The 144,179-nt window shown below is 40.7% G+C and overlaps 4 protein-coding genes across 8 annotated transcripts; 2 read left to right on the top strand and 2 right to left on the bottom strand.

The window, feature by feature from the left end:
* Positions 1-5,608: 5,608 nt before the first annotated feature.
* Positions 5,609-23,482, top strand: APCDD1L (APC down-regulated 1 like). The gene is made up of 4 exons (XM_034067159.1): positions 5,609-5,976; positions 18,207-18,336; positions 18,792-19,350; positions 21,360-23,482. Exons 1-4 carry the CDS (start codon positions 5,940-5,942, stop codon positions 22,122-22,124), a joined length of 1,491 nt encoding a protein of 496 aa, XP_033923050.1. The 5' UTR covers positions 5,609-5,939; the 3' UTR covers positions 22,125-23,482.
* A 5,142-nt stretch (positions 23,483-28,624) lies between these two features.
* On the bottom strand, positions 28,625-88,552 carry LOC101880415 (ras-related protein Rab-22A). 5 transcript variants are annotated; one of them, XM_031047624.2, is made up of 12 exons: positions 88,286-88,542; positions 86,438-86,517; positions 82,433-82,514; positions 78,509-78,580; positions 78,275-78,381; positions 76,371-76,480; positions 75,103-75,144; positions 46,416-46,568; positions 38,313-38,416; positions 36,029-36,109; positions 34,706-34,882; positions 28,625-33,022 (listed from the first exon to the last, which is right to left on the bottom strand). In XM_031047624.2, the coding sequence occupies exons 1-12, from the start codon at positions 88,319-88,321 to the stop codon at positions 32,864-32,866; spliced, it is 1,203 nt and encodes a 400-aa protein (XP_030903484.1). In that variant the 5' UTR covers positions 88,322-88,542; the 3' UTR covers positions 28,625-32,863. The 5 variants fall into 5 exon arrangements, with proteins under 5 accessions (XP_030903484.1, XP_030903485.1, XP_033923051.1 ...); XM_031047625.2 differs by lacking the exon at positions 88,286-88,542 and adding an exon at positions 85,668-85,735; XM_031047626.2 differs by lacking the exons at positions 28,625-33,022; positions 34,706-34,882; positions 36,029-36,109; positions 38,313-38,416 and having other exon boundaries at positions 46,436-46,568; positions 75,014-75,144; positions 88,286-88,552.
* Positions 88,506-112,942, top strand: LOC101880584 (serine/threonine-protein phosphatase 4 regulatory subunit 1-like). The gene is made up of 20 exons (XM_013128661.3): positions 88,506-88,733; positions 88,850-88,894; positions 94,181-94,313; positions 94,649-94,755; positions 95,304-95,446; positions 95,935-96,081; positions 98,515-98,622; positions 99,760-99,825; positions 100,384-100,542; positions 101,020-101,213; positions 101,563-101,999; positions 102,875-103,107; positions 104,139-104,231; positions 104,728-104,913; positions 105,154-105,315; positions 105,923-106,023; positions 107,097-107,217; positions 107,879-108,013; positions 108,737-108,878; positions 109,784-112,942. Exons 1-20 carry the CDS (start codon positions 88,727-88,729, stop codon positions 109,936-109,938), a joined length of 2,874 nt encoding a protein of 957 aa, XP_012984115.3. The 5' UTR covers positions 88,506-88,726; the 3' UTR covers positions 109,939-112,942.
* Positions 112,943-135,437: 22,495 nt separating this feature from the next.
* CIMIP1 (ciliary microtubule inner protein 1) lies at positions 135,438-139,740 on the bottom strand. Its single transcript, XM_005147597.1, has 4 exons — positions 139,679-139,740; positions 139,052-139,133; positions 137,926-138,024; positions 135,438-135,593 (listed from the first exon to the last, which is right to left on the bottom strand). Exons 1-4 carry the CDS (start codon positions 139,738-139,740, stop codon positions 135,438-135,440), a joined length of 399 nt encoding a protein of 132 aa, XP_005147654.1.
* Positions 139,741-144,179: the final 4,439 nt, after the last annotated feature.

Below are 144,179 nucleotides of genomic sequence, written 5' to 3' on the forward strand. Positions count from 1 at the left end.
GCCACATGCTGCAGAAACAAGCCTCAGAACAGACTATATCTGTATGTATAGTAGCTTCTCCTCTAGCAAATGTCAGAGCCAGTGGTGATTCTGCAATTTGTAAGAATAAAAGCAATTTCTTTCCAGATTGTTATTCTTCTCCCTTCCTGAGTATGGGCAGAAACAGAAGAAAGCTGGACCTCCCACTAATCTGTAAAAGCTGAACCCTAGAGGGGAGTAAAATGAAATTTTAATGAAGAATCAGGGCTTAGGAGGTGTCAAGTGTTGGAGTATGACTGTCCCAGCTCTCATGTCACTAGAAGGGAGAATAGAAATTAATGCTGGGCTGCTGGGATTGTGAAGGAAGCAGCATAACCACAGAATCAGCACCAATATTTTTGAATACAGGCCCAGGTTTTGCTTTGGAACAAGAACTTGGACTCACATGAATTGTGTGAAGGCTTGGCCTTGAAAAATCAATGGGTGCTCAGTATTTGGCAGGATCAAGTCCATGGTGAACAAGAAACTTGGCCCAGATGTGAAACAACACTTCTTCTGCTTCCCAACCCCATGGTGTAACCACCAGACCACAAACGTCTTTCCCACTTTTTGCTGTTAAGAAGGAAGAGTCAGTTTTCAGGCTTGGAGAAATGTGGTCCACTGAGGGCAGGAAGGATCTGTCATTCATAAGAAAATGTGGGCTAGAATTTCAAGATCTATTTAAATTTTAAATTTCCTTCATGCTGATAGAGTCCGAAGGCAGATGAAGATTCCATCACCTGTAGTTCTCAGTACAGCATGCAGCAAGATCTCTCCTCTGGCTGCCTTTAATAGTATCTGTAAAAACTAATGACATGCTTAATCCCTTCACACTTTGGAAACCAGTGGCACCTTGCACAAGATAGGAAGCTGGCTCATTTTTTATTCTTCTTTCTTCCCCTACCCTCAAAAGGAACCTTGAATGAATGCATATTCCTGATTAGCATGATGATACAAATCACAGCAAGCTGCTTTCATGTTAGGATGTGAAGCCAGTGCTCCACAGTGCCCTGCAGTGCACATACTCACAATAACTTGCAGTGCAATGAAACCAAACAAAGTTGCTTCTGGTGTAATGTGCTATGCAAACTGCTGCAACCTCCAAGGATGCAAGAGGTTTATCTGCTTCAAACCTTTGCTCTCAGACATTATAAAGTTAATTATAAAATGTGCCAAGGGGGAGGCAAGGAGAAACCTTGTTAGCCTTTTCTTTCTGTGGTTTTCCCCCTTCACTGCATTTACATTGGCCTTGAAGAACTGGGACATTTTGCAGATGTTTTAGGGTCTATAAATTCTTATTTAAATCATTGTGAGCCAAGTATAACAGGTAGCAGTCCAGACTTCTCTAGAAAGGACAAACCCCAGCTAAGCATGTAAATAATACTCCTGTGCTTTTTACCATATAAATACATACACTGAGCCAGGTGCCAATTGAAGGTTTATTCACATTTTCCTATTGTTACTCTGTGAAGTGCACCAGGTATGCATCGTATGACTCTGCAGTATTTCTTTTAATGCTACTTCTCAGTGAATAGCACAACATAACAGACTAAAGGAAGGTGGTATTTCCTTCACTGCTCCACTGTCAGAACGTGCTCATCTCAGGTGGCTGATAAAGACAACTAAAGTGCCAGCAATCTCTGTCTGTATCCACCAGCAGCCTCAAATGACAGAGTCCAATCACAAAAAGGCAAGAGGAAAGCATGTGTTTAAGATTAGGTTGGCATAAGAAATGAGGGGTGATAAAGGAGAACAGTGACAATGGCAAACAGTGTGGCAATAATACAGTATATTGCACAGCAGGGAACTACTGTTCTGTGATGAAATGAGAGAAACAGGGTACTCAGTACTGCACATTATAGCTGGGAGATGTCCTAAGAGGGGCACTGATGACACCATTTATTTGTTCAAGGAAAATGTATCATCCCTGTTCCCGGTTTTCCTGTGAGGAAAATAATTCTATCTTCCTTTGGCCATGTTATGAGAGTTAATGAGAAAAAGGCTCTATACATTGCATTACTGATGAAGAATCCTCTGCACGTATTAACTGATTTTATTTAAGAGTGAAAGAAATAGAATTTGTAACTTTCTTTTTCTTTCCTGATAAATTCCAGAATCCTTTCCAATTTTGTTTCCAATCCTTTTCCAATTTTTGTTTTCCAATTTTGTTCTATTGTTCCAATAGAATTTGCAACTTTTTTTTTCCTGATAAATTCTAGAATCCTTTCCAGTTTTGTTTGGGGTTTTTTGTTGCTTTTTTATATCTTTTTTCTGCCCCCACCTGCCAACTCTGAATCAGGGTCCACCTGTTGGTGAGTCAGAGTGTTAAATGTATATAGCTCCCTCCAGAGTTTCCCCGTGAGATTCAACCTTCTTGCTATGAGGGATGCTAGCTCTTCTCCCCCAGCACCTTAAAAACAGAGATTTATTATTCGGTTCCATCTATTTTTTGCTGATACTTGACAAAAGAAGCCATAGATTGCAAGTCATTCACAGACACTGAGAAAGATGTTGGATGTGCCTTTAAACTCTGCCCTGATGCAGAACCACGTTTTAGAGGTGACCATCCCTAACAGCTGAAATCACCTGGATGAAACCAGAGTCTGAATGTTAAGAAAGATCTTTTTTAGTATTCTACTTTCAGTAACATTTTTGCAGTAGTCTTGTGCCTAAACATACAGGCTATCCTAGAAAGCTGTCAGGGCATACTAATTCCCAAAGTCCCATCAAATACACCCCTGAAACTGGAGTGCAAGTCGTTCTACAGTGTAAACATTGGTTGTAAATGCACATACTCAGCACTTTCAGCACACCCAGTATTTTCAGCTCTGCAAACATTATATCCCTTGGTATTACCTCTTAGAGACTGAACTTGAGAAGCAAAGTTGCTGTGGCCTATGGATATGGTTTTTGGGGGACCTGAGTGTCTATTTAGAGGACCACTTTCTTCAAACAGCATTTTCTTATTGGCTTACTAATCTTTGGGTTCCTGGCCTGCTGCCTTCATGTGTGGTTGCCTATTCTTGTTAGTCTGGCAAGGGGAAGAGAAAATATTTGGCCTTCGGGGGCCAGGCAACTCATTTCCCTGTATTGCTGACAAGAGTGCATGATTCTGAGTTCAAGTATTCTGTACCTGTTTTGCAGGGGAATGAATATTACACAAGGTGCCAGGCAAGTGAAGCATAGCCAATATAAAAACACCTTGGTTTGGTTCCCAGTTACCCTGCAGCTGTGTTAGTATTTACAGCACCATGAGTAAAGTGCTCCTCAATCACAACAGGAACAACTTATATTCACTTTGAACACGTAAATCAGGCCACACAGTTCTGCTGGAATTATAGGCTATTTGCCATCATTTGTCTCCCTCCACGTGCTCTGCTCAGCAGGTAGTCTGTAATTATTTGATAATAAAAATTACAGGCATTTTTACATTGCTGGTCCTCTGCAGGAGCTAAAGATTACCCAGCAGCTTTTACATGAGTTGAGAATTTAAGCCTGATGTCCTGGCAGACTTCCAGGTTGGAAGACTTGATTGCCTGTCTAAATCCTCATGGTATTTCTAACAGGCTGTGGCACTCCTGTCATCCTCCTGAGGCAGCACACTGTGAAACAGCTGCATTGCTGTGCTCAGGCAGCTCTGCAAGGCAATGGTGGCAGAAGGAATTCTACCAAAGAAAAAGTGCTTCTGGTTTGGTCACTTTGATAAGGTCACTTGAGAGCTGCAGGGATGAACGAGGCCATATGAAAAAAACTATGCCCTGTTAAGTCTGATATATGATAAAAGCCCACGACAATTTACATGTGATTATTACAATTTTCAACCACCTGTGTAAAAGCTACTCTGCGTTGGTTTTATTCCCTCCCTCAAACAAATGTTCTCAAAATACTCCAAAAGAAACAACGGAGATTAGCATTAGAGGATAGGTGTTGTATGACTGAAGTTCGTTACTGGTAGATCACCTGTACCATCATTTTTGTGGGTTTCAGTTGACTACATCTGAAAAGAACATGCCCTGCTTTATAAAGGTAACTTCTTGCAAAATTACTCCTTTCTCTCTAGCATCATTATGAAGTACAACTTTTTTGCCTATGCACTCAATAATTTATGTATTCGTAAATATAATGAAATTACAGTGGTCTGGACATCTACTGAGAATGACTGGTTTGGGGAATCTGAGAAATAAAATGAGATAAAACCATCAGCTAGCAAAAAGAGTGCCTGCATTACAAATGGATTTTTGCTATTTTTATCTTGGCAAGTGTCATTCAACTTTAATTCTTGGGGCACCCATGACAGGTAAGTTTGTCCCACTTCACATTAAAGATGTCATGCTTTACTTTTGAGCAAGTAATAAACCCACTCACCCCAGCATGCTGAAGCCTCTGATGTATGGGACTACAGAATCAGGCCTCACTTCTCCTCATAGCAATTAACGGGATTACTGCTGTGAACTTGGAGACCAGCTTTCTTTTATTCCCTGCAGTTCTCCTTTAGCCTATGAAACATGCAGTTGCAGTAGGACAAGTGGGTGTGCAGGGTCCTGGGCTCTGCTGGGGACACAGGTGTATTTTGATTTCTTTGCTTCATTTGCAAAAGCTGAACCTAGTTTTTCAGTCTGGAAGAATGCACTTAACGTCCAACCTTTAGTGCCGGTACCATCATGAGTGTTAAGATTGCCAGGGCCACCATGACCTCTTCTCCTCATGGCTTCCACATACAAATGAGCTCTCATGTTATTGGAACCATGTCATTTTACTGTGTCTGAAGGACAGCAAACAGACTGCTTAACTGCTAATCCTCAATACACACAAGTAGAAATGTTGTTTTGTCCTAGACATGTCCAAGTTCAGATTTGTGCTCAGCTTCATGCCAAGATCTGATTATAAGCCCTTTATCTGTGGGCCTCAGTTGTGTAATGGAGAGGGAATTGGCTGGCGTGAGCACCAGGGCCCTGGGTGAGCTCTACCTGAGGTGGGTACTTGACAGTTGCTTTCAAAAGGTCCCGTATGTTGTCAGCAAAGGATATTGAGAAGGTTTCTAGGCTCTCTAGGCCCCATTCTATTCATGACCCTGGCAGCCTAGGCTGAAGACAACGGAGGGCTGCTGGGCCTCAGGGAGCCACACTGGGCCTGCAGTGAGCAGGAACATGAGGCTGTGGGGATCCCCTCACAGTGTCCCACAGAGGAGAGCCCAGGACCCGCAGCGGCCCCAAGGCCTCGGTGGAGCCGGAGCAGCCCCACCGCCACGGGTGAGGACGAGGCAGGGGTGACACCCACCCTGGGCCGCCGCGGGGCCCCTGAGGCGCAGAGCCGGACACTGCAACCATTGCGCCCCATGGCCCAGGCGGCCGTCGGGGCCGGTTCCTGAGGGAGAAATCCCGGTCCCAGAGGCGGGGGACCCGCACCCGAGGCAGGGGTACCGGTCGCGAAGCGCGGGTGCCAGTTCGGACACGGAGGAGCCGGTGCCGCCCGGGCCGCGGGCCGCAGTGACCGGAGGCGCGGAGGGTCAACCCTCCTCCTCCCCCCCCCGCGCGTGCGGTGCGCGGCCGCATGTGGGGCGCAGGCGGCGGAGTCTCCACCTCTTCTGGCAACTGGAACCTGTGTCTGCCAAGCTCCATTAGAGCTATCAGCGGCCGGGGGGACGCGCTGCGAGGGGAGGGCGGGTGGTTCTGGTGCTTGAGTTTAAAATACTCCTTTCTCGTTGTTTTCTTTCCTCCCTTTGCAAAGGCTCTGGGCTGAGCAAGACCGCTCCGGAGCCTGCCCCGCCGGCCGAAGCCGGGGTCCCGCCGCCGCGGGCACCGGAGCGCCGGAGGCGGCCGATGGCTGCCCCGCCGGGCGCCGCGCCCCGCTGAGCTCCGCGGGCACTGGCGGCGATCGCGCCTCTCCTGCCGCCGGCTCGGGTCGGAAGCAGAGCGGCCACCATGGTCCGGTGCTGGTGGCTCGCCGGGCTGCTCTTAGGTAGGTGCCACCGCCGCTCCGGGGTAGGTGGAGGGGAGGGGGAGCGGGTGTCGGAGTCAGGGTCGTCCCCTCGAGGTGCTCCCCGCCATCTCCCTTCAGCCGGGAGCTGCGGAGGTGCGAGGAGTTAGGGTGCGAGGGAATTGTACAGAGAGCGCAAAGAGACAGCGAGGAGTGTGCAAGAAGGGTGCAGGGAGAGCGCACAGACACGGCAAAGGGGGTGCAGGAAAGCGGCAAGGAGGGAGCACGGAGATGGCAAGAAGGGTGCAAAGAAAAGCCGAGGGGTGCGAGGAGGTTGCAAGGAGAGCGCAGGGAAGTTGCGAGGCGGCTCTGGGACGGGGTCCGCGGGGTGTCCCCCGCCCGTGCTGGCGGGACAGGAGGCACCTGGTGCCGGAGCTCCGCTCGCTGCGCCCCGGGACGGGGGTTTCTCCGCCGTGCGCACCCGGTGCCCGGCCGGAGCGTCCCCGGCTGTGCTCCGCGCTGCCCTGCCCCAGCTACCGCCGTGTGCCTGCGGAGGGGACGGGCGAGGAGAGCCCCGGAGGGAGCCCGGAGCCCCGGGGATGCTGCCGAGCTGTGGGGCCCGAGGGGTGCGAGGGGGGGCACAGTCTCCCTAACGAGGGGCTTCCCTTAAGCTGTGCCCTCGGAGCGGCGTGTGGAGATGCCAAGATGATGCTGAGCAGCACCTGGGTCCCACCTTCGGCTCCCATAGTTGTGGGGTCACAGCCTTCTGCCCCCGAAACCCTGTGGGGCTTCCCCCCTGCCACTGCAGCTTGCTCCGGTCCGGAGCACGGAGCACCGCGAGTGCTTGAGCCGAGTTTAGATGGAGGAAGGTCTCAGAGGTGATTGCCAGTGGTGTTTCACTGGGAGTTGGGAATTCCTCCTGGGAGGATCCAACACCTGCCCCAGCAAAGGACAACTTCACAAGCAGTCTCCTGCTCCAGGGACATGCCAGCGAGCCCCAGCTGCGCACAGAGCCTCAAGCAGCACAGGCTGCAACATTGCGGCTCCCTTTCAGAAAGGCATCTTTCAACCCCACAGTTCTTGGAGCAGTTTCAGAGGAGAAAAGGTTCTGGCTTGAGAGACCATATGGGAGAACAAAGACAACTGTGCTGTGAAAAAAAAAAAAAAAGGCAAAATGATTTCTGTTTACAGCGCGGAGCAAAGCTCCTCCATCCTTAAGAGTATTTCCCTAGGAAATACAAGGGAGACCCTTGGTTTAGACTCTGCACGTCTGAACAGAAAGGGCAGGTGAAAGAAAGGGTGAGATGGTGCCCCTGAGGCCCCAGTGCAGTCTGGACACTGGAAACACAGACACTTGGGTTTCCTGCTGCTAGCTTCCTTTCCACCACTTAGTTTACTCATCTGAGGTTTTGGGCAGCAGTATACCACACTGACTTGCCTCTGCAGCTCTCTTTGCAGAAGAGTTGTGTAGTGAAAGTGATTGGATGTTGTTTGCATTAGGTGTAAAGAACCAGACTACAGAAAGAAACCTCTAAGCATGATACTTCTGTAGGGTTACTTTTCTGTTCTTATGCGAGGTCTTTGTCATATGTTGTTCCCCAAAAATAAGGCTTAATGGGTTGAGAAATACATTTTCTCCTTCTCTGTATGTTTTATTAGTTCAAGTTGCTCTGCTCAGAGATCTGTTGTACTGCATTTTGTAAGATTATTCACTTAAGTCTAATTAGAATACTTTCTTAAATCCTCACACAATTTATTTTAGTCCAATCTAATTTAAACCCTATACTTCTTCCATGTGATGTCAGTGGGGGAATTTCCATTTATTTCAGTAAGAACAGAAGCTGGACCTTAAAACATATACTTAAATAGCAAAGTCAGATCCGTGGCTCATTAAAGTCAAAACAGGGTTTGCCAGTGACTTCATTGTGAACAGGGCTGGCATTCTGTATTGTTTTGCATAAAACTGAACATCAGCAAGAGCATGGTACTGGTGCATAATTAGTTGAAAAAGCACTTTATGTAGGTAACTGGATCTGATTTTGGAGCCTCTTTCAGAAAAGAATCACTCATTCCTGGAAATGTCCCCAGAGACTTGCTGAGTTTTACCTAAGCTTTCATTAAAGTCTTTACATTCCAGTAACACCATGCTGATGTTTTTCATGTGTAGCTTCTCCTACATGGCTTTAACATAAAAGGTCTATTCTTGCTTTCATTGTTTAAGTTTGAAAATTACAGTGTTGAGGTCAGATAAGATCAGCACTTGCATTCAATTATGAGATTAGGAAGACAATCCCATAAATGATAGTACTACATGCAATATAGTAATGCGTGTGTGTGTTTACACGTGCATATATATGTACTTACTGTTAAATTGACATAATTGTCTTTGGTTCAAATGTTTGTTAGGCAAAGTTTACTTAGCTCATTTATATTTACCAAGTTGGCAGGTTTCATCTTCATTTCTCAAGTTGGCCAAAAACTCAACAGCTAATACATTATGCTGGGTTGTGTGATATGACTCTATTTGTTCTTTCAATAATTGCAGGTTAGCCATGTTTCAAAGTATATGGATATAGATAAAAACAGGACTGAGATGTAAAAAAAGCACAAGTGAAAAAAATATTGTGTGGTTTCTATATTTTCCCCACAAGCACAAATTGTTGAGTAAGGAGATTTTCAAAAGCCAGAAATTGCTGTGAAGAAAACCAAAGCTGGAATCCAATGCTAGGGGAGGCTGCATCTGGCAGAACAAAGTTTGGAAAGGGATTTTGCTTTCAGTGGGATCCTGTGTTTCCCCACAACATAGCATATGTCATCTATAAAGACAGTGCTTTAATGGATGTGATACAATCACTGCCCAAATCAACCTCAAAATTAGGAAGCACCTACACAATGCTGTTACACAGTTCCTTTGGTTTTCTTACTTATTTGCCAAGGAAGAGAAAGGTATGAACAAAGACAATTCCTAGCTTCATGATGATGTATCTCAGACATACCAAGAAACTCACAGTGAGAATGTGAGGATTTTAATGTATTACCCTTCTTCTGTAGGCTGAGTGCTGCCAGAAACTGAAAATGTGATTCATAGAACAGCTCCTTCACTACGCGGTTCAGATTGTGTGAGATCTGAGGGGTTAGGAATCTACAATCTGTGGGGGTTTTTTCTTTAGAAAAAGGCCTCACACACTAAAATGTAAAATTAGGAAAGTTCTGTTTCTATGTATCAGGAAAGAAACTCTGGTGTCTCTTTGAAATACTAGTGCTCAGAGCCTCGAGTGGTAAGAGGGTTGAAATCCATCATTATTTTTGGGTTTTAGCAGGGTGCTAGTGTGATAATCATGTCTTTCATATGGATGCTTTCTCATTTTCAGTGAATAGCTTATTAAATCATCACGGTTTGAATCCATCTGAAACTGAGAATGCTTTAGTGAAGCTCAGCTGCTGTGGCACTATTAAGACTTTTGGATCAGTGCAACAACAGCTCTTGACTTACAACTGGTGTGGTAGTACATAAATCAACAAAAGTCTCATGACCAAGTGTTTGAAGAGATTTGCTTGACTTTAGTGTTTTAAATAATGCTTTAAACTTGACACTGTCTGTTTGGTTGAACACTGAAATAGTTCCCCATGTGGACTTTTTTACTGAATTAATAAGAAACACTGACAAGCGTGTGACATTTTGGCCTTGTCTGAATCAGAGACAGAGATCTTTGGAAGTGGGCTTTTATCCTGTACTCTGAGATCAATGTGTACATCAAGCTCCCCACTGAGACAATTGGATTTACCTTGTTCACACTCTTACTAAATCCACAAGTGGTGGACACTGGCAGGTTCTGGCTTTGAAGTGTCTCTTTGTCCCTGTTGGTACAAAAACACAAAGATGTGTTATTTTTAAAGTTTTTCAGAGAAAAAAAAATAAAAATAATTTTTTCCTGTTGGAGTCCTGGAAAAGATGGATGAAAATGTAAATGACAGCAGAGTTTTGCTGCAGAAAAGCTCTTGTTAGATTTGAGTAGCACAGGTCCCGTTATTAGATTATGCAGCGCGTAGGTTGAATGTCAACTTTGATTTTAGCATCTGTCGGCAGTGTTTAAGAGAACTGGAACACATCAAAACTTGGCTAATGATGACAGGCGAAACAGTAGACTGAAATTTCAGGCTATCTAGAAACCACACCCAGACCCCAAAACACATGCTAGAAGTAACTTTTAATTCTGTGTTTCAGCTGAACAAGTAACCTTTTTCTGTGGTCACTTTAATTCTAAGTTAAACATGTGTGCGTATTTCTGGTGTGGGATGTGTATCAATTTACCACCTTTCTGCAGAGATTTTTTTCTGAGGATACCTTCAGCTATGACTGCTTTTGAATGCCCTTCTCATCCTTGGCTTTGCAGGAGTCCAGTAGCCTCAGACTATTAGATCCTATTAGATCCTATTTTTATTACTATAAACAGTGTCCTTGCAGCAGTGCCAAGAATCCTGTTGTGTTAGGTGCTAAATAAGGAGAGAACAAAAGGATTGTTTTTGCTTTAGTGGGTTTATAATCTAATTTCCTGGACTTAGATTTTCAGTGGTGAGTACTTGACATTGCAGGGACCTACTGGGATTCTCAGCTGTGTCCAGTGGTTTAATACCTATTACAGTTTATTACGTATGTGTAGTCCTATGGAGGCCAGGCAGTGATATTGGTGAGCAGGATGGTGAACAATGTACTTACACAGGAGAGCAGCTGTCTCCTGTGGGAGCAGGGTACTGGGACAGCTCCATGGCTGTGGGAGACTGAAATGCCACTCAGAGTATCTCACCGACTCGCTGCCAAGAGCGGGTTATTCCCTGCTGTACTAATGCTTTGTTCAGTCCTTCCAAATCCTGCCAAGCAAGTGGACTTGTGCTGCCTACTGGATTGTGCCTCAAGAAGTTCACCCTGATACACAAGCCACATTTTTGTCTCTCTTCATTCACTCCCAACAGAACCTCTTTATTCACTGGAAGGAATTCCTTCCCTTCCATGGTGTTTATGCTTTGTGAATATTTATAGGCTGTTATCATGTCCATCTTGCCTTAGCTGTCACTCAGCCAGGCTACACGGACTCTGCTCTTTTAATCTTCCTTCGTAACTCAGTCCCTCCCACCCTCTAATCACTTTTTGTTGTTCTGCTCTCAACTCCCACCAGTTCCAGTTGCTCATTTTGCTTTGGGTAAATGTTATACTTATGTTAATATTATATGGTGGGTGGTCCTCCCTGCACTCATGGTCCATGTGAGTGATTTAGACGTTTAAAATGAGGTTGGCATTTTATAGCCAAGCCATGGCCTGATTACTGGTTCCGCTCTTCAAAGCACTCCAGGAAAAAATATGCTTAGCCATCAGTATTAAAAATGGCCACAATAGCCACTAATAGAGTGTCTGTGCAGGGGTTTGAGGGACATGCCAAAAACTGCATGGGTGCTCTATACATTCAGATTGACACGGTGATGTTAATTTCGAAAACATGTGTTGTATTTTCTAATGAGTTTCCAGCTTGTCTAAATTAAGGAAGATATGTGTAATATTTCCCATTGGGAAAGAATACAAATTCCAGCTAGAATTTAACTGTATCAAAGTGGTACCACTGGGGTATTCAGCCTTGGACTTGGTTGTTTTGCTGTTGGTTTTGAAAATGAATGCTTTCCCCCATGTGTTCTCACCAGACTCTCACCATATAGGTACACAGGGTACCATATAGGTACCCAGGGGATTAGAGATTATCTCACTAAGGTCTCACCTATCTCACCAAATTAAAACTGAAACCTTCACCAGCACTCAAGGAAGAAACCTCTGGCATCACCCTCCTTTTGTTTGGCTTCTGTTGGGTTTTGGTTATATATTTTATGTGCCAGACTTATGTGTCAATACCATTCAGAGTTTAACACAAGCCACGATGTGTTAGCATGGCCTGGACCCATCTGGTTTCTTCACTGCTTACCGATGACAAAAAGAAGGCGGCACAGAGTAATGACCCCATTAGCTCTTACAGCTCCTGATTGACCATCCCTCTCTCCAGACTGTCCTGTAGGTTTGTGTGGAGGTGGTGAATTGTTGCTGGGGAGCCCTGAGCTGAGGGCTGGTCACTGCTGAGCTGGCCACAATGGTTGGGGCAGCTGGGGCCATTGGACCATATGGAATTGCTCAGCTGTTCTCCAGTAAATCTTCTGGCATTGACCAATGTAGCTGTGGAAGGAGTGTGTGACTCCTCTTTCTGCGTGTGAGCAGAACCTTCTCGGGGGTGGGAGGAACGTGAAATGGCTCCTGTAACTGTCAGGACAGCAAGTACATGCTGAGTAAAGCTCTGTTGTGTAACTGAGAAGTGTGGTGTTTTGATTAACATGAACTGTAGGAGATCTCTCGGGAAGATGTACTGACATCCGCCTCTAGTGCTTTTATTTGTCATCACAAGTCTTCTACACCAACTCCTATGTGTGCTGCTTAGTTTACCCCATTTGAGAATATCCTGTATCCCATTTCTCCCTTGTATCCCTTTGTTCTCCAAGTGCAGAGTTTACTGCCAGTTTATGGGGATGGGCATCTTCTAAATAAGTCATGAGCTCTTTCCTGTTTACAGACTCCAGTGAAACTGGAATTAAGCCCTGCAATCCCATTTACAGTGTTAGGCCTAGTTTTCTTCTTTGGGATAAGCAACCAGAGAAGGCAGTTTTAAGAAGCTGTTTTATTAAAATGTGATTTCCACTGAAGACACTGAGGTGCAGGAGATAATACCTTCTCTCTTCTCCCCTTCGCTACCACAATCCCATCTGTCTTGTTATCTACTGCTGGCCATGACACTTGCAGGAGAAATAAATAATTCCATGATTCCAAGAGGAAAACAGTTACTTCTGTAGTGCCTCAGAATCCTCCAGTCAACCCACCACAAGTGCTTCACTATTTAATTGTGGACATCAGACAAATGTGGCAATGACCACAGCCAGGTTGAAGCCATAGAATACGGTGTCTGAACCTGTTTGCAGGGTGTTGCAAGTATGTAGTGAAAGCATGTTTTGAAAATCAAAATCCTGAGCTGCTTGGGAATTTTGAGTCAGCTGAATTCCCTCTTAGGATCTGCAGAATTTCACCTATGAGTATGCTCTGTTATGCACAGGAAACTCAAGGTGATACTCTGCAGTGATAGCAATTTAATACATTTATTGTGGCAGCTTTAGAAGAAGAACTGGGAGACATAGATTGAATTCAAAGCATTTTTACAAATACCATGAACTGAACATCAGACTCTGAAACAACTATGTAATTATACCCATTTTGCAGACAACTAAGGGATGAATAATAGAAATACATTTCCATAAGCCAGACAGTACTCTAGTGAAAGCACTGGCATCATTCCTCAACCACTTGACCATATGCTGGCTTCAGTTCAGGGAGGTATTACTAATCAGGGAAAATGTTCATGCAGTGGCTTAATTTCAAGCACATGCTTAAGTTTCACTGAAACCAATTAGACTTAAGCATGTGCTTAAGTCCTGTCCTGAACTGTGTTCTGTTTGCAGATAGGCAAAATGTGAAGTTCTGCTGTGATACAGTTTTCCACCCCCAATGGGTTATATTTAAGTTTTATAACTTTATACTATTATAATATAAAATGTATTTCTTCGTAGAGAATTGTTCTCTTGGGAAGGCCTTATTCTCAGTGAATTAAAAACACCATTAACTTAATCTCTACACAAATGCAAGAAAAATTGATTTGCTAAATACAAACAGCTTTCTTTCCTTTGAAAAGAAGGCTCATTCCTTTAGTGGCTAACCCAAAATACATTCTGCATGCTCCCAGAAGAGAAAACTGCTGAAGAAATGCTGCTTTTCCCTTAATGAAGCGTGTGTGAATAGGTGCCATTCGCTTACGCAGACTATATATTGATGTTTCTTATTGTCCATTTCATTCCAGTCTGAGCATTCCTCAGAAAATATCAAAGGTTTTATGTCATCTGTAAATGAAGAAATGTGTAATGCTCCATGACTTCAAGCACTGATCTTATCCCTCTGAATGGGTGACTAACTGAAACATTAGAATTATAAATGGGAATAATAAATTCTGGCCATAGGAGGCAACACCATGTAACAGATTAAGCAATGCAGCTCTGGAGAAGAGTTGATCTACAGTAACTAATTTGGTGCAAACTGTAATGTATGCATTTTCTCCCCTGTTTATAAAGAAACAGATGTGTGACTCAACTTTGCTTTTTTCCAAAGTCAATCTGCTTGGAGGAACACAAACAATTTTGTTTCCAGCAAGGCGAATTACACTGTTTCTCTCCTGATTGGTACTTCTTTCCCTTTAAAACTAGGAAGTGGATCTGAATCTGGAGCATACAGCAGTTACCTAGCACAGTCCCACTGGCAGGCTCTCACTTGGCCAATTCCTAGGAATCTTTCATCTTAATTTTACCCAGTTTACATTGCGCAGAATTTCCAGTGCTGCCTTTCTGTCATTTGAGGCCATGGGCCTGATTTTTCTGAAAGCTGCTTGTACAAATAAATGTACGGAATAGTCGGTCAGTATTTGCTACTGCTGTTGTCTCAAGGCTTGATCCAGTTTCTGCTGATTGCAGTGATCAGCAGCTGTTCCCGGTTGCTGGCATTCCTAATTGCCAGAGTGCTTGTGCAGCCCCATTGCTCGGAGACTTTGGGCCAATACTTTGGATGCAGCACACACCGGAAAGCTGGAAAAAGGCACTGTTTTGTCTAGCTGCTGTAGTGAGGAGCTCTCTGGAAACGCTTGTGGTTAATCGATACAGACAGGATAACAAAGGAGGGGAAGGGAACACAGTTGGGGAGGATTTTCCTATGAAGGAGTATTTTTTGTCCCCAAGATGAATTGGGAATAATGCCTTCCTCCTGCCCAAGAACTCTCTAATGCAGTTAATTTGTGTCTCTCTTCAGATGGAGAGTAAAGCTGCTCTGATACACTTCACCAGAGGCTGAGTAACAGATTGACATGTGAGTGACAGCCACTTCATGCTACTCTTACCATAGAGATGTACCCTAGCTTCAGATTTTAGGTCTGGAACTGAACTTTCCAGCTTTAAATGATGTTTGGATCTGGGCTGGAGTATTTGAGAGAGGAAGGCAGCCACAACATTTGGAAACAAGCCAATAGCTTGTGGTTTGAGGATGCACCCAGCTTGGAGTCTTGTTTACAGTTAAGTAAGACAAAATCCGGAGGAATCCCCATCATGTCAAATATTTACATTCCAGAGGGTTGGTTTTTTGGGTTTTCTGGTTTTTATTTTCCCTATGGAATTTGATCCTGATTATAAAAATTTCCTTTCCTATTGAGTGTGAAAATGTCATGATTGTGCTCCCAAAGACTCTGTGCTCTCAAACAATGGAGACTTTAAGTGTTTCTGCCAAAAGTAGCACTAAAGGGTTCAGTCAAATATCGAAGCTTCTGCTGCAGTAAACACACATGGAGCATAGTTAGAGAGTTGAGAACGGAGCTGTATTCTGTGCTGTTATTTTGGTGTAGCTATAGACTAGATCTCTATAGTTTATATACCTCTAGAGTCTCCAGACCTCTGCAGTTTTTCTGTGGCTTATGAGCAACAGCAAATCTGACCCTTACACTCTGTTACCTCTAATACAAATAGAGTTGTGTTTTAGCTTACCATATTCTCTAGGATAATGATGTCATGTTTGTTTTAAGTGTAATTCAGTTTGGTCTGTCCCTGTACTGATGGTTCTCCAAAAGCTTTGCCAGTAATTAGGCCTCTTGGTAGGGGCAGTCACATGAAACTTGGCATATTCTGAAGGTGAGTAAAGAAACACCAGGAGCAAGGAGCAGGCAGGAGTAGATTTGCCTGAGGCCACAAAGCCAAGGCAGAACTGGGATGAGGACACACCCCCAGCTCCTAATGGGCTCTACATGGGGCAGTCTGCATGCATGCTGCAGCTGCCAAATTGTAGGTTTAGCTAACAGGAATGGGGTTTGTCATCCATATTTTCCCATTTTTGTATGAAGACTCAGAGGAGCTGCTCTTTGGGAAGCCCTAGTGCAGTCAGTTGTGAAGGAGCTGGCTGTGCATGCTCCTCACGTCCAACCCTTGAAGATGATAAAACCAATACAATTGTGAGTCTGCTCCAAAAAGAACCCTCAGCACTAATAATGTATCTTTCCAGCTAGTTTATGCACTCCAGTGCATAGTGAGGTAACAGAAACTCCAGTGATGGTTTCACTGGCCTTTGGGTAGGTAGGCTGCTTCTGTTACTGCTCTCCTGCTTCACTGGGGGCTTCGCTTTCCATGTGTTTAATCCCTTAGCAGTAGTTTCAGGGTTTGTGTGCTGAAGTCTACACAAGCACATTGCAAGGACCCTGTTACTGGGACATGTAAAACGTTTGCAAATGGCAGCACCATAGAGAAGTGACTGAATTTGTCCATCAGATCCAAGTCTTGAGTTACATATTACTAGATTAGTAATTAAATACTATTTGAGTGGGAATATCTCTGCTTTGCCACGTGTTCAGGAGCCTCTGACTTGCACAGCAGAAGAACTGCTGAGCTCCCCGCTGACTTGGTGCAGGGCTTGTATTTGTGGCAAACTTAGGTGCGGGAGATTTGTAACAGGGTTAACTCAGTGTGTGTGTAGGATGTGTCGATGGCAGGGATGAGAGGCTCCTGGCTCAGAATACCTTGGCTGTGGGAATCAGGGGAGCCTCCTGGTAGATCCCAGCTGTGAATCTCACCCTGTTTATATGCGTTACACCCGGAGCTTGTGAGCCAAGGGATTTTGCTGCAATTGCACAGCCACTCGTAGCCTTGCCCATGGTTTGCAGCACATCCAGATGTGCCAGCTTCATCTGCAGATGCTGCTTGGAAGGAGGGGATCGTGCTCCCCAGACAGGGCTTGTGCCCTTCACACTCTCACCTATCACTTCTCTCATGTGCAGCTGTATAGTTCAGGTTTCTCTTCCCAGCGAAGGGTCTGGTTTAGGCAAAGCTGCCTGTAAAGACTACGGGATGGTTCGGGTTGTATGGAATGTGGCTGCTTTCCTCTCTCAAATACTCCAGCCCAGATCCAAACATCCTTTCAAGCTGGAAAGTTGAGTTCCAGACCTAAAATCTGCAGTTAGGGCACATCTCCATGGCAAGAGCAGCATGAAGTGGCTGTCACTCACATGTCAATCTGTTACTCAGCCTCTGGTGAAGCACACCAGAGCAGCTCCTCTCTCTGTCTTAGGAGAGGCACAAATTGACTGCATCAGAGAGTTCTCGGGCAGGAGGAAGAAATTATTCCCAATTCATCCTGCCGCCACCATGGGTTATAGAGTATGTGGCGCACAGGGGCTAAGATGAGCAGCTGTGACTGTGTTTGGTTTTGACTGAGGCACAGGGTGTGGAAGTGCTTTGCATCCACATTCTATGGGAAGGCAGTAAGTACATACACATAAGATTTTACTCTCCAACTGAATGGCAGGCTGGGAAGCAGCCTGTGCCCTGACCATCGGCATGCAGGGGATCAGTCCGGATGGAAAGTTTCCAGTACACTACTAGGTAAATTGCGAAGTGCAGCTAAGAGCAAGTGAACCCCCTCAGCCCTGGGCAGGGCTGAGCACCCCCAGGCTGGGGACTGGGCTCTGCAGCGGTTCCACAGCAGAAAATTGGTGGGGTTTGAGGAGGAGCTTTGCTGAGAGCTCATTTTGTGGTGTTAAAAAGGGGCAAATCCCAAGTTTCTTGTTGAAGCAAACTCGTGATGAGTGCAGCAGAAGTTTGCTTAAGTAAAGAGTGAATAATATATAGGAATATATGTACTATATATGTGTGCATGCAAAGGTCTTCAGGATTTAGCCGAGTGTTCACACATTCCCTAAGCCAATAACATCCGTTGTTATGGGAAATGAGGTAAGTGACAGAATTACTGTCCTTATGGCGGGCGACAGGCGAGTCTGATGTTCCCATGCTGTAATTCCCTGTTTCGGTTACTGCTTCAACAATAGCGAGAGAGAGAACATGTGCAAAGAGCGCTCAGTTTTAATGGAAGATTAAATCTAAAAAATAGTCGGATTCAGATGAAATTTCAGTTGGAAAACAGTAGAATTAAAAAAAGACCCTGGATCCTTAACCAGGAGCTCGCTGCTTAGCTCAGCGTTTGGGGTTCATTCTCCACCTGGGTCCCTGTACGTGTGCTTGTTGTGCCCGTGCCCGCTGTGCCTGGGTCCCTGTACCTGCTGTACTTGTGCCCGTGGGACCCGCGGTGCTGATGCTGACGCTCTCTCCTCCCTCCACAGCCTGCGCGGGCGCGGAGCCGCCGCTGCGCTGGGAGCCGCGGTGCCGGCAGCAGCTCCGCCACCTGCAGGACGGCGCCAGGATCGCGGCGCGGCTGCCGCCCCGCCTGGAGGGCCGCTGGGTCTCCACCGGGTAAGGCACCCCCGGGCCGGCCCCTCCGCCCCAGCCCGGCCCACGCGGTGCAGGCAAGGGGCTGAGCAATAACAGGCAAGGCTGTGCCCTCCTGCCCCTCGCCAATGCCCGCCCCACGCCGGAGGGAGGCCCGAGGCCCCCCGGTGCCCATAGAGCCTCCTGCCTCCCACCTTCGTTAGGTGCTTCGTTAAGCACACCCGGCGCGATCGGGCAGAGCAGCTCCGACATCCCCTCCGACCCTCCTCTGCCGCCTGGGGCGTGGCACAAAGCAGGATTCTCCATCTGGCACTGTTGCGTTTTGGTAGCTGATGCCTTAAAATCAGCCAAGAGTGGACACCGGGTGTGGGAGATCCCTGTTCCCCCCTCTCCTGCCACATGCGGGTGCCCTTGGGAGGGATTTCACCATGCATACACCCCCATGTGCTGCAGTGGCTCAGCTCTGCCTTCCTGCCCAGGTGCGAGGTGCGGCCAGGACCCGAGTTCCTCACCCGATCCTACCTCTTCTATGCCAACCGCCTCTTCAAGGCTTACCAGTTCTACTACTGGGACCCCTCCTGCCGCGACCCCTCCTACTCGCTGGTCATCAAGGGCAAGCTCCGGCTGCGCCAGGCCTCCTGGATCACCCGTGGGGCCACCGAGGCCGATTACCACCTCCACAAGGTCGGCATCGTTTTCCACAGCCAGAAAGCCATGCGGGAGGTGGCCTCCTGGATCAACCAGACCTCCAGCGAGGGCTGCAGCGGGTTCCTGCCCCCAGGGCGCACTTGGGCTCCCGGAGCCCTCTATGAACTGCTGAGCGCCAAGACCGAGCGCGACTGCACGGCTGCTTTGGGCTTTGCCATGCACGAGCTCAGCCTGGTGCGTGTGGAGCAGCATTACCAGCCCTTGCTGCAGCCGCAGCAGAGCGGGAGCCGGCTGGTGGAGGAGCTGTACCTGGGGGACATTCACACGGAGTGGCTGGAGAGACTCCACTACCGACCCACCGGTTACCAGCGACCTCTGCAGAGCGCCATGGTAAGGGTGATGCCTTTATGTGGTGCCCTCATCGGTTCATGGGGAAGCATTTGTTAAGTCCTTGCAGTTAAAATACCACTTGCCTGCAGTCAGCTCACTTCTGTCCAAGGCACTGGGTGAGGAGGTGTGGGGCTGGAGATGCTGGTCCCCAAGATGCTGCCTGGGTGCTCCTACTCATTTTGACATAAGTAAGACTGAGCAGGAGACTTGGTTGCCTTATATTTTATATCTTGTTTCAATTTTATATCTTATTTTACATTGTATTTTATTTGGCACCAGGTTAGTTGATTTCCAGACAAGCACATTTCAATCTGAATCATAGCTACTCAATTCAGAAATGACTGAGCAGTGAGATGGGATGAAGAAACCTCTCTGAACTTCACCAGATAGGATTGAATTAGCTGAAAAACACTATTTTGGAGGCAACGTTTCCCCACACATCAAACTCCACCAAGTGAACTCTGAAAACCACAGAGCAGCAGCCCTCTCCCCTTGAAAGTAACATTCTCAAACTGGTTAAACTTGTGTTATCTTGGGCCAAAACCATATATCTGAGCAAAACCAGATGGTAAACATAAACACTTTTAAAAGTTAATTTAAAAGCAACCCTGAAGATACTGCAATGCACTCTCTGAACAGGGCGCTGTAATTAATCAGCTAACAGCTCTCCAATGGACCAGCACATGATGTCACCACTTGGCGATAATTAGAAGCTGCCATATATTAGAAATAACTTCACACAACTGGCCTGAGCAAGTCAGATTTTTGGCTCCATGTCTACAGGGATAATTCTGTTGGGCACAGGATTTTTCCTCTTTTCCCTTTTCTCTGAACCAGCATCCATTTGCCTGTGTGGGGGAGTTGCACAGCTATGGTAGGAGTTATTTTTTAACCCTCTTTATGAAAATATCGCTCTTTTCCCCTTAAATTTATATCTGCTTTAAAGAAACCCATTCTCCCCAAATTACCTTTCATTATCAAAGAATTTCCTGCCCAAGCAGAGCATATATATTTGCCAACTTCTGGGATTATTTAGCCATAATGTACTGTGTACTGTCAGCACTCATTAACGTGACAGTAGCAGTAAAGCAAGCTGAAAATGACTAAATTACAGTAGACTCCAATCAACTTGCATGTAAATTACCCACCCTACAGTTAACTACTGAGTTATTTAACCTTGCTGCGTACAACAGTTCAGTAAAGACCAGCTCGTGTTCTGGAAAACGATACAATGGTCAAACCCTGGCTATTTAAAAATAAATCAGTTGTGATATATGAAGTATAAGAATAAATTCCAAGCTACACAAACCCCCCTCCTGGCACTGGATCAGCTGCAGGGCTGGTTTGACTCAGACCTCTGCACGAAGCAGCAAAGGTCAAGTCCTTGTTTTATAGTAGGTCCTTTCCTTCTCTCTCAGGTGCAGTGCCTGCTGCTGTGGCTGCTTGGCAAAGCCCTTGCCTCTCTCCTGCTAACGGGAGCACTCTGTGCTGTTGGCTGTGCCAGAGAGGCTGCCATGAGTGCAGTGCAGCGTGGCCACAGCAGCCTCCCCGTGGTAGGGTTTCACCTTTTGGATCATCAGAAAGGCTGCATTGTTTTCTGAACCAGTGCAGGAACACGGTGGGTGTAGCCAACCTGTCCCAGCACCCACATCCTCGCCATGGAAAGGGCAGCAGCCTGCAGTGAACTTGCAGACCAGCCTGGTTGGCCAGAGGGAGCTTTCCCTACCCTCATAGCAGCTCTGTCCTTGCCCTGCTCTCCTCCCTGCAGCCTGTCCTCAGCAGCCCTTCGCAGGGCAGAGCACAGCCTCAGGGCACAGACCTTGCTGTCCTTCCCAGTGGACCAGAATAGCAAAGAGCCAGGGCAGCGCTTTATCACATTTAATCTGCTTGGATGTCTTGGGCCAGGTTCACTGCTGTTGAACACCCTGGAGTGGCAGACAGGGGTTTGAGCTTTGTAAACACCCTGAAAGGGTTTTTGCTCACCAATTTGTCTTTTTTCGTCTGTACAGCACCATGTGCATCCTTGCCCTGCTTGTGGGATTATCTACAGAGCAGATGAGCATCACCCACCCATATTGCCCATCACAGCACGGCTGCCTATGCAGCTCAGCGGCAGCTGGGTGAGCACCCACTGTGAGGTGAGACCTGCAGTGCTGTTCCTGACCAGGTACTTCATCTTCCATGGTAACAATCACACTTGGGAAGGTTACTACTATCACTACTCTGACCCGCTCTGCAAGCAGCCGACTTTTACCATCTATGCATCTGGGCATTACACACAAGGCATCCCCTCCTCCAAAGTGCAAGGCGGCACAGAGCTGGCTTTTAAAGTCACCCAGGCTCGGGTGACGCCAATGGACCAGGTGACGGTGACGATGCTGAACTCCTCCGAACCTGGAAGCTGTGGGCTCTCTGGCTCCTGGAGCACTGGCGTGGAGCAGGATATAACACCCACAAATGGATGCCTGGCTTTGGGCATCAGGCTGCCCCACACAGAGTATGAACTATTCAAAACAGAGCAAGACGCAAAGGAGCGCAGCCTGCTGTACATCGGCGAGAGGCCCACGGACGGCTCCAGTCCTGACCGCCCGGACAAGCGGCCCACCTCCTATCAGGCACCTCTGATTCAGTGTGCTGGAGCACCAGAGGAATTCTCTAACTATGTTAGTCTAAAATACTTGGGAAAAAAGGATGCTAATGGGAATGAAGCACTAAAACCTTTGCCTGTGGCCTTTCTATTGTTTATAGCACTTCTGTTTTTAAGATGGGACTAGTTACCTATTGAGGTACAGCACAGAATTCAGATAGTCTTGGTGCTAGTGTGATTTTTATATCCTTCAAACGAGCACATCTGGAAGCAGTTCTTTCCAGATTTGGAAACTCTTTAAAAACAACCAGCAGCAGTGAGCGAAGCCAAGCAGATACGCCTGACTACATGCTGTTTGTCCTGTGGCTTTATTGCCTCATCTCCCCTCTTTGCCTACAATTTTAATGTAGTGACATGGATGTGCTGCACATTGCAATACATAATTTAGCAATATGAGGGGGGGGGAAAGCAACATCAATTACAATTACTGCTTTGAGCTTTCGACATTGCTAAGATTTAATCAAGAGCTTGATTCAGATGTAATTCAAACATCCAAAGCATAGGCTGCTGAGTTCCTCTGACTTTTAAGTTCCCTCCCATCATACTCCTTATTGCTGCTCTTGCAAATTTAATCTGCAGAGTCAGGCAGCAATAGATAAAGCAGTCAGCAAGGGTTCTTGATAAGGGTGGAATTAATCATGCCTTTCTCAGTTTGCAGACATCTTCTGCAGTTCTCATGTGCATGGACACACACACAAAGATGCGATACACAATCTTCCACTCACAGAAAGCAGCCCTGGCAGAGCATTACATCAGCAGAGTGTTACGCCTGACCCTGGTCATTTAAGATGACACAGTAAATGGAGAACACTCCAACCTTCAGCATTACCCAGCTGCAGACGCTGCATCCTTGCTGCATTATCCTGGCTTTCTAGTGCAGGACTGGCCTGTGCTTTGGTACAGGGGCACTGCCCCAGGTCACTGCCCGTCCACTGTGACTCCGCTCGCCATGTTCCAAGCAGAGCAGAAGCTCACAAGTCTTGTCAGGCCATGTATTTTACTGTTTCCCTTTTAGCAAGTTTACTGGCATAGCAGTTGTTAATCCAGCTCTCCTTTCAATCAAAATGTCACTTCCAGCCTCATTCCTGTAGAGATGCTTTATAAATCTGCCTCTAGTGAGTGATGGGCTGAGCAGATACTGGAGTCACGACAGCACAGTCGGGTCCAACTGATTTCCACTGACAAGGACAAACTAAGAAATTAAAATCCCTGTCTGCCGCAGCTAAGAAGCATACAACTCACGTGGAGAAGCCCTCCTCCCAGTAGCTAAATCCTTTCCAAATAAGCCTATATATCTTACTCACAAAGGGTATTTTGTTAAACCAGCTATGCAATAGCTACCTTCTTAATGCTGTATGTATGAATTTGAAGCTTGTATACTTAGATAAATTATGGGGTTTATAGCACAAAAATACTTTTGAGGGATTTGTACATTAACTAATAATTCAAATGAGATGCTTATTAAATGCGTACAATTGTGACATAGATGTTGTCAGCATGTTCCTGGCATGATCAAATATTAATTATGCACATTACTTTTAAGGTGAAACACAAAGGCTAAGCTTGGCTACCTCGCCTTAGTTCCTTCTGCTATTAGTGGAGGAGGAGACTTCTCCAGGGGTTAGTTCAGCAGCCAAAACACCGCCCTGCTTCTAAGAGTTGTTGGGTTTTGTTGCCTGCTACCATGTGGAGATCCATGGGTAAATGAAGTGGAAGTGCATCTTGGAGAATGTGGCGTCTCCTTTGGGATGTCCCTGTTGAGATGCTGTAAGCTGGGGCATGTCAGGGGCAGCACAGGTGTGTTTCTTCAAAAACCAGATGTGTGCCAGGACTTTCTCTTCAGCAAAGCAGCTTCCCATCACCATGCCAGAGCAGGCACGTGCTGCAGCCTGGAGCAAAGGTTCCTGTGACTCCAGTCAGCAAAGGATACATGTTCCTGCAGAACTGAAAGATGTCCATGGCAAGAACATGGCTTCTGCTGTCTTTGGAGGGTGGGTGGAAGAGCAGGAAGGCAATTCCTGCCCTCTCTTTATCCTCAAGGAGATTTGTGTGCAGATACTTTCTTGTTTTTCATTTACAAATCAAGTGTTCAGATACCACATGGTGTAAGAAACTCCTCCAAGACCACAGATCCTTTCAGGGTGGTGATGGCATTAACATGATGTAAGAAATGACAAGACAACATCACATACTTATGCAACATATGCAGCAAGCACTTGAGAATGGTCCCACCTCCTCCCACAGCTGGCTCCAGATGCTCACACACAGTTCTGTACCACGGGTGGGCTCTGCTGACTGAATCTCCTATGAAAGCCTCATCAGGAGCCTCTTTATCCTGTTCCCTCCCATGCTTAAGTATACTTCTGAAAGTAAAAAAAGCCATGAAAAAGCTATTTGCATAAATATCATAACTTTTATTGTTCTGTTCACAGTTTTTTGAAGAAACATTCCTAAATTACACAGTTATTCTCTCTTTAAGAATCTGTGCCTTTTTCCAATTGGAATTCACCTGGCTCCCACTGCCAGTCAGTGCTTGGTGTTGTGTTGCTCTTTTTAAGATCAGAGAGCTGCAGTGTTCAGTAGTTTCACCCCGTGAAGGTACTTGTGCACTGTAATCAAGACATCCTCAATTCTGGTAGCTAAACTCAGCCATCTGAGTTCTCCCTCAGCCTCTCTAAGGCATTTTCACACTCCACCAGTCATTTCTGAATCTCTTTTTTTGTTGTTTTGCATCCATTCCAATTACTCAGCTTCTCTTTTAAAATGTAAATACCCAAATTGCATCCAAAATTCCCAACCCTCACAGCTGAGACATACACAAGTATAATCACTTACTGCTAACAGTAATTAAAGACAAGAACACATTCTTACTCATTAGTCTTTTACCCTGGGACTGCACTGGAACACGTGTGAAGCTCTTACTCTGGGCCTGGGTATTTTTCTCACGTTAACATTTTATCAGTAGGGATTTTGTATGTTTTCAGCAGTGATCTGGAACCACTGAATCGTGTCGGGTCCCAGCAGAACCTTTCCGTGAGCATCCCCATTGCATTATGGCTCTCCTTGAATGCCCACTTTTGAAATGTGATTGTCAGAGAACATCAGGCTTTGGGGGGGGGGGGGGGGGAATATACACTCAGTTCACTCTAATCTGAAAGAAATCCGAAAAACAAAGAATCAAATGACTTACACTGTGCTCCTTCATTCACCCCATCTCCTTTTTCATCTCTTCCCTGAGTGCCATCCTGTCCCCTATGCATTCCTACCCATCAGCAGGTCACAGACTGCCCTTAGGAGATGCTGATACAAGGTTTCTGCACCCACTGAACTTAAATGTGTTCATCTTTAATACTGAACATTGCTAAGGAATGACATCACTTTTCCAGTTCTCTTAAATCATCAGTAGCACCAGCATCACCTGCCTCTAGCAATGGTCCTTATCCTACCAGAAAGACTTCCTCTGAACTTTGGCTCTTTATCTGCCTCTCAAACACTCCATAGTATTCTTTTCCTTTGGCTGTTGCTTTCCTCATTAATTTTTAACGTAACTCATTTTGAGTTGATTGCTGTCTGCTTCCCTTTTTCTTACTTGTTTTATATGACTTTACATGTAATTTTCTCCATCATTTCACCACTGAAACAGGGTGGGCAGTTAGCAAAAGCTCTCCCCCTTCTTGATGGCAAAATTATGGATTTTTGGCCCTTTAATATCTTTCTGTTTAAAAACTGCCAAATCTAGTTCAGTTTTCCATCTAATTTCTTCACTACCAGATTTGATGAGAAATTTGCTCATCTATGGACTTTTGAAGTACCAGTTACACCACTAGCAGCCTGCATGACTGTATACTTCACTCAACCATCAGGATTCCAATTCCTAGCTCTCAATTAATTTATCTGTATCTGACATAAACAAGACAAATCCAAATAGCTTCACGTTTCATGTCTAGCACTGCATTAGAAAAACAGGTCTGGGGAATATGAGTCCTGACTACTGGATAGCCATCTTCATCCCCACCATTTAAATCACCTTAGAATGTAGTTTGGATTCTAGATTTCCTAAATAATTCTTGAACTGAAATAAAACACACACACACAAATTAAATAACTTCTGGATATATTAACAGCATTGAGCCAGTGCTTCATTTGATAAGCAATCCACACTGAATACGAGCCTGTTATTTACTATAAATATCCTGCACTGGAACAGCAGAAAGGAGACAGAAAGGAGATGGTGGACAAGACTTCATTGCTTCAAACCCTATACAGAGTGAAGAGGAAGAAGGAACAGATTTGTCAAAGAGGAAGCAGGAAGGTGAGTGGTTACCTGCGCTGGGAACCAACCTGGACATGTGTGCCAAAGGGCAGCCTGGGTGCAGCCACCCAGCACTCCCACTGGCCAGGAGTCCAGGACAGGCAGGGCTGGAAGGGCAATGAGAACAAAGAGACTGAGATGGAAAGTAAACAGGCAGCAGAGAAGAGAAGCCATTCAGTGACACTCATCTGAACATCGGTTTCTTTGCCAAGGAGCAGGGAAAGAAAAAGGATGACTTGGATTAAACCAAATGGCTGAGGGAAGGAATGGAATGAGATTTGACAGCTCAGGCAGGATAGATCAGGAAAGGAATTGGGCAGAACAGTCTGAAGCCTTCACAGAAACACTGTTTTGGGCGCAGAACTGAAGCAAAAATTCTTGGCTCCAGTCACACTTGTGTGTGGCCTCCCAGTGAAATGTGAAAGCTAATACTGCTGCTTCAGCTCAGAGTTACTACAGCAGATGCTCAGGTCAAGAATGGATGTCCACAAGCAGAACATAAAAGATTCCATCCTGACACACACGTGGGTTACATCTAATACCATGATGCCATTTTTTAAGTTCAACAGTTCAGCTTTTAAAAACCCAATTATATGTATCTTAAGAGAACTTAAAGTTAGGCACACAAAGCAGGGCAGTTTTAGACAATTTCTGGGCAGCCTCAGCTCACTTCTTGACTCGGCACTGAAGGCTTGGTCAGATACTGCCTCATACTCACAAAAAGTGGCCAAATTAACAGTGCACAAACTTGGTTTTGCCATTTCCTAACTTCTGAGCTCTTGACTTTGTGCAGGCTTCATAAAGGTCTTTTAAAAGTAGCTGTGTGTGGATAATTGCGTGTGGGAACTTTGCCAACTCAAACATGAGGGAATTCAAGAGGCTTTTCTAATCTTGTGAGTTTATCCACTGAAGAAAAAGATTTGATTAAAAAAAAAAATGAAGTACAGCTAAACTGGGAACAATATTACAGGCTGTGCCTCAGTTCTTCATAGGCACTTCAAAATGTTGGAAAGAGAAATCACAAAATTAGGAACTTATTAAAAAGGAATGAAATGTACCGATGCAGAAACATAAACAGAAATGCCAGATGTATAATGTCAACTTGTAATATGCGGCTTCAATTAATTCTTCTTAATTCATTTGTTTTCTTAACTTCTTTTGTTTTGCCATCTGGAAAAGGCCATTTTCTAATGACAGATCATAGGAGGAAAGATCCAAAGTTCAAGCTTGCTTCAAGGAAAAGCTGACTTGTTGCTGTGCTCACAGACTCAGTGGTCCTTGTTGCAGTCCTCATTCATGCAGAAGCTTCAGGACAAACTTAGGCCTGGACTGGGAGGTAAAAAGATCTACATGGAAGTTTAGTGAAGTTTTCAAAAGATTTACTCTTCAAGATACACATGTGAAAGCAGTTCTGTGAAAGCAAATATGCCACAGAACCGGTGGAGTAAACAACAGGTACACATGCATGTGGAAGGGCGCAAGTGCACGCTCAGTACAGAGTTAAAGAGATTTCTGGCTGGTACTTGTGTTATTTAAAAAAATAATCTACATTTATCCAGTAAAAAAAATCAACCCATTAATAAAACAAACACATTTTATAGTTAAGCAAATATGAGCAGTGGAAACACACAATTACTTTGTCTTCTGAAGCTTGTCAAAACAGAAGTTAATAACAGCACAATGAGTAATGTCACTTTGCACTGACCCATTAGACAAAGTGATTCAGTATACACGAGGCTGTCAGCATAACGTAAAGAAATCTTAATTGGGCATGGTCAAAGGATCAGCACTGCCCTGCTTGAACAATAAATCCCACTATTTATCTAACAGTAACAGATGATTTACACCAGCACTGCATCCCACTGTCATCCTTTTATGACATGTATCCAAAGAACTGCTAGGTTTCACTCTACAAGCAACCAGCTTTGCTCACTACTTGGTTTTCTTTGTAAAATGCCTGAACATTGGTTTACATGAATATTTTCTAATTAGTAAATTAATTTGTAGATATGTATCTGATTATAAAGAATAGCAACTTCCACATACAGCACTGTGCTAATCTCACTCCTCTAGAGATTATTTTCTTCTTTTTTATATTACTGTTTCTGGCTCCAAAAATAAAATCTCAAGTATGTAACTGAAATTCACTCACCACCTGTCCCTTCTCAGCTTGCTCACTTGAGGATTTGGGTAATGGGTCTAACCCATTTTCAAACAATGAAGAAGCAGCTCTCCCACCCCAGGCTGCTCCAGCACTGCTGTGAAGCACTATTGCAGCTGTAACACAGCCACAACAAACATGAAGTTCAGCACGCTTGTTTCACATGTTCTTTAATTTCAAACAGAGGGATTTTTGGTTGTGGTTGTCTCAGTTACTTTATATAGAAAACAGAACTCAGGATATGGCATTTCAGAACATCATGTAGAGCAAGAGAAGTATAGTCTCAAAAATGTAGAATACTACATTTAAGTCACTGCTGTGCCCGAGAATTAAGGAAGTGTTTGATGAAGAGATGAAAATATCATACACATTTGCTAAAGAAAAGGGGTGACAGTTTTCCTTCATTAGGCAACTGCAACATCAAGTATCTCAAGACATTAACAATCCATTTCTGCATGTATGTAAACACATACCATGTAAATACGTCGACTGCTAAATCAAGATTACAATTAGAAGTGCAATTTTACATGTGCAGTGAATAAAAACTGTATAGTTTACTGGTGAGAAGAAACTACAGCCATTTGCAAAATGAGGTTCCAACTTTATCCCACTCACATCATTTCAGGACAAAAAAAGGACATTTCAGAACATGGAATACCACCACCAAGCTATTACAATCCTGTAGTTTTAGAAAATTACATTCTGGTACATCAATCCCTCTCAATGTGACACACCTGGCATTATCTTACTCTTCAATCTCTAAGGCTATTCAATGCTAACTTGAAGCTGGGTACTTGGCTTACATACGCAATTGTTGTAGTTGTGCAGTCACAGCTGGCAAATGCCAATGCAGAGCAATAGTTATGATCATTCATGCATGGAATATTTGCTTTAAGATGTGGATAACTACATAAAAATAGTAGAAACCATTCTGCATTCATTTCCCAATATGAGGCTTCAAAACATTTTAGATATCTATTTATTCCAGATTTGGCCAGAGAGCGCAGATAGGAGTACACAGCTCCACAAAACAAAGACTACCTAAGCAGCCTCTACCAGATCATACAAAAATTAATGATAAATGTATATGCAACTGGGCATCTTAAAATAAGAGTAAGGACACTAATTAGATTAAGGAATACATTGATTTGTACTATTATGTATCAGTTACAGTTTTCTAATATCTGGTGTTGTGCAAGGACACCAGACAATCTTATTTAGAAACTCTATGTTTCAAGCGTAACTTCTGAAGATACACAATGCCCCCAGAATAATTCACTTTCTGTGAATACTTCATGAAAACATTTGCTCTGGGGTCACTGTGTAAGGAACAACTTACAGAAGATCCAGGTGGGTTTAGAACATCCATCCAGTCTGGTCTGTAACCTATCTACAGACTGCCTTCTTAGGAACCTCACAAGAAAAAACATCTTTAGATTTCTTTCTACTGTGTATGAAAGGAGTATCTGGTTGACCAGGTATGTACTAAGGATTCCACTCATCAGTCATTTTAAGCTCGGCAAAAGCATTACCCTGACAATTCAGTGCTACTGTCTGGTCAGCTGTTGTCAGAAACGGTGAGGAAAGACCTCAGAATTTTGTTAAGTTCCAAAAGATGCGCAGTTAATTTAGGAGTTTTGTTTAGGACTGATAGCAGGGGTCAGCCCAACTGCAGGCTACAGCTGTTGCCAATAGATGCTTAACTGCAGTCCTCTATTTGTTGGTCTCCTTGATCACACATTTGTAACGCATCTAGCAAAGCATAAGAGTGTTTTCTGAGACCTCTTTATAACCCTGGAGTGCAAACAACAGGGATGACTTTGCTCACAAATGATTTCAAGTTCCAAGTTGCCACAGATCACTAAGTGGGTACTGAACACTGGAAGGAAAATGGACATTCTGCTGGCTTTCCCCTTCAGCTGGGAGCTGCCTGTGTGCCAGCCAAGTCCACTGTGGTAGCTAACAGTGTGTGTAAAATTGCCCTGCAACATTATTACAGATATAAGAGAGCAGTTCCAAGCTTCAATCCTCCCCCTTTACCCTGCATACAGCTTTTTTTTCAAAACCCCAAACTTTTCTGAGGCTGTTTTGCAGCAGAACAAAGGGCTCTCAAAGGAGTCAATATTTTTTTGTTTAAAGCAAGTTAGGAATTCAGCTTTTCTGATAACACATTTCAGTGATATCAAGATATTTACAACAGCCTCTTCAAAAATACTGCATAGCTCCGACTCCCTTCGGTTTGGGTTCTCTCAAATACATTCATCAAAGCCATGAAAACTAATTTTGCAACATCACTTACAACCTTGTCTTTCTGAAAAGGTTCTTTTAAAGTGTTTCATGTAAAAGTTCTCTTTAGCATCTACTGCCCAGAAAGCATCTTTTTCTTGATCAGTTGCGCCCAATTTGTCAGACTGAACTCTCTGCTTTGTTCTTTCCAGCTCATCTCCCATCTCCTCTGCCCTTTACAGGCATACTTGAATAGCTTTGTCACTTCCATCCTGAGCAGACAAGGCACTCGCATTTTAAAATGCTGAAGATACCCCTCTCATTTCAGCTGAACCTTCTGGAGGTACTGCCAGAGCTGTTTGTGTTCATAAGCTGAACACACCAGTAAGATTATTTTCTTCCTATTTTCTTATTAAACATCACATAAAATTTCACTTCTTTGCACTTGCAAAGCAGGAAACCCTTGAGACACAAGTGGAACAAATATAAAGGTCAATGAGTGTGGCAGACAGCCTGCAGCCCAAACAGCTTTCCTTAAGAAAACACAGGAATAATGAAGGAATGAAAGAAGTTGCTTCTAAAAGACCTACCTTAAACCATGACAGATGCTACTAAAACTTGTCACCGATGGTTTTTGGACCTAATCTTAGACAGGATTTTACCTGTTCAAGAGCTGTCATCCACTGAAGTTCAACTTCTTACAACACATTGAGCGTATGTATTTTGCAGTAAAAGTATGTTTAGCATAAGATTACCTTAACCTTACTTTCAACATGTTACTAAGCATCTTAACTATTGAACCCAGCTAAACTGAAAAATTGGACATTACCTTTTACCTTGTACCTCAGCAGTCAGGATGGTTACTCTGACCAACATTTATGTGTATCAGGCTCAGGATGGGATGGTTTGGATGGATTTTAAGATTAGGCTGGAAAGAAAAATAAATCATCCTCAAACAAGGCTTTCCTTATGCCACGAACTAAGCTGACACAGAATGCCGTTTCCTCCCCCCCTCTAAAAGCTGTGAGAACATGACAAAAGTAACAAAGGAAACATTAATTTGGGGGCTTTATTTAATTTTTCTTTTCTTTTTTTTTTTCCTTTTTAAGATGCTACATAGTCAAACAGGATTGGTCTTTTACGGCATAGGACTAGTTTACTACTAATAGTTTTTGTCCCCCTAGACTTATTTACATACAAAACCAGTTTCCTGACCACTGTTTCTCCAATGCTCAGATTATCAAAACTCCCAACAATGGTGTAGTGCCCAAAACACCAGGAGGCAGAAGAATCTCGCATCACTACAGCAGCAAATTTTTAGTTTTAGTCACTGGCTTTAAACAGGTGCCTTTTCATACCATATAGTATTAGTCAATTTTGTGACAATAAGGAAACATGAGATGAAATACATTAAATAAGTTAAATATGCATTAAACATCTCTGAATAACATTTTCATTCAGCTAAATGAACCAACAGCAATGTAGCTTGGTCCCTTTATGAGAACAAGGCATTGACCTTTATTCCAAATGAGCGTCATACCAGTCAATATATGCCTCTTAATGATGCCTAGCACACTCAGCATTGCCACATACAATTCTTCTCAGTTTCTCAAGATTCATTTAAGTGCCAAGAAATTGGTAACTTGCACAGAGTTGAAGACACTGACAGAAACTGTTAAATTTATGAGCAGAATGGTGGATTAACGTATTTTACAGAAGCTTATCAACACCTCCTGCCTAACCCACCTCCAAACATCCAATAGGGCCTGCTCCGGCAGTGGAGGAAGAGTTTTTTCTATTTTTCCTTTTTTTTTTTTAAATTTTTTAAATTTTTTTTCTTTTTTTATTTTTTTTTAAAAAGAGGTCATCCAGCAACATGTACCAGGGTCTAAGAATGTTTAAAATGACATATACAATATTCCATTGTAGTGTTAAATCGTGATTTTCTCCCCCCTTCATCACTGAAGCATAATCTCTTTCATTCATCCACTCACTGTACATTTGAAACTTTCTAGATTACGTTACATAGTATTTGTGCAGGGGTAATTTAAAGGCAAGACCTGTGAGATGTCATACATTAAGTTTTTTTAAACATTGTTATGAATAAATTTAATCCAATGATATGGCAGAACCATCAAACCAATTTACAATTTCCAGCATGCTGCCTCTACAAGGCTATTTTTCCTATAATTACACCAAAGACAAAGAACAAAACCACCAAAGCAAGTAGTCTGGAGCTGAACCCTTCGTCCTTGACAGCAGCTGCAGAAGCAGATATTGGGTTGTTTGTCTGGGGTGCCTTCCTCATCCGCAGTCCATCTTCTTCCTGAAGGAAGAGATGTTGATTATTTCTACTGAAAGACAGCTTTAAATATTCTCCCTTATCATATGCATTTCAGGTGGCCATAATAAAACAGGTGAAAGCCAATTTACAGCTAATTTAGAACTCTATTTTCCACAATAATCCTGAGAAGGAAAGGGTAGTGAGGTAGGAAAAGAATTCTGTATCTACTCGACTAGCAGAGCAAAATCCACATGCTCTTGGAAGTTTTCTCCTGTTGACTAAGGTAACAGGGGAAACAATGAGGAAGCCTTGTCCAAAATCTGCAGAGCTCCAGATCTTCAAAAGCAGTGATGGAGGGAATGGCACGGAGGTGCTTTTCTTGCTCTGTAATCAAATATAGCACTGTTGGGGAAAAGGCTTTTCATTATAACTAAAACTGATTGTGAAATATATGGAACTTTAAGTCAATTATGTTCATCATTTGCCTAGGGAGATGTCACAAGCAAATTTTATCAGCATTTGAAGGGCAATCTATTTCTCCCATCATATTAATGCTGACATTTTGACATGAAACTAATGGCAGTAATTAGGATATATTTTGGTATGAGTTTGACAGCTCTCTCAATTTAAAGATATATGAGACAACAGATAAAACAACATCATAACACAAGATGTTGTGCAGCACAGCTGTGTGTTAGCACACTCCATTACACACATGCAGAGCACTTTAGGAGACAACAAAATGAGACTTTTGTGACCCAACTGGTATACAGCCAAAGCACTAGTGTTAGACTTTACGTGGTACAGTATTATAGTGCAAAAGTGTAAGATACTGAAGCAAAAGCCTCAAGTCCATACATAAAAAATAACTAATAAAACTGTAATAAAAGTTATTGCAGACTTAAAAATTGTCAGGTAAGTGAAATTCTAAAGGGTCAGAGTATGTCAAACTTTGTCACTTCTGAATTTAAAGGGGCAGGAATACAAGAAGAAGGTCGCGCCTCAGCCATATACATTGTTATTTCTATGTGCAGAACAAAACGGGTTTACAAATGTCTAAAGAATTTCTTTATGCATCAGCCAAGCCAAGCAGCATCAATGCTGCCAGAACAGAGTTCCCTTCACTGAGCTCCAGTAGGCACAAATTCCAAATTTTCACTGGTGCTGTTATCTGTGATCTAGGCATTTACAACAAATGAAACCTCTGTAAAAAGAGCTTCTCAGCATGGTGTTAAAGGCTTCCCATTTACTTGATTTCAGAGCAATGTGTTGGATTTGATAGGAAGCATATTTCCTATTAATCTGTCTCATTTTAGTTATTTTAACTGTATTGTATTATAGATGTATTTTAGGTGCAATTACTAAAACAGTATTTGCACAACAGTGCCCTCAAGCTCCCATCAGTTTGAGAGAACAGGGCCAAATACAACACTGACTGCCGGCTTCAGACTGAGTAAAACAGGTGGAAAAAGAAAAAAGAAGAGAAGGAATTAACTAGTTTGCTATCCAATCAGTTTTTCTGACTGCACGACTTGGATGCCCCTTTCAAAGAAGCATTTATTTCAACACTTTCTTTCAGTTTACAGAGGAAAAACCTAAATTATCTTTTAATTTACATTAGAATATTAGAATACCATGCCAAGGTCCGGGAACCAAACCTTTAAGTTGGAAGCTTCTTTTTCAGGAAAAGGGTAAATCTGGAAAAAAATAAAGAAGTATCTTTACCTTAAACTGTTTATTCTCCTCCCGTAACCTCTGAACTTCTACTTGAAGCCTCTTATAGTCTTCCATTATTTTCTTAACTTCAGTGTCATCCAAAGAAGAACTTATTGATTTAGACATTACAGAGGAATCTGTCTTTGTTGCAGTTGTGGATACAATTTTATTTATTTCTATGTCATGCTGTTAAAAAAGGATAGAGTGATTTTTGGTTAGTTGTTAACACCACACCACACACCTGGTATTTAGGAGGAGAATCATGTAAAATTGTCTTTGCACATCTGACACATGCCTGTATCAAAAGAAATAAACAACATTTTTATTTCTGTAACCTTTACTTCCCATTTCTGTTTCACAAAAAACACCAGATCAGCAGCAGTAAGTGCAGACAGAATGAACCTGACTTTTCAGTCCCTGCATACATAGAAAAGGAAATATCCTTAGACCACGTCGTACAATGTGAGTGCAAACTTACTTGCTCATGGTCTGCTTATGGAGTATTAGTGCTCCCCTCACCTTTCCCCTCCCCAGGGGGAGGGGAAAGCAACTCCTTCAGGACCCAAGGAACCAGGGATTGCCAGGAGCTACCCTCCTGCTGTGCTGTGGTTCCCTCTCCTCTCCCCAGAGCCCGCTGTCACCTCTCCATCTTAATGACATTATAACAATGCAAAACTGGAATTAAAAGCTGCCCAGTGCAAGGTGGAACAATTGTGCCTTCAGACCTACCTACTACGAAACATTTCTCAGTGTATTCAATCCATTACCAGTTCTACATTTGACACTACATACTGCCATTAAAAATTAATGCATTCATTAACCTAACAAAAAAGGATCCTGCAATATTATAGCTGCTAATTGCAACATAACCCCTAACTGCAGTTACGTCTTCCTTACTAGCTTTCTACCAATTTACTTGCTAAAATCAGTTTTGTATCAAGGAAGCAAAAAGGAGTGTTGGACAGGCAAATTAATATTGCTGACAGTTACACCTGCTCCAGGATAAACTCTCAGCTTTATGACCATCAATCACAACCTTTCAATTTTTAAAAGAATATTCTTTATCCTGCAATATTTCACTAAATGAAAACGGATCACCTCAAAGACTTCTTTGTGCTAGTGTTGTACATGCATTGTTCAAATTAGCTGCTCCTTACATTAAGCATCACCAAGATTTTTAGTTTATATTGTGTTTTCAAAAGATGATGCCATCCAGGCAGTGAAACAGGGTTCTGTCTTTTGCTTATATAGTTGTCCGCATAAACATGCCATTTTATATGATTTATTGTGGTATTATGTTAAGACACTCAATATGCAGTTTGAAATACTCACAGGCTTATCATTTTCTGCTGGTAGCTCAAACACACACCTAAGTTTCGAATCCATGAGTTCTTCCGGTTTTGCTTCTTTCCACTAGAATAATTTATTATTAATTTAATATTACACATATTAGTATAGAGGCAGATGAAAAATGCAGTGTATGACATAAATATCATCATCTTACAAAAACCCCACAGGTGTCTATCATGTTACCATTAGCTGATGAAAAATTAAACCAAACATGTAACTGAGTGGTATCAAAGAAAGACCAGATACTACGAAGGAAACAGATTCTAAGTAGTCAGAAAAAAACCCCACAGGTAATTTATGAGAGAACTGGGACTTGTGTAAGAGTAATGAGCATAGATAGGGGGAGCTATGGTTCTGATTTAGGGGGAGAAAACAAAGAAAAAAGGAGGGGTGCATTAAAGGGAAAGGTAACAAAACCCCTACTCAGTAAGTGCTAGTTCTGCAGTCTTTCTTCAGCAGTTTCTGCTTTTCAAATTCCACATAAGGTTTTCTTTCTGACTGGTATAAACTAAAGGGCTGTTCTTCTCCCTCCTTGTTTTCCACCTCCTTATTTTTCAGGATCAATGTCTAAATAATAACAGATGTGCTAGGTATAGAAAGTGACAGTTTCCCCTCTCATCCTTCTCTCCTCTTCAATTAGGGAGTCTACCATAAACAAGTTCCCTTTCAATATTTTTAATAGGGATTAACAGTTATAAATCTTTGCTCAGTATCTGCTGTAACCCTGAACTGAAAAGACTGATTCATAGTAGTGATACACAACAAGAAGCATCCACATTTACAACCTGGATTTCTCACATGCTTCTCTTCACTTTGACCATACTTCTGGTAGCATGGTATTGCTCAGCATATCTAAAGTAGGTGTCAAATTATGGCTAACCCCTGTGGAACCTGAGCAAGCATTTGACTCATCCTAAACAGCAGAATCGTACTTCAGATCTTCTGTGGCTGAAGTCAGAGCTGTATTTCGAGGTCCTTGGCTGCCTGTGAAGTGTTGAAAGCTTTATAGTACTCCAGTAATTTGTCTCACCTGTTTATCCAGAATAGGAAGAGCCATGGAGAGTGGTAACAAAGCTAACAGCTGATAAAGTGGTAAAGGCAAAGAAATCATATTGGTCTGTAGAGGTCTGGAAAACTGGAAGGGCCACCTAGGTCCTAAAAAATGTTCTTTGCTAGTAGAGGAACATTTTTCTTGGTATAAAGTAACTCATAAAAATTAAAAGGTTTAGAAAGAAAGGCAATCTGGCTTATCTTTTTAGTGGTGCAGACATTTTATTACTATTGCTGTTTTTCCCACTGGAACTTATTTTGAGGCCATTAAACAAGTATAGTTCCATAAATCTCTTTCAGAAAGGAAATGCTTAACCCTGCAGAGTGCCGCAGCTTTGAAAAGCTATTCCAAAGATGATACACATTGTAAAGACTACTGTAAAAAAGCTATATGTACTCTGAGGTTTTTGGGCTTGGCTTTTTAAAGTAATACACATACATACAAAAACACACAAGACCCACATTTCAGAGCAATTGCCTTTTCTTCTCTTTTATTGTGTCCTCACTAGCTACTGAGTATTCTCTCAAGCCAACAAAAGCCAGACTAGGGAAGTCTCTTTATGCCTACTTGCAGTAGCAAATTTTGCTGTTATGGGAAAAGCCATCAATTGACATACTGCTTTGTTCCTTTCCAAGTTGTCTTAATGTCACCTGACACCTTATTTCCACATCTTTTGCCCTTCCTTTCTTCAGCACCTCCACACCTCTGTTACTCTCACTTGCAATCCACAGGACAAAAACTGCGAGGGCCTTTCATTTACCTAAGCCATAACAAACATAGGTAGGGATAAAGAAAAAAGCAATACTTGTAAATCATCCTCCTGGAAAAAGGGGCGGCTCAAGGGAAGACTCAAGTCTGAGAGTAGAGGCATAAACATAAAAGCATACCACAGTATTCTTCATATTCTTAGAATACATAGTTCAAGTTGTCCTTGCTAAAAAAATAATATCTTGGAAAAAAATACAACTACTTAATATTTTTCTTTTCATGGCTTGGTATCTTATTACTGAGAGCACTGTCCTAAAGAAGTAACTACAGATACCAAAGAGCTCAAAATAAACAGAAAACATCTTGCAAGGCAGAGATAGAAATCTGGCAAAGCTTTCAAGGATCATTGCAGTGTGGACTGACAACAGCCCTTAGGCAACACAATGAAAGGTGTTATAAAATTATACAATTGTAAAGAAACCCATTTTAAGTAATTTCAATACTTACTACTGCTTCCATATCTGAAGTATCAGCTGGAGCAAACATAGACTGAACCATAAACTTGTGTTTACTTTTCTCATTAGGGTCATAGTCAAAAGGCTGTAGCATCACTGCAAGAAAAACCCGAAAATACATTATCTTAACATTGCTCTGATGCAGATATGCAATGGTGATACAGTTACCAGATTTGAGAAATACAAACATTCAAATGGTTTCAAGTTGTATGTACATTATGACCAAAAGAGGCCCTGAGATTGGGAACCTCACTCTGAAATCAAATTTCAAGAGATAAGAGAAACAGGCTTCAGACTGTCTAGATTTCTGTCTGAGAATTCTGGAAGTGCTGATCATGCTAGAGTACTTCATACACAAACTACGGCAAGATAATAATAGTAATTCATAGTAAATAGGGTAATTTACATATCTTCTGGGACAGAGGGAAATATCCTCCAAGAAAACATCTTTTTTCCTTCCTCCTTAGGGCAAAAGCAACAAACTGGCATTTTAAATAGTTGTACACATTGCATTGCTGATGGCTCCTAAGAAAGACTACAGAGACAACCTCAAACATTTTAAACCTTGAGGTTCAAGTCTCAGGATGGAAATTTCCTCTACAGAGTTTAAGAGTCTCATGGTATTTGTTTTATCAAGTGCAAATATTTCTTTTCCAAAAATAAGTTGCTGAAAGTTTGTTACCAATTTAAAGCTGGAAGTTTATGGTTAGATGTGATATAAACTTAGCATGTGAAAGGCATGCAAGAAATCTATTTCTCTCCATTTGAAAATCACAAACATTCCAGCATTTGCTTATGGAGAAAATGACTGTATTCAGGGGCAGAAAGGTTTAAGGGGTGTGTGTGCTCTTTTAAAATGCAATTTATTTATATAGTATATAACATAGTAAAGTATACCATGTATTAATTTATTTATACAATGCTAGGAATTTCTATGTCTATATTTTTTTGGGGTAAAGAACTAACATGTTAAAGTAACCTGATGAGGCACAATTATGTATTTCATATACATATATTTCATTATTATGTATTGCAAAAAGCTACCACCCCCTCAAGTTTAAAATGAACTTGCATATACTGCAACTACTGCTAACATAAAAAATGGTGGCAGGTTTTAAAATTCACTTTTCACAATCCATGAGCTACTTCAGTTCCTCAAACCTGGAGAAGAGAAGGCTGTGTGGAGACCTCATAGCAGCCTTCCAGTATTTGAAGGCGGCTTACATGGATGCTGGTGAGGGACTATTCATTAGGGACTGTAGTGATAGGACAAGGGGTAACGGGTTGAAACTTAAACAGCGGAGGTTTAGATTGGATATAAGGAAGAAATTCTTTACTGTTAGGGTGGTGAGATGCTGAAATGGGTTGCTCAGGGAGGTTGTGAATGCTCCATCCCTGGCAGTGTTCAAGGCCAGGTTGGATGAACCCTTGGGTGATATGGTTTAGTGTGAGGTGTCCCTGCCCATGGCGGGTGGGGTGGAACTAGATGATCTTAAGGTCCTTTCCAACCCTAACTATTCTATGATTCTATGATTCAATCACTAAGAGAAGCAGCTCAAGAATTACTATTACTTTCATTGACATTATGTGCCCAAATTCACACTCACTAATTGCAGGGGTTTGTCATTTAAAAGCAATATCCAAACGAGCCCATTTACTGCTGATGATGGCAAGTCAAATCGATTGGCTTCCTTCAATGAGCAGAATATGTTATGGATGTGCCACCTTTATTATGCACACAATCTGTGACTATCAACGACCTCATGACTTTTAAAGCCCCAGAAGATGGAAGGCAGCAAATTCTCTCAGATGAGGTCTTTCAAGAAGTATTATACATTTTTAAGTCACCTTTCAGTAATCAAACACTAGTCCAAAAGAAATGTTTGCAAATTAACAGGCTGCTTTTAAAATTGTTTTCCCAAAAAGAAGTGATCACACTGTGAAACATACGTTTCAGAATTGCATGATACCTCACTCAAAAGCAGCAGTGTAAGTGTTCCACTCCTGTAGTAGACACCTAACTTATTCCAAGCCCACATAATGTGTAAAATCCAACTGAGTAGTTAAAACTATCCACTGTTATGGAACTTCTCTACATCTGCAGTTAGATTAGTTTGCTTTGCTGAGTGCAACTAGAAGCTCATTTGAAAATCCTTATTTCCCAAGTGGTAGTGCTGAAGCCATTCTCAAACACCAGTCGCTGCTCTAAATTCCATTCACTGAATCATAAGAGCAAGCAGCCAAAGAGGGCTTGACAGTACAAATGTTGTTAGTACTTGTATTTTTAGATCAATACATGAAAGTCACATTGACACAAATTATTCAGCAAATGTCTTATAAGCCAGATGGGAAGCTCAAAAATATGTACTTCGTTCAAGAGGAAGCCAAATCATTTCAACATTTACACACTATTGGGGGTTTCGTTGAAAGATCAGTTTCACTGTCCTAGTTGAAGAATTGGCTACTGTGAATGCGGCTCCATTGTTTTGACTGGAAATTGCATATCTTACACATGAACTATGTGAGAAGTATATATTTCCTCTAAAATGCCTTATTCAAATCAGTCATCTCATCTCAAAAATTTCTGACCAGCTTTCATCAAAACCCAGAGTTCTAAGAAACAAAATGATTAACATGAAGTTTGCTAGCACCAGCATCCCTCAGGCAGGGGTATGTATTTCAACCACTTTCTTAAACTGATCACCCTCCAGCTAAAGCACCAGAAGTATTATACCACAAGCAAAGACTGTAAAGTCATTGAGACCCCAATGGAATGAGGAATAACACAGATTATATTTGTTACCCCATTTGGTGTTGTCAAAATTCAGGCACAAAGGACGGATGATATGTACATCCTGCGCTGAAGTGTTTCCAAAGAAATGGATACCAGTTTTCTCACACATTGCTGCTACACCCCAGGGCTTTGTAGATAGCAAAGGCAAGGCAGTGATCACCTAAAATGCTCTTTCCTTTTCCTAGGACATTTACTGGTAATATTAATAACAATGTCAAAAACATTAAACTCTTCTGGTTTCCTAGAGCAAACCTGCTTTCTCAAGGAACAGTGGGAATCTGAAGCAAAGAACGTGGAAGGAGGCTAAACTCATAACACCTGCTAGGATCTGGCACTCCCTTCCAAGAGTAGAAGGAACAGAAAGGTTTCCCTGCTCAGATAATCAGCAACCTTCCTCTAGTTTCCATCTAAAATTATTAATGGCCTGTTTACTTGGTCCTAGACCAATACTGCCCTTCTGCTTAAATATCAAGGAAGGGGAAGAGTCATGCACTTCTGGCACCCTCCAAGACATCAATCACAGTAACTCTTGGCCTTCTGGTAAACTAAGCGAGCCAGACTCAGTGGGTCCTCTCTGGGCCAGGCTCCCCATTCATTCCCTACACCTGTTCTGGCTTCAACTCCTCTGCATGAGCTACTCCCATGACATACTCAGGAAATCTTACTAGTGCCTTGGACAAAAGCATTCATACCCTCTTCTCTCTTCCACTATCCAGCCTGTTTGCACATACTACATTTGCCTTATTCCCAGCCTCATTATGTCAGCATTCTGGTCACCCTGGCCAATCCCCTTCATTTAAGAAGCTTGCAATTATAGCAGGAGTATTTTATTCTCCAAGTGCATGATTTTGCAGTTTCTCTGACGAAACTCATCCTTTGTTTCTTTTACTGTAGCCTTCAAGGACACCCAGTTCTCCTGTGTATCTTCAGCCTCCCAACTTCACATCATGATCAGGGTTTTTAGTGTACTCTTTGTGCCAGAATTGCTTATAAAAGCATTAAACAAGATTAGTACTACGAATCATTCTCAAGAAACATCACTAGTAACTTCCTGCTATTACATTTCCATCCACCACATCACTGTTTACTTACTCTTAAGTAGCCCATTCAATAGCCTATGAATCTATTTTTCTTTTCTAGCTTTACTGGTAATTTTCCCAAATGGCACTGCCTGAAATTCTTTATGGTCTGAATAGATCAAATCTACCACATTCAGGTCACCTTTACATAAAATACCCCAACAAGCTACAGGAGCAAGCTTCAAGATCAACGGTGCAATTTGATCAGCTCTGCTAGAGGTGAGTGAAGGACACTCATCTCTACAGAAACAGGCAGAGTCCACTGCACCATTTCACATTTGTTTCATGCTTACATAGTTCTTTCTGTAAATACTTCAGTCATACAAAAATATGTCAAATCTGTGAATATCAAGATAAATTCTTCTAAAGCAAGCAGACAAAACCAAACCTTGGCAGGTGCTACCTAATCCTGGGAGGCCCAGGGGAAGAGGATACAGAAACAACATTGCCCTGGGAGAGTTGAGGGCTGCAGCAGTGGATGTGACATGACTGGTGTCTTAGAGAAAGGAGCAGACCCCTTGTGACCAAAGAGAAGAGCAGCTGCAGAAGCACCCTCCTGAAGACAACAAACTGCCTCTCCAAAACCAGGCAAGTTTACAAAACACTAAAAACTCCCCTCCATGGATATCTGATAGCAACCTATGTCAGCTTCTCCCCATTTTTCAGAAGCATATTCAGACTGTTGTCTTCAGTGGGACAGTGTGCACAGATGGCACCATCGAATATTTCCTCTCTCCTCCCGTTAAACACCTATATCTGCAGACTCATCAGTATAGGCTTATTTTTTTTTTCACTTTTCCTCTGTAATCCATTCATGCCTTTTATTCAGACTTCAACCTCTCGGAAGCCACAGAATCAGGTATCTTTGTGGAAATAAGACATGTTTAACAAAAATGGAATGTGTGCAAATACTGTTCAAAGTATTTCACAGCAAATGCAATTAAATCAGATGACAGCACACACATACACTTCCCAATAGTTACATAAACTCAGCTGTTAAAATTAAATGCCTTTACATAATAGGTGAAAACACGGGCTACAAACCTGACATTACAGCAAGCAGTGCATGTTGACAGGGCCTTAAATCCTCATAGTTAGGAAAAGCTGTGTAAGAAGCCAGTATTTGAGACTACTAGAATAAAGCAAGCTTTTCTAGATTCTGTATGTTTTTAATGAACCACCATACTAGTACAAAAAAAGTGGAATAACATTCCAACTCCTGCTTCTGTGCTAAAGCAGAATATTCTCTCATATACCTACATCAAAAGAGGACACATAGTTTCACAGGAGTGCAACAAAGGTAACTGGTTACTACAGTGCAAGGAAGATACAGCTGCCCTAAACTCAGCTTCAGTCAGTAATATTCTATGAAACTAACAAATTGTTCCAGAGCTTCATGTTATTATACTTAGCCACTGATTTTTCAAGAGACAAGGTGCAGTACCAACACAGTGCTGCTACCAAGTGGCTCTGCTAGAAGCTAGTAGCAATTCTCAAGAGGACAGATTGCATATAGTATACGTAGCCCACTTAAAGTGTCTGGAAGTTACCACTGAATTAACTATACTCTAATATTTACTAGGTTTGAAGGAATTCAAATCCTATATTTATACCCTGTGCAAGACTTGAATTACATGACTGAAAAATAACTGACTTAGAGGCAAAGAAACTACTTCCATTTATTTTCCACTTAACTCCAAAATCAGCCCTCCATTCTTAAGCAAGATTACTCCAAAGCAAAGGTTAAACACATCTCACCCTCTCTCTGAATCCGGAAAAAAATCTGTTCTTTAAGTTAATGAAAGTCCCATCTTTGATCCCACCTATCCAAAAGATCTCTTCTGCTAATCAGAACCAAAGACACTGCCACCTTCAAGTCCAAAATTAGGTCCAGAGCATGGCTTACAGGAGCTACCAGGAATGCAGTGCATACAGCTCTTTGAAGGACAAATTCAACCATAGCACAAGATAAAACCAGCTTCACTTTAGAATGTTTTAGTAAATTAAGAATTAACATTTATAACCCCAGAAATCTGTAACACATTTACCTATAAATTTACCTTAATATATTACCTAAAAAATAATGAATGTGTACTACCTGCATTTTAAAATATGTTAATATTAGGATTGAGAATTTAGGAGTGTTGTTATTACTTTCTATCAGCATGAAAATATGTTGAAACTAAATGTGAACTTGTGCTTAAATATACCATAGCCACTGCAAAACTAACTGAATCATAAATCACTCCAAATGAAGTTATCAGAAAAGGGAAATTTTTCAAAGTTATGTCAGCAAGAGCAAAGCATAGCTTAGTAGGTTAGCACAGTTATCTCTCATAACAGGATACTTTAAGTCAAGTCTTGGACTAGATCCATATTCTATCTGGTATGCAGCTGGGAAGAGCTGAGCTGGAAAAGCAAGTAAGATTCAGGCATGCTGGTAGCATAACAAAAGATGGTTCATACCACACTCTACTATACTATATTCTGCTCAAGGTAGAGTGAAGGGTCATTGCCAGCAGGAGTTTAAGAAAACACTCAATGTTGAGATCAAAAAAGCATGGTATGTGCCTGCAAAGGAAGTGAGCTTTTAATTTTGAAAATTCATTTGAAAGATTAAAAGAATCCTCATCTTTATAGCATGAAGATAATTTGTAGCTAGGAACCATGCTAATTTTCATTATCACTTCATTGATTTCTACACATTTAATATGCTTGCCTGCAGCTAGTAGAGATGACAGACAGCTTTAGTGGGGAGTTGTCCTGAGTTTTAAAGATCAAAATTTCTCTCTGGAGAGCTCTCTCATTTACATACTAGGCATTTCAGAGCTTACTGGATACGTGCAAGCCTTCTCCTGAAGCAGAAGTGCTTTGCCTGCCCCACCTGTAGCTACCACACTGCACTGGTTATCTCCTCACTGTGACATTCCCCAGAGATTATCTGCAAGCAGAGCACAATTCTGCAATCATATGCACGTTGAACTGACACAGTAGAAATCCCAAAGACAACAGATCAATGAGTGAGCCAATGCAGGCATGCACAAGAGGACTTACACTAGGATTAGAGACTCTTACTGTTACAGTATATTTAGGATCAATTTTTATTTTGTTGAAGCAAGCTCTCCAAGGGTGAAGTGTTTAAATATTTTACATTTTAAGTAAAAACATAAAATCTTGATTTTTACATTTTCATTATTATTCAAGCAGTAGTTTTAGCTCCCCAATTTTTTTATTCCAGGCTAGAAAAGGTTGGTAAGAGACTAGCAGCAAACTGTAAAACCTATCTGTAAGTAATTTTTCTTACCATGACAATATTAAAATTTAGTGAACAGTAAAACAAATCTGAATGTATTTTACAGAAATAATTTTTTCTTAACTAAGAAATCAGACTTCATGCAGCATGCTACTAGTGAAGTTTTACTAGATAGAAGTTTTTTATTGATAACATGGACTGGAGTAGTCATTGAGAAAATAATTCTTTTCAGGCATTTATCATCAGCAAGTTAATAATATACAGACATTCTATCTATGAGAAATACTCAGCTCCTTATGCTTTGAAAGTAAGCCACTCCTAGCTTTTCCATTACCAAAACTTAGGCAAATCAAGAGCTACTGACTCAGAGAAAAACATTAGTTTTTCCTATGGAACCATAATGATTTAGTCACTTGACATTTCTAACACCAAAGCACACTGCAACTTCAAGGAACACAACACAAGCATGGTTTGAAAGGAAATGTTTTCATTATTGATTACATTAGGCAGCTAAGCAACAGCCAACATCAGTCTTGACTGCTGTGTCTGCAGCCCACTTGGTTTTATCCTTCCTTCGACATATCCATCCAAGCACTTGTTTGACCCTGCAGGGAGCTGGTTCAGAAAGTTAAGCTGGCAACAAACTAATTGTACAAAAATAATCCCACAGGGAGGGCAGGGCTGCAGCAGTACTGGTCTGGATAAGCTGGCTAAGGCTGTTAATGAACTACAGACGTAGTTTACGTATTTCCCCCTTTTCTCCCCTCCAAAACAAGATATAAAACCAAGCCTATTACTGCTAGACCAGGAATAAGGGAAGTAAAGATATAACAAAATGGCTGCTTCTACATGGAATCACAACCTGTTGCTTTTACAGTCAGTAACACTTTCAAATGGCCAAGCATTCCAAGAAACAACTGATTAGAAGAAGCTATTTTTGATAACCAAAAATCTGCTTGAATGGCTTACCAGAAACATTAATTGATGTTCCTGCATCAATAATTCCACTGTTAGGCCTTACACAGTATCTGCGTGGTGCTGTGGTCTTAACTTTGAAGCACACATTTCTGTCTGTAGGATTGCCGAGTTTCAGGTTTGTAGTGACAACATCTGTGAAAGGACCTGAGGAGAACAAAAGCAGACTTGAAATCACACAGAAAGGACTTTTCAAGCAGAGGCTAAGCAGGCTCTAAGTCTCAGTTCACAAATCTTATAAAGTAATTAGATGTTCAATTTCCATCTATGGCACATACAGATAATCATGTACACAAAGCTGCGGGTGCAGCAAGGCCTCTGAGCATTCTCACACACAGCATGTCCAACACAACTGCTCAGGCTGATCATTAACAGCAAAACAAAAAGGGGAAATCATTTATACACTGTTCCAACACAGCATTCCAATGATGCCAAATTCTCTGCTGCACGACAGTTACTCTGTTGTAACTACTGAATATCAGTAAAATCAGGCTTACAGATATACCATATGTGTTATAGGTAATAAACAGGGGAGTACACCAGAGTACATGAGCTAAAAATTGAATGGTAACAAAGTGCCTACTACAGATTCATCTGCATATGCAAGCTCTGACTCCACAGAAGCAGGATTTCACTAAGTATTCAGAAACGCCACACCAAACCCACCACATCAGCATTCAGGGGGCACTCCCTTTACCTACCAAGTCTTTGTTTTTAATTTTTAAATAAAACCTTCATAAAATATCCCACCTCACCTAAGGCAGGAAATGACCATGTGGAAATTGGAAAATTCTTGGATGCTGAGAGCACTGGCAAAGATTTCCATGTTAGAAAAGCCAGAACCAAACCATTAACAAGTTCTGCAATACCAAATGCAGGCAAATCAGTTTCTCACAGCCTCACTACCTAGTTGAAACTGCCAAACTCCCTCAGGTTAGAGGAAAGGCGAGTTACTGATTCTCTGTAAGACCCTGATAGATCAGACAGGTAACACACAACAACAGTGAGTGCTCAGATGGTAGAGAAATAAAATTAAAAAGACATATAAGCACATTTTGATCAACTCTCTTCTGCAGAAAAGTAATATGATGCTTGAATAAAATACCTTCAGCTATCCTCAGGAGTAAAAAAGCAAATTGGTCAAAAAAAGTACTGAAACTTTACTTGCAGAAATGATAGCCCTGAAATTCAAAAAGGGTGAATGATGAAGATGATAAAACACTAGCAGGCAGCATTCCGCCATCCTTCTCCTGCAGTATGCTTGGCTTAATAGAACTTATTCACTTCCTTTTCTACAAACCTATCACACAAACTTATTTCCTAAGATAATATTTAATACAGCTGTAGAAGTACTGCAGTCCTGCAACCTTTATCCTTCATCTAATTTAAATAATTGGAAGGGGAAAAAATCCAAAACAATCACACACACACAAAAACCCAACCAGGCAACAACGGAGCATCATTTCTGCCTGAGCTCCCACCAGGCCAGCTTTGCATTTATAATGCAATCTGGTAGCAAAAAAAACCCTGAAGCAATACAAAGATTTCCCTAAACCTGTGCCTGGTGAAGCACTGGGAGCAAAGTGAATGAAACAGGTGTCAAGCTTTCTCTGTGTTCTGCAGGCAGAGACTTCTGAGTCTAATGGAAAACACTGGGCAGAACAGCCATGAGCCATTACAGAACTCGAACAAGCCAAACCAGCAGAAAAACCCAGCAAACATTCAGGTGTGTAAAGACAGTGGCAGATCTTCAAGACAGCTCTAATGGAAGAACATTTCAGAAGAAATTACTCCATGCCTAAACACGAAGGAGGTGCCTTTACTAAAAAAACACAGCTTGAGCTACACCACACAGAGGGAGAGCCATCTCTACAAAGCCCGACATACACAGCTGCATCCTCAGTTGTGCTTTACTAGTCTGCATGCTGGGATAGATTTCCTGTGAGAAATACCATGTTTTTATTTGGCTGATCCATGAATGCATGTGGGATTTGTGTGCCCCAGCACAGAGCTGCTGTTTGTAATGGTAAAACAATTCTGTGTGTAAAACAATTTCCAAATGGAGTTACTTAGCGGTAACACAGATCATACCAAAGTACTTGGCAGCAAAACCTTTTCACAGATCAAATTCATTTCTTCTTGTCTGCTTGACATTTTCTGTCTACTAAACTTTAAACAGTTTTAGTTCCATTTTCCCCAAATTACAGAATTTACAGATGAGCCAGCACAACTGTACTAGAAGGCTGATGTCCACTTCCAGCAAACTTGCGTGCAGGCATGTGCCTTAGGGCACTGCTGCTCAAATACTGTAGGCAAAGCAAAACAGAGCAGCCAAATGCAGGATTAAAGTGCCATTTTAGGTGTTCTGAAGTGTGTAAAAAAAGAAATAGACAACAGAGCATTAGTCAGGGTAATTAGGGCATGGCAGTGAAATATTATCAGGTTGGCTTGCCTATCTTTTCAACAGTGAGTCCCACAGACTGCCAACTGAGGTTGAAATGAAACCCTGATAGCCTGCTGCTAGACTACTATAGCCTAGGTCTGACATTTTTGGGGGAGACTGGAGTATGTGGGAGAACCAATCCCAGTGTAAACACAGGCTAATTCTGCACTGGAGTTACACCCTTGCTCTCTACATCTGGATTTGAGCACTGCAGCTAAGGCTGGCTTGGGTGTTTACAGTTGTATGAGACACCCATCGACCCTGGAGCTTCATTTTTCAATGCACGGCATTAGGACTTGTGGAATCGTACCCACAGCTTCAGTAAGGTAAAATGCTCTACACTTCTTTCCATTGCCTTTGTTCTCACTGCAAGTGGATGGATGGTGTATACAAGTATACACACACCCTGGATAATGCCTGTACTCCCAAGGTGGGCTGTAAGCACACATAGAGTCACTCAGATTGGTGCATCTGGGTGGTACTTGGACAAAAGCAGCAAGTGCTTTTGCAGCCCAGAAAGCCAACTGTATCCTGGGCTGCAACAAAAGGAGCGTGACCAGCAGGTCAAAGGAGGTGATCCTGCCCCTCTACTCTGCTCTCATCAGACCTCACCTGGAGTACTGTGTGCAGTTCTAGTGTCCTCAATATAAAAAGGACATGGAACTGTTGGAACAAGTCCAGAGGAGGCCACAAGGATGATCAGGGGAGTGGAGTACCTCCCATATGAAGACAGGCTGAGAAAGTTGGGGCTGTTCAGCCTGGAGAAGAGAAGGCTGCGTGGAGACCTCAGAGCAGCCTTCCAGTATCTGAAGGGGGCCTACAGGGATGCTGGGGAGGGACTGCTCATTAGGGACTGTAGTGACAGGACAAGAGGTAATGAGTTAAAACTTAAACAGGGGAAGTTTAGATTGGATGTAAGGAAGAAGCTTTTTAAGGGTGGTGAGGTACTGGAATGGGTTGCCCAGGGAAGTTGTGAATGCTCCATCCCTGGTGGTGCTCAAGGCTGGGTTGGACAGAGCCTTGGGTGATATGGTTTAGTGTGAGGTGTCCCTGCCCATGGCAGGGGGGTTGGAACTGGATGATCTTAGGGTCCTTTCCAACCCTAACTATCCTATGATTCTAAGTTGACTCTGCAGTGGAGACTGACTCTTACTGGGTACCTGAACAGAAACTGCACTCAAACACATGTATCTCATAATATTCAAAATACTGTAATTTCGATTGCTGTTAATATTTCAAGATAAGTGAAAGTCATATTAAAACAACATGCTTTCCAAATTACAATTCACACACACAAAAAAGGAACTATTTTTCTCCTTTGTGTTTGAAAGATCATGAGAGAAATGCCACTGGTGTCATCCCAAGGACAAAGTTATGGGAACCTCAGAGTGTGTACATGCATCATCTGACATGGGGTGGTCATGGGAGCAAGCTGTCCAGAAGGAAGAATGTAGTAAACTGAATTTGGCGGTGAAAGTTTGGAATATTCCACAAGGGCTCAATGACTTTTTCTTGCCAGTTAGAATAAAGTTAGCTTGTGTTAATGCAAACTGGACATCCAATGATAAACAAACTAGCAGTACTACTTGAAGATAAGGAAACATCAGCCAGCCTAGTTTCAAGCCACAGCTGTGGCTTTCCACCCAGGCACACAGCCCTTCCCATTTGAAGATGCCAGCATTATCTCAAAATTTGCCATGCTCCATTTCCTATTCAAACACCAGTACTGTATCAATCTCCTAAGAGTGTCATTCTGCAGTGTACTGCATTATAATATCCTGGATCATTTTAGTAATACAAAAGCCTGGGAATTAGGTCACACGAACATGATGTCAACTCTATTTAAATTTTATATAACTTTCACTGCAATAAAAATTGCTCATAATTGTACCAGCAAATCCAGGCAGATAACTTTGATCAGCACAATATTTACTGTAAGTTTCCTGCCATTCACTACTAATAGAAATCATATTACACACCTATATCACAATAGAATCTTAATACGATTTCTCACCTGAACCAAAATTCTGCATTTTAGCTTGGCAAATAAACAATCCTCATACACATGTGAAGCAAAAACACTGCTGTAGCTCTCTTCAGCATGACAAAGAAGTTAGTGCAAGTACCAGGGGAGGTAAAGCTTCGATTAAAAAGGCTTGGGTAGGAGCATTCAAACCGAAGAGGTACAGTCCTCTAGAGATTTGTGCATGCAAATATTACTACAAGTTTATAATTAACTACACACATTAGGTGGGACACAGTCCCAGGGTTGCTTTATTCTGCGCTAGTCCTTCTTGCTGCTGAAAGGGGAGGTGATCTGACTTCTCATTTCCACCAACTGCTTGTGCTAGCTGCAGTGTTCATTTGCGTGCACTGAGCTGAGCCAGGGAGCTGCTTGGGCTGAAAATAAATCCACTTACAACACAGGGAGCGAGGGAGGGGGCAGTGGAGAAGCGAAAAAGGAGGATCAGTTTTCAGCCTGACCAAGCAGCACTCAAGACACTGGCATCAGGAAAACTGCATCTTTCTGCACAGCATTCTGCCAATATAAGGCAACAAGGTCTCATACTTAGCAGATTAAAGCTAGCACATCCAGGCATACACACTGCAGTTATACGTGTAGTGTTGGCACAGTTGTTAAAAAAAATGAAGGCACATGCCCATTTTTTTCATGCTTAAATCTAATGCAAATTCTCATCTGTTTAAAGCCAAGCATCCCTCAAAAAATTAGCAAACTGGTGCTTTTCAGAGCAACCACACTGCAGAAGCACTTCTACAATCGTAGTCATGTTAAACTGGCAACTGTTGATGTTGATCAACAAAGAATAAATTCTCATCAATGTATTCCCAGAATGTTCTAGATGCACTTTCATCATTGTTCCCTACACAACTTTTGCCACTCTAACTCAGCACCACAGACATATAGTCAAAAGCAAAGTAAATGGGTAGAAACAGAGGTGGAGCTTCTAGTGAGACGACAGCAGTGAAATGCAACAATAGAAAAAGGGTATTTCACCATGATTTAACCCCATCGATGCATCAAATGAAAGCCATTAATAACCTGGTAGAGTAACTAGACAAAGAAAGGTAACCAAGGAATCTTTAGTAAGAGATGGTGGAAAGAAGCAGAGGGAAAACATAAATTGTGGCTATTCTCTAGAGCCCAAATCCTTCACGGTGAGATGCCCTATCTAGTAGATGTCCACATGGAACAATAATTCATGCCATGGAAGAGCCACAGTGACCCTGCATGTGTGAATGTGGAGGGCAGTGGCCAGGTGTGTTATTTCAGGCTCTCTTCCCCATCACACAATGACTCCTGCTCCCACAGCAGGAAGCGCCTCTGAGGGTAACAACAGACTTCATTTTATTTCCACAATCTCTCCCATTTTATTTTTGAGGCTGTCTATCATTAATAGAGGTAGTAAAAACATAAACACTAGTGATGAGCAAGAAGGCTCAATACCAGGTGCAGGATCTGTCTTACTGTATATATTTTAAAGTTGTAAGTTGATGACCTTTGAAGACAAACACTAAAATAAAAAAAGCTGAAATGTCAAGCAAGACATCTTGAGCTCTCAGCCAGGTGCCTGTGAATCAAGAACACCCAACACACAATCAAACTCTCCCACCATCTTACTTGTCTTTAGACAAATCACTTAAGGGCTCCACCTTCTCCTATTAAGAGCCTTAAGAGCTAACAGCAATTCCAAAACAGAAGCAGGTTTGGATCCTTACAATTTTCTTCTATGTGAAGTCAGAAGAATACTTATCTAATTACAGAGCATCTTGTGAAGATTAGTGTTTTAAAAAGTACTGTATGCCAGGTTTTAATCATCATCATTTGGCTCTGGAAATATTCATAATTAAGTGAGCATCCACAACTTTTGAAATCAAAGAAGTCAAAGGACGAGAAACAAGAAGTGCCTGTGTTGCATAAACATCTGACTTCACAAGTAACTCACTGAGAGGACCCAAGACCCCCAAATTTTGTAATTATTTTTAAGAAAAAACTTAGGCTGCTCTTAATCATTGCATAAACCACTCAAACTTTTTAGTCTCAGCTCAGATTTTACATGGATGTAGCCAGAAAGCCCCATTCCTGTGGCATAAATTTCTTTACTCTTAGCACCACTATACTCACCCAGAAAAGCCCTGGAAGTAAAGTGATGGGAGGGAAGTGGTAATTTCCACTTCTACTGCATCAAACAAAAACAGAAGTGCCATACAAAACTCTCCCCATGCAGTAGCTGGTGCAATGGAGTAATTTTTAAAATAAGAACGTAATCAATAAAATGATCCAAGAGAAAAAAAAAATAATGCAGAAACCTAGCAAAATTACATGATCCAGATGCCAAAGTTGGAGCAAGGCTGGCAGTGAATTATTCCATTTGGGTGGATCAGTGTCCTTCTCTGTCCCATTTTAGCACAAACCATTTTTCCCAGAGCATGCCTCATGTTTGATGGGGGGGAAAAAAAAAAACCAAAACAAACCAAATACAAGACTGAAGGCTATTTTCAGGGTTATCTATTAGTATGCAATTCTTGTCACCTTTTATTCCTCAGAAAATCATTAACAGTTTGACTTCACAGTTGTAAGAACTGAGAGGCCACACATAATCTTGCCAAGATAAATGGAGGAGTATGTCCTTCAAATAATTTTGGTACCAGTGCCATTTGATTTTTCTAACTGATCTCACCAGTTTTACAGCACCCAAACATTGCTTACAGCCATCTTCAGCAAAAAAACTGCACATGAAATATTTTCTCTACATCCCAAACTTAAAAGAGATTTCTGTACACAATACACAAGAGACTGATAGCAGACTTGACTAGCTTTTAGAGGTATACCTCTGTTTCAACTGTGCTTTCATAACCTTTTAGAAACAAATGACAAACATATCCTATTACTTCGCTCATTCCACTCACAAATATCGTATGTACCAACTCTCTCCATGTACGAAAACAAATCAGAAAATAGTGTATACTTTTTCGATAGTGGAATAGTAGCTATGTCTCTTTCAATAAGCATGACATAGCAAGACCTACTTATAATAAGAAACCTACTTATTCTACATGGCAAGAAACTTCATTCATAAGAAGGATGTGGACCCGTTGGAGTAAGTCCAGCGAAGGCCATGGAGATGCTCCAAGGGCTGGAGCAGCTCTGCTCTATGTTCAGGCTGCAGAAGAGAAGGCTCTGGGGAGACCTTAGAGCATCTCCAGTGCCTAAAGAAGCTGACAAGAAATCCAGAAAGAGACTTTTTATAGGAGCATGTAAGGACAGAACAAGGGGGAATGGCTTTAAACTGACATATGGGAGATTCAGGTCAGACATTGGGAAGAAGCTCTTCCCAGCAAGGGTGGTGAGGCCCTGGGACAGGCTGCCCAGAGAAGCTGTGGCTACCCCATCCCTGGCACTGTTCAAGGTCAGGCTGGATGGGGCTTGGAACTACATGAGCTTTAAGGTCCCTTCCAACACAAACCAGTCTGTGATTCATTGGGGTTGCTGGGTGGGTATTGAAAGGAAACTGAGACAAAGCATAGGTCCCCAGAGAGAAGTGAGGATGCAGCAGTGGAAAATGATGGTGGCCTGATGTGCAAGCTTCCCTGGTAAAAACAGTGCTACAGACTGAAGCCAAGGTAAAGTATCTCCCTGGAAGAAGCATTGTGATTTTTATCACAACTCCAAACTACACTTTTTGTACTTCTTGTGAAGTCATTTTTCCTGAACTGATTTTATCACTAATCTCCATTTCAAATGCACATTAAAATGGTAGGGGAGGAGCAACTACTCTAGTTTTATGCTCATATATACTCTTCAAATAGACAAATATGATGTGCAACTCAAATGGTAACACAGTGAGTTGTAAAACTATGCATAAATTGGAAATATCAGGAGAAACAAGCTAAATTAGAGATTTTGGGGATGCACAGTGAGTAGCTGCTTTTTGAGTAAGTTAAAAAACCCCCATGTTATATAGGCAGCGAGATAATAATTACAGCTACAAATACGGAAAGAATCCTGAATTTAGCAAGATACATTTTTAGGGAGCCACTTAAAACCTAGTCTATTAATTGTGCTTTCAGGATCAAAATTAAAAAACAAAACCACCAGACCAAAACCAAATCAGAAATATGTGAAGTTGCATTCTTCAAAATATAAACTTCCATAAGCATTATCTGCACTACCATATGACACCATTAAGCCCACTGTAAAAACAACTACACAAAATAAACTCAGAGGAAACCTTACTGCCATTACACCTTTGCTCCTAGTCTGGTAAAAATGTAGGAAGGTCAGAAGAGGAGACATCGCAGAGCGGAGGAAATTATGCATGCAAATATCTGGAGAAGATGCAAAAATATATTGTTAATTCACATATCACAAGAAGCAGCAGTTGCAAATATAAACAGGCAACAGTGGCAGTCAAAACATGAAACTGCGTAAGGGAGGCTCAGCTCCTGCTTGTGAGAAACATTAGAAGCACCACTAAGGGTGAAGCAACTGGTCAGATGAAAAGGAACAGTCATGGGAAAAACACAAAAGTGCAATTGATTTAAACGTAAAGAATTACACAGTCATTTGACATGCCCTCTACAAGCACAGCTAACTTCAATTAAGTCTTGAAAATTGTTTGCAAAAACACAAGTTTGGCTCCACAGTGTACCCCACACCTACACGATTTTATGATTTGCACATAAGTAAATGGATCACCAGGCACACCTCCCCCTTCTTTATTTTTTCCACCCCTCATGGAAAGCAACCAAGAAAACAGGATTAAATTTAGAACCATGAAATCTTTAATCCATAGCACCATGGTATGAGGGACTTTGCTGACAGCTTAGAGAACTAAACACTGAAGCAGTTTAGAGATCATTTTCATATAGTATTTATAACAATGTGGGATAGAGTACTGCAGACAGCAGCAGTGCCCAATTTGTTCTAATGTTCTTGAGGCCAGAAGAATTACAGTTGAAGTAAGCAATTTCCAGAACAGCTATAAGAGAGAAAGGACAGACTTGGTCAACTCTCAGTCTGGATTGTCTTGCTAGTGAGTGTAAACACTCAATCACTTCAATCCATGTGCATTTTAATCCTGCACTGAATTAAACATGGAAAGGTTGATTCACTTTGCATACATATTCAATGACAGCAAGACTGTGACAGCTGTTCCATACTGATGGCACAAATCCCTCTTTATGAAAGGTTGCCTAGCAGGCCAAGTTTTAAATTCAACAACATCCCAGACATCTCAGAACATATCCTATATGCCTCCAAGGACATCTCAGTCTGCAAAGCAGGTATGAAATGATTTATATATTGAATAAATATTGGGTCAAATGACAAAGGAAGAGACTTGGCATAAGTCTGTCTCCTAGTTTAGATAAAATGGTACTTAAATATATCTATGTAAAACAGTATTACTCCTTTCTGCCTCTGGTCATCACATCAGAAGACAATTAAAGAAGGCTTCAATGTTACTTGTGGTAGGAACTGTCAAGTCCCTTACTCAGAGAGGACCAGATTCTCACTTAAATCAGTGAGGATTTACTTGGGAGTAAGAAAAAGAACAAACCAGCTTGCAGCAGCAGGATGGCAATGTTGAAGATCACATTCCCTACAAAGATGAAATGATGAAATTTAAGTCTGAAATAACAGCTGTTACCACAAACAAAACTGTTGCAAACACCATCAATAAAGCTTTCTAAGCCAACCAAACACACTGACAGAAAAAGTTAAAAGGCTGTTATTGTACCAACTATGAAGTGCATTTGCATTCAGTAGTTATTAGTTGTTCCCAGCAGGGAACAAACATAAGACCAATATGGTAACAGGATAATAGCAAATGAGTGTCACTGCAAGACGCAGGCAGAATTAGCAAGGGTCGTTTGATTCATGCATTGTCTCCAGGTAGGCAGAAAACTGGTTATAGGCATTCTAAAGCAAGAAACAAGACAAGCCCTCAGTAACCAAGTTGTCTATGAAAACTGCATTGTAATGTATGTAGATGCTCACTGCATTCAAAATTAATTTGATGCAATCAATAGCTTCCAGAGCTGGGTACACACAAGAAATTAAGCTTCTTTTAAAACTGGGTATTTGTTCATAGATGTAAGCTGACCTAGCTCATAAAGTTGGATCATTCACTATGGTGATGATGCCTTTTTTCCAGCTGAATTTCAAAACAGATCTGACAATCTATTTAAAGGACTGTACTCTCATTTTTACAATCCTAATTCTGAATTAGAGTGCAATTAAACAAAATTCAGCCTTGTATTCAAAGGTAGCTAACCTATTTTAAGAGAAACACAGCACTGCATGACTACTGATAAATTTTCAATTTAGAAAACCTGTGAAGTGAGGGGGGAAAAAGGCAATTTCATTTCCAGTGAAAAGAAACGATCAGAAAACTCCTGTGCAAATTTCTGTTCCATATTTCTCTTTCACAGGTGATAAGACATTGTACATGGCATGCAGGGGAGCAGCTGGTAAATACAATTTACTGCTAAGCATCCATGTGAACCTGCACCCACTCTGATACATTACCCATGTCTTTGACATAATAGCCATGCTCCTAGGAGTTAAGGCAGCCACCCATTACCTTATGTTTACATATGCTTTTACAATATCATTTGTTTCAATCCCATTCTGATATATTTTCTGAAGCAATGAATAGAGGACACATCCCATCAACCAAACCAGACTGGCAATCCAACACACTGATGGACTTTAAACAACCAACTTGACAAACTTCTTCATGTATCCATGGTTGGTTCCACAACTCAAAGTGAGCTGAAAATTGGTGCACAAATCTGAGATTCCCAAGGAATAGGGAGTTAAACATGTATGTGTTCCATCCTTTACAATAAAGTCAAACAATTAATCATATTAAAACCAGAATCCCACAAAACTAAGAAGTAACTGCTACATAACAGTTGCCCATGCTGATTTTATCACTGCATTGGGACTTTCCTTGAAACAGTAATACTTTGATCATATTAATGCTTGTTACTTCTAACTGCAATTCTTGAAGTCTATGCAGGACAAAATTATTCAAAAGCCCTTAACCCATAAATCAAATTGGCCAAAGCCTTCAAGCAAATTGGGAGATTGTTTTGAAATAGTCCTAGGAGACCTAAATACATTAATTTAACAGAAAATGCAGCTAAACCTCCTTGACTGCTGCTCAAATAATGGTTATTTGGCTCTCTAACCAGCCTGCTCAAAAATCTCAAATTTCCATTAGCCCCACACATACAATTCCTCCCTTTCCCAGTGGGGCCTGGTGGCGTCATATGTCTGGTGTACAGGACACCAGCAGGTTACGGAAGCTCAATAGAAGCACCACCTTGGACTTATTCCACCCTTTAAGAGACGAGATATGCCATTTATCTCCCGGTCTTTTCCCCTGAACTCTGCTGTTTTAAACTGGAGTTTAAAGTCTATACAAAGTAAGGATAGAATTATAAAACTAATGGTGCACGTGAGATAAGAGTAATTCAGTGAGATGCAGCAAATTAGGTAAGCTATTGATTTCACTGAACTGTAAGATAGTGAGCACAACATAACCTGTATATATTTGTCACCAGAAAATTACTAATTTTGGTTGATAGTTGTGCTACATACTTAAGATTTGTTTCAATTTAAGAAGCCTGACTGTTATTTAAATACTATGTCATCTTTTTGAGTGTATAATATAATAATGAAATTCAAACATGTAGAGACATGTGAAGCTTTACTCATATTTAATGCAGTAACAATGATTACACTAGTAATCAGGCTAGTCAAAGGGAAGCATGCACTGGTACATTTTCCAGCAGAAAAGTAGACAGCCATTGACACAGCAGCCTTCAAAGAGTAAAAAAATCCTAGCACTAACTGCCATTATGCTGCAGATATTTTAAAGAAAATAGCATGTAAATGTTTAGCTTAAAAGATGCATATAAATTATACGAAACAGGCAACTTCTCACAACACCATCAGCATTTTACATTCTTAAACACAGCCTGTTCCAGTGTCAGTGACTAGATATCCTTACTGATCAGAACAGAACGAGCACAGTGAAATCCCTCCATATACCTTCAGTGCAGGAGTGCTTTACTCATTACAGACAAATGATGACAGGGACAGAGATGTAACTACATAGCCACAATGTCCAGTTAAGTCCTTAACCTCTCTTCTGAGACCTGACAGCTGCAGGCATAGTAAGGACTAATCTTACATCCCAAACATTACTGAACTTCTGGATTGAGGAGCCTTAACATGGTACCTGATAAGAACTGGCCATTTATACAGGGGGGTTTTGCACACCTACACTGCAGCAACAGATCTCTGTAGTCTACAGAGTGCTGAAGGAGCACAAACAACCTCATTAGCGAGCGGCAGCCACCTCACCACAGCGATGCAGGTTACACAAGCTGCACAGGGCTGTGGCTAAACACTAAATACTTTCCTCACAGCACTGCAGATACAGTCGTAGACCGAGCACATCTATAGCAGTCGACAGCACCTTCTGATGGCAGCTCTGATGTACCCAGGGGATTCACTTGAGCCAGTGACAGGTGATGGCTTGAAAACAACACTGCCAGGCCTCAGGCCAGGTCTGAATCTGTACTATTAGGACTGGAGACTATTGGTTGTTCTGGCTTATTATTGTGCCCTTTGGAGAAGGCAGAGTTACACAGTGACACGTTGCATACGTGCACATGCAAAATCTCATACTGGGAACAGGAAATAACATTTCCAACTGGCAGCAACTTACACAGTTTTGCGAGGAATTAATCCTGCGTTTTACAGTACTGCTCTTTGCCACTTGGGGAGCACTGCAACAGAGTGCTGAGTCATAAGTCCATCCTAACCTGTAGCAAACCTCTAAAAAGGGTGCTACCTCAGCTTTTGCGTGTGTCCCCAGCTAAACGCAATTCCCCCGACACACTGCATCTGTAAAGAATGCAGCAGCATTTCAAACACCTAAATAAGTTATATTCTAACAAAATTTTGCTTGCTGACATGAAACAAACAGTATCTGTTCCAGGCAGGCACCTTACACTGATATGATCAGTCTCACTGGGAAACCACCCTGTGAGATACTTGAGGCAGCACCCAAAAGCACAAGTGTGGCACTGTAATTACCAGCTATGTCAAAAAGCAACTGGCAAAAGGGAACAGAATTACATCCTTGTCTAAGTTTAAAGCTAGCAATTCATAAAGTCATAGGTTCAAATAGTATAATCTAATTAATTCTTGGCAGATTTTTGCATGTTATTTCCCAGATTTTTTTTTAAATGGAAACATAAATGGAACTGTCATGTGTAACAATTTTTTTTCCCCACTATTCATTATCAGCAAGCAGCAAACCTTTAGTTTGATGTTTTCTCACCTTGGCTGCAAGTCCGCAACAACCACAAAGAGGAGAAAATCACTGGCAAGAAAGCAAAGCTCCTGTTTCACATGGCATCAAACACAGAAGCAAGGAAATAGGCACCTCCGGTCACATCATGGTGTCCTGCCTCCCACTATTCACAGCTGCATCTCAGTACAGCACATGCTGATGCTATTTTGGATCATGTGCGTTATGGTGTAGGAGCTAGGAGGTGGGGAGGAAAGACAACCCCTGCTCATGTTCACATGCCATGAAAAAAAAAATCTAGCATGAAAAACTCCTTTGGTATTTTGACAAGCAAATCACACACGCAGTATTTTAAAGCAGAGTGCCAAAGGAATTTAGAAAATTCACTGCAAACCTGCAAAAGCTTCATAAAAAAAAAGGTCTTTAATCATAGAACAATTTGGCTTGGAAGGGACTAAAGCTCATCTACGGTCTAACCCCCTGCACGGGCTGGGACACCTTCCACTAGAACACGTTGCTCCAAGCCCCATCCAACCTGGCCTGAACACTGCCAGGGATGGGGCAGCCACAGCTTCTCTGGGACCCTGTGCCAGTGCCTCAACACCTTCACAAGGAAGAATTTATTCCTTATGTCTAAGTCTCCTCTCTGTCAGTTTAAAGCCATTCCCCCTTGTCCTGTCCCTACAGGCCCTTGTCCAAAGCCCCTCTCCAGGTTTCCTGTAGCCCCTTTAGGCACTGGAACTGCTCTAAGGTCTCTAAGAAGCCTTCTCTTCTCCAGGCTGAACCAGCCCAGCTCTCTCAGCCTGTCTCCAGAGCAGAGCTGCACCAGCTCTCACAGCATCTCCGTGGCCTTCTCTGGACTCCCTCTAATCGCTCCACATCCCTGTTGTGCTGTTGCCCCATAGCTGGATCAGGACTGCAGGGAGGGGGGGTCTCCCCAGAGCACTGCAGACAGGTAGAATCCCCTCCATGACCGGCTGCTCATGCTCTGGGGATGCAGCCCAGCAGACAGGGGGTTCTGGGCTCAAGCCCACATTGACAGGTCATATTGGGCTTCCTATCAACCAACACCCCAACTCCTTCTCTCTAGGGCTGCTTTCAATCCAGTCTCCGCTCAGCCTGGATTTGTGCTTGGGATTGCCAAGACCCCAGTGCAGGACTTTGCATTTGACCTTTTTGAACTTCATCCTTTAAAAGTGAAAAGTGCTGGCTAAGAGAGAGATGGTTGCAAGTGCATAGTGACGGACAGAACAAATCCTCACTGGGGTATCTTATTTCCCCTTGTCATTTTGCAAATATCATACCTCCCACTAGATTTTATACTTAAGAGCTATACAGAGCAATTTTAACAGCATCAGAATAGTCTTCTGGTTTTTCTACCTGCATTTTGACTATGACCTTTATCCATTTCAAGTGTTTGTGAAAGCTGGTTTACAGTCTTACTCACTGACACCGCTGCCTATGCTAAGCATCAGATCTTTCAGGACACACCAATGAGAAAGCACAGGCCTACCAGTGAGCAGCACTACTGATCTCAGCCAGTTTGTATCTACTAGTATTTGAACTGCAATGCTCTGGAAATAAATGCTACTATTTACAAAGGTGAGAAAATCATTACTGCCACATTACCAGGCAATATGTCATCACAAAACCAGCAGGACAAGAAATGCTTCGAGCAAAATTTACTTCATGAATATTTCAAATTGGCCTTTCCTGAATGGAGAGTGGTCAGCACTACTTGTTAGAAAGGACTGTTAGAACATATTGCCAACGCACATGAATGCTACCCGTAGCATTAAGTCTGTTTGAACATTAATATTTAAGCATCGTTTTAAATCAAACCATTTAATAGCTACAGTTAGTCAAGTAACATTTTACATTATACAGAGTATATGCTGCTGGCTAAAGATCTGGCAACCAAAATCTATATGGTTGGCTGATTTAACTTCAACAGCTACTGATTATTCTGCCCAGAACCTCAATTGGAAGGCTAGCAGTCTGACAAGCAATTTTTATTTCAGCAAACCCCAAAGTTTAGCTTGGTTTATATCTACTTGTGATGAAGTGAAAACCACCAGCCAAACCCTGATTCACACTTACATCTCCTTAGCAAGCCAGTGCCAATTAAGTCCCCACCTTCTGCCCACCTGAGTGTGGATTCACTTGCTTGTTGACTGCAATATTATTCAGAACAGGAGCTGATTTTCACCTAATCATACTTAATGTTAAAACAGCAATAGTTTCCTCCTTAAGCATGTTTGATGATGCTGCCATAACAACACGAAAATACTTCAGCTTACAACAAAGATACATTCATTCCACCCAGTGTTTATTATCGCGCTTCTTGATAAGCCCACCTTATATTATTACTTGCAATATATTTACTAATAAAACCAGGCAAAAATTTCCCCTACATTTGAAAATTCACATGAAAGCTGTTTAAGGGAGCATTTTTACAACAAGCCAGTAAATAAATCACTTATTTTTTTAAGCCTATTTGCCAGATAGTCAAATGAAGCTGTAAGTCACCTCTGACTCTTGCAGCATAAATAAACCTGCTGAATGCTTATTTGTAATCCAAGAATATTGTATTACAGTAGTGCCATCAGGCTACAAGGCAGGAATTTCAATGCTAGCAAAAATCCAAACCCATTCAAGATTTTTATTTAAAAAAATGATGTATTTTTGCACAAGCAGAGTATCTACGATTAAATTATCTGACTGGCTTCTCAATTGTAACAGTAATAACGTGAAAGAGCCACGAAAGGCTGCCCAGCGGCCCCGTATTTTCTGCAAACCCCGCGGAGCCACACACACCGCTCGGGAGCCCCCACGCCCGGGGCTGCCTGACAGCTCCAGGGCCGGGGGGATGGTGATGTCGGAGGCGCCGAGCGCTGCCTTGGCACCAGCTGAGGCATCAACCCCTTCCCCTGCCACCGCAGGCCTGCGGAGCCCGGGGGCTACTCCCGCCGTCTCAGGTATTCCCCACACCCGGACAGCCCCGCAGGGCTCGGGCGCTGCCCACCGCAGCCCCAGGCCCACGCCCGGCGGGCACAGCAAAGCCTCCGCCGCGGTGCGGGGAAGCCACCCCGGGCAAGAAACAAGCTCTTCAGGGGCGCACTGCCCCGCTGCCGGCCGGAGCAGCCGGCGGCCGGGCCCCCCCTCCGCGCTCCCTCAGGCCGCCTCGGCCCTGCAGCACGGGTGGGGGCGGGAGGCTCAGCCGCTGCGGGCCCAGGCCCGGGGAGAGGCCCGGCGCCCCACTGCAGCCCCACTGGGCTGGGGGACACCTCCCCGCCCCACGGCAGGCGGGAGAAGCCCGGCAGGGTGGGGGCGGCGGCCACGGCGCTGAAGGACATTTTAGCGGCTGGTACCTAGCCCCGGCCCCCGGAAAATGGCTGCCGCTGGAGCGGGGCCTCAGAGCGGCCGCGCCGCCGGCCCAGAGCGGGGAGGCGGAGGGTGATGGCGGCGGTCACCGCCTCGTACCTTTGAATTTGAGCTCGTGCTGTGGTTCGAGGCTGAGGACCTGCTCCGCTTTCGCCATGTTCCTCCTCCTCGGCGGTGGCGGCACCAGGCGGAGAGGAAGGGACGGGGAGGGAGGGGAAGGAAAGGGGGAGGGAGAAGAGGAGGGAAAGCAGGCGGGCAGGGGGGCCGCGCCCGGCTGGTTTGTTCAGCCCCGCCGAGTGCCCCCGGAGCGGAGAAAGCGGAGGTGCTGCGGGCGGCGGTACGGGGACGGGACGGGGCAGGCCAGGGAGGGCGGGCGGCGGCTGCCGGCGCGCACGGTGCCACAGCGCGGACGCAGGCAGCGGGCGGGAGGCGGGATGATGCAGCACGGAGGGACCCAGAAAGAGGCTGCGGCTGACGTCTGCCGTCCCCCGCCGCGCCTCCGCCCGCCCCGCTGCCGGCAGCGCCGGGGCCGAGCGGGCGGCAGACCTGGCTTCGGGGTGCGCGTCAGGCTCCAGCTACCTGAAACCGGTCTAATTAATAGTAGTAACGGAGCTCAATCACCGCTGGAAATCACAGCTGGTAATGAATGCCGTAGTGCCCAGTAGCAGCCTCTTATGCCAGGCCTCCAGTCCCTCCACCGAGGTGTTCCGCCTCGTGGTTCACCGCGGAACCGGGTCCCTGTGGAGGGGACTGGGGGGACACAGAGCCAGCGCAGGGAGCTCGTGGGGAATGACACACTGCGGGCACCGCGGAGCGGCTGCCGGGGTGGAGAACGGGGCACTACAGGCACGCGAAAATCCCGGTAATCACCGTCACGGCTGAGGGAAGATGATGTTAAACAACTGGAGGTCCTTCTCAGGGATTTTAAAACACCACACCCCTTAAGTAAACTGTAACCAAAGGTCTGGGTTTTTGGGGAGTGCGTGTTTTTTTTTTTTGGGGGGGGGGGCTTAGTTTTATTTTACCCCAAATATTTTTTAAATATAGAGGTTGGTCTAATATGAAGCACTGCTTTAGTGATAGCCTTAGGCCAGTGTAGTTACAACAGAATCATAGAATAGTTAGGGTTGGAAAGGACCTTAAAATCATCAAGTTCCCACTCCCCTTCTGTGGGCAGGGACACCTCACACTAAACCATGTCACCCAAGGCTCTGTCCAACCTGGCCTTGAACACTGCCAGGGATCGAGCATTCACAACCTCCCTGGGCAACCCATTCCAGTGCCTCACCACCCGTAAAGAATTTCTTCCTTATATCCAATCTAAACCTCTGCTGTTTAAGTTTCAACCCGTTACCCCTTGTCCTGTCCCTACAGTCCCTAATGAATAGTCCCTCCCCAGCATCCCTGTAGGTCCCCTTCAGATACTGGAAGGCTGCTATAAGGTCTCCACGCAGCCTTCTCTTCTCCAGGCTGGACAGCCCCAACTTTCTCAGCCTGTCTTCATATGGGAGGTGCTCCACTCCCCTGATCATCCTCATGGCCTCCTCTGGACTTGTTCTAACAGTTCCATGTCCTTTTTATGTTGAGGACACCAGAACTGCACACAATATTCCAATAGTAGTACACTTCCTTCCTCTGTCACCTGTTGTTTAAACATTCTAAAAGCTCCTCAGAATGTATAAAGCGTTGCTATAACAGTCAAAGTCAGCAGGGAGTAACAATGGAACAGGCGTGTGGGATGCCCTTATCAGCAGAAACACACTAGTCTTAAAAACTATTAATTGATATACACCAAAAAGTATGCGTTAGGCAACTTCAGACATAGAGGAGTTTGGGAAGAGATTATATTTGCAGAGATAAAAAGCAAGTGTATCAACATCAGTTGGCTTTCAAAGCATAGCAACCCAAAGCACACAGTTTAGGTCAAGCAAGTCCTAATCAGGGCTGATTAGGAAACAGGTGAGGTGAATAAAAATATGGTAGAACATTGGGAAAACTCATTCTATCGCACTAACACAACCAGTGTGGTGCAGGGTGCCTCACCCTTATGTAAGTTTTTTTTTGTATCATGAATGTTGTTTTACTTCATAATCGCCCCAAAAATGTACAAGGTAGCTAAAAAAATCTTAATTCCTAAAAAGAGGGTTACTGGTGATAAAGGCAACAGCAAATGGCTGATGTGGATGTTAAAACTAACAGCACTAAAGCAGATGAAGACAGTGTTCCAAGCCCATCTGCATTGTTCACACTACATCTCAACATTTCAGCTGCTCTTGTACATAATATCCCCCATTTTCCAGCTCTTCTGCTTAACCACCTCCAAACCCATTTCATCTTTTGGTTTTGTTCTTTCATTCAATGCCAAACCAAAACAAACCTACATACACATTTAGTATAGCTCTTGGTTTTGCACAACGCAAATGAAACCTGCCAACTCCTAGATGAGACATTAGGACTTACTTTTAGAAGCCTTAGCAGTGTGTGGCAACACTCTCAAATACTGTGTTGTTCTTCCTCAAATTCCTTCTCTGCTCAAGAGAAGATGGTCACACAAGGTTGTGAAGGAACGCGTTTTCTTTTCCAGGTCTCTGCAAGTCTACTTTTCTTAATTACTTAGAAGTCCCTGGCTTCTGATTTTTGCTACTTGTGGGAGTTTAAATTATAGCATAAGCTCAAAATCAAGATCTCAAAATCAGAATAAAACTGATTTCACTTACACTTTGGAGTAGAGCTGTGTTTGGCTGATGCTCTGGGAAAGGTTATCTTCTTTCACCTGATCTCTTTGGGTTATTTTCTAAACAGATTCTCTCACTGAGCTAGGCATTCTCAGTCCAGCAATTAGTAGAAAAGGCAAGTGTTATATGAATCTGCAAGTTAATTGGAAACTAACAGTGAGGAATACAGCAAAGGAAACTTTATACAACATACAGTCATACATATTAAAAATCCTGAAGTAAACAACTGCTCAGTGTGCTACTCAGACCTTTCCAGGTTCTACTTCTGAAAGTACAAAGTGTTTGATGATCCACAAAGTTGTATCATCTTACCGCAGCTGGCAGCTCTGAACCTACCTGCTTGTATGTGAAGGACTTGCCCACACTTTGATCCAGACTGAAGTTTTTATAAAGCACAGCATTGTTTAAGTTGGAAATTTGTGAAGCAATGAATGGAGGTTGTCAGGTTTGTTATACGTAAATAATGTGTGTACATTTAACATTGTGCAGATGAGATTCACTTAAACAGGCAAGTATGAAGGCCACCTACAATATTACATTCTTATTACATACATAAACCCATCCTCACTTTATTAGCAAGACCAGAGGACAACTTGTTGCCCAGGTCAGGGTTTGATGAACAGAAGAGAGATGAACACTACAGGGCAACTCCGAAGAACATCTGAAAGCTTTAAAATTGTTGCAGTACTAAGAACAGTTTAATCTGCTGCAAAACTTTTACCTAAAAAGCTATGAAAGACTTTATCCAAGGAAAACATTCTTGTTGTTTGTGTGCAAATTAGGTGGTTTACATTTGGTTATCTAGATTCCCTATGCAAACACACGTAAATGTTTATCTCTCTATTCTAGTACATTCCTTGTGTTTACCTTTCTTATACTCTGATTAATATTCTTACCCCTTATACAAACATATTTGATGCTTTTCAAAAGCCATTTACACACATCTAAAGATAACTTAAAAACAGCAGGTACTGAGCAATAATTTTAAGTTATTCCAGGTCCCTTAAAAGAATGACAGGATGTTTTCTGCACATGAGCTCCAGCCAGTGGCTCAGCAGACACTCGTAGCCAATGTTTTCAGGTGAAACAGCAGTAGCAGAAACAGGACTTTGTTTATGCTTTTGAAGGCTGCTATTAACTGAACATCTTAAACTCGCATCATACCCCAAGACAAGAAAACTATATCTTTTCAGCCTCACAGAAGACAAGTGAGATAATTGCACCCAGCTCCATAGTTTTGTGCCCTATGTAACCACTAAAGCAGTGCTTTAAAAAACAAAAAGCAAGTTACTAACCAGCTGGCTGTATTAACAAATAAAGGATCCCTTTCCAGCATGATGGGCTCCAAAACCACTATGCAGGTATTAAAAGCACTCTGCAGTTTTGATTGACAGAAACCTGGCCTAAGTAGTCACAAATTTTATGTTTCATGCAGTCTAAGGTAAAAGCAACATATTAAATAACTTGACCCTGGCAGCATTTGTCAGACCTTGCTCTGGTGTGTGGCCTGCAGTTTCCCAGATATCACGCTGCAAAGAAAGGAAGCATTACACAAAAGCTGCATTCTCTCTGCTGTTTTCCCCCATCCCTTCTTTGTACAAATTTGTCTTCTGCCTTTGTCTGTGTATACATAAAGCAGGGAAAAGCCATAGTTTCTGAATGACCAGCAGTTACCACTTTTGGAAAAAAACTATTCAAACTACTACTTGAATTCACTTCTGCCATGGTATTGCTTACATTCCTCTCCATAGTTCTACTGCTGTTGAGATGTTGAAGATTTTGGAAGCATTTATAAGCAAAGCCAGCACATTTATAAACAAAGCCTTTTATTAATAAAATGTTTACACCTTTTTTTTTTGCACAATACATCAGACTGGTAGTGATTTAGCATGGTATTACACTATAAAAGTTTATTAGGAATGCTTAGGCTGAAAAGGCTGTTTACATTATGCCAAATCAACACTTTCTTATTTGCATTCTATCCACTATGTGGGAATGTAACAATTCAAAACAAAAAGGAGAAAACAAAAGCCTGGTTTTCCTCATTAGCATCTACAAACCAACAATACAGACAAACCTGTACACACTCTCAGGACCAGCCCAAGAGAAGACTAAAAAATGTCTCAAAACATTCATAAGCTTAGGAACTCATCACTACAATATTTCATCACTAGTAATCTGACTACATTTCATGCAGTGAAGCGATGGTTGTAAATTTGTGCAGTTTACAGTGCTGCAAAATGCTCTGTAACTTCGAGCGGCTTAAATTTGTTTTACGAGAGATACTATAATAAGAAGGCACAAACCTTTCAACCTTTGTAACAGGTTAAGCCAATCCTTTAATGAAAAGGCAGAACATTCTTATGAGGGACAAGAATTGCTGATACAAAGGTTAACCTTCAAGCTTAATTTTACAGGCAAACATTTATTAAACTGCAAGAGCTATATGCACATCAGGTTATTTTTGTGCCCTGAATGCACAAATGCAAATACAAAAGTTTCTCATTTAGAAGAAACCTACAGAACTTCTTTATTTCTTCACTGTACTGGGTATGGGGAGCACAAGGGGAAAGACTGCCAGAAATCACAGAATCATATAATGGTTAGGGTTGGAAAGGACCTTAAGATCATCCAGTTCCAACTTCTGCTGCAAAAACTCAATACATTTGTGTCTTAAATCAATTCACTGTGACAATTTCAATGTTGGATACACAATATTCAGAAATAGGAAGTATATAAAAAAGGAAGTTAAAATACAGAAGAGTTTGTCATGTCACTAGAGCCTTATAATAACTTGCTCCCCCAAGTGAATGTGCTTTTAAAGCCTTTGTTATGTGGTATAATACAGTATGGTACATGTCTCAGCTGTTATGTCTTCATAACAGTTTCATAAGGCTGTACTAATGAATTACCATTTTGTTCACAAACATTTGCCACTGTGACAGATACTTCTAGAATCTTTGGGGGAAAAAGACATTCCCCACCTATTCTTGGCTAAATCCCATAAGAAACAAAGAACAGACTGTCAAGAAAACATAATGGATTTAATAGGAAATACATACTGTAACATGAGTAAAAGGGAGGCAAGATAGTAGCAGTGAAATCCATCTAGGTGTAAGAGTTACAGCATATTCAAGTGCAACAACTGGATGGAGTATCATCCTCACACAGATGAAGAGCACCACAGAAAGCGGTCTGTAACCTTCAACATTTGAAAAAGAAGTAGCAGTTGGTTTGTTCAATAACACATGTGAAAACATTAACAAATTAAGCAAAGAAAAACCCAACCTTCTTAAAGGAAGAATACCTTTACAAAGGTAATTAGCTCCTTGAATAAAACTCACTGTTAGTGTTTCAGTAAAAATTGCAGAACCCCAGCTTGCAGGAGGAGGTAATGGAAACAGCAGATTTTTTCTAAGAAATCTTTATTTTAGAATGAGAACAGTTTCAGCAAACACTGTCCCAGTTTTTTGGGGAACAAATCATCCTACTGCCTTGATTTTTCCACATAAAATAAGAAGCCTCAAATAACTCTAAGCCACTGCAACTTCTCTAAGTATTTCTAAGTAGCTGTTTGTAGCATGTACACTCTGACAACACCATGTTCAAAATTCAGACTTCGACGGATGGGGAGGAAATGGGAAGGGGAAGGAGGAAAAAGCTGGCCCTAGGATCATTTTGGCATGCCAGAGACTAAGCCCATCAGTACTCTTGCATTTCAGATTAGTCTTATATTCATTGACAGATTTGTTATCTGTGACACTTCATGGATAAAGTTTGGTAATGCTTGCTTGATTTTTTCAAGTCATGCATTTTGGATTCTAGCTGACCAGGAAAGGGTTTGCATTCAAGCTTTTGAGACCTCCAAAATAACAGAAGGGATTTTTTCAGAAGCATTGTTGTCAGAAGGCCTAGTAATTTTAGGGAAATGTGTTTTGGCACTATTTTTCTTCAGAGAATTTTGTGAGGATTTTTAAGATGCTTAATTCCAAGCACACAATTCTCCTGCTTCAAGTAACTGACTTGTGGTTACAAAGTCTCACATTGCTTTAAAATGACTTCCTGCTAAAAAGGTGAAGAAAGTTTGTCCTCTCAAACATGAAGAGCCTCTTTTTTAGAGGTTGAAAGTGTTAGAGATATATGAAGCTTTTTAGAAAATGAATAGGCAGTGTAGAAGTTTAAGTCAGTGAATTATTCAGGTTCTCTTCACATTTGAGATTATTTTTTTCTACTTCTAGGTAGCTATTGCTGCTTATAAGTGAGCTATAGGGTGAATAACTACACAGCTCAGACAGCTTCTGTCCTGTAATTCACCAATTCCCAAGACAATCTTTGCAGATTGCTGACACAGCATACCATAAATAGACTACATCATCCTTAATAAACACTAAAGACTGCTTCACAAGTCATTCAGACATCACTGCTAAGGCTTCCTTTTCCAACTAACGCTCAGTATGTCATGCTGGAACTTAACACTAATGTTAAGGAATAATTCAGGATTAACATTGTAAGAAAAATCTTACTGAGGCCAACTTTTAAATCATTCAAGGTATTTAGCCTGATTTTTTTTTAATCATTAAAATGGTGTTTTAACCACAAATATAGATACCTCTCAACCAGGTTAAAGGATATGGCTTTCAAATCAGTAAGTAGGCATTGCCTCCTCTCCTTTTATTCTCTTCTCAAGTATGCATATTATCTTTCTTGAGCAAGCTGGTAGCATTAAACTGGTATTATGCACACCAACATATCAAAGACCCAGGTCTGCATAAAACACCTCTCTAAACTATTAGCTGTCTGATCCTGTAGCACTTAAAGGAAAGGCCTCACCGATGTCAGTAAGGGATTTGCATCTAGTAACAAAGCCTCTACCTTCTTGGCAACAGCTAAAGTTGTTAGAGTTGTTTTAGAACTTCTCAAAGCACCTGTAACAATTTTCAGTAGTTTGACCACTAGATGCTTCTGTTACTAAACATAAGCTTCCAGATTCCAGCTACTTAAGCGTTTTAGAATACCAGTTTTGAGCATGTATATAAGATCCACTACAAAACTACCAACAGCACAGATTAGGAGCCTAGCAAGTCAGCTCAGACACTTGCAATTTAGAAGTCTGGATGAAGACATCCTCCAAAACTTGGAGAGGATATTTAAGTTGCTCCAAAGCTTAAGAACTTAATATTTATCAAATAGTATTTTTGCACAAATCTGTAACTTTCATGGGAAGGAATTGTGTATTTAGAAGTGGAAACAGTCATACCTTGTCAGTTAAAAAATGCTCTGTATCAATGACACAACATGCACTGCACTACATTTTTACATACGTGATACCTCACCCTTCCAAACTTGTTTTGCAGCAATTAATTCCTTTTAAGAGTATCTGGAAGTCTAGTCTCTACAATAAGCTCCATTCATTCAAACAGAAAGGCATAGTGGAAGAAAACATCAGTCCTGAGCTTTTCCAATAACTTCTTAACAGAAAAAAGAGAAGTTATTAAAAATTTAGCTGGAATGGTTAATAATCAGCACTCTGAACACTCAAAGGCTAATGTATCGCCAAATAGAGAAGTTATGTTAGGACAAAATACCATTAATTTCAGCATGCCTAGTGCCAGATGAAAGCAGATGGCCTAACAAATTATTAATACAGAAGTAACCATTTTTCTCCAACAGAAATGAAACAATGAACATGTGCATCTCATCCAGGGAAGAATGCATTCCAGCCTTCAGCTAGGGCCAATTGATCAATAAACAGTTATCTTGGCTCAAGAGAACTTACATCAACAGTCTGTCATTTGAAATAGGCATGCATTAGAAAGCAGCCTCACTTCTGTGTCTGTAGTTTGGACAATCTGAAACACTGGCTATTTCTGTGTTTTTATTAACTGCAGTAATTCAAGATCAGAACTGCAAAAAGCACATGAAGTACACTGGCATTCCACTCAGACTGGTAACAAGACAAAAGGAGTAGGGAGGCAGTAAGACTTAGCTACTTTTGAGAAGAGACAGATTGTTGTTTTGAGGTGTTTTTTGTTTTGTTTTTTAAAGTCTAATTTTGGTGTATAGCAAATAGTATAGAGCAGAAAGCAGTTGATAAGGATTTGCTAAGATATATGGATCTCTCCTTTGACTGGAGAGCTACAATAACCTCAGTGCTAGCCTAGCTCTCAGTCTTGCCTAGTGTCCAACATTTTGAAGTTAATAAATCTTGGATGGATACTGTTAAGCCATTTTTGTTATCTCACTGAAAAACACATTAAAATCCATTTCTACATGATAACAGGCAATAATAATTTATAAAATCTGAAATTCCTTTTTCTACCAATCTACAAGAAAGATATTCCCAATAACTGAGACTTTGCTTCTACTGCTACCATCCTTCCAACGTCAAGAATTTCCAGATTTATTACTATCCAACTTGAATAAAAGCAGAAATTTCTGTATTGCAGTTAAGGTACTAAAGCACCTGGTATCTTGATATAAAACAGACTTCTGAAGCACTATGAACACAAAATATTTTTAAAACCTTGCTGAATTAGATAACCATACAATTTATTTTTAAGAAATTTGCCAGGATTTAATCGTTGACTAAGAATTTAGACATTGTAAAGAAATCGGGGATCTCTGTGACTGCCACTGTAGAAATGCTACACTGAATTACTAACCTGCCTTTTTATAATTAAAAATATGCCCGACAGCAAGTTTACACTGTTCTTTATTTCCATCAAGCATTTTGTATGAGTATAGAAGTTTTCTGTTAATAATTTACTTGCTTTGAGTGACAGAATAAAAATATACATCAGGCTAAACACCAAACACAAACCTGTCTCTACTATGAGATGTTTTGTTAAGGATCAGTGTTTAAAAGAAGCCTCAAACAGCCTTCATTTTATGAAGATCTATTTCTTGGGCTCTCTGAAAGCATGTAGCCTGTACAACTGTGGCAAAGAAGGCACAATAACATCGCCAGGTAGGTAGAAGGCATGACAAAATGTAGCCACCAGCTTTCATTAAAACATACTGACCCATCCAAAATCTCACTGTAATAGTTCACCTGTAGATCTATTCCAGAGCAAAACAGTAATTCTCACTAATACAAACCAATCTGAAGTACAAGTCCTTTCATTTCTTACCAACTTTTCTGTACTTCCTTCAGAGAAAATACTTGAGATGATAGAATACCAGATTACAAACAAAGAATAAGCATCATCAACATGACCTCATTTTGATACTAAAGCTAAACAGTGTATTTTAGTATATACTCAAGTCTATTAAGCTCTTTTTCTTCAAGAGTATAAAGTTTCTCACTAGTTCTGGTAGGAAACACAAAGTAAAAATAAATAAAATAGTACAAAGGGGTATGGTCAACCTACAGTTTAATTGAAATTAATACCAATACTAAAACCAATAGATAATAAACTAAACACTGATCTGCTAAAAACTCTCACAGATGAAAAAACCCACGAACCATGAGGTAATGATCTACATTATCACATGGTCTTAAGGTTACTTCCTGTTTGTATTTTTGTGCCCAAGACAAGAAAGACTGGGTGCACCGCAGACAAAAACTTCTTCAACAGACAGTCCTCATGGTACACCAACAGCATTCCCTATTGGCCCTTTTAAATGTGATCCAAAGAGAAAGAATTTTAGTCTGCCTCTAGATGAAGTCGCAGTGGCAATACATAGAACGCAGGAAAAACCACCTGATGGAGATACCCCGGGAGTTTATCCATTGGTATGGAATGGAAGGAGTGTATAAGATTGCATTTTTTTCCTCTTTTTTTTAATCTTACATAATTTATAATACTTTAGACACCGGTCTCATAAATATAATATGAACACTTTACACATGCCAAGCAATTAAAAGCTTTCCCCAAGAACTTTTAGGTCTTACCTGAACCACTGACAGCATCTGTTTACAGCACCTGGCTTTAGTCAGTAACCACTTTTAGTCAGAACTACAACTAGGTTTTCTTCAACCAACATCTTACTATTAAAAATCTTGTAGGAACAAAAAGAAGCCTACAAACACATCAGTTTGCCTTAAAGTGATTAAGTCAGCATGAAAGAAAGATTGTCTGTGGTTTAAGAACTGTTGCTTGTGTCCCCACCCTTGACGCATATCATCTTTAAATAAAAAGTGCAAATGGGATTTGGGGACTGGATAGACAGATGTGCCTATTGTTTGTCTTCAGTTGCTTATTCTGTAGCCACCTCTCATCAACTGTCCCATCATACTTTGGATTAGCTACAATTTAGCTACTTGGCTAAAATAAGGCTCACTGAAGAAAAGGAAGAAGTGACTTCTAACTTCCAGACTCTTCCCGCCCTTAAGTCCCACAAAAGTGCTCATTTCCCTTTTTACGAAAACACAAAACCACCCTAAAATCTTGATTACAAGACTATTAAACATTTCGGTACTACCATCCATATAGTCACCTTCCCGTCAAGCAAGGCCAAAAAAGTGATGATGGATTCCCTTTGAATGCAAGAGATACTACACTTTTTGTAAGTAAACAGGCTGACATTACGATTGCAGTCTCTTCTGCGAGTGTACAAATGTCAGATGAACTGGTCCATTTTTGTGGGACCTTGTGTGTATTAACACCAGCAGATAAAGATCTAAGACTGATAATATAAACCCAACGTGAACTATTAACTTCCAAGACCACCTACTGTATAGGCAAGTTTGATTTTCTAAGGGATCAGTCAACAGCAGCTGCGCTTTGTCACTGATGGCTGTCTTCTAAGTTTGAAGCCCTTACCACTAGACGGGGGGTTGGTGTCAGTTGATGGAATTCTGCGACCTACAAGGAGGCAGAAAAAAAAATTACTGCAAACGTTATACTTGAAACTAATTCTAAGCATTCAGTATATTTTTTGGATTAGTCATACATCATTAGTGACAACATTCCTGCATAAAAGGAGGATGGTCGTTAATAGTCTATACTATGTCTGCAAGAGGTATGGTTCTACAGAAGAGCAAAGGCAGTTTTGAGCTAATTTTGCAGTGTTTATACTTCAGGCTAAGCCAGACTTTGAGAGCTAAGCTGTAAAGCTACCCAGAGAATATACTCTGCAGGATGCAATACCATCTGGAATATCTTCATTAAGAGCTACCATCTTGACCTGTATTTCCACAGTACATCACCTGCACTGGGTTTAGCACAGAAGTGCTTGTAAAGGCAGCTGCTCTAGTAATCTAATCAGTCATTAAAATCGACTATTCCTGGTTAAGTATTCTTTTCTGAGGAGGATTTATGATACTTTTTCCATAATTTATTCAAGATCAATTTTAGAGAGCAGCTATTAAGTCAGTAAATCAGAAAGCTACTCTATAGCACACACTTTTTTCATCAGCTTCAATATATTCAACTGCTTATAAGAACTATTTTTATACATTTGTGATACTGCCTGAAACATCCTGCAAATAATCTTTAATAGAATTCAGTTTGGGATACTGTCTGCTTTGTATTCACACAAGAAACTTACTGTCATTCACTCCAGGAAGGAATCAGAAAAGGTTTGCAATTTAAATTTAAAAACCTCCTGGTATCACAGAAATACATGTGGAAAATCTACACACAATAGTTGCTATTTCCCATGCAATAATCTAGCCTTCATGAATTCTTATATTTTTGAAAATGCATGAAGTGCAAACACTAAGAGTGCGAACTTCATTCCTTTTCTCAGCTGTATAAAGTCTGGATCATCTCCACACTATTTCCTTTTCATTCCATAACCTTGGAAGTACTAATTGAAGCATTCAATAACATATATAACAAGATGACACAGACTTGACATGAGTGTCCTGCTATTTATCCAGCAATATCACAGTAAGCTTAAAAGCTCTAAAAGGACTATTCAGAGGTCATTAGATGATCAAAAATTTATACAGCGCATTTTGCAGTTTGTATTCATGCCAAACTGTCACAAATTCAAGCCAGTATACTCTCACCTGAATACCACAAGAATTAATCAAATTTCTACTTGAACTTCTTTCAGAAAGCATATTAACTGTTTTAATACTTACTAATTTCTATAAAGAGTTCATTAATGTTAATTGCATTTTTTGCACTTGTCTCTACAAATATTGCATGAATGGAATCTGCATAGTCTTTAGCATCTTTTTCCATGACTTCTCTGCAAAAACAAAGAAAAAACTGTGAATGCAAAACCCACCATTAGTCAAAAATCTTAAGGGATAGATTAAGCTTTCAACTGCCTCACTAATGAGTATCTTGTACGTTACCTGTTTGGCATCACAGCCCTCCCTCATCCTGAACTTAATGCTCATCCTTTACGCTGTCTCCTTGCCTTGGGTATGAGCAGCACTGAAGCACAATCATAAACTAAACAATGCCTTAATCCATCTGACAGCATTACAGTGGAGTTTGTTTCTTGAGTGCTTTAAGTGTAGGTCTGCAATCAGTCATTATAGGGTGTTTTAATCTTGACACACACAGTTTTAGATGTACTGAAAAGATATTAAAGCATTAATTCCACTAATCCAGTGGATTTCCTACAGCTGTTTACAAAAATAAGTATCTCGCAACACTGCACAAACCATTTGTACAGCATTTACTTTACATGAAGCATGAAAATGTAGCTATAAACAGGAACATATTTAGACTGAGCAAAGAGTCAAGAAGTGAAAGTTACTCTACACCCTTAAGGTAGGCAAGTTGGTAACATTTCCTTAAATAACATGAAAAACAAAGCCCAATATGTAGAGAGAGGATTGGACTGTATGTTTTATCACCTTACATACAATTTCTAGAAAACACAGGCTGCTTTCAGTAACAAAGGACTATAAGGTATCAAAATCACAGACTAGATCATTAACTCAAATACTGCCTGTGACTGAAGTACAAGGAATCTTGTTCATCAGCTTGAGTAACAATGTTAGCATATTTTATGTCAACTAAGCACCAAGAAATAAACATTTGAGACAAATACTACCTACATGCTTTGTATTTACCTTCTAATTAATTTTATGTCATCAATTCTTTCAAGAGACATGCTGCTTGTAACAGAAGTTATTAGAGCTCACTAGGTAACTCCTACATATTAACAATTTGTAAAATTATACTAAAAAATAACTTTGCAGTGATTCTTTAAACACATAACCATCTGTCTCCTTTGAGACAAGAGCTGTGGTACCTTTTCCAATAAAATCTAAACCCAAGAAGTTTGCACACACCTTCTTTCTGATTTTTGGCTTATTCAACCCAGACATCAATAAAAAAGAGCTTCTTTTGTTTTCAGTACATGACTTCTTGAAAGTCTGGCTGTTCATAAAGTTTCTCAAGAACTTTTCCTGCTCCCTGCAACTATTTCAGCTATGAGCCAAAGGGAAGGAAGGCACCTGAACAAGCAAGTTAGAAAAGCCTACACAATGCTTTCCAACAGGCTTGATCTTTTCCTAACAAAATGAGGTGCTACAGACTGACAGGGGTACTTCTTATAAAGTGAGATAAACAGCTTGTATTACACTGTAGTTTCACAGGGAGTTTAGACTTGTGTAACTTGGCACTGCCTCTAGAAAAGGTAATCCTGTCTCACTGTAAACTGCTCATTCCTAACTCTGCTATCCCACCTCTGTTATGCCAGCAAGTGTTCATGGTGTGAGAAACATAAATATACTTGGATGAGTTTTTCTTTTTTAAAATGGTTAGTTTTAATCTGGATCTATTTTATAGCCCAATTTACTAGCCCATCACACACTTACACCAACATGGGGAGGAAATGGGTAAGACTGTGCAAGGCCAGACTATCCAAGTCTTCTGACAGCAGAAACAGCTCAGACCACTTGTGAAACTACAGTTCTAGTGCAAAACAGCTTAGATTGCTCTATACCTTTCACCTGATCTGAAATGTTAGAATATTTAGCACTATGAGCTTAAGTGAATATCTCCAAGTTACCAAGTTACTTACCTTACATCATTAAGATCACACTTATTTCCTGCAATAGCTACAACAATGTTCGGAGGTCCATGTTGTCGAAGCTCTTTAACCCAGTTCTTTAATGTTGAGAAAGTTTCCTGATGTGTTGAAAAAACAGAAAAAAGAAAATAAAGAAAAAGAAGAAATTAAAGACTCAGAACTGGCCCATGACACCCTCACACCCCACACAAAATAGGAATGCTGAGAAAATATCACATTTCTTACCTCCTTTGTGATGTCATACACTATAATGGCTGCTGCTGACCCTCTGTAATACATTGGGGCTAAAGCACGAAACTGGAAGAAAGACACCAGACATTATGAATCTGATCTTCTACTGACCTCCATGATCTCATTATTATTATACTATGAGGAAGCGAAAACTAGCTTTAAAGTCCACATTAGTGGAAACCTTTTCTTTACAATTACAGAGATGCTGTGCAACAATATACATAACTTCCATTCAAGTACCGTTTTACAAAGGCCAACCAATAAAAAAAATGGCTTAGAGATCAGCAGCACACTGAGAAAAAGTAGGAAGCCAAACTTGACCTTACTTTGACTAGATTAGAATCTCCCATTTAAAAGATTGTAGATTATATGCACAGACAGGATATATACTCAACTTTAAATACAAAACAAGGAGAAAACAGTCAAAATTGAACTAGCTTCTTACTCCAAGACATTCATGCTTTTGGACAAGAAGTAATTTCAAGAAATCTAGGATATATTACTCCTGCTCTGAAATGTACAGAAGTTGGTATCAGCCTCTAGCCCCATGGATCAGTCATGGCACTCTTCAACGCTAGAAATGTTGGTTTCCTTTCTTGTGATTAAATTTACAGCTTCAGGGCTTTCTTCCCCCCTCCCTCCCAAGTTAGAAGCATGTTTAAAATTGAGAACTGCAAAAGCCCACAGCCATGTGACCTGTTGCAAACAGAGCTTTAAGGAACATGCTAGATGGCAAAAGGCTACTGTAATTCTATTGTAATATTCAAAATTAGATCTACACCAGGTGTATTTGGCTGGTAGTGCATTTGCAGGATATAAACCAAGCCTGTGCCTTTGCATGGGCAGCGCTATGAATCCAGGACTGAAAAAAGTGATAAAGCGTACGATTAAGTTGCATCAAAACTCAAGCATTCTTAAAAACAGTGTGATATTTTGTGATTTACAAAGAAACAGACAACTAAACTAGCAAAGAAAATTCAGTCAAAGCAGAGTAAACTGCAGGTATCCCTTTTGTGTAAGCATATGTGATTTAGTGCTTTTGTGCATCACATTACTCAGGGTAAGAATCATGACTAGAATACAAGTTTTCATAAAAGCTTATTCAGTTCTAATAAAATACCAATTTCCTTTTGCTTAGTACAGTTCAACTGAGAGCACTACTATAAATCATGAAAAACTTTCTATAAAGCAGAATTCCAGAGCATTTACGTTTGGCTCTCAAATTGTGTTTTGAAAACAGGATTTTGAACACAAAGTTCAGAATATAAAAATATTTAATAGTGGGAAAGGGAAACACAGGCAGGGATTCAGATCATGTTGGGACATAATCCCTCTCTTCCTCCCAGGTACTAAAATCTAAAGGGAAACATATTTGGTAAACCACCACTTGGACTGGTTGCAACCTGGCTTTTTGATTATTTGACTATTTACATTGGGAATAAACCAACTTTCAGTTGCTGATTTTGTATTACTCTCATTTCCTGACTGCTAACACTTAGACACTTTTTTCCACCTAAGGGCAGCCGGCAGATAAAATACATTAACAAAACAGATGTCACCAGAAACACTGAATTTTCCTTTTGCTATTTTTCCAAAGACTTCAGCTTACCCTCCAGCCTCCAATTTGTGTTTTGACAGAATTATTAAGACAAAATTATCCAGAGAAACTCAAAATCGTAAGATAAGAAGACAAAAAAAACTGACTGCTCTAAGTGATCTGCTACAAGTCATCACCTATCAACTATACACTGTGTAGAAGAAATGAGAGAAGAGAGAAGGCTGCGCAATGAGCTGTGTGAAGTGCGTTAGTGCACATTTCCACCTCTGGAATGAGGCAGACCCACCACTCCCTGAAGTCATTTAGAATATGGGATTGCCCAGTGCAGGATAGAATTATTCACTCCTGGGCTTCTGAAGTAGAAAACAGCAAATGCTCCTCAAGAAGCCAGGACTACAAATTCTGTGCATTAAGTATCATAGCTCAGCAGAGACATTTTAGTTCCAAGAATGGTGTGGACATTTACAGTATTCCAGATATCATGGAGGAAATCCCTTCCATAATTCATTGTTGGATGTAACTCTGCTACAAATTTCAGGGAAAGGCACACATACAGACATTTGTGACTAGCAGCAAGTGACAGTGCTGCTCTGTTTTGAAGAAAGAAACATCTATGAAGATATTGGCATAATTAGAAGTAAATAGTAAGTAAATAGAAGTAAATAGAAGTAAATATTCTGGCTCTCATTTCACTGGTTTCCTTGGCTATATTGTGGCCTCACAGCAACTTTTCTCGGGTGCGGAACATAAGCTTCACAGATAGCACAGCTCACAGGTCAGAGACCAGGTAAGGCACTTTTCCTGGTTTTATTTCAAGAAAGATATCACTCAACTTGTATGGAAGGAAATTAAAGAGGTATCATTCAAAGTCAAAAAACAAACACAAGGAACATGATGGTCATGTGCAGAGATGCTTACTCTGATTATAGTGTGCTGAATCCAAATTACAGTGTTCTCCCATGGCTTGCAAACACAGCTAAAGTGAACAGGATGGAATGCTAATATGCATTGGAAGTTTCTTGCCAAGTTGTGGCAGGCATGTTCATAAAGCTTTCAATTTAAGAGTACAAGCCTCTCAGAAGTCATATTCTACCTCCCAGTAGACTCACATGCCAGCATTGACATTTCCAAATGGGCTAGGATGTTCACTGAAGACTAACTATTCACAGAAACGCTGAGTGAGTGCTGGTAATGGAACAACTTGGGTATTTCTAGTAACATGGATACTATTGGACATATCCCTGGGACACATCCCTGGCAACATAAATTTGCTTTATACAGTGCTGCTGGATGGAAATAAACTGTCATTCAAAATCTAGGACACTGAAATGCAATACAAATATACTTCAGTTACTTTCTAGAGCCAATCCTGAAAAATAGTACAGCTGCATTTTCCAGCTATTATCCTGAAATAATAACCCAACCTGATCAAAACTGACTCTTATGAGGGACAGCTCTGGTATCTATCTTTGTTACAGTTCACTCTCATCCTAAATAAACTTGTCACAAGTGACTGATAATTGCCAATAGTTACCAGTCAAGAATCTGCAAGACAGCATTCTTAATACAGCTAGTATGATTTCTACCACTGTTACTAGGAATCCATAAACACACAAGTTCACTAGCAAAGTCTTCCTTTTAAATTCTAAGTGAAAATCATGCAAACTAATGAACTGATTTCATTTGACTAGTCATTTTCTTGAAAGCTTTTGTTGCCTCCCCTCAGAGCTACACATGCTGCAGAGATCAAAACATCAACATAGATTTCTTGACATAGCTTCAAACATCAGATTTGAGGAAAAACTTTATAAAATAATAGAAGATCAGTTAGTACCCATAACACTGCTTGAAACACTGCTTTTTAAAGCCTCAGCCCATACCTTACTCACATTAATAACCCGAACACTGAAGCTAACAATGTGTTAGCAGTTGTAGATTTTCCCAGAAGTGGGGCCTTACTCATACTATGAAACACAATTACTCGTTTCACTTTGATTCTCATGCTGCCAGATGCACTGGCTGCAAAGTAACTCCAGCTGAATGTTTAAAACTCAACTAGAAAAGGTGCTAGAGACAGCTGCTGGCTCCCTCTCCACCCTGTTTTCTTTTGAAATGGCACACTTAGTGAATCTAAATCCAATCTTTTGTTTTTAAAATCTCCTCTTAGGTAATCACCCTCAGCTCTGTCCTTTAAAAATCCAAAAATAAAAAATAAAAACATATTTACAGGCATAAACCTGCCTAGAAACATTCTAGGACATGTTCATAAAACCAGATCACATTGTGACTTTCAAGGGCAGGGCTGAAAACTGACCCAATCTCTAGCCAGAACTATCAGCACAGATATTAATTCTACTCACCCGCTCCTGTCCAGCTGTATCCCAAATTAGGAATTTATGCAGCTCATTTTGATACTGTACAGTCTTGGTCATAAATGAGGCTCTGGAAAAAAAATTACAGCTTATGCTTTTCAGAATATAATCATGCTCTTAGAAGATCACCACCATAAGCTTTCAAAAAGGTCTGTATCTCAATAAAGTGCTTCTCACACATATACACACAAAACTGATACAGACTTTCATACATAAAGGCTGAAATTAATGAGGCAAAGGGCCCCAGGGGATGAAATTCAACTAAGAAAACAGAAGGAACACAAATGCAAATTTTAAGCTTTTATTGTTCATAAGCTTTTGATAAAATTGAAGGCTGTATAGCCAAAAAAAAAATCAGGAAGGTCAGCCTTTTTAACAGCACTCTTCTAAAATGGAGGAATTGTCACAGCAAATCACTTAAGCATGTACCAGAAATTTCCAGAGGGAAAGAGATCAAGCCTTCCCCTTTGTATCAGCTTTTTCTATCTCTGTCCTAACATTCAGATAAATGCTGGCAATGCTATACTTGGGAATAAGATAAAGAAGACTCATATCACTATAGGTAGGTGTTAAGGAGAGAAAAGTCAATAATGAGCAAGTTGCTTGTTTTCTGCACTCTGCACCGCTCCCCAAACCTATTCTTATACGCTTCTGTCTGCAGAGGCTTATGCACTTCAGAAGACAGTTCCCTACACTCATTCCTATGCTCCAGCTGCCCCCACCCAACTTCTAGCTGTTCTACAGTAACATACTGAAAAACATTGTAAAGTACTTGTGTTTTACTTGATCTACTTTACATGAATCACTGTGTTTTCCACATGAACATGAATTCTGAGACCTAATCTTTTACAAGGGGGAGTTCTTTGCTCTGTTACCTCCAGGCACATTTTTTACTATAGAAGTCACACAATGAATTCAAATATTGGTTGAATAAGAACTATAGATGCCATGATAATTTTAAGCATGTGAGATCCTACATTATGAACCTCAGTACCCTTTGCATGCTTAATGCCTGTCACTTGACAATACTGAAGGTTCCCAAACTTGTTCCACTGTCAGTTCTGGACAGAATACAGGTGGTTGCTCGTGCTGGAGTCTTCTACAGTACACTAAGTTTGTTGTAGATTCAGAGAGCAAGAATCTCTCAGCATGGTCAACAACACAAAATACTGGACTCTGAACTTTTGTCTTGGATCTTAAGTACCACCAGGGAACAGATTTTAATGATGCTTGTGACACTTCTGTAGTTACTATAACTGGAGTCTTTGGATATGTTTCTGTGCTGTAGAAAGACAGAACAGCTATCTACATTTTTAAAAAGCAAAGGGAGCAATTACCCGAGGCTTTCAGCTACTAAGAGGTAACCTCCTCTCCATTCCTCAAGCTCAGATAGTTTGCCAAATAGTATCTCAATCTTCAAAGCTTATTATTCTTTTAAGAGGCCAAATAAAAGGTTGCAGCATCACTAAGAAGAGTCTAACTGCAATACATTTCAATGTTAATACAGTTAATTAGATTATGTGTTTTAGCAGAGAGCAACAAGAAATAAAGTGATAGGAGTATCTGTTGCAAACCACAAAAAGACTTCCACTTCCTTAAGACTGCTACAAATTAAGCATCAATTCTGAATTCTCTAGCCAACATGGAAACAACTCCCTAAATCATAGATTCTTTCTGAAATTACCTTACTTGGTTCTATAAACCAAAACATTCCTATACAGTCAATTTGAACTGAACAGCTGTGTTGCTCTAATTCACATCACAACTAAACATCCCAAATGGTAGCTGATAACAGAGGATGAATGCTTCTTGAAATTCTTTGACAAATGGAAGCTTTCATTGTGACAGATGTCAAAAAAAACAAAACCAAAACAAAACAAAAAAAACCCCAAGAAAACCAGCTTAAAGACAAACCACTTTTGGGTCAACAAAGCCTTCCAAATTACAGCTATACTCAACCACTTCTAGTAAGAAAACGGGCATTATCCCTACTAAGTATCCCAGCTGCTTCTACCAGTTAAGTAAGCACTGTAACTACTTGTATAAGATGCACCTGAAGTAGTTTTATACTCATTAATAATTCCTTTCAATGCTATAATGAAAGACTAGATATTCTGCAGTGCCTGATATATGCTGATCAGGAATATATCAGATATATGCTGGTCAGGCAAACCAGAATATGCCTTCAACATTCTGAAAAGACAAAAGTTGCATAATTCTGACAGGATTTCTACAGCTGCCTGTATTTGAACCTGAATGATGAGCATTCATGATAAAGTGCGATTGCTCAAATAACACTAACAGGAATGAAAAAGGGACAGGAAACAAGATTGTGTCTTATGAACTCAAAACTACAGCAGTAAACATAGAAAGGTTCTCAGCTTTAGTTTTAGGATGATCAAAACTCCTCTAATCCTTAGCTTGTTCTTCCCATCTCCTAAAACAAGGTCTAGAAAGTTTCAAAATTAATTTGCTTAAAATTTTGGGACTGCATCCCTGCTATTTAGGCAAGTTTTGGTTCATTTATACTACTACAGCAAACTACCAAGATACCAAATCCTCAGACCAACGAATGATTGTGGTAAGATGGCTAAAAGATGTATTTTAAGTCTGTCACTTCAAGAAAGGATACTAATCCCAGTGCTGTCATTAAACCCATGCAGACAAATTCTCTTCTGCACATTACCCTCATTAGCACAATAGCCAGCATCTTCTAACAGCACCTTAAGTTACTACATATTATCTGTTACAGACATTCCCCTGGGAAGACATGTGCCTGTGATCCCCCTTTGTTCCTGCCTCCAGATAGGTGCTACGCTGGAGGAAGGAGGAAAGAAAAAAGAAAAGGAAAAAGAAATCAACCAACACACCACACAGTCTGAAAACTACCAGATTGAAAGAAACCGACTTTGGAGGGAAGACAGCAAGACTTGATGAAATTCATTCCAAAGCTACCTTTGTTAACAGGGAAATTTATTTTAAAAAGCATACTTCCTACAGAGTACCCTGCATTTCACTACCAGTTATTTACATGCAAAAAAGAAAAGAGAAAAAAAAAAGGTTGGGGGCACAAGGGGAAATGGGGAGGGAGACAGAGGGGAAGACCAACGGAACTATATTTGGGTTGGCTTTTTTTTTTTTTCAGCAGGACAGGATGAGATACAGCCGACTTTTATCAGCAGTATCTTTCTTGGTCAAAGAAGTAGTACAGCCTGTGCATCACCTGGGACAGGAAGTTGCACTGACATCCCCCCACACACACTTCTCGGCATCAAGCGAAGTCACGTCCTTCTGTAAAGGAATTGCTACCAAGACATAAGACACTTTCAAAGCAAAAAAGACAGCAAAGGAAATAAAAACATCCAACTACTCCAAGAATTCCTGGTGTTTGGCCCTCTTGTACATTCGAAGATTTGAGCTCAGTAATGTTGCTATTCTGAGGCTCAACTTTTAAACATCCTTACCTGTGAGACCAATTACATGAACAATTTCATCAGTTACTTACACTTGTGTATTGCATATAGATGTGTAAAATTACAGCTAATTCATTAAGAGAACTACAGCCTGAATCAGCATGCTAACTACCTTCACAAGAGGCTTGCCTTTTAATATAATTAAAAAAAAACCCTTGAAAAATAAAATCATGTAGTCACATAATAGCCTTCAAAACTTAAGAATAGTGTATGAGAAAAGCACATTATTCCTTTAACAGAAGCATCATTTATTCAGAACCCAGGATCTCTAGTACAATTTTGCTATTTTAGATTAAGAATACATAATGGATCCAGATCTCACACATGAAAATAGAGTTATAGGAGTGCTGCATACACTTTTCCATTTCCTAAGGTAGCTCATGAGCTAATGAAGGCTGCAGTCATGTTTATTACCACATTCGGCTGCCACAATGGAGAATCGAGTATTCAGGAGGTACAGACATATATTTACACAGTTTGTTTTTAGTCTTAAATAAATCACTTTTACTTAGTTTCTTACCCTATTGTTGGGTTGATGTTGGGATCAAAGCTATCTTCTACAAATCTCCATACAATACTCGACTTGCCCACACCAGTATCCTAAAAAAAACCAGAAACAGTTGAAAGAGACATTAGTTACTATAATCAGATATTTCTTTTTGTCCTCAAATTTTGCAGTGCACTGTACATGAATCATATATTCCCAGAGAATCTCTGAGAAGTTATATTCTGATATACATTATTTAGATATTATACATTATTCAGATATTGGATTAATTTGGTAGAAATGACAGGTCTCTGACAAGTTAGCTTTCTAAACAAAATTGTTAAGATATCTTTATGAAGGACTATAAAATCTGCATTCATGCTTATAATTTATTCAAACTTTGTTTTTTCCCAAAGCTATGCACAGATTGCATTTGAACAATAGGGAAAGACCATCTACAACTTTTAGTAAAATAGACAGCAGTTAAGTACGGTATTCTATTTTTTTCAAGCCAATGGAGCACACTAAGTCATATAAGAGTGACACACACATTTCAATCTCTGACTAATGCTGTCCCACCCTGCTTAATGAAAGACTTGAAATTTCTTCTGTGACACACCTGAAACATGCATCTAATGGAATTCCACAGAGCTATAAATGGCAAAAGAGAAAACGCAACATAAAAATTCTGGATCATGTATGTATTTGCACCCCTGACTTTATGGTTGAAAGGCACCTTTAGAAGAACTCAACTACTAGCAGCAAGACTGTTCTCAAAAGCAGCTGAACATTTTAAATGGACATTTAGTTAAGACAAGTGAAGACAAACATTTTGCTTTATATTTCAAGAATCATTAAAATTTAAAGAGAAAAAACTCTGAGAAACTGCTTAATTAAAATTTTACACTACTCATGCATTTTCTTGAATCTTCTAAACGTTGTAGTAAATTTGGGTACAGTACGCAATGGCTGTGTTTATCTTTTCAAGCTACTTTCCTCTCACAGAAAAGCTTATTATCTCAGAACACTGACGCAGTTCTTGACTACAGGAATTCAACGATCAGCTTTCCTGGGCACTTATTCTCCTCTTCTTACATGAGGAAAGGTTTCTCAGGTCAGGTGAATGCGAACAGTACCTCGCAGTTACCTCAAATGACTTCATAGCAAAAGAAGAACAGAAACACTCATTTTTTCCCCCTGAAGTGCAGTGTGGCCATTTAGAAGCACAAAACAAGTCTGCTAGGATGTATAACTCAGGATTTAGATGCAGGTGGGAACAACTCCACCTATTCAACGTGAGGCTCTCCAGTGAAGCCCTCAGACCAAGCCAAACCAACAACACAGCTTTATAGCCTTAACTTTTTCTAAACGTCTACCTCAGTTTGTTTAATGTCTCCTTCTTCCACCACCTGCAACGCTTCAGACACTTTCAAAGTCTACATGCGTTAAGAAAAAAAGTTCAAGCCCCTCCCCCTCGAGTCTGACTTCAGGTACCTTTATTTATTTATTTAGTGAATTCCAAGCCTGGAAGAGCTTACGCAGAAGAGTGAAGCACACACTGGGTGCCCCTGCTTCCTCTTTCCTCTTTTATAAAGCAAAACATCGAAAAAAAGAAGAGATATTTACCCCTGGAGAACGCCTACCCTATGCAGGTGAAGGCCTTTCCGGCCGCACGCTGTCCTCTGCGGGACGCGGCCCCACAGCCGGGGCGCGCCAGCAGCCCCAGCGGGAGCGAGGCCCACTCTTCACCCAGGGAAAGAGCTCTCCAGGCTTAAGCAGACGCTCTCCATCACTGCAGAAAGCGTTCCAAGCCAGCCCCTCAGCAGACCCGCTCCCTGCCACCGCCCCCGGCCCGCGGAGAACCGGCCGCGAAGCACTTACCCCCAGAAGACAAACTTTCAGCTCCCTCAGAGCCATGGCCGCGCAAACCGTGCCTTTAACAAGCGTCGAAGACACAGCCCAGAGCGATCATAGCCCTTGCCGGGGCTCGCGTGTCGCCGAGGCCCGCGGGGGCAGCCCCCCGCCTCCCTCACGCCGTAGTTACCGACCAACCTTCCTCCGCAGAGCTGCGCGGACACGGCGCCATCTTGGGCGGCCCGCCGGCGTCACCTGACCGCGCCCCCGCCCGTCACCGCCGCGCTTTTCCTCCCTGTGAGGAGGCGAGGCTGGGTGCTGAGGGGTGATTCGCTCCTGGGCTGCGGCTGGGGGTTAAAGCGGTCGCGTTCCGGCTGCGCGAGGGCTGACCCGCAGGCAGGAAGTACCGACGTCTCCTCCCTTTGCCCTCCCGCTCCCCTCCTCTTCCTCGTCCATGTCCATTCCAAGATGGCTGGTAAGTGGGGCTGGCCAGCGGGGGGTGCTGGGGCGCTACGCCCCAGGCTGTCGCCGTCCTCGCCGTAGTTCTCTGAAATCAACACCCCGGTATCTCTCTTCTGTTTTTGTTTGTAGGGGTCCCTTTGTATTTTGTGGATTTGCAGGATGACTTAGATGATTGTGAGTAACTATTTTTTATTTTTCTGCTCTTTAGGCCCTCCCCCGCTCTCCTATCCCGCGGTTCTTTCGTCGCTCTCTTTCCCTCTCCGCGTTTTTATTCAGGTTAGGGTGAGGGGAGGATTTTTTGAGGCTGTTTATTCTGATGAGGGCTTACAGGGTGCTAAGGTTTTAGAGTTCGGAGTATATGAGTGTGCTCCTAGGAGCGCGGTGCTGACAGGGGAAGTGGGCTGGTTCCTTCCCTCATTTGCAGGCTCCCGCCTCACCTGGTCGGTTTCACAAGTCCCCAGGCGCTGGCTGGCTCTTCGAGCGCTGGAGGATGAGTGGGCTGGTCTCGAAGCGGGGTTTTGGGGGGCAGCTGTTGTCCTGCGGCCTTCCGAGAGACCAGTCTCTGCCTCACATAGCTGCTGAAGTGCTGGATTCGGTGCGAACAGCACCTCTAGCAATGCCTGTAGTGGATCTCTGAGGAGAGAAAACGCTCCGCCCGGCCGTGATTCAGGGGTTAGCTCCGTTGTTGTTGTCGGTGGAAATGAGCCTAGAGTGGTCGAGGAATTTCTGAGCTGTGGTGGCTCGAACGGGTGAGACTTAAAACTGCTGTAGAGGCTGCTGAGGACGCCGTGAGTTTTGCAGTTCCCGCATCTTCGCGGCACAGGCGCTCGTCAGGACCCTGTTGAGGGGGGCTCCGTGCGCACCTTGGAAGCGGGAATAAAATAAATCCTTCCGGTGTTTGTACTTGGTTGGCTAACACTTAGCTGGTTTTAGTTAAAGTCGTAGATAATACATTAAGCTGGCATAGCTCACAGTTGTGTTACAGGAGGAGCCCTGACCACCTGTCAGACAGCTTGGCAAGAGCTGTGACTTAAGGAAATGAATCTTTGACTAATAATTCTATGGATTTGTACTGCTTCAGGAAGCAGCTGGCTGTCGGGGTTGTTTTGCTGGTGCTCTGGATGATGGAGTGACTTTTCTGTTTAATAAAATTTAAGCTCATACTCGAATTTGTCTCTTGTGAGAGACTGTTTACCACAAGAAAATTACTGTGTAATAGTACTTGAAAACATGTAACAGATGGATTCCCCCAACCTAGCATGAATAGGCTGTTTTAGGAAAAGCGGTGGTATTCAAGAACATCAGGGGAAGTGTTAAAATACAAGTGAGATCCAAAGTATTCCACTGGAAGGATGCACAGGGACATTGGCTCGGCAGCCGGGTTGTTCTGTGGGATTTTGTTAGTTGCTGCTATTATGTGTTGTTCCTTACAGTCTTTAAGGTTTCTGCATTTCGTGAGTTGGTAGCAGGAAAAAAAAGTGTTCTTTGTATTTTGATTAAGTTTCAGAAAGAGAAGTTTGGGATCTTTTGAGATGTAAGTGCTGTATAAATGATGAAATTATGTACATAAGAGTTCTTGATTCACTTTATGTTTGTATTTTTGTGTATTTGAAAGTGCAGTAAGCATTTTTCTTATATAGATAAACTCTGTGGGTCTTAATGAATTTAAAACTATGTAAAATGCATCCTCCTTTAATGCAGTTATATGAAAATCTAGAAATTAAAAACCTTAAGTGTGCATTAGTATTAGAAGTACACTAATTTAACACACAGGGATTTAACACTAAAGAAATGCTTAAAAAGAGGTGCTGTAGGTTATTTCTTACATTTGCTTACTGCAGTAAGCAGTTTGTAAAAAGTCATCACCTTAGATGGCAAAAAACGTGTGTTGAACAGAATTGAAGTGAGGAGGTCACTAACTTATACATTTCAATGTGCTTATGCTGATTTAAATCTTATTTTGCGTTGACTTCTCTAGAAGTAGAGCTGCAGCAGTTGTTGCTGTAGTCCCTTACTTAAGAGTTGAAAATATCTTTCTCCTCTGCCCTAAGTAAAAAAAAAAACAAAACACAAAAACCCCACAAAAACAAATGCAAAATATCCCAAGCAAAGCTCTCGATAGTACTAATGATCAGCAGTTTTAATTGATTGAGTCTTTTTTTTAATGGCTCCAAGTGATCTCTCCAGTTTTCTTCTCTGTAGTAAGAATCCCCAACCGTAACTAGTGTGTCACTTTAGTTCTATTTGCTGAGTGAGTAAAGTGCAAGCAGTGGAAATAAATGCAACCTGCCTGTAGTGTTCTGTTATGCGTTGGCCTTGAACCAGAGGTGACCATCATGCTGACTTAAGTGTTTGTTCACTACTAGTAATCGTTTGTGTGGTAAGTTGATTGAGAAATTTAGTCCTAGTAGGCAAAACTAGTTCAAGTCATTAAGCTAATAATATTCAGATGAAGAAAACTTTGCCATAAGCAGTAATTAATAAACTTTTTACATGTATCACTTAAAGTTTGTGTAAAAGAACCTATCAGTTTCAGGATGAGCACTATAAATTTAAATTTTAGAACACTATTGAAATCTTATTTTATAACTTTAAGATATTCTTTGATTAAGTTCATTATTTTGACAATGTAGTTAAGGGTTACGGTGTTTGAAAGCTGTCTTCTACTGCGTTACAGCAGAACTCAGATGTCCCATCTAGGCTGGGGTACTGTTGTGCTCATCTGGTGGCCAGTTCAGTAGAGTTCATGATGCCTTTTAGGAATATCTCAGTGAAATAAATCACTGGAACTGGATTTTTACTTTCTTAGCTAAACTGGTGAAATAGTGTAATGCACATTGAAGATCAATTCCACTGGAACAAATGGAGTCTAGTAGATACATCTGAATGTAGGGAAAAGCAGTAGTAAAATCTGTCTTAAATGAATTGAATATGGTTTGAAACTCACCTTTTGTAACGTGAGACAGTGGATCACTTGCAAAAATAACTAATGTAGCTACACCCTCTGTACAAGAAAGAAATGTATTTTAAAAATTGCTGTTCCTTTTAGAAACAGTGGGAGAGAAAATATCCTCCTTGAGTTCATAAAATCATTGCAACTCTGCAGTAGTATTTACTGTTTTGTATAGTGAAAAGTGGATAGTGATAGTAGCTAATGGTGTTGAATTGCATGGTTAGAGCCTGTAAGAAACGCCTACATGGTCACAAGATTTAAGCAGCTTTTGAGTGTAGGTCAGACAAGAGCATGGTGAACTCCAGCTCAGCTGTGAATTGTCACTTTTATTCTCATTTATAGGTGGACAGGTTTCAAGCTTGCTTATTTGATGTTAGAAGCAAAAATACTGGATGTTTGATTTACCTGTGAAAAAATGTTAGATAAGAAATACTGGTTCATTATTTGTCATTTACTTTCTAGTACTCTAGTGTATTCTGACATTTATAAGTACCTATGGCTGCTTATTTTGTGCATGGAAAGGTAAAATTAAAATTCTTGAGAGTACAAAATGGGTTCTGCCATGACTGTTACTTACCTGTACTGAGAGTGTGTGGAAAAAAAATATCAGGTACTTAACTCTCCTGATTATGAGTATAAATAGTTGTTCTGTTTTCCCTCTGGTCCAAGAAGCACTGGTGTGTGCTTAGCTAATTTAAATGAGTAATAGAACTACTCCAGTAAATGAAAGCATGTTCATTGTGTTTATGAAATTAGTCCCAGGTGTAGTATTGTAGTCAGCATTTACTTCACTGCTGTTTAAATTGGTAGGAAGTCTGAAATATTTGACATAAACTTGTAAGAGTCTGCAGTTTTAAGCCTGCTTCTTAATTCAGGAACAGGTAGGCACTAAAAGTTAATGGCAAGTATATTTATTTTTATTAGCTCTAATAAATGGTTGTGTATAACACATGGCTGACCTCAAAAATCAGCTACTGAAAGTGTGTCCAAATTGTTTGGACTTTCGAACACATATATACATGTTACAGTTGCATAGATATAAAGATGGTCAGAGTTGGGTTTGGATATGGAGATCTTACAGCAGCCTCAGAGAGGAAATTCACACTACCGTGTACACTGTATAACTGCTTTCAGTGATATATTAGGCTTCCTTTGAAGCAGCAAATGCTAGATGTATCTTTAGGTACTGTGCTTGGTGGGAAAGCTTGCCCTAGAGGATGTAGACAAATCAGTTCCAGACAGATCTGTGTGATAAAATTATATATGCTTGTGGAGATAAATGTTTTGAATCTGACAGAACTTAAAACTATCTAAAGAATAGTCACTAGAAATAATAATGACCATTTGAATGTAAATAAGGGGGCCAGTACAGTGTGTAGCAATTATAAAAAGCCATGAATAATTGGCATATTTCTGATCCTGTAGCTGTGGGTTCACTTGTGGCAACTATGTGAAAAATTGAAATGTGACTGTTTATTCTAATCCCACAGTTTCCTTCTACTTGCATCCTTTTGAACTTGTTGTTCAGAGCATGTCTGCAAGAACAGCAGAATTGAGAATTGTTGTAGTCTTTTAATCCAGTTTTCTAGTCCTTGGAGACTGTGCTTGCGTAAACCAGTCCGCTTTATCCAGGTATAACATTTTGCAGTAGATGTGTTCAGGTGATTTCTTCTTTAGATAAGCTGTGTTTCTGGGACTGTTTTGGTTCATGCTAAGTAATTGGAAAGAAGAGTTTTATATGTGAAAAAGGAAATTTTTCTGTAGGAAAAAGCTGAGGCCAGGTACCTCTCAGCAATGGAGATGTCTTTTATATAGAAAGTGTTTTACAATGAATAGTAATGTAGTTTAAAGCCAGAGTTCATTGTCAGATCCGAAGCTGCAAATACAAAGAAGATTTTTTTATTCTTCCAAAAGAGTAGGCTTATATGGGAAGTTTGTAGTTGGTAGGTCTGCAGTAGACAGCTCCCAGAATATTCACAAGTAAAGCAAAGCTGATGTTTTTACCAAAACAACCAGTCTAACTTAGATACATGTGACCCAGTAACTACAGTGAGAAAAATGTATCCCAGGAACTTTGAAACAGGCCCAAGGATTTGCTATGTTAAAGCAATACACTTCAGGATTTTTTTTGTCATTGTTAACATTTCAGTTTCTTTTAATAGTGCTTTCCTTTTGAATGTGTTGGTCAGTTTGTGGCATGTGGTTTTGTCAGCTGAGCCCTATTAACTCAGTGCATGTGGTTAGTCCATTCAGATTATGAAGTAAAGTGTTAGAAGCTAAAGATGCTGACAGTTGAACTTAGAGGTCTATGTGGAAGTGTTGTTCTTGGCTTGGTTAAGTACAACCAGCTAAGATATATTTTGTAGGCTTTTTCCAGTGCTATGCAGATATTTTGTCTTTGAAGAATAGTTCTAAAAGAAATAATTATCAGTGTAATGTTTTTACATCTCTTGATGACTCTTGTATTTATTTTTATTGTATTTTGGTTACTCTTCTTGTCTTTCAAGTTGGGTTCGAAGATTATGGACCAGACTGTGATAGCATGAGGATAACTGCGTTCTTGGATATTCCTGGCCAGGACAACTTAACTCCACTGGCTCGTCTAGAAAAATATGCCTTCAGTGATAATGTATTTAACAGGTAAACTTGATGATAACTGACTGATAGTATCATGGATGATAGTGTCACTACTTCTGTTGTTCTCCTAAGCACATGCCTAATATTATTTGTTTCAATAACTTTTGTGTAGCATTTCCATTAAAAGAGGTTTTTATTCTTTGTTATCTGAATAAGATCTCTCAATTCCATCTTTATGTTGGGACATGGGGAAACTTTATAATTGGTATGTCTGAAAGCTCAGAGAAGAGCCTGATTGTCTTTATGGTACCCATTTGCATTTGATAAGTTCCCCTCACATCACATCTATGCGTCATTGGCAGGATAGTAAAACAATTAATATGTTGTTACCTTCACAGGCAGATTATTGCCAGAGGTCTTTTGGATGTCTTTCGGGATTTCAGTAGTAATGAAGAAGACTTCCTGACTGTAATGGAAATAGTGGTCAGGCTCTCTGAAGATGCAGGTTTGAAAGCTGTTATCATCATCATCTTATTTTACATTAGCTGAAATACAGATGGCAATAACTTTTTCTTTTTTGAAAGAAAAAACTAAATCATCTCACAGCAGTATCTGTGCAATTTTTTTTCCTTCTGTTTTGAAGCATTCTGCATGGTGCCTGTGTAGATGAAGGCTCTTACTTAGTATAGGGCCCAAAGTAATATTTTTCAAGGAATTACTTATACCTGAATGTGTGGTGTATGTAGTCCAGCACTGTTGTGTGTTTTAATACTTCATGTGCATACATTCATGGTGATTGGATTTTCTAACTAGTGCTCTCATTTTTTATTTATTTGGGATCCCAAGTCTCTGGACTGTGATATATGTAAGCCTGTTCTATTTTACTCAGTTTTCCTTTAAGAACAGGCAATCCCAGTGGCAATAGTTTTTTGAATATTTAAATTTTTCTCTGCTATGAAAGCACTAGACAAAAAAAGGCTAAATTTTTTCTTAAGATACTTGATCTTAATTTCACATTTACTGATGTTGTTTTGACTTTCTTTTTATTACTAGAGCCGACTGTACGTACGGAGCTGATGGAACAAATACCTCCTATTGCCATTTTTCTGCAAGAAAATAGACCAAAATTCCCAACAGCATTTTTTGAATACCTTATGCCCATAGTAGTGAGATACCTCACAGATGTTAACAATCAGGTAGGAAAACCAGACCACATGAGTTGAATTGTTGGAAAAAATCTGTGCAGTTCAGTGATTTTTAAGGCATGAGGAAGAGTTAATAGGGAATTCCATGTTGATTGGTACCTAGCTTTAACATAGAGCTTTGTGTTTTGCTTTCAGCACTCTCTGCTGGGGAGGTCTGAGGGGTTGTTTTATAGCAGATAATGGGGAAACTTGCAGGATTTGCCTGGCAGCATGTTGATGCAGTCTGTTACAGGAGGCATGACTTAAAGGTCCTGTCTTTGTCTTTTTGGATTCTCAGAATTTGATGAAATGTCACCTAATGATGATTGTATTAAACTGTAGAATTTATTACTAATTCCTTATGAAGTAAAAACAGAGCTTTTTCTGTTTGTGGTTTATTTCTTTTAACTTGTATCAGTGTGTTCATTGAAAATGTGCTTTCTGTGGTTTTTGCATCAATATATTTATAGTGATGTATGTTTGTTTGCTCATGTTAATAGGTTAGAAAGGCAGGTCAAGAAGCACTGCTTATACTGCTAGAACAAGATCTTGTTGCTCAGAGTGACATTGAAAATAAGGTGTGTCCAATTCTGTTGGATCTCTCTGCTCCTGACAGTGATGATGAGTACAAGGTGGAAGCTGTGAATGTAAGTAAATTTGGAAGAAATCTTACATCTTTTATGTTTTTTCTTTCTTTGGTCACATAGAATCCTAAGATAGTTAGGGTTGGAAAGGACCTTAAGATCTTCTAGTTCCAGCCCCCCTGCCATGGGCAGTGACATATCACACTAAACCATGCCACCCAAGGCTCTGTCCAACCTGGCCTTGACCATTGCCAGGGGTGGAGCATTCACAACTTCCTTGGGCAACCCATTCCAGTGCCTCACCACCCTTAAAGAACTTCCTCCTTATATCTAATCTAAACTTCCCCCGTTTCAGTTTGAACCCATCACCCCTTGTCCTCTCACTCCAGTCCCTAATGAAGAGTCCCTCCCCAGTATCCTTATAGGCCTCCTTCAGATACTGGAAGGCTGCTCTGAGGTCTCCACACAGCCTTTTCTTCTCCAGGCTGGACAGCCCCAACTTTCTCAACCTATCTTCATATGGGAGGTGCTCCATGGATCATCCTTGTGGCCTCCTCTAGACTTGTTCCAACAGTTCTGTGTTCCTTTTATATTGAGGACACCAGAACTGCACACAGTACTCCAAGTGAAATCTCACGAGAGCAGAGTAGAGGGGCAGGATCACCTACTTTAACCTGCTGGTCACGCTCCTTTTGATGCAGCCCAGGATACAGTTGGTTTTCTGGGCTGTGAGCTCATGCTGCCAGCTCATGTTAAGTGTCTCATTGACCAACACCCTCAAGTCAGCTGCAGGGCTGCTTTTGATCTCTTCTCTGCCCAGCCTGTAGCTGTGCCTTCTTTTTTGGTCATGTTTGTTCTCTGTCTTTTAGCAATGCTATTATAAAACTCCTAGAATATAATAACTGTGTGAGATACTCAAGAGCATAAAGCCCAGAAAACAAAAATTGTACTTGCAGTCTTAGTGTCCTGAGAGCTTTATGTGAATCATTGAACTTAAAATTTTTATATTGTTCCTATTTTGTTTTTTTTTTTTTATTCTTTCTCTGTTTGTTAGTTGTTGTGTTGGGAATTGAGAGCCTCTGTCATGCTACAGTTTAGCCTGAAGTACACTAAGCTGTTAAGCCTTGAATATGTAGGTTTCTTCATTGTTTGTAGTGTTGAGCACAAAATAGCTTTAAGATGCAGTTGGTTCTTGTCAGCCTTGTTAAAGTCCTTAAGGTTATGTTCTCAAACAGTTTCTTTACATTTAAAGCATTACTGTGAAACTTGGTAGAACAAAGGTTGAAGTGATGGCCTGATCTTAATTCATAGGCATTTATAAAAAACAAGCCCTTTCCACTTTCAAGAAATCACTTGACTCCATAGAAAAGCGCTGGTGTGTAATTACATTTCATCATGGGTATCTGACACTTGACCTGTAAATCGGTTTTACCAGCTACATTTTCCTCTTCCTTATTTGGGAGTTGGGTATTGCTTAGGCAATTTTCCAGGCTGACATCTGAGCACCAGATGCATTTTGAGAGCTTGAAGACTTGTTGGAAAGTCCTTAAATGGTGTCTTCCTTAGTTCTTCTTTGGCATTCTATTTCAAAGGCAAATGTTTCTAGGAGTAAAGCTTATTTTTGTGAAGGTGGAAAGACTAAATATGAGTACTGTAAGCAGTAAATTCCTGGTGCCACAGGCAGAGCAGCTGAGTAGAAAGGTGGATAGGAGCTCTTTCCTTTTTACTTTTGCAAATGTAAGAATTACAGCAAGTTATCCCAGAAAGTGGGAGCTGAAAGGAAACATGCAATCCAAAGCACCTGATTATCACAGCAGAAACAAGGTTTGTAATGGGAATTGGAATTGACAGTTCCTCAGAAAATGCTAAATTAATGGGCATGTTACTATAGTTCTGCTGTGATGGGAACTCCTAAAATTTCTGAGGATCATTCCTGTAAGGAGTGTATTAGGTCACATATATAACCAATTTGTCGTACACTCAACTTTCTCTCATGTTGCATGGTAAACTTGTGTTTTATCATGCTGTACAAGTGTATAAAGAGCTGGGACTGTGCTTGTTTTTAAGTATCTGAGTGGTCCTGATAAAGCCAAGGAGCTTATTTGCATGCTTAAGCTTGAGATATTTCTAATATGCTTAAAGATTGTTTTTGTGTACTGGCTAGTGCAATGGAACTTTTGTTTTCTCTGTACAAAATACCAGTGTCTGCCACATTGTAAAGCACCTTGAGACTGTTTTTATTGAAAGTATTTAACTGGGTAAAAAAGACACTGAATTACATCCAGAAATGTTGTGCTCATCAGGTCCAGAATAATTTTAAATTAAAGCTATAGTTGTGCTTCACATCAAACAGGTGTATACTGGTATGAATAATGAGTAGCAGTTAAACATGTGTGATGGTAGGTGCTGTCTTGGAGGTAATTTTTAGGAGGAATATTTGGCTGTGCTTACAAGCTTTATACTTTTCCTTACTCATACTCCCCTCTTGACTTCTAGATAATCTGTAAAATGGCTTCTATGCTGAGCAGAACAACAGTTGAGCACCTGCTGCTCCCTCGTTTCTGTGAACTGTGCAGTGATGGGAAATTGTTTCAAGTCCGAAAGGTTGGTGTGTTTCAACCCTAAACCACTTAAAAATGAACTTGTATGTTGCTGTTCAAATAGCTTCCTGAAGAATTTAGTTATAACTTTAGCTGATGAACTTTGACAGCATCTGGAAGAGCAGTTTTATTGACATGGTTATAGTTTTCCTCATTTAGTAAAGAAACAGGTAACAGTCCTTGGTGAATAGCTTTGGTGTAGCAGTTAAACTGATCTTGTACATTTAATAGTTTTGCATAACTTTTTTTTTTAAGCCACCATTCTTGTTTATGGGATGCAAACAAATTACCTGATCTCCACCATCTTATTGCAAAACCAGAAGTTCAAAAGTTATAGGTATTTGAGACATCCTTCCTTAAAATAAATAAATAATCTGGTATTACTGAAAGGAGAAATCCCTGAGGTGTAAGGTTTACTTCAATTCCTGGTCAAGTACAAAAGGAAATTTGTAGCATAAGAGGTCTTGAAGTATTTAGTAGACTTAAGGGTTATGCAGAGCTTCAGCTTGGTCCTTAACAAGCTGCACTTGCTGGAATTTGAGCTTCATTATGGCTTTCTAAGAAAAGAATGAATAAATCCTGTATTAACACAGCCGTATCTTCATTGATTTCAGATTTTGGCAGTATATCTTTCCAGCATGAGGGAATGTCCATTTTGCCTTAATTATAGCATTTGTAATGTACTGTAAATGGCACTAACTTGAGACCTTGATTAAACTTTGCTTCAGCAAAGTACTTAAGCAAGTCACAGCCATAGCAAAGATAGTTCTGTGAGTACACGCAAGTCCTGACCTTCGTATCATGTTCAGTCTAGTTTGGTTTTGACAGCTGCTGTTCAAAGTAATTTAAACTTTCCAATAGGCTTATTGTCCCTTTTAGTGATTACTGAATTAAGTGATATTCTTCATGCAGAAACCTTTATTACTATTGATTTCAAGGCCATGTGGCTTATGGAAGCTTGCTCTAATGAGTCTTTGTTCAGGATGAGTTAATATTACAGGATGTAGTTACATGGCTGAAATTTGAATAGTCAAATGTATGCAGTTGTTACATGGGATAAATAATGCATGATGAAGCTGATAATAAAACTAATGCACTTGAAAGAGCCAGAATGTTATTAACGACTTTTTTAATTTCTTAGATTTGTGCAGCTAATTTTGGTGACATTTGTAATGCAGTTGGGCAAGAAGCCACAGAAAGACTGCTGGTACGTAAAAATCAAAATCAATCGACAGGACTTGAATTTCTCAGTTCAGAAGGTTTGGTGATGAGTTCTTGTATTATTTTTTTCTGAAATGAATCAGTGTATGTGCATTTTATTTTTTATTGATTTGGCTAAAGCCTTGGTTGCAATTACAGCAAAACTGGGAATGGCCAAATATGCAAAGTTTTTTTTTTGAAAAGTGTTTTTTAAAATGTAATTGGCAGCATACATATACACACTTCAGAATTACTCTTTTTTTTTTTTTTTTTTTTTTCCCCTGAACTAGTCAAGTTATAGTTCCAGGAAAAATAGGCCATTAATAATTCTATTTTGTAGTGCATATAGTTATACCTAAAATCCTGATGAAGTAAACGGGAGACAGATAGTTTTTCTGTTTTCTTAGTTAATCTGTACTTTAAACCTGTCCTTATTTCTTCTATCTTTTGCTTATTTTATTTTCTTTTGAGTTGTCATTGTCTAGAGTTTCCAAACGAGTAACTTGATAGTAAGTTGCTGCAGTCTGTTTAACTTTTAATTATTGGTTTTGGTTTTTTTTGGCAGATTCCCAAATTTTTTGAACTCTGTTCTGATAGTGTTTGGGGAATGAGAAAAGCTTGTGCTGAATGCTTTATGGCAGTGTCTTATACCACATCCCCAGAAGTTCGCAGAAGCAAGCTATCCCCACTGTTTATCAGTCTTATTAGTGACACTTGCAGATGGGTAAGTCACTTGCTCTATAGCTAATGCATCTTCATAGGTAGATCTTGCCCATTAATGGGCAAGTCAGGAGTGTGTTGTAAAAGTTCTCTAAATTTGCGGAGATTAGAGTCTAATCTACTGAAATCTAATCTCTAAGATAGTATCTTATTTTTCCTTCTCACTACTTAAAATTTCTGTCAACAGTTTTTTTTTTTCTTGAAGTATAAGCACTCTTCTGAGAATGTTGCTTGTGTTACACATCTTGAAGTAGACGGTGATATCCATCAAATTTATTGACACCTAAAATGTTTCTATGACTGTAGATAATGCTTAGTATTCTAACACTCTTTGCTTAGGTGTCACTTACTTGGTAATTTGTTATTTTATTTAGGATGAATAAATTGGTTCTTAGCAAAAAAATTGAATCAGATTATTTTTTCCAGCAGTAAGTCTGTGGGAATTGCATGAATTCTGACTGTTGTCTTTATACTTTCACAGGTACGTCAGGCTGCTTTTCAGTCTCTTGGCCCATTTATTTCTACCTTTGCAAACCCTTCAAGTGCTGGTCTTTACATTCAAGAAGATGGGACACTGAGTATCCAACAAGCAACACAAGATGTGAATTCCAATTCCTGTCAGCCATGCAACAATAAAACTTTCATATCCTCCAGTACAAATGCTACATTGTCCAGGTAAAATAATATGAAGGAAAGATGGTGTGGTGTAGCGGAAGCGAAGAAGATAATTATTTTGTTGCTTTTCATGGCTAAAAATCTGAATTTGAGAATATAGTTCTAGAAAAGTTATGAAGGGTGAGGACACATGTGTCCATGTGGGTATAGCTATTTCATTGAAAAACTCACTTTGGCTTCACAGGAGGGTAAAGGGAGAACCGATGAAGTAAAGCACAGTTGTAACTAATTCTGTCATGCAGGGGAAATAAATTTAGGTAGCTGACACTGGGTTTTATGAAGTATTTCACTGAAAACATGCTAGAGAATTTTCAGTTTCATGTGGATAACTCTGTGTGTCTGTTACCAGTTCAGAACAACCAATGGAAATAAAACCAGAATCACCAACTGAAGAGACTTCAGCTGAGGTTCATACAAAGCTCTCTGTTGAGAACCTAAATAAAGATACACAGGAGGAAAGTTCCTATTGTTGTACCAATCCTGGAGAAGATGTGTCTCAGTTGTCTCAGGGTGACAGAATTGCTGCTGGTGTTGTAGAAGTCACAAAGGACAGCAGTTTTCCTGGAATGAACTCAAGGCTGCAGTCTGCTGAGGACATATTTAATACTTTTCTGTACTGGCGCCCTCCTCTGCCTGATATAAGTCAGGATCTGGAGTTGCTTCAGTTCAAGACTGAAAAGCATAAAGATAATTGTTCAGTGCCATGTAATAACTGTGTTGCTAGTAGTGAAATAAAAAAGGTTCTAGAAAGCTTACAAGAGCATATAGATGATCCAGATGTTCAAGGTGAGACAACAGCAAAATCTATTTCCTCTGAGCATGTTTTTTCCTAGCCTTTACAAAGCTTTTGACTGCTTTTTAATTGGCAGTAATTACAGTAGAAAGCTAAGCAACAGCCTTCTTTCAGAAGACCTGAGTTCTTTCTAGAACAGGTGGGGAAGTGTTCCTATCTCCTGTTCATATGAGAAATAAATTTGATCTAACTGCAAAAGGGAAAAGAGCTTGTTGAAATTTGTTGAAACCATCTTTAAGTACTGTAACCAAGTACTGTGGTTTTAGGGACAGAGGTGCCTGTTATCAGGTGAATTCATCTGGTACTTGTCATCTTTAAAGTATGCTTGGGTGTTTCCTCTTAAAACTGTACTTGTCATAGGCTTGTGCAGCTGTGTGCAGATAGTTTGTCCTGGCATTGGTGATAGTGGTAAGCCTGATCTTTTGTTTTATATCTGCTTCTGCAAAAAAAGGATTCAGAGATGGTTTCACTTAATTCCCTCCTTTGCATAAATTTTTTTCTCAGAAATGTTTAAATGTATATTGATGCCTTTTCCAAGCAGTTGAATCAATTAAAGAGTAGAACAGAAGAACTTGTATTAAAGTTTGACAGCATGAAGAATGGGAGGAGAGCCAGTATGCTCTGATGCCTCCTTACAGGGGATTACTGGACATACCTTTCAGTAGTAGAAACTGGTAGAATGGTTCTACTGAAATTGTTAATGCCTCCAAATCATTGCTCTTTATTTGTGCTGGTTTTGTGGAAGAATAATAGGCCTCTTCTTTCTAAGAGCAGATGTTTGCTAATACATCATTTCTAGATTAACTAATTACGATTGAATGCTTTTAAGTGCAGAAGAGGGTAAAGAGGCTTCTTTTGCTTTATACAGCTCAGGTCCAAGTGCTGTCTGCTGCTCTCAGAGCTGCTCAGTTTGATTCTGCTGGTGACTATGAGACCAAAAAAATGAAGGAAAGCAGTGGCAAACTCCAGAACAGAACTATTTCAGATGAAATGACTGTTTCAGATGCCACCTGCAGCGAGGTAGAGGAGGACACTGTTTCATCCCATGCCTCCCAGGATAACATCAGTGACCAGTCTGCCACCTGTGTACTGAAAAGCACAGTAAGTATGCGTTGTGTTGATGTCTGAAATTAATTCTTACCTGCTTCAGTAATGTGTGTATTCATGCAGTCCCTGCCATAATTAATCTGCTTCTGATCTAAAGCCTTTGAACATTACTACTCCAGAAGTGTCATATGCTACCTTAATTAAAAAAGAGAAAGAAAAGCTATAGAGGGGTTATTATTTGTGTTTGCACACAGATTACTTAAGAGTGAAAGTTTTTCAGTAGTTTTGTAGGTGGCTTTCGATTTTGTTGTTGGTTTGTTCTTTTTTTTCCTACGTGAAATGTAGCAAATAGTCTCACCTCCTCCTGTAATGGTTCTAAAATTAGTCTTTTATCACCAGACAGGAGGCTGAATCAGGTGGTGACACATACACAGTTCCTGATTACTACTTCTTGATTATAAGATAGGAGTAAAAAGAATTGTTTGCACAGTATTAAATGTTGCTGGAGCTAATAATGAAAAATAAGGAAAAGCTCTTCTTGTTTAGAAACAAAAATGTAAAATGGTGTGTGAACTTCTTCAACTTTTGTATGTTTTAGAAGCTTTAAACCTTTAATTACTTTGAAGTTTTTTAATATTTGGAGAGAGGTATGTGCTTCATAACTTCATAGGCTTGGGGGTTTCCAGCAGTATCAAAACCAAGTAAAGCTTCTTTGCTGAAGAAAGAATGACTTGGAACAACTGCTAAAATGTCTTAATATAACTTAAATGCATGCAAAGAATACAATATAGCTAAGAGTATAGTAAAAGTAACCTAAATATCTATGACTGTTGGGTTTATTGTATTGAATTAGATGGGGTTTTTTTAGAAGTAAATCTGACTACTGTTCTCCTTTCTGCTGCTCTGATCTTAATAGTGTTTTCCTTAGTGTACAACTCTTTCTGCCCTTGTATAAGCACAATGAGTAAGGCTTTGTCTGTAAAAGGCTGTTCTGTACCTGAAGTGCATTGTTCTGTGGTATGATGCTTCAAAATATCCTAACCAGCAGTAATTGTAATTTTACTAGCTAGTGTGTCTTTTTACAGAACTCAGAGGAACAACACAGAGGAACCAGTGTATTTTTAAAGAAAGAGCAAGAAAGTAATTTGCCACTGGATGATGACAAGTCAAAATTACAGGTGGTTAAAATAGCAACTGCTTTGTTGTAGTACTGGATACAGTTCATTTAATGCTTAATACAGTGATATCTCTTGCAAATTATCAGTTACAGAATGTGAAGGAATGCTCTGGGCACTTGAGCAAAATCCTGTTTTAAATTGGAAAGCAAGAAAAATTCTGTTGCCTTTTTGGTGCACAGATGCAATCTGTGCAGCCGGGGGGGGGGGGGGAGTAACTGTGCTGTTTTGTCACTGGACTTACTGTTTGTCTTCAGCAAAAAGGATATTTTCAGTTGGGTCTGATGTAACATGTTAATCAAGTAATAATTACTGTTCACTGTTGACTGCTATATCCTAGTGAGAGAATCATGAGGAGACACTTTGTAAAGCTGGCCCCAGAAAGTGTGGGTCTTGCCACTCTGTGTTTTGCTGCCAGCTGGTTGATAGCAAGAGAATACTGTAACAACAAGTGCGTTTTCTTTCTGTTCTTAAGATTTGTGTTTGTCTTCCTCTATAGGATATCATACCTCAGCCTTTATTAGACCAGTACTTGTCAATGACCGACCCAGCTCGAGCCCAGACTGTTGATACTGAAATAGCCAAACACTGTGCATATAGTCTTCCTGGGGTGGCCTTGACACTAGGGAGGCAGAACTGGCACTGCCTGAAAGATACATATGAGACACTGGCCTCAGATGTGCAGGTAAAAAAATGATAAATCAGAACCCTTTGTATCTTGTTTGTTCAGTTAGTTATATACTTAGGGGTTTAAATATGCACTGAAAATGTGACATTCAAGATTTAACTCAGACTTCATGAATATGATTTCCTGCTGCTGTGTAACTAGCCTTGTTTCTTCTGCTCTCAAAGTTCATACAGGCATAGTTCAAAAACTTGTTTAGTTCTGGTGCCTAATGTATTTCACTTCTAATGCTGTTTGCAGTGGAAGGTACGTCGGACACTAGCTTTCTCCATACATGAACTAGCAGTTATCCTGGGGGATCAGCTAACAGCTGCTGACCTGGTGCCAATTTTCAATGGATTCTTGAAAGATCTGGATGAAGTGCGTATCGGTGTCCTTAAACATCTGTATGACTTCCTGAAGGTAGGAAAGTGTAATTTCTCAAGGTAATTTTTTTCTGACTGTTATATTGAGAGTGCTTTTAATGAGATGTGCAGGAACCAGTATCTAGTTTAGTTTTGTACACTACTGCCATTTTGTATGTGTATGTGTGTGTCTGTGGCTTTTTTAAGGTTTCTGATGTCTCTTTCTAATATCCCAACAAAATATCAAGAAAGAGTTTGTAAATGTGCTTGTGAATGCTCCTAACTGTTTACTAACACAATTAGCTGTTACTAATTCCTGTGAAGGAATTAGTATTTTGTCCAACTTTCCAGCTCGGCTGCACTGTTAATAATTGGTGTTTGAGGCTGGGAGTTGCTGCATAATACACACAAATCCTTAGTGCTTGGTTGTTTCGTTTTATGCCCAGAGATGGTACTTGCTAATCCTTGCAGAAGTCATGACTTTTGGATGTTAGTCCTGTGTGTCCAGGCACTTGGCTGATTGTGCATGGTTTTCAGTAAGGATCTTGTCGGTAATTGCTTGCTTTCAGGTGGGAAAATGCATGTAGGTATGGATGGTGTAATATAGCAGAGAACTGCAGGTATGGAATTTTACCAGTTTTATACTAGTAATGTTTTTCTTTTAGTTACTTCATGCAGACAAAAGGCGAGAGTATCTTTATCAACTTCAGGAATTTGTGGTGACTGATAACAGCAGGAACTGGAGGTTTCGTTATGAGCTGGCAGAGTATGTAATTTGGTTAACTTCTGATTTTTAATCTATATTACTAATCTGGAAATAGATAATTACATTCATATGCTAACACATCCTAATTAAGATTTAAAGGTTTACAACCCTTCTTAATCTGTTGGGATTTTTTATTGCTGTTTGGGGGTTTTTTGGCAAGTTATGTGACAAGTGTGACAAACTTAAATGTCTGCAATTATACTAAAATGGAGAGCTGGTCCACTTGCAGCTCATGAAATATGACAGTCTGATACTCTTCAGTGAGGTTTCAGATCTTATTTAATTCTGGACTGCCTTGTAACAGTAAGTAGAATGTTATGTAGAAAGTCTTAAGTATATGAAAGAAGTCTCTTAAAATAGTTTATTAATTCGGCGTTTCCATATGACTGTGTATATAATGGAGATAAAGTAACATCCTATAGTTCCTTGTCTACAAGCCCTGTTGATATCTGAAGTACTTGAATGTTTGTAGACATAACTTGCAGGCAAAATCTAACCTTCATGTTTATCTCATATTTCTTTGTTTGGGCTGTTGAGTTTGTAGTTTGGTACAACAAAATCTCACTCCGGTGCTGCAGGAGTGTTGTACAGCAGTTCCCTGACATCTAGTGGAGAGCTGTTGGTTTGTGCAGGCTGCTGGTAACATGACAGTGGTATGGCTAGAGTGAGTTCTGTGCAGTTCAAAGATACAAACTTATTTCTTGAACTGTAGATTTCTACACCAAAGTAAACCTTTCATTTTTGCTTTGTAAGAATATTGGTTTGAAGTTGCAGAGAAATTTCTTGTTGTATTCTGTTTGTAGCTTTTGTTAGTATTTGGGATCATTTTGATTTATTGGTGGACCTGCTTTGGATAAAAGTTTCTCTTGGACTCCTTGGGGGATTAAAGCATGTAACTTCAATAGGTGTGTGCACCTTTTAGAAAGTAAAGAGAAGAACAAACTGTTTAAGTGCTTTGTAGTAACTAGCATTTTTGAGGCTCCAAATGATCCTTCCCTGTGTTTAACAGGTGGTGTAATGAGAGCAGGTTGGTGTTGCATTTACTAGAGTTAACCACTTTCTTTGTGTTCCAGGCAGCTGATCCTGATACTGGAGCTCTATAATCCCAATGATGTCTATGACTACTTAAGACATATTGCACTAACTCTCTGCTCCGATAAAGTTTCAGAAGTCCGGTGGATCTCTTTCAGACTGGTAGGGACTTAATTCACTTCCTTACAGGAGATGAGGATACTTGAGAGGGATACTTGAAATCGCTGTTTTCTTTCAGATAAGTAGGGCAGATAGAGATGTTTTAACAAGGTAAACAGTATGGGGGAAAAAGTGTAAACTCTCTAAAGTATTTTGAATTGTTGGATTTGCACAGATATTAAAATCTTTGTTTGATTGTTGCATTTGAATTACAAATGATTTTATCAACTGGATGAAAACCAGGGTATAGAACATTTGGGAGATTTGTGCCCCAGTTCTGGAGGAAAAAAAAAATTGCTGATCTTCCCTTAAAGTTAATATAATTTGTTATGAACTTCATAATAATGCTATCATCCCATAGATATCCTGAATGAAGAAAAAGAAAGTCTTACTTTCTTCATGGTGTTATGGAAAGGGTCATTATTTTAATGGTTTAAGTTCTTTTTAGTGTTTTCTTGTTTCACTTGAACAGCTTTTTTTTTTTTTTTTTTTAAGCTTATACTTAGTTTTCTCCAGAATAAGCACAGTATTCATGAAGTCCTGCAGGTGCAGCTGATTGTACTGACTACAGGTTTTGGTATCCCTCTGTAGGATGAAATAATGGGGTTTTTTGTTAACCTTTTAAGGGCTACAACTAAAGTCTTATCTCCCCCTTGCTTCCCAGGTTGTGGCAATACTACAGAAGTTCTATGCAAACAATGCAAATGCACTGGGATTAAATTTCATTAATGAACTCGTGGTGCGGTTTCGCCACTGCTCCAAGTGGGTTGGAAGACAAGCTTTTGCCTTCATTTGTCAGGTTGGAATGTGTTTCTATGTATATATCTAACTTGGAGACAGTTTAGGGTATTTCAGCAATGTGGACAGAAGTGAAATTTGGACTCACAAGTTATTCTGTTATTCTTTTGGGTTCTGTGACTCTGAGATCACAGAAAATGGTGGCAGTTGGTCTGGTCTCAGTACTAGCATGTGCCTATCCAGTTGGAAGCTGCGGTCCTTGTTTTGGTTTGTGCCTCCAGCTGAAATAGCCGATCTTTCTACTTTCTGGTATCCCAGTAGCAGAGTCTTAAGAATTAAGTCCCAAACAAAGATGCATTTTGTAATAATTTAATACGCTGGGATAAAGGTTCACAAGTGCTCTTCAAACTACCTGTGAGTGCTGAATGCCAGGACTATTTCCCTCCTTATTGCCACTTACCCACCTTAAAACCAAAAATGCTTACTTTGGGAGCAATGAGGAGTAAGTATTGAGTGTTGAAGGCAAAAGGATGATACAGGCAGGAGAACTATATTTCCTAAAATGTAGTTCACAAAAAAATAGCTGCTCTTGTTGGGTCATCTTCAGATGAACTTCGGAACAGTCAGAACATGTTTTCATTACAGTATTTCAAAGGTTGTACTTGCTTCACCCAACGTAGTGTTTTAATAACCAGGCCAAATTAAGGACAGTATAGGAAGGAATGGCAAGTAGTATATTACTAACCTAAATCTTACTTGCTTCTGTTCTGTGTTTATCTTGTAGGCTGTAGTAGAAGAAGAATGTATGCCTGTCGACCAGTTTGTTGAACACTTGCTCCCCAGTCTCTTAAGTCTTGCTTCAGATCCTGTGCCAAATGTAAGGGTTCTGCTGGCCAAGGCTCTAAGGCAGACCTTACTGGAGAAAGGTGTGGTCATCAATGTCCTTTCAAAGAGCTAACAAGTGCTGGCTGTTCTGCCACTGCAGTTTTTTATCAATCGGTTTAAAAGGCTGTTTGGTTCGGTTATTACTGAAAATTGAATTACATATTTTAAGCTGTGATACTGCATTGAAACTTAGGTTTAGGAATGTGTACTGTGGTGCTTCTGTGTTAGCGTATTTATCATCCTCAAAGGGCCAGAAATTAGCATAGAAAATCTAAGAACTGGGTTTTCCTCCTCTAGAGGGCAGTTATGGCCTTCTTTAGAACCAGAAGTGCTGCAGTTACTGGTAAGGGTTGGGTTTGGTGTCCAGCATGTGTTTGGCAAATACACTTTTTCTTAAACATAACATTAGATAAAGGTTTGAAATACATCAAAATAATGTCAATGCAGTAGTTGCATTTGGGTCCTTCAGGTGAAATGTTACACCTTTTTCTGAAATGGTTTGCTTTGTCATTTTAGTCTTAAGCCAGGAAATAATGTAATTGTTTACTGCTACAGTTTTCTGTACTACACTTCTTTAAAAACAACAACAAAAGAATCATCTTATCTCAGATTATTAAAGGAACATGCACAGAGATCTCCTCCTATCTTTCTTTCAGAATAAAGTATGGGGAGTGTTTTGCAGCCCATTGTACAGCAGCAGCTTCCTGAGCTTGCTTTTACTTGTTGATACATTTTTGATTTAGGGCTCAGCAAAAATAATTTCTCTGAGAAATGCTTAAGTACCTAATAAGGTGAGTCAGAAGCAGCATATTTCTCTGTTGCCTTCCTTAGCTTCCTGTAGTTTTTTTAAGGAGCCTATATATTGGATGAGCTACCCAGATGTTTTTGGCATCCTCTGTATTTCTTATGCCCTAGGGTTTAAAAATTCTTTCTTTTCTCCTTCTAGCTTATTTTAAAAGCGTTGGCAATCCTCATCTAGAAGCTGTAGAAGAGACCATTTTAGCCCTGCAGTCTGACAGAGATCAAGATGTGTCCTTCTTTGCCACCATAAAACTAAAACAGAGTAACATGGACAATACTACTATTGACAAACAAAACTAATGTGGTGTTCTGCAGTAAACACTGAACATCATAATAGTTGTTCACAGTATGAATAATGTGGACAAATAAGAAGGTTGTTGTTACCTACTTGACCTGGAAAGGTTTTATTAGAACTGTTATGGTCTTCATTTCATGCCTGTGTTTCACTTAAGGCTGTGTTTTTGTCTCATATGCATGAGTACTTCCTTTTGGTCTTTTGTTTCTTTGTAAATGTGGGTGATAACTGATCTCACCTGCAGTTAAGTATTTCATTTAAGTCCGACACCATACTCAGTGTTTCAGTGTAATTGAAATTTGTATTTCATTTTTAACAAAACATTTACAGTAGTAGAGCAGTCTACTATAAGATCAAAATGGTTTCTAAACCTTCAAACCTGTTTTATAGCAAACCTACATGAAGATACTCTCCTCACTTTCACTGTAGTTTTTGTATTGTTTCAAGTATTGTATTTTGACTGAAGAAAGTGTATATATGTGAATAGTTTTGAATTTTATCAAAAAACAATTAAGAACTTAGCTCTGTATCAGTGGAAAAGAGCTCCAAAGTAATTTCTTTTTATTCCACTAGAATTAAGGCATGGTTAATTTTTACTTAATGTGATATTTTTCAAAGCACAGAGAGCTCAAAATTCTTTGTATATTGTGACTTTTCTATTAATTTGTGATTTTTGAGCCGTACCCTTACAGGTGTTGACATGTCTGTTTTCCTTACTGCAGGCTCTCCTAGTGGTAGGTTCACTGTACATTTCACAAACTGAAAGTCACTTACTCTGCCCTCGCGAAGTCTAGCTCATGTAAGGGATTCAGTGCATGTGCTGTATCTGTAGAAGGGTATGACAGAATCTCACAGGATTTTGTTGCTTGTTTTACGTAGACCTCATTTGAAAAAAAATAAAACAAAACCAAACCACCTTTTAACTGATCTAGTGTTCAAGTGCCAAATTGGTCACTACTGTATTCCGAAGAAAAAGAAGGAACTCTAAATTGTGAAAAACCCCAGCTAATGCATGTTCAGGGGAAGGATGGTGACACAGTTTGCTCTATGACTTGTTGATTGTATGGCAAGGTTTGGGGCAAATGATAAATTAAGGTTTCAGAGATTTGTAATCTTAAGTAGGACTTTTCCTGTGTGTTTAAACAAGTGTTTTGGAAGAAAGAATATACAGGTAGAACGAAGTTCTGTTACTGAAATTGGATAGCTTCTGACCAGTTGGAAAATTACAAACTGATGCTTTTTGGTGGATCCTGACTTTTGTTGTATCCCAGATTTGCAGATAATGTGGGGCCTGAAAAAAACTAAGTCTTATTTTCTTAGATTGTAGATTGGAGTTTTGTCCTGTTCAAAAATGGTTAAATGCTAAAGAATGGTTTCATGTAGTAAGTTACTTTCTCTGAACATAATACTTTATTATAGACATAGCAGTGTAAATATTTCCCTTTAGTATGAGTAGTAAATACACTTCTTACACTAGTAAGTAGTTCACACAGGTGAAGGTTTTTACAGAAATTGCTGGTTTTTGTTCTGTTTTAAATCTGGCTTGTCTACAGTTACAGCAAATGGGTTCCTCAGCTGGGTTCTGTGTTTTTGGAGGGCTCAGTTTTGTATAAGTTTAACTAGTCTTGTATTATAATATGTACAGTATTTGTAACAAATTGTTTTCTTGTGAGACCACAAAATGCTTTTTGGAAGTTGCAGGCAGAAGTTATCACTGCTGGTATAGCAACAGTGTAAACTCGGTAAACTCTGCAAGATTCTACATTTAATTTTTTACAGGTTTTTTTATAATTTAAAGCAAATGCTTCTTCAGTACAGACTTTTTATGATTGCAGTTTCTTAACAAAAAGACCTCTAGAGTTAATTTTTTTTCCTAGTTCTAATATCTTTTTTCTAATGCTGGCATTATACTAGTATTTTCTAACAGTTCAACTTTTCTAAGACCTTTCTGACAAGGTTTTACTTCTGTTTTTTATTATAAGTTCATTAAATTTCTCAGCACTGAATCAATTTTTTTAAGTGTGTGTATATGTAAGTATGTTTGAAATGTACTGTATATAAATTAAATCCTTTGAACATTAACCCAACCCAGATTTCTGTTTGTTGGATATTCTTAAATAGTTACCTTTTTCTTGCAATAATCCACTGAAAAACACAGGCTTCCATCTGTTTTAGCATGTTTGGTTAGTGTTCACTCAGAGTTTTTAATTAGAGTATGTGTAAACAGTAAGCCACCAGCTGCAGAAGTTCACTAAAAGACTAAACAAAGTTCTTTGGTTTTAACAGTATTTTGGTACCTCTCTGGCTCCAGAAATCATGTCTGGCTTAAATGATATGATTTCAGTAGAGCATTTAAAAACTGTTAAAACTCTACAGTTGCATGTTCTAATGGGGTCATTGTAGTTTTGGGGTGAGGGGTTTTTGGTATACAATATGCAAGTCTATTAAACAGGTTTACCCTCTACAAGGTTTGTCTCTTTTCTAGTTTAGAACTAAACCAAATGATTCAGCATGTCTAAGGGCTGCACTTTACATCTTGTACTAGACCAATGGACGCAATGATGAATAAAGCGGCGTGTTTGTATACAGTTCTCTGGGTTAAATTATGCAAATATAAGTATTTTAAAAGCCAGATGGAGCAAAGTTAGGTAGTTGAACCACTTTATGTCAGCTGTTAGAGTCTCAGTTTTAAACATTTCTAGCTAAGGAACATGAAAACACTGGTGGGTGCAATATTGCTTGGATGTTATAGGAAATTATTAAGCACTTGTAACCCAAAGCATGTTAGTCATGTTGCTTAGAACTCAGCCTCACTGGTATCTTGTGCATGATATGCACTTGGCATCAGTCAGGATGACTGCCCCAGTGGCAGTTGTGTCTATACACAGTGTTGTTTAGAGCCCAGTTAAGTGAAGACACTCTGGAAGTGTTGTTCATTTGTTGGAATAGAGAATCTATGTAACTTTCTGTTTGTATTTATCTCAATAAATCCTGTGACTGTTTTATAAACCAATGTGTGGTAAATTACTTTTGTCTAGATGAAATGCGAGTGTGCTCTTTTGAGTAATGAAACATAGCCTGGCATAAATGCTGTCATCCGTCAAACCAGGGCTGAGTGTGGAGTTCATCATGCTGTGTAGTAAACAATCCATTAGATGTTCAAAGATTTGAAGTAGCTTCTCCTGCACTTTCTCTTGAGGAGAACATGCTGAAAGTGCTTTGCAACTGAGCTTCTGTCAGAACTGCAACTCTAAACAAGCTCTTTATTAACTGAAGAAAATGTATTTGCTGCTTGAGACTGTCATCTAGGTTCGTACCTTTCCAAACGTTAGCCTGGAAGGCCATTTTGGACTTTATTTTTATGTGGTGTTGCTCTTGGACATCCTGCAGTAACAAACCGTAGTTGTTAGGCTTAGAGAAGTGTGGGGGGATTATGTGAATGATTGACACTCGGTTGATTGGCTTTGTTTCTAATTTCAGGAGTCTTCTATATATTCTGCTGCTGCAGCTGCCTTTTTTCAGACACTTACTGGCTGCTCCATCGTGTGCTCTAGCACTTCTGCCAGCTGCTGCAGAAGAATATCTAACCTCCCTTCTTTTTCTCTACAGGACTAGCTGATGCAACAGTGAGAATAGTTTCTGCATGCCCTGGTAAAGCCACCACATGCCTTGAATGAGGGGCACAAGACCCCTGAGCAGTAAACTGGAAACAGATTAAACAGCTGTATGATCTGTTTATTACACATTAGACTAAACATGTACTTTGAGATCTAGATTTTAACAAAGCAGACAGGAATGTAAAATACAGGCAGCTTTGGGTATTTAACCTGAGTTAACTACTTTGTTTCTCTACTTCTATGTTTTCCAAGTAAGTTTGTCATCGAAGTGAAAATCTGAAGGTGGGCAGGAGCAAAAAACCTTCTGTAGTTGCTCACCAATCAATCACAGCGCCCAATGTGTCTGTTGTGCATTAGGACAGTAGAGTCAGAGAACACCAGCACAGGTGAAAGAATTCAGTCACAATCTAACTTTTTTTAAGCTGGTCTGTCTTCTATGAGCATATGTTGACTTGCTTTTATCTTTTAAGTCCCTACAATAGATCTGCCAGATGTTGACGTTTAAGGACAATGATACTGTCCCTGGTGGAACAATTACAGTGCACATCTGGTGAGGAGACAGCTGGAGGCATCTCAAGGCAGCTGCTGCAGGAGAGACTAAAGGTTGATTCTGTTACTTCTGTGAATGGGTGGGGTACTGACTGAAAAAGCTGAAAAGCTGTTCCTGACTAAGTATACTTAAAAAGGAAGACTTTAGAGCAAAGTGTGGGGAAGTCTATAGTGGAAGAGAGTTGCCATGGTAGATTTACTGGCAACAGTTCACAATGAAAATGGTAATTTTGAGGGGCTGGTTACCCGAGGCTGCAATCGCTGCACTGTCCAATTTAGGAGTAAGGCTTTTGCTGTCGCTAGTAAACAGCGCGTACACTTAGAGTGCCAGTTCTTTTTACTGTTTTATAACTCTGTAGCACTGATTTGAGTGTACTTTATAAAATTGCCTTTCCTTGTATGTAAACAAGGCCTTTTTCTTGGTTATCTTAGGACACCATTAGGAGGTTGAAATTGTCCGTTGTTGGGGATTCTGTGGAGGCTGAGTGACTTATCTGTTAATCAGAGGTAGAAACTCTCTTCCACAGTACATCTTCCTCTGGCCATACTGACTCCAGAACAAGAATGGAACTCAATACATGACTACCAAAAGCAAGAATCAGAGACATTCCCTGTCTCAGCCACTTTATCTGGTGCTAGTTTACAGACAGTTTTGACTGTGGGATCGTAAGTCTGAGTAAGTCAAGTCTGAGCGAGAAAACTTTGATTTTTATAGAACAAATAGTTTCTGTGGTGCTTTGGTAGAGGGCATGCTACTTTCTTGATTTAGGCCTGAAATACTGTCACAGCAACACAAGGTACTCTAGCTGAATTGGAGTTTAAATCTTCAGGCCTGAAAGCTGTGTTCACGAAATATCTTTTGGCACCTTTCATAAAGAACTATTATCTCCATTGCCCTGGCCAAATTCCAGCCTGGCTAATCGCATTCTGTTCCTCTGTTCCCCAACCACTGCAAATGGATGGGACAGGGTTCTTTGCTTTCTTCTGTTAACTATTGTGTAGTGTTGCAGTTCACTGGCAAGCTGCTGTTCTGCCTCCTGCTGCAAATGGCTGTTTTACTACTGGGCAAATTGTTTGCTTTCATTTGGTTTTCTCCCATGTTTTGAATTCCTTATTTATTAAAAATTCTTCCTACTTGGTGTAGAGCAGGAAACAGAAGGATGTGCCACAAAGACAGATGGTGTCCTTTGAAATGAAAGGTGCATTGGCATAAGAGCCCTGCAGGAAGCTTGTTGACACTGTTGATTTTAAAATGAAAAAACCTTTCTTTTTAAGGAATAAACCATACAGCTGTTCTAAATGTGCTTCCAGTTCCTAGGTGAGAAAACTGGGGTGCACTGCAAAACATGTAGCCCAACATGGAAATGGGTTCTCAGGAAGAACAGCAGCATGAGGCACCTGAAGATTGTTCCCACGAGGCCTCTCAGCAACACTTTTAGAACTAAAGTATTTGGGTTTATTTAGCAGAAAAAGCTCCTCCTGGGAAAGAATGTGGTACTGAGACAGCATGGGTTTGAGGTGAGGCCCAAAGTCTGTGCCTCCTAAGGAACCTGGGCTTATGTGTCCAATGCTGTCTTTGTCCTCTTCACCAAAAGCTTAGGTCAGTTTCCAGCAAATTTAACAGAAGGACAACGATTGTGAAGAGAATTTCTAGGTTTTGTGGTGTTTACTGACTACCTACAAAAGTAAAACCGAAGTTAATGTTCCCTCCAAGGGATGGCTATGAATAAATATCATTAGATAGAAGAGAATCAAGAATAAGACGCAAGCAGGTATTACTTAGCTGGTCTTGGAGTGATATATGCAAGTCTGCAAGCATCCTGTAAGCACAGATATGAGATTTTTGATACCTAAAGTGAATCAGACTGCTCTTTTGAAAGAGACTACAAAGTTTGTGTTTATTCTGCAGCCAACCTGTCTGAGAGCTATGGAAGACTTTGCAGGCACCATGCCATATGCAGTTACTGGGACCAGAGCAGAAGAAATAGGCAGCACACCAGTCTGTTGAGGCACAGTTTGTTGTCAGCCATGGAGGTCAAGTTGAAACTGCCAAGTTTTTCTTGAGATATGGTAATATTCCCAGATAGCATAATTCTTCTCTGGCTGTGCCTGCTCAGCATTCCACTTTCCTGCTTACCCAGCCCACAGAATAATACCCAACTGGCCTCACATATTTCAGGGGGGGAAATGTATTCAGCACATTAGTTCTTATACAGACTTGGCAACAAAATGCTGTTAAGTGTTTCTTCAACTTTTAGTGTAGGAGAAATTAATATGGGGAAAAACAGGGTTCTGAATTTTTTTTACTTCCCTGTTTTAAGTCTCATTCATTTAGTCCTATATTTCTCATTATCTCTAAATGCTTTTATCAGGCCTCTGCAGTGCTTTATCAGCCATAGAAACACAGGAAGAGTTGTAAGCACTTGTTCTGTGGGCTCTGACATTTAGGCTTTTTTGTTGCTATACCACTAAATAAGCTCTTTCCCCAGAAATTGGCATTTGCACAATGGACAGGCCTTTGGGTCAGCTGAGGTTGCTCAATTGTCCTGAATGAAAGGGCATTTGTTGATGGGGTTTTTTTTATTGTAGAAGGTGAGTGCTGAGGAGAAAATCTCACCTTGTCTGGCCATGCTCTCTTCAGGTTTTTGAGCCTCCTCAGTCTGTCCCTGTTGAAAGACACTGTCCTCTACTAGTGAGAGCCCCCAGTGCAGAAACAGTGGGAATGTGCCTGAATGGAACAAAGAACATCTAACTGCAGAGTGTGAGCTGAAGGCGTTCACTAGACAGGTTTGTTAACTTCACTGATTAGCTGTGACTGAAACAAACTGCGTCTGCCTTCAGAAAATAATTGTGCCTTGTAGCCCGTAGGTGGCATTATGTCCTTTCGTATGCCTTGTCACGCTCACACTGCGTGTCATTTGTTGCAGGTGTGGATTTGCATTCTCAGACCCTGCTAGGAAGGAGAGCCCTTCACCTTTGTCATCACGGCTGTGTGATTGCACTGAGCTACTCCTTGGCTAGGTCAGCGAGGGACAAACTGGGGTGAGCCTTGCCTGCCTGTGGACCTGGTAACAGAACAAACAACCCATGGTTCCTTTCCAGGGGAGGAGGACATCCCCTGGTGCTGTGCCACCTTCCAGCACTGGGAATCCAGCCTTGCAGCAGGTGCCTGGTCCACTATCCTGAAATGCATATGGACTCACTTGCTTCTGGCAAATTTCAAGGGACAGTCAGTAATTTTCCCAGAGACCCACACTTCAAATATAGGTCACTGCATGGGGTTTGGAGGTTTTAGTTATGAAATAAGCTCATGTACTGGTGATGCTGCAGCTAAGATGACAAATAACTTGACAGCGCAGCTCTCAAACACGCTTTTAATTTGTAGCTTAAGTATTTTTATAATATTGTTCCCCAGCCAAACCATCCATTTAGTTAATATGGCTTGTAGCAGAGCTTGAGCTTGTCTGCAAGTGCTCTTTGGAATGCTCCTTGCTCGGGTAATTTCCTAATAGTTGGCAATAGACCAGGGCGATACAGTTTAATGGGTATTTCAGGGGACTGGAAATCCCTAGATCTTTAATCCAGTTCTGGCCCTGACTGGCTCTATTGCCTCTGGCAGATCAGTTAAGGGTTATTTTGTAAGTAGGGCAGTTTGTCTGCTGTGGAAGAGTGCAGGCAGGGTTGATGTGCGTGTAAGTAGCTAATTACAATTGCCCAGTGCTTGCTTAGTGTCTCCAACCTTTTAAGCCTTAGGGCTTTTAAAGTTGGGGTTTCCTGAAGCCAGCAATGGGGTGAAGGGACTTGCCCATCTGCTTCCAAAGTTCCTTAGTATCTCAGGTTCCTTAGATGCTTTAAAGATAAAAATACTATTTATGGTCTCTTTATGTCTCTATGATCAGTAGAAGGAAACACAGCTCCTGATCTGTTTTCTGAGGACTTATTAAGGAATCTAGCTTGAGCAGTTTCCATTGCTTTGCTTAAAGAGACACCTTTCCAAGGAGCTTGGCATTGAGCTTCCAATTAACTGTGGAAGAGGTGGTTCTCAGTGGGAACCAAGCATTCCTGGGAACTTGGCCCACTGCCTTTTTTGCTTGCAAAGCCCTGTGCATAGCTGGGAGACTCAGCAAATAACGAACTTTTTGTTCTTGTTTCCTTGTGTCAGAGCATTTTCTTTAACTGATATATAAAGTTGCTGCATAATTATCCAGGTAATTAGTGAATTTTGGCCTCAGAACTGCAGTTTGTGTTCCAGATTAGTGGTTGGGAGTAGCCGCAAGTGTCCTGTTGTGCAACACTGAGTAGGTGAAACAAGGATCAGAAAGATGCTGGCTGCAAACTTGGGATACCTTTAATTCATAATCCCTTAAGGGAGAGAGATTGTGGCTAATGGTGTGGACTAAGGATTGATTTGAGTGCTCTGATCCCAGCTTGATTGTGTGTGCTGCATGAATGGAGGCAAGTCACACAAGGGCCTAGTTCTGTGGGAATAGCTGCAGAGCAGGGTTCTGTAGTACCCAAGCAAGGTGCCCTGCATTCCAGGAAAAAAATCAGGGGATCTGAATTATGTTCCCATGTATGTTTCTAAGCAGATGGTCCCAGGCAGAGATGTGGAGTGTTGTTCAGGGTAAGCACAGTAAGTGTGATATGGCAGGTATCCAGACATGGGGCTGCCTAGCTCAGGCAGTTTAGCCTGCTCAGGGAATTGTTTCTCTGTGCTCACAATCCTCAGCTTCCTGGAAGTAAGTCCCTAAGCCAAGTTTCCATGTTAGTGAAGTTAAAATACTAACCTGGAATGCTTAAAAAATGCAGCTGCACCCCCCAAGCACTTGTCTGCCTCATTCAGGTGGAGGGTTGGGTAGATGCCTGGTCTGAAAGCCAGGCTTGCACTTTCCTTGGATGTTCCTGATGCCAGACTATGCACTGTGCTGAGAACTAGGAATGAAGACTGAGATAAGAAACACTAATTTATTCTCTCGAGTGATCTAAGAAAAATATCCCCTTACTTAAGCTTTCTTTGTAAACTGAAAGGGCTTTGGGGTGATCATGTGCTATATGACTGTAGTTAGGGTTAAATATCAAGTTTCTTTTCTGGAAACTGGAGCCTCATCCTTTAGGAAGACACAGCGGTGATCACTGGTGTGTTGCAGTTTGGAAATGGATTGGTGTGCACCAATCCAAAATTGTGCTGGGACAGATTGGAAGAGATTTATGTCTGGGTGAGGCGAGCCCTGCAACAGCGTGTGCTATTGCGTGAGTTTTGGAGAGCTGTTTGGATTGCATGGCAGCATTGCTGGATGCTGATTCTACGTGTTGCAATGCTGTATTTGTTACTTAAGGTTTCTTTTCTTAGGAATAAAAATGGGATGTAGACAAAGCAGATCATATTGCCTGTCTGAAAGTAAGCAGCTCTGCTGTAGTGTGCACCAGTTACAAACATCAGGGGAGAGAGCAGGCTGCAATGCAGAGTTCGGACAGAATTGTGTCTGTTGAAGAGATAGGGGCTCTGGATTCCTGAAATCCATGCTCAGCTTTGTCGCTGCTTCATACAGGATCTTGAGAACTTGATTTCTGTCTTTGGCAGTGTCAGGAATCCCTGCAAATATTATTTCTGTATTGCACTGATGTGGTGTTTCTAGAAGAGAAGCTGTAATAACCTTTCCAAAGAAAGGAAACACAGGCAAGGCAAAAATTCGTCCATTTTGCATTGCAGCCTTTACTTTCTCTTGTTAGAGAGCAGTGCAGCTCTCCAGAAGCAAGGAGTTGTTAATGAACTTTGGGTTCCTTGTGTAAAAAAACAGGGAGATCATTATGGAGAAGAAAAGGCACTAAAATGCCTTAAGTCTAATTGTGTCCAGGGCAGAACAAACATCACAACTGTCTCCTAATATTAAGAAATCCAGAACAACTGTCTTGGAAGGACTGTGGTTCCCCGGATGCAAATGGCAGTAGCTTAAACAAAGATGACAAGCACAGGAATAATTAATCACAGGCTTTTATCATTATCACCACCTCCCTCCCTTCCCTTGCCCGAGCAAACTCTGATATTGCTTGCAACCATTGTGTTGGCTGTTGCTCCCCAGAGTCCCAAGAACAAGGCTCAGCAAGCCTGAAACCATGACTGCTGCTCTTTAGAAACAGTCACTGTAGCCAGGGAGAGCTGTGGGTGTCTCTGAACTGTCACTTTTTGTGTTTTCAAACGGTAGTGAAATGTTCCCCAAACATTTCCCCTTTCTCTAGAAATGTCTGATCTCACCTGAGCTACACTTGCTGATGCTTGGTTTGTCTTGCTGAACTCCTCCCATGCGGATGCTGCAGAAGAGAAATGTTTGGTGCTGCTGCCCAAACTGAGGTGCTACAAGGATGTGCACTGTGGTGAATGGATGTGCCTATAAAGGAGTAAAGTACAGCAGAGTCTGTTGCAGCATTACTTTTCAGCATCTTCTGCTTCATATATCAAGGCCCCCAGGTGAATGATGTGTCTCCCTGTGTAGCACCTGGGTCCCACCCACAAGAGTTGTGCACCCAAAGGCAGCAGACAAACCTCTCCCTCTGCTCCCAGTTCATAGCTGGAAACTTGTTTGGTGTTAGAAGCTTCTCTCAATGAGGACAGAGATCATTTCTTTCAAAATGTGCCATTTATTGATGGAACTTCTGTAGCTGTGGGATTATGGGTCCCTCTAGACTCAGGCAACACCTGAATGGAGTTTTGTGCTCATGTGTTTTATCAACACTCCTGTAAGCCCAATGTCACTGTTGGTCTTCTCTTACTTGAGAAATGCAGCCTGCAGTAGAACTCCCTAGGGAAACTGAGTGCTGAAACTTAAGAGCAAGGACATGCCATTACTTTGGCATTGCACAAATAGCTTGTTAGCTCAGTGAATTTTTAAATGGAAGAAAAGAGCAAGCTTGTTATACCTGTTCCATATTTATCAATAGACAACAGTAGTGCAGAACACTGTGGCAATCATTACATTCATTCCTTAAAGTAAAGCAAATGTACAGAAATTGTTAAATGCCAGAGTACAATGTAGCTTATAAAACCTAACACACATCAGGAAACTTGTACTGATTGGGCCCTTAGATGTTGTTTTCCTCTTGCTTAGGAAAGAGAATTGTAGTCAGCTTGCAATCTCCCTGACATTGTTCATGAAGGAAGCAGACAAAAAAGTACCAATGAAACAGAAGGGCTGCAATTTAGTTAATTTATGCAAAACACAATCAGCATTCAAACTGGGAGTTTCCAAGCAGAAATGTATTGATAGAGAAGCCAAAATATTCTCTGTGCATAAATGGTGAAATATTAAAACAAAATTTCAGAGAGACTCCTGGAACTCACATAACTATAGCCCAGGGAAGATGCAGGCGTGAAGTTCCAGGCGTGAAGTTCAACGCTATCGGAGTCCAGGAGAGCTCAGTGTGGCTGTGATTTAATCCCTGACATCACAGCTGTACCTGTGTCCAGTATGAACCAGTGCAGCTCTGGTGTGATGAAAATGTTGTCTCAGTAATGAGAAATAGAAACAACTTTTCCAGAAGAGTGATGTGAAGAGAGAGCGATATGGTTGTGAATGCACTATGCTAGGGAGAGGATGGAGAAGGAAGAGCAGTAAGAAGGTAGTAAAGGACAGAGAAATTGAAAGAATTGCAGATCAGATGGGGATTATGATTATGAAGGTAATAGGTATGCAGGGGTCTGCTGCCTTGTCCTGGAGACCCCCAAATTGATGATGGTGGACACTGCATTGCATTTTACTTGGCACAATAGACTTCTGTCAGCATTGAAACTAAGCACATGCAAAACATTTCTGTACAGAACAGTGTGTGCTCTTCTTCCCAAACTTCATGTACCACACTGGAATTTTCTGATCGTTCTTTGTGCCTCAAATCCCTGAAGACAGTATGTGTAGTCTTCCTGTGTCTATAGCATGATCTCTGTCTGTAGCACAACCCATGCAGTTATGCTCTCTCTGCCCTCTTTTTGTGTCTTTGCAGTGTTCCTTTAGTTGTAACCACCAACTGTGTTCAAAGACAACCAGAAGTTGGTTGTGAACCATGTCTGAGGATCCTGCTGACCATTAACATTTAGAAAGGAGAGTGGTTTGCAGAAGGAAGCCAAAAGTTATTCACTTTCTACTGTGCTTCCAGCATCCCGTTTTGGTTGGTTTAATGCCTAACCTAGGCTGCAATTAAGGTTAGTGCTTTGGTTTTCCTTCAAGTTCCAGTTCTCCATATACTGTTCTGTTTGCAGTGTTTGCTTGACATGACTGTCTGCTATGGTTTGACGGTGTTCTGCTGTAATTCCTGTGTATACAGAAGCTAATAAAGGAACTGTCAACTCAGAAGAGCCCATCTTAAAATATGATCTTACTGGCTTGGGATAAGAAATGCAGTGATTCGTTGCCAAGCCTCTTCCATGGAATTTGTGATGCTATTCCAATTCCTTTAGTTTCCAGTAACCAAACAACCACTGGGGTCAAGCAAAAGTCAAGGTATTAAAATTCAGTGCTGTGAGCCTCCTTACCTATAAGCTGCCCATATGTTAGAGGAATGATCTGGGCTATAGCAGTTGTATTCTATCTCATGATGAGTGTTTGTGTGTATAATTCAAATATGCGTGTGTGTGTGTTTGAATTCCAGCTTGTATTGATTGAATTGGTCTTTGATAATAAACAGTATAAATAAATCAGATGGGAGTTAAAGCATTGATGTGCTAGGGGGGAGGGGAAGTGAATTCAGAGCAGTGACCTTGAGCAGAATGTAATTTTGAAAGTGCCTTAAATATGCTGATGACTTAGAATAAGGCTGAGGAAGTTGTAGGGGCAGGAAGGTAGAGGACACAGGAACAAAGCAAACTCGTTCAAAGGTGCTGGAATAGAGTTGCCCAGGGAGGTTGTGAATGCTCCATTGCTGGCAGTGTTCAAGGCCAGGCTGGTGACATGGTTTAGTGTGAGGTATCCCTGCTCATGGCAGGGGGGGTGGAACAGGATTATTTTAAGGTCCTTTCCAACCCGAACTATTCTATGGTTGAATGATTACAGCAGGTAAGTGGCTTATGCAGTTTATTGCAGGGAACTGTGAGGTAATGAGGCCAGGGACCAAAAGTAATCAGACTCCAGTCACAGTGAGCGCAGTGTGGCATACAGAGCAGGGCATGCAGCACTGGGGAAGTTGTGTCTATGGTGAAAGCTGTCTTGATGCTTCTCCTACAGAGCTCAGCTCTACAGCAGTGCTCATTGCATGGTGAGAAATGGTTGGTCCAGCTACAGAGGTTCCTATTCAGCACTCAATCCATGAACTGGCTTGTAAACAACAGCTGGATTTGAAATGATCTTTCTCTTTGAAGATCTCCAAATACAGTTGTCCCTCTTTCTGGAAGCAAACAAAGCAAAGGGGTAGATGGAAGGGATGTAGCCATGCTGGCAAGAGTTAGAGGGACAGAGTGAGGCCTTCGCTATTGCTATAAAAACATGCAGGGATCCTCTCATGCTGGTTTGACCAAGCAAAAAACCTTCAGAGGCTGTAAGATGCAATGCGTTTGTTACTAGCAGATGAATGGATGAGGATCCAGCTTTTGATGTTACAGAAAACATGAACTGTAACTGGGCTATTTGTAGCTAATAGCTCATCACACTGACTTTAGAGTAGGAAAATAAAACTCTGTATTGTTTTGGGCTAATGAGCACCCTGCTGGGCCACAGTAAAGCAGGGAGAAACTGATGAATCTTTCCAGTTGGCTAATCTGGAGGTAGATTCCTGGTTTTGAAAGTGCTTGTTCTCTTCTGGTTTTCTTTCTTCTTTAGTTCTAATGCCTATTTTAATTTCAAATGTTTCATTTGTCCCCTCAATTGTAAGCTTTAGATTTTCCTCAGTTGTGGTCAAGTAGCTTTTGAAATCCAATCAAAGGCAGAAATAATAAAAGGAGAGCTCCCTGCACTGAAGTCAGTTGATGTCCTTGCAGCTTTCTTCATTCTGTTAGATACATGTTAACCATCACTGCTTAAAAGTGCCTTCTCAAATGTGACCCATATCTCTAAACATCATTTTTACACTTTTCACAGGATAAATTAGATATTTGAAGATATAACCTTCCTGTCTTACTGCCCCCATTTCATTGATGCCCAGAAAGATTGCCATTAGTTGATAATTTCCAGTATCTCAGTATCTAGGATGTATCAATAACACATAGGCTTCTCCTTTCTTTGAGTCCTCTCTTCTCAGTGCTACACTGGATGGAAATCCACTGCTGTCTTAGAAGCCATAGCTGCATGTGTTATGTTTGCCATAGTTGAGTAAGGCAGTGAGGAGCTACAGGAAGAACTGGACTAGGAAGGACAGAATCTAATGCAAGTCACAAATGGTGACTTGATGGTGTACTCTCATCCTTATCAGAATTGAGTCATGAATGGGGAGGGGGGCAGTGGTGAAAGAATCTTTGAGGAAATAAAAGATGGATGTGGAATTTTTCCTTTTCAGAGAGTCCTTGGACTTTTGTGGCCCGAAATTAACGTGCTGCCCAGTTCAGTGTCCCTGCCTGGAATACTGATAGCATGCTGGATGCACTTAGATATGTGCCCTAACCCCATCCAGAGATGTAACTCTTCCTGTGATTATGTTGTCATCTTTCGTTCATTATTATTAGAACCTTGTGTACCCAGTGTTTCTGTTTCCCATTGGTTTTCCACAGCAAATGGGCTCTGTTAGAATGTGCATCCCTGGAGTTCTGTTGTCAGCTTGGGCTGTTGTCACACACTTAGCTAATACCCTCTAGTAATTTTATTTCTTATTCACATGCACACGTAATGTCCTTAGTCATTAGACTGAAAAATGTTAACCTTGTCATAGTTAGTGACTGGAAGCAGAAAAGTCCATTTAATTCTCAGGGGAATGAATTCTAATTTTCTGCTTGTCAGAATGTGACATTTTACATATTTTTCTCTTTTTTCTCACCAGTTTAGTGCTAAATTTAAACGTGTGTGTCCTAGGAATAGACCTTTTGTCCGTGCTAAACACCCCAAAAGCCTTGGCAGGTATCCAGTGTGTGAGAGTCTTGACCAATAGCTGCTGCTAGACCTCATTTCATGCACTGAAGAGAATGGGAGGCGAGAATGGAAAGTTAGAGATAAGAGGTGACTGCAGAGGGCCCATTAGCATTGCACGTCAGAATGCATATTTTTTTGCCCTGGAAAATATGGATGGATGAAAAGCAGCTCATCTGGAATAAAATATCCAATGAAGAAGCAAATTATGTTAATTAAGCAGGCTAGTACTAATATTTGTCATTAAGATGTGACATCTTCTATTTAATATCATATGCTACTGGACATCTTTGAATCTTTGAAAAACACAGTGGTTGGGAGGCAAGTTGTCTGCAGATACTGAGTTCACTGTGCTGTGAAAGGGAATAACTCACGTCTTGAAAAATAGATGGCATTTCTGGCAAGGAAATAATCCTCCCACAGATTACAGCTGTTCCCTGCATTGTTGTGCTGGTGGTCTCATCTCATCAGTGGCTATTTTATAAGGTTGGTTGGGTTTTTTCTTTTTGGATGCATTTCTATAAGGCTGCTCTGAGGAGGACATTTTGTGCTGGGAGCTGGATGTATTTTGAGAGACACCACTACAAAGAACTCCTGAGTCTAAATTGCAAAGATGGATCAAGTAAAAAATGAGGGATGGTTATATTGCTTTTTTACAGATGGGAAGTGATGCAGGGGAGAGTGACTGTTGTGGCCAAAGTCACCCTGGGAGTCTGTGGAATTGCATCCTGATCTTTGAAGTCCAATTCCAGTATCTTTACCATATACTGTCTTTCTGTTCCCTTGCTGCTGATTTAATATGCACATGTGTAACGAGCCAAACATGTTCTGCATATGTTTAGCCAAATTCTGACCTTAGGGATGTGAGGCAAACCCTCCCTAATCTAGTCAGGAGTGCTTTTGTGGCTGAGTTCAACCCAAGAAGTGCAAAACAGTGATGGCATTCAGTTTACAAAGCTAAAGTTCCTTCTGGGCTTGAAGGAAGTTCAGTTCATCTGCCTGCTCTTGCTCTGTGAGTTCTGCAGGCCAGTGGGTAACAAACTGCATGGCTGTTTGTCTGACCTCTTGTATTGTCATGCTTCAGATGCTGATTAATGATTAGCATGTAACAAATTAACAAATCAATACCACAAACAAGCCATCCATTCCAGTGGCCTGTCGAGTCTCTCCTCTGGGAGACACTTGCAGGCATTCCATCTTCACTGTACATAAATGCCTTCAGACTATGTGCTGTCTTGACACTGCAGATGTGATGTGCAGATGAGATGAATTACATTCCATAGGTAATTTGATATGTGCAGAAAAATACATTTGAAGTTTTTTGCTTTGTTTTGTTTTACGCAGGTGTTTTTGAAGGGAAGGGTGCTCTTGAAGAGGTCAGCACAGTAACTGTGGGCTCAGGAGGAACAAGTTGAACATGCTGCCTTCCTGTGCAGTCCTGGTCTTCTGCCTTGATGGGGTTATCCTCACCGTCTGAGTTCAGATAACTGCTGTTGAAGTTGAAAGGTAAGGCTTTATTGCCCAAACTCCCTCTGCAGCTCTCTGGAGAAAGCAAGGATCCTGTTGCATATCATTTAAAGGTCTGAATTTGACTCCAGTCCTGAATCATAATCAGAGAAGTTTCAAAATAATCCATGTGAAATATCAAACATCACTGGCCTTGGTCTCTCTGAACCAGGATCCAGCAACAAGTTGAGTTACAGTGTTGTCCTCAATAGGCTGCTAGAAGCACTAAAACTTATGTGCATCTGGCTTTGTTTTCCAGCTGTAAAACCCAGTTGAAAGTGCTGTGATATGTTATGGAGTACAGCTAATTAATGACTGGGTAACAATCAAAGAGAGATTCAGACAGAATTCAGAGGTGGTTTGTGAACCTCTACAAATGCCTCCAAATCTAGAATGGGACAAAGGAATAAAGAAATTCCTAATTGGCCTCACTGATATTTCCATTCCCATTACAAAGGAAGTGTGTATGTACTTCTGTGCAGTTCTTTGGGCATGGGTTCTATATTCCAATGAATGACAAGTATGTGTGCATAATTAGAAGGGACAATGAAGAAAAGCAGTTGGTGAAATTGAATTGTGCATAATAAAGCAGTAATTTTATAGAGAAGTCTGTAGTCATCATGAGAGGTTCCGTCACTTGATCCTGAAAGGAGAATTAAAAGCAGATTTAGGCAATCTTTTCTCCTTAAATCTTTTAAGTCCTAAGGAGGGACATTTTAACTGTGATTTGCTGAGTAAGAAAGCTCTTTCCCTCACGAATTAAATAATAGTGACTCAAGGTGAAGGAGTTAGTCTTGTGCTGTCCATTGTTAGGGGCTATCACATTAAAACTCTGTTTTCCTCAGGGTTCCTGCATTAAACAAATACGGACAAATAAATGTATTGAAAAACCTGTTTGAGCCAGAACTATGCTGAGAGCTGGGGAAGCTTTCCTTATTTGCAAATAAGGAACTCAAATTATTAAAGACACTGCTTGTAGGAGGTAAAAAAAACATCATTGGTGCTCCTTGAGAGCCAAGTTACTGTCTTGCTTGCACTGCAGTTTGTTCCCTTTACCCTGTGTGGCTCAAACACCCCAGTAAGGTAGGCTACAGTGAATTTTCCTGCCTTCAAGTTTCAGGTCCCATCTCCCAGTGCTTTGTGCTACAAGGGAAGAGCTGGGGGTGTCAGAGTTCTCCCTTCTCCCAGCCCTTGACCCAGCGGCTCCAGTGCTCATAGACCCCCCATTCTCCTGTAGCAGAAGCAGCACAGCCAGCCTGATGTCTCAGTACTTGCACTTAAGCAAGAAGGGCTGTTTTGTTGCTCCTAAGGATGTGTTGCCAAAGATGACAACTAACCTTGCCTGTGACTATAGCCTGGAAGGAAATGAGGTGAGGGACAAACAACAGTGAGCCAGTGAAGAGTGGCCCTCTGCACTCTTTCCAGCCTGTCAGCTGTACCTTGACTTCTATGGAGAGACTTTAAATATGTGGGGTATGTTCATTAAGCAAATATGACGCTAAGATGGAAGCTGTAATGCACATGATGGGGAGCACAAGAAATTACTATAGCATTCATTTAAACAAAGGACATGACTGTGCTCTGGCAGGAAGAGCATAATGGCTGTTTAGTTTTTCCAGACAGGGACTGTAGCTCACTAGGGTTTTTTTGGGCTCTTGCTTTGTTTTTGTTTTTGCTCCAGCTTTTAAGGATGAGAATGTTGTGTCTGACGCATGTCAGCAAGCAAAGGAGATTCACTAGCGTGGCTGGGTTCATCTTGCTCCCCGGTGAGGAATAAAAGCATTAACCGTCTCTCACTTCAGGAGGAGGAGGGGGGTGCTGCTTTCAGCCTGGCAGAAGTGAGAAGGCATTGTCAGGTTTAGGTCAGGCTGGAGCTCTCAGCAGGACAGATTAGCTGGGTGTCACACGGCAGCCTGGAGGCATCGCTGGGAAAAAGCAAGAGACAGAAGTGTGTGTGTACGGGGTGCGGGGGTGAAGGCTGCCATGCCTTGTTTGGGTGCGAGGCTGTTCTCTACAACAATGATCATTCTGGAAAGCAGACAGAAAAATGAATCGAATAAAGAGGCTTTGTAAAGGAGGCAGAGAGAGAAAATGGCCACTTCTAAACTCCCTGTATTAAAAGGATAAATAATGATCTTACTGGAGATGTTAAAAATGTAGTTTAACAGGAGCCCTGCCCAGCCACCAGTTTAATACCAGGCTGGTACTGGCAGGGCCTGATCTTGCAAACAGCTGCTCCCAGTGAAGCTGGTGTCAGTGGGGCCCCTTAACTGAAAAGGACAGGAGTAGAAATGAAGGGTTCTTTCTGTTTATTTCTTTATGTTTGCATCTCTTTTTGTGCATTAAAGTTCTCAGTTTATTGCAATCTTTAGTGAATCTTCAGCTTATTTTACTTCCTTACTGAAGCAGATAAAGCACGGGGTGGGTGAAACATGAGGGGAAGGGACAAATTCAAACTTGAGCAACCTGTGACCACAGGGTATGATTTACATCGATAAAAACACATTGTGTTGATTAATCATTTTGAAATTTCAGCCAGATTTCAACAGAACTGTGTAACTGCAGCATGCCCCTCACCTAAAAGAGGATGTGTAAGGTTATCACATGAGAAAGAACAACAGAGCTTGGAACAGAGACCTAGTGAGCTGCCTTGCATTAAAAATTGTAAAATTGCATCTCCATTATTAGAGTTTATTTCTCGGGCTCCAGATTTACTGATGTAACTCTGTCTCTCCATTCTGAAACAATTAAATGAATAAATACAAACTTGAAAATCCCTAAACCAGCAGCTTGCATCAGTATTGGAATTAGTTGTGCAATGGACATTGAATGGTGGCAGATTTAATGTTCCTTGACTTAGAATGAATTCAGAGCAAGCTTTAGCACCTTTGGTTGAGTAAACAGTTTTACCTGTGTTTGATCTGAAGTTTGAATGGGCATCCAAGTATTCAAAGGTTTGTGTGGTATAGGGTTTTAGATATGCTTCAGGTGTGGTTTGCAGTGAGACATTGAAAATGCCTGAGAAATATGTAAAGGACCCTGTGATGCTGCTATCTTTTGGGTCTTAGGGAGACATATGAAAGTAGCACTGGAAGGTATCTTGAAAAATCTTCTGTTCTATCCCTCTGCTGTGGCAGCATCAGCTTACACAATATATAATAATATAGTATCTTTATGCTGATTATTTTTAAAGTAAACTAGAATTAGATTTTTTTTTAATTATGGATCATTTTAAATTGAGAAATGAAGCAAAAACTTGGATGTGCACTTGGGTGGAACATGATTATCTTTTTCTTAGCTAGCATTAAAATCCTCAGCTTTTTGTTACTGACACAAGTCAGGAGTAATAAACTTAAATGATATACACGATATGAGGTGATTATCCTTAGAGATACTGTCTAAAAAAGATACTTTGATGTATTGTAATGTACGTAGCACATCTCTTCCATAAAATGTAACCTCTCTTATGCATTTCCAAAGAACAGGAACGTTGCTTATTCGAAACTCATAAGTTTTCATATGCTCTCATCTCTTAAAGAGGAAAAAAGAAAAGGCACCAAGAAGTAACAACCAGCCTTTGATCTATCATTTCCTGTGCTGTTGCTAAACACACAGTGAATGTTTTGTTTTTTTACTTTTAGAAGGTTTACCAAGGCTCTGTAATGTTACTTTTGAGATCAATGGACTGATTTAAGAATAAAGCATTAAATGCTAGGAAAATCTTACACTGCGGATCAGGCTTAATGATGTTCTGGAGAATACATTGCCTCGTGCCCAGTTAGAATCTTGCATATATAATATATAATAATTATATATATATATATATATATAAATAAAATAACTAAATACAACTCCATTTGATTAAATTATAAGGAATTCTATCAAGCTGCTATGTTTGCTTTTACACTAACTGGATGGTCTGAGCTCATCTCATCCTTCTCTGAATATCTGGTGAACTGGCTCCCTGATGCTGACATAGATGCTGACGTATTGTCCATAAGCTACAGCGTTGCATGGTGCCCATCTGAAGCCAATGCAGTTTGTGGATGGTGCAGAGAAAATGCAGGTGCTTCAGAACCCTCTTCATGAACACAACCTCCAATTTCTCTATGTGTGCTAGATGTCCAGTGGCTTACTGCTGTCCTGGGATGGTTTTGGACATTTCATCCTCTCTCAGAGCCAGTAAAACCCAGTGCTCAGACTCATTAGTGTGTCTTACTTCAAAGGTGGCAACACTGCATCATTCTGCCTAGAGATGAAAACCTGCCCTGCAGTACTTTTCAGGTTATATCAGAGATTTTCCAGTTAGAAACCCTTGTGGAAATAAAACCATCACTGAGGTATACAGGAAAGAGCATTACTTCAATATGTTTGAACTGTTCTCTGTGTAACAACACAAATTCTGAGACATGTGAGAACAGCCTGAAACCCTAAGGTCAAAATTATCTCCAGTTCATCTGACATAATGACCCTTTCCAGTATTTTGTTTCACTGGTGCAGTACCAGCCAGATTGGTGTTGTTTTCACAAAGTTTCCAATTCTGTTTTGAATTTATTTCTCCATACTGCTGGTCTTCTGTGTGACAGAGTAGACTGATGGGGCACTGGCAACCTCATCAGTTTCACAGCACAATGGTATAATTTTCCAGTACAGTTAAATTTATTACACTATGGTCCTATGAAGTGGTTTGACATGCTTTCAACTAGTTAAATAACAATTTGATGGGATATGAAAACCACAGGAGTCAGGAAGAAGGTAATGGTCTGTGAGTGAGCCTTATCGGTCTTGCTACACTGACACTTATGGTTTCAAGGGGAGCTAAATACAACACATTGTAGAAGCCTCATGCAAGAAGTGATCTGGGTTGGGCTTCACGTGGGAGTAGAGATTTCTGTTCTGGTTGCCAATGACTATGTTAGACTAGTGTTTGCTGCTTTGGTACTTTGTAGAATGTGGAAGAAACCACAGAGAATCCTTCACTAAAGGAGGAAATGATGTGTGGGAATGTGGAGCCTTAGGTCCTTGAAAAGGAAACAATAATATACCTCCTGTTTTTTAAGCAATGATTTTAGTTTAGAATTAGTGTTACTTCAGCCTAACAGCATAGCCAATAGCAGGAACTGGAGGCAGTAATTTTTGCACAAAGTTAGGACTGCAGCAGGTATCCATTAGGATAGGCACAGCATGAAGCTGTAGAAATGTCTCATTCAGAATAGTGATTAGCTTTATTCTCAAAGTAGCCTCCTTCCACGGTAGCTGGATCAATTGGCTATGCACATGCTGTGGCTACTCTTCATTTTGCTTTTTTCAAAACATACAGAACCACTTGTATGGTGACTGCAATTGCAGCACTGCTACTAATTTGGCATCACCATTTCACTATTATCTAATAAAACCCCCTTTATTCTCTGATGCAAAATGCTTTTTAAATAATAAACTTTCAACTCTGAGCTCCTGGTAAAATATCTTACATTAATGAAATTATAAATAGCAAGTGCCAGCTCTGTGCCAGTTCTAACAGCACAGAAAAGAACACATTGTAAAGGAAAATGCACCAGGTTTTTGTCACCCAATTTTGTTGTTTATAAAGCAAGTGCTTGTGAGAAAGACAATTCTGATTTCATAGTTCAGTTTGAGTACAGCTGTTGTATAAGCCTCTACTCTTTATTTCATCACACATCCAGGAAAGTATACACAGGCACACATGCATGGTGGCAAAAGATGCCTGACAGACCTATTTTCATGTCCTGCTGGGGTGACTATGTATCGAATACAATAATTTTTTTGCCTATGCAATTCAGAAAGTGCCATCCGTCGCTCTTTAAAATGAGCCTGTTACCAGAGGACTAGTTTATGTGAAAACATAAAGATAAGATGGCTTCAGTGTTCTGAAAGACTGGGAGTCAGCTGGGAAGGGATTTCCATTCAGACCATTTTGTGAACATGAACTTTAGCCCACAGAAAGCTTTATGAAACTATACCAAATGAAACTTAAGTTGAAGCATAGAAGACATCTAAATACACTTGGATCTTGCTTTCAGGTTTTGGTTAAAAATAAACTGCGTATCTTTTAATGTATGTTTAGAAATGGCCCATTCTGCTCTGACTTGCACAAAAGTGCAGGTCGAAGACCTTAATATAGAATTAAAATTATGTTGACTTTTGCTGCATTTTTGAAGTGATTTGTGTTTTGAAGTGTTTTGCTGGTGTGTGCACTGAGTTCACTAACACTGTCCTGACCCTGACAATGGTTTGGTATTTTACAGTGTGCAGTGATGTTCATGTGCCCAAATTGGCCCCAATAAATAGGTTAATTTCCACAAATTAAATGTCAAGTTTGAAACAGTACAAGGTGATTTAGTAATTCTGTATTTGGCCTTTTGGATTCACAACTGGGGCAGTTCATTGGGCAGTCCTGTCCCAGCTACAAATCCACAATTCTACACAATTTCTTCAGGTATAAAAGGTCAAGCTAAAAGTGTTGGGGAAAGAAGTAGGTTCATATATTCTTGCACACCAAAACCCCAAATACATGGCTCAATTAACAACTGACAAATTTATGCTAGAGGAATGAGTTCAAATTTTAGATAATACTCCTTAGACATCCCAACTGGCTGTAATGGTAATGATGGGCAGCATAATTGAAAGCCCTTACTGTTAGTACAGAGTCACTACTCAGACATTGGGAATAAGATTCAGAAATGTTCAACTGTAGATGATGGACAAAACTTCTTTTGGTTTTCAGAATCTAGCCATGACTCATATGGGTTTGGATTTCACTTCACACAAACATCTACTGGCTATTAGGTGCCAGCTCTGGTTCTTTAGTATGACAGGTTTTAAAAAACAGTGGTCTTGAAGCTCCCATTTCATTTGGCCTGAATTCATGTGATTTTGCTGCTACTAAATCACAGTAATTTTTACAATACCTGTTTATACAAATCAGACAAGAATCAGAGGATCTATATGTGACCTTAAAATAAACTGAAGCCTGTGATTAAAATGAATAGATATACAAAGCTAGCAATGAGAAGCAAGCACACTGATTTAAAATATTGTTCTTACAATTATGTTGCTTGTTCAAAGAACAGATTATACATGTTATAGTTGGTAGCTAAACTGCAATTAAGCTTAAATTTCCAGACTCTGATTCCAAGTTGTTCTTTGTTTTTTAAGTAACGTGTCTGAAGTTACTTCTGCTATGTATTCTTATTCTTGGGTAAGCTCTCCAAAGGATATGAGTCACTTCTCCATTATTTGTAAAGAATATGGAAAAAGTAAAATATTATTATTTTGTGGGTATTTGGAACTGAATGTAAAATAAAAAAAGAAAAAAGGTGGGATGTTGATCATTGTGAGTCATTTCTTGGGAAGAAGGAAAGAACAAACACTAGCTGCTGACCTACTGCTATGAAAGCCAAGGACTTACTGCTGACTCAAGAAATAAATGTTGCTAGCTGCAGAACATAAAGGAGACCTTGCAGCAGGATTAAAGAGGAAAGTCTTTCCTCTTTAATACAGAGTTACAAGGAGCTGCCTGTGTTGACTTCTTGGAGGCTGTTCCTTGTTTAAACATTCTTCTAGTTTAAACATGTTAGCCAGTAGGAACTATATCCTGCAAAAAGTTGCTGCTGCAACTAAATGATTCTTCTGAGTTTCCAGAAGTCCTGGCAAATCTTCAGGTAGGTCATGAAGTGCAAGGATGAGCTTCAGAGCATTGAGGTAGCTACACCAGTAATTCCCAGTGCAACCCCTTACTGTTTCTGAGTCCTGGTTGGTATAGATACTGATATAAACAAAACTGGAGCAACACAAATACTCTGTAACACATTTGCATTCTGATCAACTAATTGAACAAAACCTATTCTGGTATCAAAACTGATTTTTGAGAGTGACTTGGTGTCATTTTGGTCTTTGTGTACTTTATTGATAGCTATCAGCAGCTGCACTGAAAACTACTCAATACTTACGTGTGCAACTACATAGCATACTAGTAAGATACACACAACAAAAAAGACAATGAATTTAATAATTATGAATTAACTATACTTCTGCTTTGCCTGTTCTTTTCTAGCTGCAGTGGATATACTATGATGAACTCTGCTAATTATTTTTGCAGGTGTGTTCAATTGTTTGTTGCATTTTGTTTTTTAATGAAAGCTTCTTTCCAAACACAAGGATGCAATTCCATGGCAGCCTGAGCCAATTTAAGCTTTTCTCTGCCTCATTCTCTTTCTTTGTGATGTCTTTGTGCTAGCACAGGCACTTTAGCAACTCAGTAGTGGGGCAGTTCAGAGTGCTGATCGAAAACTAATTCTAAACACTGATTCCAGTGCTGGTAAGTGATGAATTGGGAATGAGCAGCAGGATAGGATTGTCAGGAACGTGGCAGTCAGTATTTACGTTTGAAAAAGCTGCTGTGAAACTGACTCTGAATGGAGGTTTTCATGAAGAAACAAGCATAAAAATGTGCTCTGTTACTATAAACAAAGATTTTTTTAAGACTTCCAGTAAATATTTAAAAATCTTAATCTTACTAATGCTAATGAAAGTAGTACATGCTCTGTGATCTTTATAGGAGTTTATTCACTGTTACTTCAAAGTAAACCTAAAGCATTGTTAACAGCTTGGATGCCACAGCTCTAACAAGTAAAATGCTACATTAAAATGTTTACGCTTTGCCAAAATTAGGGTGGATTTTTTAAAGCATAAATGTTTAACAGTCCAACAGTCCACCCTAGAATGTTTCCTTAGGGATGCAAATGGATCTGTGTGCCTAGCTGTTATTTCATAATGTCAGTCAGAGGGCTCACGTGGCCACTTCAGATCCTTGAAAAAGAAACCTTTGCAGCTTTGGATTTGAAAACCATGTTCAAGTTGCAACTCTGGGACAGCTGATCTCCAACCAATAAACCGCTGTGTAGTCTTAGGTACTGGAGGAGATGGAAGCACCTAAAATAAAAGTAATACGTAGAATCCAATTATTAAAAGGGTTTTGATTGTAGTTTCTCTCATGCGACATCCTCTTTTGTACTGTAGTGTGGATGGAAATGAAAACCTATAAAAAATAGTGCTTTTAAATGCAATTTGCTGAATTAATATCCTGAGCACATACTGACATTAGTGTTAGGAAATAAGAATTTTGAAAGATAGCCCAGTTGCAAGCAAGTTTGATTTATAATACATGATAGTTTATAATTTAGAAAGTCATTAGAATAATTTAGGTTCCCTTCTATAGGAAGGCACAGGGAAAGAGAGGTGTAAACCTGCCAAATTCCAATGGACTAACTAACTTTCATATACCACCCTTCTAAAAAAACTCTTTTAGTGCCTAAATTGGTATGTTTAACAGGAAATCAAAACACAAAATATTATTTAGTATTGTATGTTAGCATACTTAAGTTTTATTCCATACCTTTCTAAAGGCTTTACTGGCTTTATGTTATTAGAATCCTATCTTCAGTTTTAGTTTTTTTCCTTAAATAATAATAATACTTTAATAGTAGTTAACTTCTATGGGAGAAATAGCATTTTATACTTCCTGTAATGTATCTGGTAGTAATGCAGAGACAGAGTAATAGTTCTGTGGCCAAATGCTAAAGGTACTACTGACCAAGCTGCCTTTTGCATCAAGAACTACTTATTCATTCCACCTTCTTTCTACTTTAAAGGATGGGTAAGTATCAAGTTAATCTGCAACTAATCTAGCTAAAAAGGAAACAAAACAAAAGCCAACAGGCTCTGTTCACTGACTGCTGCGCTTACTTTGGCTGAATCATCTCAATTGGGCACATTATATTATTTTAGCATCTGGGGACTTAGAGAAATACACAGCAAGAGAACAATGTTTCAGTTCTCTTGCCAGAGTTGCTTCACTTTGTTCTTTGGCCAAGATTAGAAAATGTTTATGATATTTAGGTGGAGCAGTTCCTCTGAAAAGATAATTTTTATGGCCAAAAGTGCCACCCACTGAGCAGGATAATGAAGGGAACTATGTCCCACTTGCAGTCTGGGGGGAAAGGGCTATGAAGAAGCAATTATTAATCTAACCTAGAGAGAACAGATATGATGACTGTTACCATGAGGGTAAATGTGCAAAAAGACACATTGTTCTGTATAAGGACGTAGAAAACTTCTCTCTGAATGTGTAATTACTAAATTACAAGTAATCTTTATCTTCCTTAGCAAATAGACTCTGAGGTGAGATGGAAACTACGATCCCTGTTTCAGTATGAACTAGGCTATGCATGCTACTTCAGCAGCTGATAGCTGTCTGCACGATTTGCTAACACACACATACACCCTCACTGTGCTGAAGCAGAGGTAAACTTGACTGAAATTGGAGTCTTGAGACAAAACTGAAGAACAAGTAGCACTAATGGCAGAAATGCTGCTATTTAATTTCTCTGCCACACTCAGCACTAACTCTTTTGTTTTGATTTAATCTCAGTAAAAGCTTTTACTACTTCCTCGCTTTATTTCCCCACCCTTAGAATCCTTTGAAAGAAAGCTAATTCAGCAAGTAGGAATTTCCAATCTCTTTTGTTTCCTTAATCTACTCTAAGTGGACTAACCTTTCTTTTTGTTAGCATATTCTGTTTCCCCTTTTATGAATATGGTCCTCTCCCAAAGTCACTGATTTAGCTGCCTGCGTAGTTACACTATTTGCTGGTGATTCTGACACGTTATAAGTCAAACCATCAGTCACATTCCACTCTCATTTCCAGCTGTTTGACAACTTTTAGTCTCTGAATATGTGAATATAACTCACATAATATAAAATCAGATAGTTATTAACTGGCCCATTAGAACTGTCTTCTTACTAATTTTTGCTACTAAAGAGAACTGTCTTAAAGCTAGAAAAATGGCTGCATCTTAACCAATAGTTAAAACTGAGTTAAGTTTTGGTAAGGCTTGAAGTAATATAGATGCATATATCTGAGCAATGACTTGTCAGCAGTCATAAACAGCTCTGTGACCACCATTCTGCACTGAGCTGCACTGTTCTGATACTAGATGGGAGTGCATGGGGGAGGTGCTTTACAGAAAGATGATTATATACAGTGATTTATGTACAGTGAAAGCTCTGTGAACTAACAACCATATCCAAAGGGCAATTCCTTGTCTTAAATGAATGCTTTTAAAACATTGCTCAGATTGCAAATACAATTTACTTTGACCTTTAGTTAAAGGCCTGCTTCTACAAGACAACTGATTTTAGAGCTTGTGTGGTTTCTTAAGACAGATATTGCTGCATGGCAATTTTAAAATCTAATTTTCTAACCTTAATGTATTTTTCCACAGGTGTCACAGGTCGAACCTGCAGATGTTCTGGAAGCTCTATCCTGGGGCTTGTATTTTCTTCCTTTTTATCGTGAATCAACTAAAACCGAAACATCAGTGTTAAATATTGGACACTGTCTTTTGAAATACGCTGTAATATGTGATATTGACACCATTCTCCTCACTGTTGCATCTGAATTTCCTGTTCTTTCCATGTAAAACAGGGTCACTTATTGTAGTGCTTTGGAAACTGTTGTAATTTTTTTTTTTGGTTTCTGTTTCAGAAAGTGATATAATTCTGAATTTCAGATGAAAGGCTAAGTATCCCTGAGTGATTCCAACTCTCTTAACTACATCACTGCCCCAGAAAGGGCTAGAAATGTATCTTGGCATGTATCTTATATGACCACAAAATACAGATTGACAAATGCTAAATGCACATGTTCAGCAATAGTAACAATGCGTAGTTTGTCAACTTTTCAGCTGTAGCCTGTGCAAAGGAGATGTGCATGATGGATGTTGAAGCCTAGAGGACCAAAATTTTCCAGGGTGTTAACTTGGATGGCTATAAGAATTTTCAAACACTCCTAGGACAGATTAAGTACTTCTAGCCCCATAGAAAACACATTTATAATTACTCAGGGGCTGCATCAACCCAGTTCTTTAAGCAACAAAATACCGTGATTCCAAATGTACATTACGTGCTACTATATTCTAGTATCTAAACAGCACTGAGAATAGACATCTCTCCAAATATTTTCTTGTAAAATCCCCCACTGAAAATTTCATTAACTAGAACCTTCTCCCCTAGACTTCTAAGCTACCATATGGATAGACAAAGGGGAAATATTTTCCTGTCAGTGTGCATCTAGTCCTCGTTAACACTACTGGAAGTCATGCTTCCCAAGAGAAATATATCAGAATACACACAGCATGTAAATTACCTATTTTATTCAGAGGAAAAGTGAAACTTTGAACCTATCTTAAAAAGTAGTGCACTTGTTACCTCAGAACTTGACTTAGTAAAGCACACTCAGTGCTTTCCTAGTCTTCTGTGCTCTCATAATTTACGTCTACATCAATTTGTGTGCAATTTCATGTGTTTCTTGTAGGCCATTCATTTTTACCTCATCAAGAGGTGTTTTCAAGAATCCCCATTTGTGAGACCATTTTTTTGCAGCCTCTAGCTCAGTTTCAATGCATTTTTTCCTGAAACAGAGAAATATTTTAATTACTTTGTAAACTTCCATTAAAATAAAAGGAAAAACGCAACCCAGCTACTACCGTTGCAAGGCACAGCATGAAGCTTGAGACCTTTCCCTCAAAATCGAGTCTATTCATGAGTTAACTTTCTGACTTGGAGGTAATGGGGAAATTAAACAGTAGGTGTGAAAGCACTTGCAAATTACATTCCTGTTGGGAGGTGGAGGAGGTCAAATGTGCTATGACACACTCGGAAAGTGAGCCCCAATGTCCCTCCATACGTTACGGACCGATGAAGGGCCCCTTGCCCGGCCCCGCTGTCCCTCCTCACCCGCCGGGGAGCACTGCAAGCCCGCGGCCATCACTTGCTTCGCCGGTTCAACCTGGGCTACGCCATTCAGAGGGCCAGACCCCCGGCTGTTTTGCACCTGGCATAGTCCGAGTGAGCACACGCACTGTGCGGACACACGCAAAGTGTGTACAAATTCCCTCAGCCTCCGCCCGCCTCAGAGCGGCATCCCCCGGGCGGCAGGGGAGGCAGGGGCAGTTACCAGTGGTCGTCCTGCTGTACCATGTTGCACGAGTTCGCCGGGTTGCAGCGGCTCTGCGCCATAGCGGGGACCACCGGGGGCAGTGCCCGTGCCGGCGGCCGTTGTGAAAGGGCGGGAAGGGCCGTTGATGGCCTGAGGTGATGGCTTGCTCCAACCGCCCCTTCTGTTTGATGCAGGGTCGGCCCAGAGCCGCGGCTCTCAGGTGAGCGGCTGAACCCGCCCCTCGGGGTTTTCTGGTGTCCCGCAGGAAACCAGTCAATGCTCTCTGTGGTGTGTGGTTTTAAAATGCTTTTCAGTAGGAAACCGCGTTTGGAGTCACCGTCCCTGGAAGTGCTCGCAAATCGTGTAGACGAGGCCCACAGTGACACGGGTTAGTGGTGGCCTCGGCAGTGCTGGGGAGCGGTTAGATTGGATGATATTAATGGTCTGTTCCAGCCCAGTTGATTTTATGATTCAGGGATTAAGCGGATGAAAAGCTGGTACCTTGTTGAGGAGTTAGCTGTGTTTCGAAGAAGAGATGTTGTCTAAACTCCACAGCTTACTGATTAGACAGGCTCCTCTTAGCAGAAAACAGGTATTTGGAAACCTTTTGGGATACTGAGTTGTTAGGAGTCTTTTTAAAATCTAGACAAGGGATAATACTACAGCTGAAAACTAGTAGTGTATTTAATTATTTGTAATGGACATGAGAAATGGTTGAAGGATAATGAGTTTTTATCTATATAGAAATCTGCTTGTTAACATGTCCAAAGCTCAGACTGCATGTGCTATGGTAGGTGTTTGCTTCTGTTCCCTACTTGTTTACCCTCCTATCTCCACTCCCTAGTTCCTCTCAATATATACCAAAATTACCTTTTGGTAATTGTAGTGGGAAATAACATCAGTATTGTGACATACAGTGCCTCTGTGATCTCCTTTTTCTGGCAGATGTTGTCTCCATGCTAATATTAGAAGTTCTGGGAAAGACCTCAACATACTTCATGGGTTACATGTGAGAACCCAAAAAATACTTAGAGTTTGTAATAAGTTCTCTGTGCTCCAATATATTAATATGTTTGGCTCTCCATCAATAGTTTTTTTTTTTTTTTGTATTTTTATTTTCTTGCAGTTGCTTTATAAAGCATTCCAACAACCAATGTAGCCAACTGGCTCTTTGCCCTTATGGGTTTAAATAGTTCCCTGACCCTTTCCTTTCTTTTTGTCTGGAAACTAGCTTGTGCAAACACACTGTAAATAGTTAATGTGACTCTTTCACAGCACTGGACAGTTATTAACCTTATTATAAAATAAATGCAGAAGGGTTTTGACCTAAGCTGAGTGTTTTATAGGTGGTGTGTTGAAATGCTTAATTGCTAGCTTTTTATTTGTATTTTTTTTATAGAGCAAAGGATCTAAAGACCTAAAATATTTGAGTAGGAGAAGGCTGTATATACATTTATTAGTCACTTTTGAAGTACTAAGAACTTCTATTTGAGTAAGAAGAAAAAACTCCTCTAGTCTCAAAATAACCATTAATGCTATGCTTCTGGGTCTCTCAATATCATTAAACTATCAAAAGATAGAATATTTCACTCGCATGCCATTTCTTGATGCTGTAATTGATAATTAGACTGGCAATTAAATCAGCTGGGTCTCCTCTCACATCCAGAACCGCTTACTCATTGTCCTACTTAATTAACTCCTGCTGCTTAGTCACACTTGTATCAGGAGCCCTCTTACTACAGCCCTGATGCTTTCTGTGGAAAAAAAAAAGGTTTGTTAATGAAAACAATTAAATCCATACTTTAGCGTGTGTCAGGATTTAGTATGTGTCGAGAGAATGAAACTTCTTACACTAACATTTTGAGAATAGAGCTTTATAATGTTCAGTCTTTCTCTTTTTGTACTTAACTGAATTATTTTTCAGTTAAGGGAACACAGTAAATGAGCAGTTAGTTGTAGGATGCAGTAGATCAGTATTCAGTTGTAGGTCTTACTAGGCTCTTATGTGCACAGGATAATATTAGAATTGTACTTTCTCTCTGAGAAGAAGTGAAATAGGATTTTAATGACCTAACAACTATATTGAATGACTTGGCAATACAGGTCAATTTTGATTCAGAAGTCATTTGCTGAAAGTCTGGACCTTGTAGCTTACCTACACCAGCATTTGTCATCACATGACAAATATTGAAGTAGATACTACATCACTCAAGACACATGTTTAAACGGAATCAAGTTTAAAATCTTGATGCTTCAGGTCTTCTAAGATGGGTAAATCCTAACCTGGATATGGCCATAAATGCTGAAATGCCAGTGCTTCCTGTCCTCTTCCAATTTAGGAATTATCCAATTATTCAATATCCAATATATATGCTCAGCAGTGCTGCTGCTGATCAAGTGGCTATTCTTCAAGAACTCACAACTGTTCTTCAGGAATTTACAACCTGTTTACATCTTGAGAGCTGCAGATTAGTATCTTGAGTTTCAGATATCCTTTCACTTGCACAGGACATCACCCTGCCACTGGGGAAGTGGTTTCAGTCTTGATTTTTCATGGACCTTGTACTCCCTTCTCCCAGCAGATAGTAGAAGTGCTTGTGGTGCTATGTTCAGATGGAGGCTAGGGTACTGATAGAGATTAAAACTAACCATGTGGAAAACAAGCTGCTTTAACCTAAATACAGTTTTCTGTGTAGCTGTAAAAATGCCTCTACCAGCACATGGCAGGGCAGGGCATGAGGTTTTGGTGGAGAGCACTTCTGGAAGATAATGCTATGTCCTAGTGTTTACAAAGCTACAAACTTAGGATGTTGTGCTGACACCAGTACAGGTGGTACTGCTTTGCAAAATAGGCCAGAGAACCAAAGTGACTTAAATAGACTCTGCAGAAAGAGAAAGTCAGCTGTTCTAATCTGTTTCACAGAACACTCCAGAAGCAGTTGTGCTTCTGCAATCAAGACAGCAGACAGAATGGAGACAGGAAAAGATGATGCATGAGCTGAAGTGAACAACTCAGGGTAGGTGGATATTTTAAACCTCTACTGCTGCAAAAGACTTTGTATCATGCAATGATGTTTTGTTAGTGTCATTCATGGTCTTCAAGGTTTCAGTTAATTGTTGGTTTCTGGAAGTCTCTTGTGTCTACCTTGATTTGAAAATGTTAAGGCTTTTTATATTGCTTATTTATGGAGAAAAATGTCCATGTTAGTGCACAATAGCTTTCTGTGTATAATAATCTTTGAAGTTATTTGAAAGGAAAAAAAAATCTGTTCTCTTTTGGCTCTATGTAAGTATTTGTAAGTGCTGTTAATGAGCATCTCTACTCCTACTGAGTATGCTGAGATTTGATTCTAGATGATACTTGGGCTCAACTGCTAAAGATGTAGGAATAAAATACCTTATGCTTTGCGGTGCTCTAAACTAGCTAGTCTGTAATTTTTAGTTATAAGGCCGGACCTAGATCCTGTCCTAGATTCTGGCTTTATGCTATCAACTATGCAGGCTTATTGCACTCAATGCTGTTGCCAATAGGAAATTAGAATCTTTTGCCTTTCATCAGAGAATGGGTATAAAAGCTAAAGGAAAAGCTTTTTTTTTGTTGTTGTAAAGAGAATTTTTAGTGTTTTTTATATTTTCTAGTTCTTAGGCCATAAGTTGTTATATTATTCATCACAGAATGACAATTGGATCTAAATCCTTTATCTCTTCAGGAAGAGCTCTGTGTTGTTGGACATTTTTTACACACATACACACACCCAGCCCCCAAAGACAGGTGAGAACACTCTGTGAGAAGTACAGAGTGATATAAAAAAACTATTGCTATTTTATTGCCCTATATATATAGAAGGCAAGGGAAGGCAGGGCTGGCTTGGGGCACTGCAGCACATAATACTGTGGTTGGGTGGGATGGTCCCTGGGCATCTAAACTTGTCTGGGCTTAGAGGAGGTCCTACACATGTCTTGGCTTTTGGTACAGTCAGGTGTGTAGTGGCATAGAAGTGCCTCAGAGACTCTTCATCCAGTTCTGTCCTTACTCCATATTATAACAGTGTACTGTATCATGAACTGTAGTAGCTGCTATAGTCAATGGGAAAGCACCAATGCAAATGAAGAAGTATAAGTGTTTTTCAACTTTGGGAGCTAAAAGCTTCTAAGATGAGAAGTATTTGTCACTAAATCAAGTTTTGAATTGTATACTTGTTTTCTAAATATTTTTGCAACACACTAGCAATTGTAAAGATCTAGTGTAACAAAAATATATCTTTTTGTGAAGTTATAAGCGTTATAGTGATTGTTTCTTCATAGAAAGAGCTATAGCACAGGGGGCCATGCAGCTTCTAGAGCTGTGTGTCCTGCTGGGATAGATGTTTGTAAATGCTGTATTCTATCAGAGAGGTTCAGACAGTGCAATGTAATACATGTGCTATGAATAGCACATGCTAGTGATTTAGGGAATTGTCCCAGAGCTGTGTTACAAACTCGTATGTGACCAATAAGTCTTAAATGTTTCTGTTATGCT

This window comes from Melopsittacus undulatus, chromosome 10 (genome assembly GCF_012275295.1).
Source record: "Melopsittacus undulatus isolate bMelUnd1 chromosome 10, bMelUnd1.mat.Z, whole genome shotgun sequence".
Taxonomy (NCBI): domain Eukaryota; kingdom Metazoa; phylum Chordata; class Aves; order Psittaciformes; family Psittaculidae; genus Melopsittacus; species Melopsittacus undulatus.

What these genes read in the sequence shown, in the direction of transcription:
- LOC101880584 (XM_013128661.3), top strand. An exon ending in TTAGTGACACTTGCAGATGG is followed by an intron (nt 100,543 to 101,019) that starts GTAAGTCACTTG and finishes ATACTTTCACAG; the next exon opens with GTACGTCAGGCTGCTTTTCA. An exon ending in CACTGGCCTCAGATGTGCAG is followed by an intron (nt 104,914 to 105,153) that starts GTAAAAAAATGA and finishes TGCTGTTTGCAG; the next exon opens with TGGAAGGTACGTCGGACACT.
- LOC101880415 (XM_031047624.2), bottom strand. Translation starts at nt 88,321, where the DNA reads ATGGCTCTGAGGGAGCTGAAAGTTTGTCTTCTGGGG. An exon ending in TGAACTCTTTATAGAAATTA is followed by an intron (nt 75,145 to 76,370) that starts GTAAGTATTAAA and finishes GCCTCCTTGTAG; the next exon opens with GTCGCAGAATTCCATCAACT. An exon ending in CACCAACCCCCCGTCTAGTG is followed by an intron (nt 46,569 to 75,102) that starts GTAAGGGCTTCA and finishes TGTTCTCCTCAG; the next exon opens with GTCCTTTCACAGATGTTGTC.
- APCDD1L (XM_034067159.1), top strand. Translation starts at nt 5,940, where the DNA reads ATGGTCCGGTGCTGGTGGCTCGCCGGGCTGCTCTTAG. An exon ending in GCTCGCCGGGCTGCTCTTAG is followed by an intron (nt 5,977 to 18,206) that starts GTAGGTGCCACC and finishes CTCCCTCCACAG; the next exon opens with CCTGCGCGGGCGCGGAGCCG. An exon ending in GACCTCTGCAGAGCGCCATG is followed by an intron (nt 19,351 to 21,359) that starts GTAAGGGTGATG and finishes TCGTCTGTACAG; the next exon opens with CACCATGTGCATCCTTGCCC.
- CIMIP1 (XM_005147597.1), bottom strand. Translation starts at nt 139,740, where the DNA reads ATGGCGCAGAGCCGCTGCAACCCGGCGAACTCGTGCAACATGGTACAG. An exon ending in GTACAGCAGGACGACCACTG is followed by an intron (nt 139,134 to 139,678) that starts GTAACTGCCCCT and finishes TCTCTGTTTCAG; the next exon opens with GAAAAAATGCATTGAAACTG. An exon ending in TGAAAACACCTCTTGATGAG is followed by an intron (nt 138,025 to 139,051) that starts GTAAAAATGAAT and finishes TTTCGGTTTTAG; the next exon opens with TTGATTCACGATAAAAAGGA.